The following is a 119,566-nucleotide window of genomic DNA, read 5'->3' as shown; positions in this document are numbered from 1 at the left end:
GAGGAGGGTCCTTGTTGCCGGACCCTGCAGGGAGGACGGTCCTCTGCTGCTGAACCCCAGCAGAGAGGAGGGTCCTCTGCTTCCACGCCCCGGAAAGTTTTCCAGGGACCTCATCTACGAACGATCAGTGCTAGTCAGCTGGTGTGTAATTCCAGGTCAGAGGGTCCATGGGCATGCTGACGTGGGACTCCAGATTCCACAGGGATTGGGGGATGCTGAATTAGGATTGAGGTCCAAGAGGGCTCATGGGTACGCAGACATGGGCCTCCAGGTCTCACTGGCCCATGGGCACAATGATGTGGGATTCTAGCTCCCAGAGGGTCCGTGGGCACGCTCACATGGGATTCCTACTCCCATAGGGCTTGTGGGCTTACTGACTGGGACTCCAGGTCCCTCAGGGCCTCTGGGGTCCGTGATGTGGAACTCCAGCTTCTAGTTCTCCTTGTGCCCTAGGTTGTACCTTGCTGGTGAAGACAGACAGCCACTCCCTAGCACAGTGACCTGGCCTGATGCAAGGCCACAAGCGTCCTCCAAACCCTCCTGATCCTTTGTATGCGGGCTGTTCGGCCTTGGAGCCCAATCTTCAAGGGACACATATAAAGGAATTCTGTCCGGGATTCCCACCTGACACTAGGATGGCTGGCGCTGGTCCTTCTAGTGCTCAAAATGCCTCAGCCAACCAGGGGTAGAAAGGGCAGCTTATGCGCCCTCTCGTGGACAGCAGGACTCATTGCAGGACGCTCCTCCAGGCTCTCCTGCACAAACAAGGGAAACAAACCCAGCCTAAGAGAAATTCACTCTCAAGGACACGCTGTGGAGAGGTTGCACAGAAGTCCCAGGACAGAAGCCCTACGTACACCCTTGGGGTCTGCATTGGCAGACAAAAGCAGTCTAGAGCTGCAGCGCACAGCACAGCACACTCCCTACCTCCCAGGACAGCAGCTTTCTTTCGCTTCCTTCCTTCCTGCACGCCTGCCTGGATCTGTCCTGTTTTGTTTGAAGCACAAAGGAACAGAGAGGGAGAAAGAGCAATCGTTCTTGCATCTGCTGCCTCACTTCCCCCAAGGACCACCACCAGAGACAGATGTGGCTGGGCCAGGACAAGCCTGGACACCAGGAGCTTCCTCCACATGTCCCACAGGGGCACAGGGGCACAAGCCCCTGCGCCATCCTCCACTGCTCTCCCAGGAGGATGGGCAGGGAGCTAGACTGCAGGGAAAGCAGTCAGGACTTGAAGTAGCACCCGTACAGGCCATCTGCCTGGCAAGCTGAGGCTTGAGGCCCTCGGACACCATGCAGCACCACCCCAACCCGCTCCACCGATTCCACCCCTAGCAGCATTCTTCAGCAGCTCCTTCACCAGGCCCGTGAATGTACTTGTCCTCCAGCCTTGCATAACTTTTGCTGTGTGTGCTGAGAGAGCAGAGGGCACCAACATGGCATCCAGGCATGCTGCTACTCTACCTGTCTCAGGAGATGGACCTCTGTGGAGAGTACACGTCAGCTGTTGAGGTGTCTTGTGGCAGGTGGCACATCAGCGGCAGCTGATGGTCCCCAGGTGACCAGCAGGAGAAAGAGTCTTGAATCCAGGATGCCCCTGGAAGAGGGTGAAGCATTCCCTGGTGAACGGAAGGCCAATGGCATTTGGTAGGGGCTGTGGGGCCAAATTCCTGCCTCCAATGCACACGATGGAGATGCCTGACCCCCCAAGTGTTTCCTAGGATGCCCTGAAGAAGGCAAAATGGTCCTCGTGAGCCCATGCCCGGAGATGGCATGGGAGGGCCTATTTTGTGCAGGCCTTGGTGGCTCCCAGGCCACCGTCATACCTGCTGGAAAGCGAATTGCATGTCCCAGGGTGCTCTCAGAGCAGCAGCTAAGGCCTGGGACTTCCTATTCCAGATGACTGGTGTCCTTTGGTGCTTACTTGCCCTTCCACCTGCTCCATCCTTAGGATCCCACAATCCCAGACACCACCAAGCTAGGCAGAGGAAGGCTGAGTGCTGTATCACCCTAACTGCCATCCCACACATGCAATAATACACGAAGGCCTCTCTGCAGCCCATTGGGGAGCAGTTCCACTTGCTAAAGAAAGCCCAGGCCCTGCCCCTAAGGGTGCTTTGTGATGAAAGGGGGTAGTGGCAAGGTTTCCGGGGAGCTCATCTGCGAAAGATCAATGCTAGTCACCCGGTAACTCCAGGTACCAGAGGGTCCGTGAGCATGCTGTCATGGAAATCAAACTCCTAGAGGTTCCATGGGCACACTGACGTGGGACTCCAACTCCCAGAGTGCCCGTGGGCACACTGACATTTGTCCCAAGCTCCTACAAGACCCATGGGCACAGTGACATGAGACCCCAATTCCCACAGGACACATGGGAAAGCTGAACTAGGACTCAGTAGCCCACAGGGCCCATGGTCACACTGACGTGGGTCTCCTGCTCTCAGAGGCCCATGAGCACACTAATGTGTGTCTCCAGCTCCCAAAGGGACTGTGGGCACGCTGACATGGGACTCCATCTACCACAGGGCCTCTGGGTGCCCTAATGTGGAACTCCTGCTCCCAGGGTTCTCCCCATGGCTTATGTGGTACCTTAATGGTGAAGGCACACAGCTACTTCCTAGCACAGAGGTCCAGGCTGATGCAAGACCACAATCGTCCTCCACCCCCTCCTGGACCTTCGTTTGCGGGCTTTTCAGCCTTACCCCAATCTTCCAGTGACAAGTATCCAGGAACACTCTCCAGGACCCCCACCTGACACTAGGATGGCTGGGGCTTGGCTGTCTAGTGCTCAAAAGGAATGAGCCCAACCAGGGGTAGAAAGGGCAGCTTATGCGCCCTCTCGTGGACAGCAGGACTCACTGCAGGATGCTCATCCAAGACTCTCCTGCCCACACAAGAGAAACAAACCTGGCCTGAGAGACATTCACTCTCAAGAACACTTTGGAGATCTTGCACAGGAGTCTCAGGGTGGAAGCCCTACGCATGCCCTTGGTGTCTGCATTGGCAGGCGAAAGCAGTCTACAGCCACAGCACAGCACACAGCACACAGCACACTCCCTGCCAGGAGGCCAGTAGCAATCTCTCTCTTCCTGCCTTCTTGCCTGCCTGCCTGCCTGGATCTGTCCTGTTTGTTTGGAGCACACAGGAACAGAGAGGGAGAGAGAGCAATCATTCTTGCATCTGCTGCCTCACCTCCCCAAGCAACACCACCAGAGCCAGCTGTGGCTGGGCTAGGACAAACCCGTTAACCAGAAGCTTCCTTCACATGTCCCACAGGCCACAGGGGCACAAGCCCCTGCGCCACCCTCTGCTGCTCTCCCAGGAGCATCAGCAGGGAGCTGGACTGCAGAGGATGCTGTCAGGTCTTGAAGCAGCACCCATACAGCCGAACTGCCTCACAGGCTGAGGCTTGACACCTTAGGACCCTTCCCCAACCACCAAAACCTGCACCACCACCACCCGGCTCCATCCCTTACCAGGTTCCTCAGCAGCTCCTTCACCAGGCTGCTGAAAGTACCTGTCCCCCTTGCTGGCACAACTTTGGCTGTTCCGTGCAGTGAGAGCAGCGGCACCAACAAGACATCCAGGCATGTTGCTACTCTACCTCTCCTGGTGAGAAAGGCTCTGTGGAGAAGACACATCAGCTGTTGGGGTTTCTTGGTTCAGTGGCAGCTGATGGTCCACAGGTGGCCTGCAAGAGAAAGAGTCTTGAATCCAGGATGCCCCTGGAGGAGGGTGAAGCATTCCTTGGTGAAGGAGAGGGCAGTGGCTTTTGGTAGGAGGCTGTGGGGCCAAATTCCTGCCTCCAATACACACGCCGGAGATGCCTCATCCCACAAATGATTCCTAGGATGCCCTGAAGAAGGGAAAATGTGTTCCATCCAGCAGAGCCAGTTCGTGGACACGGCGAAGGTCTGTGGATGAGTCACCGACACGGAGAACAGAGATGGTGGAAGTCTCTGAAGTCTCCCCATTTTGCTCTTTCCCCCACACCCTCATGGGCAGAACATTGCGTGCAGCTGAGCCCAATTAGACCAGGTGCTTTTAGCCACAAGCCCGTTCCCCTAGTGCTCAGCTTAACGAGTGCTAATCATCTCCTTAGCCCACAACAGGACCGCATTTTTTGTTTTAAAGCTGACTTGAATGTGCCTGTCTTAGGTTGTAGACTCAGGTTATCAGCTTTATCCTTCATCGGGAATCTCTGTAGCATGACGGAGCCCCTGTCTTAGGTTGGTCAGTACCCAGTCCATCTTACCTGTCACTGGCTGCCATTCAAGCGTTGCCTGCTGCAGATGCACAAACCATACTTGGGGAGGCTGATAACCCTGTTCCATGGCTAGGAGTGTTTTTAGCTTGGTAGCAATGAGCAGACAGCAGTTCCCGGGCTTGGGAAAACATAGCACTACACAGGTGAAACATACATAAAGCATATGATGGGGAACAAGAGGCCCTGACCATAGGAGTATCTTTAGCACGGTAGCAACGAGCAGACAGCAGTTACCGGGCTTGGGAAGCATTTTGCACTTGCATAGGTGTAACACACAAAAGGCATACAATGGGGTATAAGAGGCCTAGACCCAATCTCACAGCATCTGCTGTTCCTCTGCCAACAGATCAACCCGCAGTTACAACACAAGGGTGCCCACCCGCTCATGTGCATAAGTAAAGTCCTGTTGTTCCATAACTCTGGCAGTCTGTACCGCGACCTTGTTCACTGTCACCACGGCAACTGCTGGTGGCGGCTGCTGCTGTACTGGCCAAGGTGGTCGCCATTATGCCAGTCTCTTTTATTCTTTATCAGGCCAACAGAGGCCTCTCCGTCAGTCCCAACAGGCACAGGTAGGATTCAGGGCAGGGGCTGAAGAACAGCAGGATTGCAATTGCCATTCCAGCACACTGTCAGGGTGCACTGGAACGTGGTGTCATTCACTTCAGAGATGTTTTCTCTATGTGAGAGAGAAACATGGGGATAACACAGACAGACACAAGCTTCAAATTCAAGGAGCTGAGGTTCACCCACGTGAGCCAGCCCTCAAGTTCAGAGGAATGATGGAACTAATAGATTCCACAGGAATCATTGCATTCCCAAAGAAGGGAAAACGGGGTGCTTGCCAGTCATGTCCAAACCCCACAAAGCTGCCACGTAGAGAAGGTGGGTATTTTCCCTGTGGTAATAACAGGGAAGTGATAAGCAAAAGCACGAGCAGAGGTTGTGCTATTTATAAAGGGAGGGCCAGACCCCCAACAGCTGGGATCAAACACCAGACAGTCTGGTTAAAATAGAAACTGGCAGGAAATGTCGGGACCCAGTGCTCATAGGAGAAAGAAAAGATAAAGAGAGGGGTGCTTCACAAATACTAACATACTTACATAATATATAAAGGCCTAATATACTTGCCTGAGGGGGAACCTCTCGCTGAGGCCCCAGCAGAGATGGAGGGGTGTCCAAGGGGGATCCTCTCACTGAGGCCCCAGCAGAGAGGTAGCGGGACTCAGGGGTCCCTCTCACTGAGGCCCCAGAAGACGGAGTCCTGAGGGCGACACTCTTGTTGAGGCTCCAGCAGAGACGGAGGGGGTACCCGAGGGGGACCCTCTTCCTGAGACCCGAGGAGAGGGGATCCCGAGGGGTACCTTCTTGCTGAGCAGAGAGGGAGGGGGTGTCCGAGGGGGACCCTCTCACTGAGGTCCCAGCAGAGATGGAGTGGTGCTCGGGGTCCATATCGCTGAGGCCCCAGCAGCAAGGGAGGGGGGCTCCGGGGGTCCCTCTCGCTTAGGCCCCAGCAGACGGGGTCCCGAGGGAGACCCTCTCTCAGAGGCCCCAGCAGAGATTGAGGCTCTGGCTGGGAGAGTCCCTCTCGCTGAGGCCCCAGCAGAGAGAGTCCTGAGGGGGACCCCATCGCCGAGGCCCCAGCAGAGAGGGAGGGAGGCTCCGGGGGTCCCTCTCGCTGAGGCCCCAGCAGAGGGGCTCCTGAGGGAGACCCTTTCACTGAGGCCCCAGCAGAGAGAGACAGAGAGAGGGTGGCCGAGGGTCCCTCTCGTTGAGGCCCCAGCAGAGAGAGAGAGGGGCGAGGGTCCCACTCGCTGAGGCCCCTGCAGAGAGAGGGAGAGTCCAAGGGGTACCCTCTCTCTGAGGCCCCAGCAAAGAAGAGAGAAAGAGAGGGGGGTGCCAAGGGTCCCTGTCGCTGAAGCCCCAGCAGAGAGAGTGGAGGTCCCGAGGGTGACCCTCTGCTGAGGCCCCAACAGCGAAGGATGGGGATCCGAGGGGGACCCTCTCGCTGAGGCCCCAGCAGAGTGGGTCCTGAGGGGACCGGCTGTTGCGGCTCACTTGGAGAGTGAATCATCGGACAGAAGATCTTCCTCTCTGTCTCTTCTCCTCTCTGTAGATCTGACTTTGGAATAAAATAAATAAATCTGCTAAAAAAAAAAAAAAAAAAGAAAAAAGAAAAAACAGGCAGCTTTGCGCGCCCTCTCGTGGCCACCAGCACTCACTGCAGGACGCTCCTCCAGGCTCTCCTGCCAAATTAAGTGAAGCACCTGAACCCAAACACAAACCCGAACCCCGAACCCGTTCACGTACCCCCTAATTTATACCCTAACCACGAACCCCCAACCTGTACCCCCTAACATATACCCTCACCTAACCCCTCTCCTGTGGTCACACAGAGGGACATCCATCAACTGTCATCACACGCACGGGAACCTCCATGACAGGCAACCCGCTTTCCATCCCAGCAGTGGATCAGAGCTGGGTTTTTTTCTCAGGACCTGGAAACTGATCCTCTGGTAAGCACAGAGGCTCCAGGCTTACAGTCTGAGGGATCTGAATCCCCTTGGACACTTGAGCTGGAACCCCTGTCGTAATAACAGAAGCAGAATGAGACATGTTGCTAGATTTTCAGATTTTATGGAAACAAATTTATTACAGCAGGGTGTATAGATGCATAGATATACACACAAATACACCATGGAGGGTGCTTTGTGGGAAAGAGCCACAAGTCAACATCCCTGAAGAGGCAACCCTCCTCTGTTTCCCCAACTCATCTCATCACATAAGTGGAAGAATTGTTCAATCTCTCTACTGTGCTGGGAATGTAAGGCACCTTTAAGCTGGAGTGGTTATGCTTTTCCTCTGCTGTTGAAATGATACTATTTATTCACACTCCCTGCACACGTAGGGCTTCTCCCCTGTGTGTGTCCTCTCGTGTGTGATGAGGTGTGACTTCACTGTGAAGCCTCGCCCACACTCCCTGCACACATAGGGCTTCTCCCCTGTGTGTGTCCTCTGGTGTGTGATGAGGATTGACTTCCTTGTGAAGCCTCGCCCACACTCCCTGCACACATAGGGCTTCTCCCCTGTGTGTGTCCTCTGGTGTGTGATGAGGATTGACTTCACTGTGAAGCCTTGCCCACACTCCCTGCACACGTAGGGCTTCTCCCCTGTGTGTGTCCTCTCGTGTGTGATGAGGTGTGACTTCTGTGTGAAGCCTTGCCCACACTCCCTGCACACGTAGGGCTTCTCCCCTGTGTGTGTCCTCTGGTGTGTGATGAGGATTGACTTCCTTGTGAAGCCTTGCCCACACTCCCTGCACACGTGGGGCTTCTCCCCTGTGTGTGTCCTCTCGTGTCTGATGAGGTTTGACTTCACTGTGAAGCCTTGCCCACACTCCCTGCACACGTAGGGCTTCTCCCCTGTGTGTGTCCTCTCGTGTCTGATGAGGTTTGACTTCACTGTGAAGCCTTGCCCACACTCCCTGCACACGTAGGGCTTCTCCCCTGTGTGTGTCCTCTCGTGTCTGATGAGGTGTGACTTCTGTGTGAAGCCTTGCCCACACTCCCTGCACACGTAGGGCTTCTCCCCTGTGTGTGTCCTCTGGTGTGTGATGAGGTTTGACTTCACTGTGAAGCCTTGCCCACACTCCCTGCACACGTAGGGCTTCTCCCCTGTGTGTGTCCTCTCGTGTCTGATGAGGTTTGACTTCACTGTGAAGCCTTGCCCACACTCCCTGCACACGTAGGGCTTCTCCCCTGTGTGTGTCCTCTCGTGTGTGATGAGGTGTGACTTCTGTGTGAAGCCTTGCCCACACTCCCTGCACACGTAGGGCTTCTCCCCTGTGTGTGTCCTCTCGTGTCTGATGAGGTTTGACTTCCTTGTGAAGCCTTGCCCACACTCCCTGCATACGTAGGGCTTCTCCCCTGTGTGTGTCCTCTCGTGTGTGATGAGGTTTGACTTCACTGTGAAGCCTTGCCCACACTCCCTGCACACGTAGGGCTTCTCCCCTGTGTGTGTCCTCTGGTGTGTGATGAGGATTGACTTCCTTGTGAAGCCTCGCCCACACTCCCTGCACACGTAGGGCTTCTCCCCTGTGTGTGTCCTCTGGTGTCTGATGAAGTGTGACTTATCTCTGAGATCTTGCCTACAATCTCCACACTTGACTGTTACTCTGCTTGGCAGCCCTGCCCTCACAGATGATTTTGCTGTGTCCTGTGCATTCACTTCCTGGTTGATTCTGGGACTTTCCTCTGCCTTTCTCTCACCCTCCCTCGAGGCCTCCACCTGTCCTTTGCGAAGGCTGCAAAAGGCCGCTGAGATCTGTCTCTGCCTTGTCCTGGTGGACACGGAGCTGGAATTTTCAATCACCTCTTGACCTTCAGCCGTGTCATTCCAGCTGTGTGGATCAAGCGGTTCCCGGTGCTCAGTCCCCCGACAGGGGTTCACTGGTTGCAGGCGTCTTGGTGATGTTTTTGGGAAGACCTGAGAGGAGTGACTGCGCTCCGTATGTCGACTGAGGAACTTGTGACTGGAGAAGGCCAGTGAGCATGAGGGGCAGGGATGGATTTCTGGCTTTGGCTCTGCTGAAACAGGAGGGTTCTTGGTTAGGGCAGACAGGCAGGCTGGCCACCTGCTTTGCAGTGGGTGAGGCCTGCCTCACTGACTTTATTTTCTTTCTTTCTTTCTTTCTTTCTTTCTTTCTCTCTCTCTCTCTCTCTTTTCTTTTCTTTTTTTAAAGAACATTCATTTCTTTTTAACTGAATGGCAGATTTACAGAGAGAAGGACACACAGAAAGATCTTCCATCCACTGATTCACTCCCTAAATGGCTGCAATGGCCGAAGCTGAGCCAATCTGAAGCCAGGAGCCAGAGTTTCTTCTGTGTCTCTCACACGGGTGCAGGGGCCCAAGGCTTTGGGCCATCCTTCACCACTTTCCCGGGCCACAAACAGGGAGCTGGATGGGAAGTAGAGCAGTTGGGATACGAACTAGCACTGATATGATTCTAGCCCTGCCCTCTGTGGCACTTTTGGGAGTGAACCAGTAGACGGAAGATCTCCCTCTGTCTCAACTCTGCTTTCAAATAAATAAGTAAATCTTAAAAACAAAACAAAACAAAAAGATAAGGCCCAGTGCCATGGCTCAGTGGCTAAATCCTTGCCTTGTCACAAAATGAATGCCAGTTCATATCCCCAGCACTCCACTTTCCAGCCAGCTCCTACCTGTGGCCTGGGAAAGCCGTAGAGGATGACTCAGATCCTTGGGACCCTGCACCCACATGGGAGACCTGGAAGGGACTCCTGGCTTTGGATTAGATCAGCCCTAGCTATTGCAGCCACTTGGGAAGTGAATCAAAGGATAGAATATGTTTATCTCTGTCTCTCTCTCTCTCTGTAAATCTACCTTTCCAATAAAAACAAATCTAAAAAAAAAAAGTGAGTCGGGTCCGGCGCAATAGCCTAGCTGTTAAGGTCTTCGCCTTGAACGTGCCAGGATCCCATATGGGTGCCGGTTCTAATCCCAGAGGCCCCACTTCCCATCCAGCTCCCTGCTTGTGTCTTGGGAAAGCAGTTGAGGACGGCCAAGGACCTTGGGACCCTGCACCCCTGTGGGAGACCCGGAGGAGCACCTGGCTCCTGGCTTCGGATTGGCTCAGCTCCAACTGTTACGGTCATTTGGGGAGTGAACCATCAGACAGAAGATCTTCCTCTCTCTCTCTCTCTCCTCTCTGTATATCTACCTTTCCAATAAAAACAAATCTTAAAAAAAAATGCCTACACATTGACTCAACTGACTAATCCTCTAGCAGCAAGCACTGGGATCCTATATGAGTACCAGCTCATGTCCTGGCTACTCCAGTTCCCATCCAGCTCCCTGCTTGTGGCCCGGGAAAACAGCAGAGGACGGCCCAAAGCCTTGGGACCCTGCACCCACATGGGAGACCTGGAATAAGCTCCTGGCTCCTGGCTTCAGATCAGTTCAGCTCCGGCTGTTACAATCATTTGGGAAGTAAACCAACAGATGGAAGACTTCTCTCTGTCTCTCCTTCTCTCCATAAAGCTGCCTTTTCAACAAAAATGTTTTTTAAGTATGAATCTTTAATTTAAAACCCACCTGGATTAAAATTGGACTGACTTTACAGTGCATTGGGTTCTAGTTAGAGATGAACCACAAACGTCCACAAGCAGAATTCTTTCTTTAGAGTAAAGTGTTACTAACCTCTGCCTGCCGTGAGCTCTTCCTTCCACTTGCTGCCCCATTTGATACCCAGCTCCTGGCCGTACTCATCCCCATACCAGACCAGCAGCTCACAGCCCTGCCTGACAGCCCGGCAGGTGCGGTAGAATATCTGCCTGTGGTACTGGAAGGCCACCAGATTCTGCTCCTCGTCGTTCCGAGCACAGTTCACATACCTGGGTGGAAACAGACGCTGAGTTCCCATTCAGTCAGATTTGATCCCTGTCTGTCACCTGATGGTCTCCAGCCTCTGTTAGATTTATCAACCACCCAAGAAAGAAAATACCAGCCAAGTACAAACAGGCCTTTATTATGCAAAGAGTAGTCCGTTCCTGGGCCTTTCCCAAGCAGCGGAGGGACGCACAGGGGAGGAGAGGACCGCAGGTGGGAAAGACAAGCTGGGTAGCAGACGAAGTTTTTATACCTCCTCTGACATGGGTGCTGGCATTGGCCCTGCCTGGGCCTGCTAGGACAAGGAATGTTGACCTTCGTCCGTCATTGACCCTTGCGTGGCCTTGACTGCCTTCGGTGTATGCCAGCTCTCCGGCTGAGGTCACTGTGCTGTCTACTCACTTCCTGTAACCACAGTAACCATCACCCTTCTCCTTGCCTCCTCCCCACCCCCAACTCTGGAAGAGCTTTCTCTTCTTACTTGGTCTCTCTCACAAGCTCAGTGAATTCCCAGGTCTGTTTACACGGCGCTCATCCTGCCAGCTTTTCTCTCTTCCCTGATCAGCCAAGACCCAAGCCCAGGCTCACCTCACTGGGAGGGAGCAGTGACGTCAGCTTCTCTAGGGTCAAACGACCTTCGATCTTCGGTTGATGCTTGGTGAGTGAGCCTGCTCCTGCCTCCACTCAACTCTTCGCTGAAGTCTACCTTCTTCTTTTGAAACGTTTGAAATTTTACTATTTTGACGTCTGCCTTCTTCTGGGAGGCCTTTCTCTAACCTCCCCAGGAACCATTTCCCTACCTTCCCAGGTTCCCATAGCAACAGAGCTGTCTTCCTCATCCACATTTCTTATCTGCTGAGGAAGACCCTCTCAGAGACCCATGGTCTTGCCACAGCTCATGTCTCCCCAGGACTCAGAACACAGAGAGGTGGGGCATCTGCTGGCTCACTTCCCAAACGGCTACAACAGCCAGGACTGGTTCAGGCTGGAGCCAGGAGTTTCATTCAGATTTCCCACGTGGGTCAGGGGCCTAAGTACGTGGGCTTCCCTAGGCACATTAGCAGGGAGGAAATTGAAAGTAGAACAGCTGTGATTTGAACTGGAGCTCTTATGGGATGCTGGTGTTACAGGAGATGGTGTAGCCCGCTACACCACGCCAACCCCCCGGGACCCAGTTTTGACCTCACTGAGGTTGGGACGACTTCCTGCCTCAAGATTCATGGTCCTTTGCTTTAAGTTGTCGAGACACTCTGTAGTTCTCTACAGCAAGGGGAAATTACAGCTAAAGACACAGGTTTTATGGTCCAGATATTGAAGTCCATTTTCAACACTGGAAATGCTTAGTAAATGTTGGTTATGCAGTGAATCCAGTGTCCCCAGTGGATCTAGGCTCCTTGAGGTTACCCTTCTGCCCCCATTTTATCCAGTATATAGATTATGTTTTGATGAAAGATAAGTTATAGTTCTTATATTTTATATATTTTAAAAATGGTCATGAGAGTGAAGAGCATTGTCTGCAGATGGCAGAGGAACAGTGGATGTAAAAACACCTGAGGGGGCATAAGCAGAAAGACATCCCAGCCTTTGAGACACAAATGTGCTCCTCTGTGGGCCTCACCTCATCCAGTTGGCCTGAGACGGATCCTTTCCATCCACGTACTCATAGCGGTTCCTTCCCTTGGTGATCTGAGTTTCAGAAACAGAAGTTAAAGTCTTCCAGAAGTGGGAGCTCATCTGTTGTCAGTGTTCTTGGGCCCCCATGGCTTCAGCCACTCGTGGTCCCCACACAGCGCGTTCCTGGCACCCTCGGGGCAGAGGATCTGGGAGGAGGCACTGCTGCTTCTCTACTGCCCTTGCCCTGCTCTCTCTTACCCTCTCATTTGTAAAAATTTATTTTACAGGGAAGGGGAGAGAGAGAGAGAGAGAGAGAGAGAGAGAGAGAGAGAGAGACCTGCAGGTTCACTTCCCTGATCTGAAGCCAGGAGCCAGGAGAATCTTTCAGGTCTTCCACATGGGCGAGAGGCCCAAGCACTTGAAACATCTTCCACTCATTTCCCAGGCCATTAGCAGGGAACTGGAATGTAAGTGAGCAGCCAGGACTTGAGCCAGGCCCATAGGAGATACTGGCACTGCAGGCAGAGGCTTAACCTAATATGCCACAGTGCCAGCCCCTTACATTCCATTTTACACAGGAGTTTTACATCTGTGCGAAAACCACCGAGTGAACCACCGAGGGGAAGGGAGCCAGGAGACAGGAAGCGGTGGCACTTCTCACCAGCCAGGAGTAGCCGCTATTGGTAGCCTCTTCCTCTTCTGTGACCTGGCCCTCATAGGGACCAAAATGCAGCCCTAGTGGCAGATCAGTCGTCTCATTCCACACTCCAAGTCCAGCTTCAGGGATGCCCGATGGTCCAATTCTCAGCCCAGAAGGCAGACTGAGGACTGAGCGATGAGGGTGCCCCTTGCCCACTGGGTTGTCCTTTACAAACGTCGGGGATCCATGAACAGCACAGCTTTCAATGAAGAAGTTCTGACACATCTCACAATCTAGGGATGAGAGGCAGGCTTAGGGAAGTGCGCTGCGTGTTGGTGGGACACAGAGCTGCAGAAGCAGCCCAGCCCTCACAACCTTTAGCCTCATTTGCCCTCCAAGTCACCAGAGGAGGGGAGCGATGTGGGGCCAGGTGACAAGATGAATGCTGTGTGAGCTTAGGGTCACTCACAGAGGTAGTCGTCATCCTGAGGCTCACTGCACTCTTTGTACGTCCGACTCTTCCTTTTCCTCAAGCTGTACATCTTCAGGTCCGTCTTTCTCCTTCCTTCTGAGTCGGAGAGAGAGGGTGAGTGAAGGTAGGAGGCTGAGCGCTTGTTCCTTCATCAGAAATGTGAAACTGCCTCCCATCAGATTGCTCCCCATGCTTCTATGCAACTTCTCTCTACCTCTTGCCCTTAAATATTGGCCCCAAAAGACCAAGATCTGGGGACCCTGGGATGACTTCGGGTAGCTGCCCTGGGTGCCGAGGCACATGGGAGGCCTGGGTAGTTTCTCCTCCTCTCTCCCCCTTTCTCCCGGATACAGGAAGAAAAAAAGACCCTTTGAAAAAATGGTCTCTTCTATTTTTTCCTAATCCTTGACCCTTCCCACCCTAATCTGTGGCACATGGCAATACATCCTTCTCAACTATACAAACATCATCAAACACACACACACACACAAAGAAAAAAAAACATGGCTTGCATTATCACAGATCATCCCTTGACCACCTCACATGTATCAACTATTCTATTTTTAATGCTTTCAGGTAATATGATGACTTTCATAAGTTCATGAAAAATTATGTGGATTTCAAAAAATTTTTTTACTGGACCTAGCAAGACTAGTGGCTAAAGTCCTCCCATTTGGCCACCAGTTCTAATCCCGACTGCTCCACTTCCCATCCAGCTCCCTGCTTGTGGCCTGGGAAAGCAGTCGAGGACGGCCCAAGGCTTTGGGACTCTGCACCTGCGTGGGAGACCCGGAAGAGGTTCCTGGTTCCCGGCTTTGGATCAGCACGGCACTGGCCATTGCGGCTCACTTGGGGAGTGAACCATTGGACGGAAGCTCTTCCCCGCTGTCTTTCCTCCTCTCTGTATATCTGACTTTGTAATAAAAAATAAAAAATAAATCTTTAAAGATAGTTTATTTAAGAAGCAAAGAGAAACAGAAAGAGGGAAACAGAGAGATGCCATCCACTATTCTTTCCTAAACAGCCTGGAGCCAGGAACTCAATCCAAGTTTCCCACTGGGTGGTCCTGGCGCGATGGCTCAGTGGCTAAATCCTTACCTTGCATACAACGAGATCCTTTATGGGCACTGCTTTGTATCCTGGCTGTTCCACTTCCCATCCAGTCTTTCCAATAAAACAAACAAACAAAAAACAAAAAACCTTAACAAAAAAGGTCCTGAGACATAATATTTGCAGCAGTGATGACGCAAGTGATTGAGTTCTTTTGTTTTTAAAGATGTAATTTTATTGGAAAGATTGATTTACAGAGAGAAGCAGATAGAGAGAAAAGATCTTCTGTCCACTGGTTCACTCCCTAAGTGTCCACAACAGCTGGAGCTGAGCCAATCTAAAACCAGGAGCTTCTTCTGGGCCTCCCATGCAGGTGCAGAGTCTCAAGGACTTGGGCCGTCCTCTACTGTTTTCCCAAGCCACAAGCAGGGAGCTGGATGGGAAGTGGAGCAGCCAGGACAAGAACTGACGCACATATGGGATCCCGGTGCTTGGAGGCGTAGGATTAGCCAAGCAGGCCATCATGTCAGGCCCACATCTCAGAGTTAGGGTTAGGGTGATGCTAGAGTCAGTAGCAGGTCAGGTCTGAACCGGGTCCTCCGGCGTGGGACCCGGGTTGAACTTGCACCTTCACTTGTAAGCTACCTGACTCCCGCTATGAAGTTTTTCTTCGTAGGCTATGTTTCCTTAACCTCATTTTGCAGATCAGCACCCAGAACCTCAGAGAAGTCATAAGATTCCCAAAGCCTTTAGTTCTTTTGTGTAGAGGATAACCCAAGTATGTAAATTCAAAATTAATGTATTCACAGGCTAGGCTCTATTGCAGTTAGTTTGTGGTCTCCTAGTTTAGTCTAGCATTGGTCTGCCCCACATATCCTGTTCGCCTCAGCCTTTCTAGAGGGCCTAGAGACTACAGTCCCCAAGTTCTCTTACCCAGTCTACGTGTGGAGTGCTGTCCAGACGCACTTGCTTCTTCAGGAGGGAACGCTGGCTTCCGGCCCTGCTGGGAACCCGCTGGCCTCAGGAAAGGTGCTGTTCGTGGTGCTTCCGTCACACTGGACTCATGATGTGTAGGCACCTTGGGCATTCCCTTTAACACAAGCGTCACATATTGAGAAGACAATATTCACGTCTTTAGCTCTTTAGGGCTTGCAGTGCATTTTCATGTGTATGACTCTGTTTGATGCTTCGACAACTCTGGGAGCTGTCTGAGGTGTCTGACTTCCTGGGGGCGGGGAGTGGGGGGAAGCAGTGTCTCAGTGGGTAAAATCCACATCCTAGGCCTCTGTCCCTCTGGCTGGTTTTTAATGTCTTCTGTGCAGACAGAAGAGCGGGAGGGAATGTACTGGGAAGACAAGCTGCAGAATAACGTCTGTGAAAGAAGATGGGGTGGGGGCTTACAGAGAAAAGGGAACTAACCTGACCAGTCATCCCTTGATGGATGGGAGAAGGTAGGAAAGCAGGGAGTGAGCTGCATCAGTGAGCTCAGGGAGAGGTGGAAGCAGTGACATGTAAAATGGTGCTGAAAGCTGCAAATTGCAATATCCTCAGAAGAATATTAGACTCTGCAATTAGATGAATTGATGCCTGGATCAATTCTGTTGAATTAAAGTGTACCGCAAGCTGATTTGCTTCAGCTTCTTTTCTTATTCTTTCGATGGTCTTACATATTATACAGGAATGTTCATTATGTGCTCTTGAATATGGATTGAATGTGAGATTAATAATTTTTCTCATGGCCCTGAGCTATGCCCAGGACTTCTGAGATCTGGGACCGAGTTGGGCTCTCCAAGAGCTTATCATGCAGAGGCAACAATCAAGTGACTGCAAGCCACAGGGAGCTGCCTCAGAAGAGGGGGCTGCCATTTCTCCAGCCAGGGTGCAGGTGAATTCAGCTGTAGATGTGTTTCCACCGGATGGGAACTGGTAGGAAGCTGCAAGTCTTTGCCATGAAGCCCAAAACTCCTCAGGGCTTAGCGATGCTTCCTCTCACCAGAACAAGTCCCTTGTGAGGGTGGGGTCCTTTCCCTGCTTGTCTGGACACTCACAATAAACTGCCTGTATCTTTGCAAGTATCCTGTAGTTAGTCTTAGCACATCTCTCACCTTGGCATGGCAGAGACAAATCAGACAAAATAGAAGATGACTAAAACAACACAAGCCTTATCAAGTTGGTGAACGTTTTAATGAACCTGTACGTGTTTTAGATGAATATTGGATTTCACTGTGACACCACTCACTGTGATCTCAAGTCTGTGAAATTCCTCGTCTGTAAAATGATTGTATCGCAGCACCTACCTCCTAGGGTTGTCACAAGGGTCAAGTGGATTTATTCATGGAGAACGCTTAAAAACAAAGTCTGAAATTCTGTGAAAAGTAGTGCTCTTCGTGACGGGCCAGACATCATGCTAGCGAGATCACTACCGGAAGACGCAGCTGCTACACACCACGCTGCTTCTCCACTGGGATGGGCCTAGCAGGAGTGTTCACTCAGCAGTGGGATTTGGGAGCTGCTCACCTTTTGATGTTTGCTCTGTTCCATTCTGAAGGTCATCCTAGGAGGCTTGACTGGAAGTGATAGCAAATCAGTGTTGGTTAGTGAACACTGCACGACTTTGGAGATCCTCATTAGAGAAGGAATTCTGAGTCAGAGTGGTGGCTCAGAATAGTATGATCCAGAATTACTTTAACATGCTTTCTGAAACTATCATTTTTATAAAGATTTTTTTTATTTTTGGAAGGTCAGATATACAGAGAGGGGGAGAAACAGAGAGGAAGATCTTCAGTCCGCTGAGTCACTCCCCAAGTGGCCGCAACAGCTGGTGCTGCGCCGATCTGAAACTGGGAGCCAGGAGCCTTTTCTGGGTCTCCCACGCAGGTGCAGGGTCCCAAGGCTTTGGGCCATCCTTGATTGCTTTCTGACGCCACAGGCAGGGGGCTGGATGGGAAGTGAAGCTGCCAGGATATGAACTGGCACCCATATGGGATCCCGGCAAGTTCAAGGCGAGGACTTTGGCCACTAGGCTACCGCACTGGGCCCAAACTGTTTGTGTAGAATAGATAAAACCAGGGCTGGTGTGATGGCTCAACTGGTTAATCCTCTACCTTGCAGCACTGACATCCCGAATGGGTCCCAGTTCATGTCCTGGCCGCTCCACTTCCCACCAGCTCCCTGCTTATGGCCTGGGAAAGCAGTGGAGGACGGCCCAAGTGCTCTAGCTCCTGCACCAATGTGAGAGACCCTTGTGGTCACCTGAGGATTAAACCAGCAGATGGCAGATTCCCTCTGTCTCTCTCTTAACTCTGCCTTTCAAATAAAAATAAGTACATCTTTACAAAATAAAAATAATACAAGTCTTTTTAAAAATTTGTGTTTATCTGCATTAACCATGAATAATCTCCAAAGGGAAATGAAGAACTCCCTCTACATCAGCATCAAAAAGAATAAAATACTGAATAAGCTTAACTGAGCCTGGGTTGATAATGAGGAACGATTACACAAAAATTAATTTTAAACGGGCTGAGGACCTGAAAGAAATTTTGCTACATGCTACAACATGGAAAACTCGGACATTTTGGTAAGTGAAGTAAGCCAGTCACAAAAAGACTAATACTGAATGATTTCACTTATATGAAGCATCTAAAGTCATCATTTCTTTTAAAAAAGATTTATTTATTATTTTTGGAAAGGCAGATATACAGAGGAGAGAGAGAGGAAGATCTTCCCTCTGATGGTTCACTCCCCAAGCGACCATAATGGCCGGTGCTGCGCTGATCTGAAGCCAGGAGCCAGGTGCTCCTCCGGGTCTCCCACAGGGGTGCAGGGTCCCAAGGCTTTGGGCCGTCCTCGACTGCTTTCCCAGGCCACAAGCAGGGAGCTGGATGGGAAGCAGGGCCGCCAGGATTAGAACCAGCGGCCAAATGGGATCCTGGCGCGTTCACGGTGAGGATTTTAACCACTAAGTTATCGCGCCAGGCCCAAGTCATCATTTTCATAGAAACAGATTAGAATTGTGGTTTCTAGGGTCTGAGAGCAGACCGATAGAGTGGAAGGTGACCCAGGAGACCTAAATCAGCGGGACACTGTGAAGACACCAAATCTTCAGATATGGCAAACTTTTGAACCAACTCTATCACACATCACACAGGAAACAACTGTTGTACCTAAAGCCTTACACTTTACAGCCTTTATAAGGAAAAAAAGAAGAAGATTAACCATTTCATCATTTGTCTCTTCCTGGGGTAAACAACTTCAGAGCCTGAGAATGTCATGTACCCCCTTAATAAAAGGCCCAATTGTAATCCTAACCCTAACCCTGCTTGATTTTTAATATGATTGGTAACCATTACATAAATCTATTTTATCGAACCCTACTCAAGCACATGCCAACCCTGCAGGAAATATGTAAAATTTCCCCAGCTGTAGGCAACTGTCTAGGCTGCCTTGTACCTAGGCAAGTGTTACACTGCTGGGAGAAAAGAGGCCAGTAGCTGGCAGCCACTCTGGGCCTGCTTAATGCCATCTTTGTGTTAACTATACCAGTGTGCCAGCACAGTTGCTTATTCTCTGGGGGGAAGGGAGAAGAGTGCCTTCACTCCACCACAGGCACATGCCAGCTGGGGCTGCTACCCCGACTGCTGCCACCATGAATGTGTGTGGGAGTGTGCATTGTTAGGGATGGGGGGATGGCGGACAGGTCAGAATGGGGACAACTGAGCACTTCTCTGACACATAAAATTTCTGGGGGTTTCCATGGCCGGGGTCACTGTACCCAGAGGTAATCAAGGAAGCTGAGATGCGGTAGATCAGAAGCAGGAACCCACAGGGCCTCCCTGGGTCAGCCCAAAGCACCCGACCACAGGCACAAGAGCAGACGCTGGGGAAGGCCAGATGAGGCTAGGTCATAGCACCTGCCAGTACTTACAAGAGCTATGTTAGGGGAGAGTTTGGTAGGGGTTCTTTGAGGCAACCCTGACTAGGCCACAGCACCTTATGAAAAAGTTTCAGGCCTGGGGATGAACCATGCCAGGCTGGATTGCAGCACATGCCAGCACTTGCAAGGACTGGGGCTGCGAACGGCCTGGTAGATCTTGGGGATGCATCTGCTAGGCTGCAGCACCCTCTGGTGGTGGGGGTGGGCCAGCCTGGGCCAGGCTGCAGCACCCATTGGTGTATGTGAGAGCTGGATCTGGAAAGGATCCTCAGAGGTCTGCAAAATTAAGCTGCAGCACCTGCCAATACAAGTAAGTGCCAGCTGTGGGCAGACCAGGACACAGCACCCACCAGTTCACACGGAAACTGGGGTTTGCAGCTGGTTGGAGCACTCAGTGTACTTGAGAGGTGGTTCTGGGGGTGGGCCTGGAAGGGGTCCTCAGGAGTCTCCCCACTAGGTTATAGCACCCACTGGTACAAGTAACAGCCAGTCTGGGGGTGGGCTGCACCATCGTACCTGCAGGCACATACAGGTCAGGTCTCAGCCTAGGCTTAGTTGAGGTTCTTGGGGTCACCCTGACCAGGCCCCTACTGATGAATGTGTTGTTGGGTCTGGGAGTGGACTAGACTAGGCTGAGCTGCAGTACCTACTGGTGCATCTGAGAGCTGGATTTAAAGAATCAACTCCGTAGCAGCTCTTAGGAGTCAGCATAAGTCCCAAGCAACACCACAGGGACATCTGGTCGGCCTTGGAGTACACGTTGTGGGACTGGGCCACCCCCATTGCTGATTCTGTGTAAGGAGAGACAGCACACTGGAATGCACATGAAAGACAGGACAGCTGCCTCTCTGATTCAACAGAGGACCTCGAGTGCTTCACAAAAAGATGGAAAAGAAGAGCAGGTTGTACAATGCTACAGGCCAAAGTCTCCACCACGCATCTGAGGCTATGGGCATACCAAAACACAGATAGCAAGTATGGGAAGTGATATCACTCCTGGTGCAAAGAAGCCAACAGGCCCTGACAGCAGTCGAGACTACTCAAGCAACACCCTCAGGACGAGACCAGGGGCCATCTCTGCCACGTGGTGCTGATGTGATCTGGCAGCAAGGAGAGGGGCCACATCTCCCTCCCCTCATCGCAGTCACAGGAGGGGAGTCCTCCTCTCTTCTCCTCCCTACTTTCTTCCCATCTACTCAGAGACCTGCAGAGACCCCTCACCCATGTAATAAACATTTAAAAATAAATAAATGCAAGTTTCAAAAAATATCAAAAAGAAATACGTGAATTTGTCACCAACAGAAGTGTGTGTGTCTGTGTGCGCACGCTTGTCACTTTGACCTCTGAGTCTCCACTGCAGGTTGCAGTCCACAGTGGGAGGGGCGGATGGGCCATCACTCAATGCTGCCTTTCAGTCACATCGGATGAAATAATTTGAAAGACGTGTTGCACGTGACATGCACATAGCCAACTTAAAGGGACAAATCTGTGTCAGGTGATTTCTCAGACCACGGAAAAAAGGAGCAAAGCTATTCAGATAGATGCACAGACGTGTGGTGAACCATGGCGCTCCATTCTCCACTGGAATTCTCCCTGATGAAGCCTTTCAGTGCGACCAGCAGTGGCTGTCACTCCAACAGCCTGGGGACCCAAGCTCCCTTTCCTGGGAGACCACAGTGCTTCTCTCCAGGTCAGGTCAGTTGATTCTATCCTAAACTGCCCTGTTCAAGCAGTAGACCAGGAAATGAGCCATTCACTTTATTTCCCATCAATTACACACCTTACTGTTTCCTTAATGCTGATGCTGGTCTGTGAAAGATGTAGGAAACAGAGAAACTAAATATTGTGTCATGCCCTCACTGGGAATGAAAACAGGCTCATTCTGAGTTCACACAATGTAAACATACATTAATAGATTACCCTTCATGTCACTTCCTCTTCTAAAACATCTGACTCAGTCATCACACTATGATGAGATCAGTGTTAGCAAGCCTTTGGGAGCATTTTAAGTTTAGTTAAGCTTTTCAGATCTGCTTTTTGATCAACAATGTTTAATAAAAACAAGTTACAGGGCCCAGCGGCGTGGCCTAGCAGCTAAAGTCCTCGCCTTGAACACCCCAGGATCCCATATGGGCGCCGGTTCTAATCCCGGCAGCTCCACTTCCCATCCAGCTCCCTGCTTGTGGCCTGGGAAAGCAGTCGAGGACGGCCCAATGCTTTGGGACACTGCACCCGCGTGGGAGACCCGGAAGAGGTTCCTGGTTCCCGGCTTCAGATCGGCGCGCATCGGCCCGTTGCGGCTCACTTGGGGAGTGAATCATCGGACGGAAGATCTTCCTCTCTGTCTCTCCTCCTCTCTGTATATCTGGCTGTGATAAAATGAATAAATCTTTAAAAAAAAATAAATAAATAAAAACAAGTTACAAAAGCAGTTTTAAATTGTAAACATACAAAGAATGGATAGTGAAAACCCTATCTATGCCTCACAGTTCAGCCAGTCTCTGCTGTTTTACACCCTTTATCTCCATTTCTCAATCCAAAGACAAAATTCAAAGCAAAGCAACGAAGCAAGCTGCAGCGGGGCACCTGCTGGCCCTGCGGTCACTCCTGCAGTGACACTGCTGGGACCGGTGTTCAGACACTGGGCCACTTGACTCCATAGGTAACGCAGTTGCTGTGGCCTAACAGGAGCATAAACTACAGCTGAGTCTTCAGCGCCCTGTGGTAGCTCCGAGACACAGCTAAGCCTGACCCCTGGCCCGGGTCACCTGGGACCCTCCTGGCCCTCACCTTGCGGTCTAGGCGTCCATTCCTCGTCGGAGTCGTCGGTGTCTTCCTCTCGGGCTCGGCCTGCCAGCCTCCGGCGGCACATGAAGGCCGGCCTGGGGGCTCTGAAACCTGTGCGGAAGCAGCGTCGTCATCCTCGAGGGCAGAGCCAGGAGGGCCAATAAGGGGTGGCCCTGGAAAGCGCCCCAAAGCCGAATGGGCCAGGAGGGCCGAGGCCACTCGCCAGCCCTGCGTGGCCACACCGCGCCCGGGACGGGGTACCTATGGCCCGCAGCGCGCTGTAGTTCCTCTTCACGTTGCGGTAGCGGAGCTTCTCCGACTCGCTCATCTCCGCCCACTCCGCCCTGGAGAAGTACACGCAAATGTCGCGGAAGGCATCGGGGACCTGAAAGACGCAGGTTCTGGTCACGGCGGAGCGCAGCCGGCTCTGTCCCCGGCCAGCCCCGCGCCCCGCCGACCCCGCACCCCGCCGACCCGCACCCCGGGCACTGTTGACCTCGCACCTCGCTCACCTCGCGCCCCGCACCGCGCACCCCGGGCACCACCGATCCCACCTCCCCACGACCTCGCAGTCCGCCGACCCCGCGCCCCGCAGACCTGCACCGCGGCCCCTCACCTCCTGCTCCCCCTGCGCCCTAACCCTGCCGAGGCTCGGCTCCAGGGGTGCGGCGCTCATGGCCCTGGGACCCCGCTCGGCCTCCGGTGCGTCCCGCCGCAGGCCGGGCTCCTGCCGGAGAGGAAGCACGGGTCGCAGAGAGCGCCCCCCGGAGGGGCAGAACTGGGGTCCCTCGGGGTCGTCAGGCCCTGCACGCCGAGTCCGGGCGGGGGACCAGCGGTGGGGATGTGGGGCGACGAGAAACTCCCTTGGGGTCCCTCAGGAGAGTGGACAGTGACCCTCAGGGCGGCGGGGTTTGGGGTCCCTCAGGGCGGCGAGGTTTGGGGTCCCTCAGGGCGGCGGGGTTTGGGGTCCCTCAGGGCGGCGGGGTTTGGGGTCCCTCAGGGCGGCGGGGTTTGGGGTCCCTCAGGGCGGCGGGGTTTGGGGTCCCTCAGGGTGGCGGGGTTTGGGGTCCCTCAGGGCGGCGGGGTTTGGGGTCCCTCAGGGTGGCGGGGTTTGGGGTCCCTCAGGGTGGCGGGGTTTGGGGTCCCTCAGGGCGGCGGGGTTTGGGGTCCCTCAGGGCGGCGGGGTTTGGGGTCCCTCAGGGCGGCGGGGTTGGGGTCCCTCAGTGTGGCGGGGTTTGGGGTCCCTCACTGTGGCGGGGTTTGGGGTCCCTCACTGTGGCGGGGTTTGGGGTCCCTCAGGGCGGCGGGGTTGGGGTCCCTCACTGTGGCGGGGTTTGGGGTCCCTCACTGTGGCGGGGTTTGGGGTCCCTCACTGTGGCGGGGTTTGGGGTCCCTCAGGGTGGCGGGGTTTGGGGTCCCTCAGGGTGGCGGGGTTTGGGGTCCCTCACTGTGGCGGGGTTTGGGGTCCCTCAGGGTGGCGGGGTTTGGGGTCCCTCAGGGCGGCGGGGTTTGGGTCCCTCACTGTGGCGGGGTTTGGGGTACCTTGGCTGAGGAGCTCTGGAGCGGCTCCAGGTGAGGGGATGTGGGGCGCGGGCTGGAGTTTAGAGTCCCCTGTCACTGCAGGGCCCGGCCCCGCCTCCCGTTCTCCTCACGCGCTGCCGCCTCAGCAGGGAAGGCGACCCAGGGGAGCCGAGACCGCTCCGGAGGCGCGACCAAGGGGGGAACGTCGATTGGCCGGCCGGGAGCTCAAGGGGCGGGACGAGGGCGGAGCATGCCTGTCAGTCACGGATGCCTCCACCCCCGGATCCAAGACCTGGGCGGGGAGGGATCTCCCCTGCGCCTGCGCCTGCGCCGTTGCCTCGGGCAGGACAGGACAGGGTTCGGGTTCAGGGCTCGGTTCCGGTTCGGGTTCTGGTTAGCGTCAGGATTAATGGGACAGACCAGAGGAAGAAGATGATTTTATCACTCTACACTGCGGCCATCATCCACACTTTCAGGAAGACTTTGTCTAAGAAAACATAGCCTTTTATACCCAGAAAGAACCCGGGTGTCATACAAAGCTTCCATTAATCCTCATCTTATGTGAAGCTAGAAATTCTGAAACTAGGGAGAAGACATTAACACAGAATCCTTGTATAATTTGATTCCTTACTTGTACTCCATGGAACACAAGAAGCAGCATCGAGGCCAGGGACACGCTTCTGTTCTGTTTAACCAGAGGGAGGCACAAAGCAGAGACCGCACCGGGTGTTCCAACGTTAGTCAGAAACCCACATTTCCTGGCTTGCGAATAGCTCCCTAGTCACCGATGCACTCAGCCCCTTCATTGCCCCCTGTTTTGGAAATGTTCAAGCATGATTATATTGACTGCATGTTGACAAATCATGGTGCAATTAACACATGAGAAAAGTCCCCTTATATTAAAAGTCGAACGAAACCTTTTGTCCAATACAATAGTTTAGAGTTCAGATTCAACAGGGACCTTCTAAGGGGGAGTGTTTCCATTCTCACATAAGGTTAACAGGCAACCAAATGTGTGGCTGAGCACACAACACACACACTATGATTTAATTGGGAAAAAACTCGAGACTGGGCCCAGTGGCCTAGCGTGGCCTAGCGGCTAAAGTCCTCGCCTTGAACGGTGCCAGGATCCCATATGGGCATCGGTTCTAATCCCGGTGGCTCCACTTCCCATCCAGCTCCTGCTTGTGGCCTGGGAAAGCAGTCGAGGACGGCTCAAAGCTTTGGGACTCTGCACCCACATGGGAGACCTGGAGGAAGTTCCTGGTTCCCGGCTTTGGATCAGCGCAGCACCGACCGTTGCGGCTCACTTGGGGAGTGAATCATCGGACGGAAGATCTTTCTCTCTGTCTCTCCTCCTCTCTGTATATCTGACTTTGTAATAAAAATAAATCTTAAAAGAAAGTGGCACCTTTTTGTATAAGCCTGCATGTGCTTCCTAAGATGAACAAATGCCTCTTGCCAGTCATACATATTATGGTTCCAGTTGTATCTGAATACTGTTTAAAATTTGTTTACTTGGACCCGGCGGCGTGGCCTAGCAGCTAAAGTCCTCGCCTTGAACGCCCCGGGATCCCATGTGGGTGCCGGTTCTAATCCTGGCAGCTCCACTTCCCATCCAGCTCCCTGCTTGTGGCCTGGGAAAGCAGTCGAGGACGGCCCAATGCGTTGGGACCCTGCACCCGCGTGGGAGACCCGGAGAAGGTTCCTGGTTCCCGGCTTCAGATCGGCACACCGGCCATTGCGGCTCACTTGGGGAGTGAATCATCGGATGGAAGATCTTCCTCTCTCTCTCTCCTCCTCTCTGTATATCTGACTTTGTAATAAAATAAATAAATCTTTTAAAAAATTTGTTTACTCATATCAACCAAGTTATTCATGTTATTCTAATTGTTTTCTCTAATGTACAATGTAAGTTAATTGTAAACCTGATCTCTTATCTCAGATTTATGGCAGGCATCCATGTCATCCTCAATTCCTCATTAAGCTCTGAGGAATGGACTCGTATCCTACAGATGGCCAGAGACCATACGGACCAACCAACAACGTCTAGCTGGCCAATCTCTTTTGCCAGGAGTAGATACAGTCCTGGAGACATCCCCCAATTGAAACTATCAGACGCCAACCAGGCCGTCATTGTGTGACTCGCATGATCCAATGTTTATTGGCAGGAATGCAGATGGTTTCCAACAAGGTGGTTAACTACAGTAAGTTAATTAATATTGTACAGGGACCGGATGAGAATCCTGCCATGTCCCTGAACAGGCTGATGGAGGCATTAGTTAAATACACTAAGATGGACCTGAGTCTCCCCCAGGCATCACTGTACTGGCAACTCATTTTATTTCCCAATCAGCCCCAGATATCTGAAAGAATCTTAGAAGCATAGAGGAGGGACCCCAAATCCCTATGTGAGATCTGATAAAATGGCCTTGAAGGTGTACAACACCCATGAAGATACTAGATGCAAACGAAGGCAGCCCTCCAATTTCAGGCTCTGGCAGCTGCCCTGCGGCCGGCAGGTCAGGGAGGATCCCAACGACCTTCACGCAGGGCACCACTTGCTTTAAACGTGGCAAAGTGACAATGTGTTTACAAACTATTAAAAAGGCAGTAAAATCTGAACTTGTATAGCATAAAATTAATCTGTCATATATGTGATTTTAAAGTTCTGTTATTATTCTTAGTTATTTTTCTTGTCAACAAGGAAAGTGAAGTAAACCCTATTCACTGAGCAAATCATTAAAATTGGAAACACCAGGACCCAGCGCGATGGCATAGCAGTTAAAGTCCTCGCCTTGTAAGCTCCAGAATCCCATGTGGGCATCGGTTCTAATCCCGGCAGCCTCATTTCCCATCTGGCTCCCTGCTTGTGGCCTGGGAAAGCAGTAGAGGTCGGCCCAAGCCTTGGGACCCTGCACCCTCGTGGCAGACCCAGAAGAGCTCCTGGCTCCTGATTGGCTCAGCCCCAGCTGTTGCGGCAGCTTGGGGAGTGAACCATCAGACAGAAGATCTTCCTCTGTCTCTCCTCCTCTCTGTATATCTGCCTTTCCAATTAAAAAAATAAATAAATCTTTTAAAAAAATGGAAACACCAGATGTTCATATATTAGAGTTCCCAAAGTACAATGGCCCAACTTTGATTTTGCTTTTTAAATTTGTGATAATATAAAAGTGATAGGCATTCAGAAGAAACAGTTTCCACTTTTCAGTGTTATGATCTTCTAGGCCGTACAGCTGCAGGCCACGTGCTCGTGAAACTGGGCAGTGGCAGTAACCATTCCCTTCCACTCAGCCGTCAGGAGGGAAAGCAGTCCTTTCTTCAGAGTACTGCTTTGATAAGTTATGGGCTTTGGTAAGCTACAGGTGCTTACTGCATTTTCCTAATACAACCTTTTTTCTGCTTCATGACGGATTAGTTGAGAATGTTGTTGCATTCTTACTTGAGGAGCATTTGTAATTTGTTTTCGTTCACATAATTCCATGTTTTTGCCACTTTTATTCAGGGTCAAGTCTGTAAATGCATAGTTAAATAGATGGGGGAAGGGAAAGTTTGAAAGAGCTAATTGTACAGGTGACTGTACTCCCAGAAGTATGGAATCTCCAAAGAGACACCTACATCCTGTTACGAGCAAAACTCCTGTTTCCTGAAAGACCAGGAGGCAGACAGGAGGCAGGGAGAATCGTGGAGTTTTTTACCAGGAGGCAGACAGGAGGCAGGGAGAATCGTGGAGTTTTTAGGTTTATGGGAAAGACAGCACCTTCGAGGCATGGGTTTTTTTTATTATTATTATTACTGTCTGCATTGAAGTGATATGATCAGGACCCCAGGCCTGTACGTTGTAAATTCCTGTCACATGCTTTCTGTTTTGTGTCACTGTTAGCCGCTAATCATGTACTTGCTCACTGTCACATAGCTTTTGATTCTCTTACTATGAAAATCCCATGATTGTTTCGTTCAGGGTGCTTTCGCTTATGGCAAGAGTTTGCCCCTTGAACTAGACATTAAAATCATCTAACTCACCTTGAAGTCTCACTCAGGCACATTGAACCCCAACAAAGGTTCTTTTTTAAAAAAAAAATAATCTCTTACATAGCTGATTAGGGCACAAAGGGTCAAGGGTTACAGGAAAGTGGGTAAGACCATTGTTTCCACATTTTTTGCGTGTGTGTATATCTGGGGTAAGGAGGGAGATAAAAGGAGAAGCCCCATTCAACCTCCCACCCCACACCAGGGTCCCCGATGTGGGGCATGCTTCAAGAGCACGGCTCAAGTGGTTTTGATAGTTCAACAGTTCTGAATTGATGTCAATCTTGCCATTCCAAGCACGATGAAACCTCTCCAGAATCCACTGGCTGACATATTCCACCTTAGGGTCTCTGTTTGCCCAGATCTTCATTGCCAACACGTGGCTGGGCAGACGATCCGTTTATTCTGTCCTCCGTCCTCTGTTGTGGTACCAGGTGTCCTCTGCAGGATCCGATGGATCGCCACTTCCTCATGTGCACTTGGATATACTGTCTACTGTTCCATCTGAGCCTCTGAGAAGGCTCAGCTCTGACACATGCACTCCATGGTGAGACCATGGAACCTGCAATTCTCTTCATGATTGGGGTTCTGAGATCAACAGCTCAGTTGGAGAGGTCCCCAAAGAAACTTCATCTGACGTGATCCCAGACCTGATTCTTCTGTGTGCTTTCCAGTACAGGGTCTGGCACAGTCCGTCGCCCCAATCAGCTTATGACTATGCTGGTGGTTGCAATTGCTGGGTCAATCCTGTTTCCAGACCTGTCTTCCACATGAACCAATGGGTGTTGCAATTGAGCCTGATTCTGCCCACCTCACACTCGGCCCTCACACAAACCAGTGGGAGCTACAGCCTAGTCTGGGTGAATCCCAAAACCCCCTACCAGGCCTGTCCCCTATCCTGGTTCCCATGCTTGCCAGTATGTACAGCAGACTTGTCCAGTCTGTCCCACATCCAATTCAGCTCTTTTATACGTCAATGGGCATTGAAGCCTAGTTCAACCCAAACAGCCCTACTTTCCAACCCACATACGTGCTGACAGAAGACATTCTGTCTAGCTACCCCTGCCTCAGTTCTGGTTTTCATGCTCTCCAGTGGGAGTGGTAACCCAAGAGAGAGGTGCCCACTATTTCCCTCCTGGGCCCACTCCCACTCCTGGATCATGCACTCTCCAGGTGGTTCTGCAGTTTAACTTGACAGAATCAGCCCCAGTGCCAACCTCTACTAGCTGATGCTGCAGCAAAACCCAACCAACCCTCACCCACTCTGATTTATGCTTGCACCAATAGGAACAGTCAGCCCAGCCTGGCTTTCCCCTGATCTAGCTCACATGAGTCCCACAGGTATTGTAGCCCTGCCTGGTCTGGTCTGCTCCCATCCCAACTCACGCTCTCCAGTGGGAGTGGTGGCCAGGCAGCAGAGCCCTCCACGCTCTCCAGTGGGAGTGGTGGCCAGGCAGCAGAGCCCTCCACATTCCCCCTACCAGCATTGCCCCATCCCCTGCTGGTTCTCACTTGTTTGTGCTGGTTGGGTTCTGTGGCCCAGGCTGGTATGGCCCACCTTGCCTTAACATTTGCCAGTGAATGCTGTAGGTTGGCCCGGCCCAACCCCAATTCCAGCTCCAGTAGTGGGGATTACAGATTAGCCCAGCAGCAGACATCCGATTCCAGCTGTAATGTGTACGGTATGTGTTGTGGCCAAACCTGGCCCAACCTGCACTCTGTTCTGGTGCTCGGATTCGCCAGCAGGTGAAGTAAACTGGTTCAGCCTGGTCTGCTCCCAACCTGTGTCAAATAAATGCCGGTGGGGACCTTTCCATGGCCTGGTCTGGGCTGCTCCCTATCATGGTTCTTGCACTCACCTGCAGGGACTGCGTCCCGACAGAGGAATTTCCTAAGCTCCTCCATCAGAGCCTCTCCCAGTGCCAGATCTTATGCATACCAGTGGGCGCATGGGCCAGCCCTACTAGTCCACCTCCTGTCCTGGCAGGAACAGTGGCCTTTCCTGACCGGCCTTGATCCCATTCCAATTCTTACTGTCGGATGTTTCAGCCCAGCCAAGGCTTGTCCACACCCAGACACAGCTCACACATGGTTCAGTAGGGGCAGAGACCTAGCCTAGTCCATCCTACATCTACCCTAGTTCTCACGAGCACCAGATGGTGCTGGAGTCTAGCATGGCTCAGTGCACCCAGCCCCAGTTCACACTTGTGCCAAGCAATACTGCAGCCATATCCAGACCAGAACGCAGCCCCTACTCTGGCCCCCACACTCACCAGTGGGAACCCCAACCTAGCTAGCTAGGGTGTCCCCTTAGCTCCCCAATCAGGCCTGTTCCCAGCCATAGATCATGCACATGCCAGTGGTTGCTCTGCCCCAGCTTGGCACAGCCCCTCACCTGTCTTGGCCTTTGCCTTCAATGCTGTGGCCTGGCATCCCTGGTTCATGCAAACCAGTCAGTGTAAGAGCCTAGATTGGCATGACCTGTGCTCCAGCCTGATTTCTGTTCTCGCTTGTGAGGTAAGGTTTGCTCAGTCCTGCCTGGTCTGCCCCCTTCCATATTGGCCAGCCATTGAAGCTACTCTGCCCAGCTTGTCGGACCCCCAGGCCTGGACCATGTGATCATCAGTGAGAGTTTTGACCCACTAGGGGAGTTTCCCAAGTTCCCCCGGTTGACTCACTTCTAGACTCAGATCTCATACATGCCAGTGGGTGTTAGGCCAGTGCCTGGCATAGTCTGCCCTTCCATTTTGGCCTTGTATGAGCTGGTGAACACTGCAGTTTGGCCCATCCACACCCTATTTTAGGATGCACATTTGGGTGCTGCTATCTTGATCTGCCCAGACTGTTGTCTGTTTCTTTACCTGTGAGTGATGACAGGTTCCATGGTCACATCTAGCTCAGCCTGTCACCACGCCAACTCTTGAACTAACCAGTGGGACTTGTGGTTCCACAGGGTTGGGCCCACACATCCCTCACAGAATCTACCCCTGGACCTGGTTCTCTCGCATGCTGGTTAGTGTCATGGCCCTGCCTAATGTGACCCATCCCCTGTTCCAACACTCAGTCAGGTACTGGCACCTAGCCCTGCCAGACAGGCCCCCAGCCATAACTTTTGTGTGGACTGGCATGTGGCAGTCAGTGATGCTCTATGCTAACAGCCCATCTCAGGACTCCCATGTGGGCTGGTGAATAAGTCTGGCCTAAATAGATATTATGGACTCTCCCCTCCAAACCACAGGGTCTCAGTCCCCACACTTGCCAGCAAGTTCCATGACCCCGTCACTAGGAGTCACACAGGATTCATCCTTACCTACGCTCACATTGACTTTATCCATGGATGTACTTAGGCAGCAATTACATACCCTAAAAACCCTAGAGCTCACTGCCGGGCGGCCAGCAGACAGAGCCTGGCGCCAAATAGGCACACTGGCCACCCAAAGCCAAAGATTTGCTCACCGTGTGGCAGCAGTAACCATGGCCTGAGTCCCAGGCATTGGGTCTAGTCTGGTTTGGGCACCCCCCCCCCCCGCCCCTGTAGACACCACACTGCAGAGGGCTCCTTTCGACCCAACCTCACATCTGAACACTGCCCTGACTCTTCCTGCCACAAGCAGGTGGTGGCAGGGCGGAGCCAGGGGCCTAATCCAGTTCCCGAGATTCCTTGTGTGTGTGACCCCAGGTGATGGATGTCATCGGGTGTGACCCCAGGTGATGGATGTCATCAGGTGTAACCACAGGTGACACAGGTCCCCCAAGTGTTGAGACAGGTAACAGACATCCAGAAGGAAAGTAGACTGCAAGGGAGCACCCTCCTTACAGCCCCCTTGGCGTAACCCCTGAAACCTCAGTTTTCCAGCCCATGGTGGTAGATCCTGCAGCCGGCATCAGTACTAGGGCTTGCTGGACTCTCAACCAAACATGTCCAGTACTTCAGTACCCAGAGCACCTAGACCTGACACTTGGCACCCAGCACCTAGCACTCAGTACTTCAGCACCCAGTACTCAGTACCTCAGTCCCCAGCTGTGGGAAGCCATGCAGTTGGGACAGATGCAGCAAGGGTGTGAGTAGCACTGCTCCTCGGTTAGCAAAGCTATGAGGAGTTTCTGGCTGTGAGGCAAGGCCTGGCATAATGTTTCTATTCACCTCATTGATGCCTCACTCCATTGTATGGACACTCTATTACCTCTCTAGTATTTCATAGAATTCTGCTAAGGTTGTTGTTTTTCTGCAAATGTGAAATGATTCAAGCCCAGCACCATGGCCTAGCAACTGAAGTCCTCACCTTGTATGCACCGGGATCTCATATGGGCACTGGTTCTAATCCCGGCAGCCCTGCTTCCCATCCAGCTCCCTGCTTGTGGCCTGGAAAAACAGTTGAGGACAGCAAAAAGCCTTGTGACCCTGCACCCATGTGGGAGACCCAGAAGAGCTCCTGGCTCCTGGTTTCAGATCGGTGCAGCTCCAGCCATTGCAGTCACTTGGGGAGTGAATCATGGGATAGAATATCTTCTTCTCTGCCTTTCCTCCTCTTTGAATATTTGACTTTGCAATAAAAATATTTTAAATGTGAAATGATTCCTGTAACTGGTATAACGCCTCAGACTGATCAGTCATGTTATGGTAAAAGCACCTTTAGTAACTTAAGGTAATGACACACACCTAAAAGTATACGATAGTACAATTGAGCCCACAATGTGTCCAAACATCCTGTTATGTACCCACCTTTGTCCTGGAGCTTGCCCTAACATAAGAATGTTTTCCTTAAGAAATGGCTTGATAGATCGGGATGATACTCTGCTGGCTCTGCCTTCAGACCAGAGAGGGCCTCCCGAAGAAGCCGTTGAACTTGACTGGACAATAGGATGCTGGACACTATGTATGGTATATGGTTGCAACGAGGGAATCCCAACTGAACTTGAGCTGTGGTTATGCATCAAGATGGAGAAATCCACCATGGGAGGAAGGTTTGGGGAGGGGTGGGGAGAATCCCAGTACCTATGAAACTGTGTCACGTAATACAATTTAATTAATGAATAAATTAAAAAAAAGAAATGGCTTGATAATATCTTGGAACAGATGGCAATCATGGAGGTACAAAGAATTTGTTTACCACACGCCTCGAACTGTGACAACACATGCAATGACACATTTTGGTTTCTCACCATGGAAAGCTGAAAGTACATGGCATCTTCTAAAGAGAGACAAATGCGAACCCCAAAGAAAAATGGCTTAAAACTTCTACCTTATATTGTCACTTATATTTAGGGAAAGAAATTGGTTTGAAAAGATAAAAAGTTTTTTGTAAAGGCCCTCTGTTTGTAGAAAAGCTGAGTTGCCCTAATCCTTTTCAAAAGAACAAAAAACAAATCAGCACTAGGTGAAGATGGTAATTAGTATATGACTGATTATAAGATTTAATAAAGAATCTATGATATATGCCTTTATAAATTCTTTTCCTTTATGAGCTTTCTTTTTAGTTCTGTATTCTTGATATTTTAAGTAATATTAGTTTATGTTTAGTGAACACTGATTTTGGATATAAGTAAACCACTTGTCACTATGTAACCGCATGTACTGCCCACTATGGAATTCCTGACTTCAGTCAGGTCACTGCAGGTTTGAGTGAGCAATGGTTTGCTGAAATTGTTTTCTTAGAGGAAAAATAATAATAATTTTTTAGAATTGTTTTTGTAATCATTCTTTTAACCATGAAGTAAAAATGAAAAAATTGGATGTTATACAAAAGCTTGTGATGATTTCTGCATAAAGAAGCCAGATTTTTTGAGTTGTCCATCATGAGCATCACACTGTAGTGATCCATGTCTCCTCCTCTTGTCTTCTCGCTGACCCACGCATCCTTTGCAAGCTCTCAAGTCAGCCGGAGCTGGTCTCCGGCACAGCACCCAGCACTTAGTACCTCAGCACCCAGCCCAGCTCAGTATATAGAACCCATCACTCAGCATCCATAACTCAGTTCTTCAGCACCCAGCAGCTTACCACCCTAACCCATGTCCTACGCCTCCTCTATCCCCCACCTTCCTGTCACCAGGGAGCTGGTCTCCCCACGAACGCCACCAGGTGGCAGCAGAGACCAGGAGACACGAGCCCCAATCACACTCCCTCCCCTGGGAAGGCAGCTGGCAGAACGTCAGTGGGGCAGTGGGGGACAGGTGGGCGTCCAGCTTATGCTGCTCTGGGCTGTATTCCCAGCTCTGGACTGGCCAACACGCCCCCTTCTTCCGTCCTCACCAAGAGCCCAGCATCGACCGCTGCTTCCTGGGCCCCAGCACAGCTCAGCCCTCTTCCCACACAGCGGCCACACCCTCTCCTGCCCAAAACATTGGAGACCCCAGACCCAGACCCAAGCACACAGCACAGAAAGCACAGGGTTAGGGTTCCCGTACCCTCAAGGCTAATCACAACCCAGGCCCTGTACACCCAGGCCCGTGCCCCTCCCCTCGCCTCCCAGTGATGAACCCTGGGTCCCCTCACTCAGGTTCCTGTCAGCTCTCCCACTTCCTTCTCCCCTACAGCCCCAGGGCATGCTCAACGTCAGGACACGCCTCCTGTTCAATGGCTGACAGTCCTCCCCGCCCCATCCAGGCACGATGCCACCTGCTGAGGGATAAAATCCAGGAGCCCAGGTGTCAGGGTGTCAGGAGAGCGCTGCCATGAAGGGCTCTGGGACTGTCCTGCTCCTGGCGCTTGCCTTACTCTGCATCTGTGGTGAGTATCCAGAGTGGAGTCTGGGGAGCTAGAACCCGGCGTCAGCCCCTCCCAGGGACCCCACTGCCCATTCAACCCAAGAACCCCAGCCCAGGTCAGTCTTACAACAACCCTGAGGTCCAGGTCAGTGCAGCCCTACCCAACACCAGAGGCTCAGGGAAAATTGGCTGCTGGGGAAGAGTGTGTCCACCTAGGGGTTGGGGGGCACACCTGGGGAGTCAGTCGCAGCCCTGGGGCAGAACCTTCCCCAGCATCCCTGTCATCCCCATGACTCAGGGTCAGCCACTGCAGAGGACGACAATGAGTTCTTCATGGAGTTCCTGCAGACACTGCTGGTGGGGACCGTAGAGGAGCTGTTGGAGGGGCCTCTGGGCAAGTACAACGTCAACGAGGGTGCCAGGGCGGCACTGACAGAGCTCAAGTCTTGCCTGGACGGCCTGCAGCCAGTGCACAAAGAGGACCTGCTCAAGCTGCTGGTGTGAGGCGGGGGCAAGCCAGGGTGGGGGGCAGTCAGGGCAGGGGTGGGGGTCTTGGAAGCCCAATGTCTGCCCAACACACTCTAGCTGGCTTCAGGCAGCCACAGTAGACACTCTCAGGCTCTCTGCCACACAGCAATTCCATAATCCAGGCCTGCTGCCCTGGGGTTCCCAGGCTACGTCCCTACCAGCAGGTGCCCACATACAGGTGCAAGGAAATACATACAACATACACACTGACACATGCATGTCAGCACACATCCACTCACATGCTGCACCCCCAAGGCTGCACCCTGTCTGCCTGGTGTGCCTGTGGCTCAGCTCTGTGGGTCTCACTGTCTGTCTTCCAGATGCAAGTGCTGGGCGGGGAGGACAGCTCATGAGCGAGGCCTGAATGGACCCAGGCAGCCCCAGGACCAGCAGCACAAGCAGCTGTGGACATGGACACGCCGCCACCTCCTTCCCATGTGTAAAAATTCACCCTCAGACTATTCCATTAATAAAGCTTCTGCAGTCCAGGCCCTGGCCTCTGTCTCTCTCTCTCTCTGCACAGGGGACAGAGCAGGAATATAGCCACACACACAAACACATGGACTCACACACAGTGATGGCACACACACACACACACAGACTCACACACAGTGATGGCACACACAGACTCACACGGACAGACTCATGTCGGAATCCAGCTCCAGCCGAGCAGAACTCGAGAAGGGTGTGTGGAATAGGCGTAGAAAAAAGAAATGAACCACTACAATTTCAGGATCATAATGGACAGTATAAGAAAGCTGTCCCCTTCATTTATACAGAAGCAGTTACAAGCTCTGGCACAGACTTTTAAGTCATGGTCAAGTGGGTGTTTCCAAGGATAATTCTGCTGTTAGATTCACCTTAAAGCTCTCAATAGAAGTTCTCAATAGATGGTGCATATCAATCAGTAACACATTCCTACTACAATCCTCATTCTACAGCTTAATCTTGAATCAGTTAAGGGAAGAAATGCATCACAAAAAGGGGGTACCTAAAGATTAAGGATGGTCAAATAGGAGCAGCAGAGACAGACAGCATGAACTGGAAAAGGCCCTTTGGCAAGACTAATCAGCAACATCAACTTCCAAGCTCCCACTGATAGTAAAGACCAACTCACAGTGGCAGACAATGCCTAAATAGATTACAGAATTCTCCGTGGGGTGGTCCGGTGTCCATGCAAAGGAAGGTGGAATTGCATTCAGATGGTTATAGAGACATCCGCTGGGCCCTGGCATGCAAGTCCCTGCCATGCAGCAGGAAATTCTTGAGGCCCTCCCTGCAATGGAACAGTACTATTCACACCTTTGTATCCCCCACATCCACTGCACCAACCCTAGCAGACACACACACACAGTGACGGCACACACACATGGTGATGGCACACATGGACTCACATGGACACACACAGACTCACACATGGTGACAGGAACCAGAGATACACTCACACACACACACAGACACACATGGACTCATGCAGACTAACACGCATGGTTTACAAGGGGCAACCACATAAGGAACATGCAGAGTGCTTACCCCAAACAGAATCCAGGCCAACACTTCCCGGGCTGAGGGATCACAGGGGGAGCCTGGTCAGGGAGGAGGCAAGAGAGGTTTGGCGAGGGGGTGTGGAGCTGAGAGGATGTGCCCAGAGCTGGGGAAATTGATAAGCACCCTCCAGGCCCCGCCTACAGATGGCACTAGGTCCTGGACCCACCCAGGGAGTTGGCCAGCACTGAGTGGGGCGTTCCAGGAAGGGATGAGTTTTGTCTGCTCACAGGACCCCAGACCCAAGGGCTGGGTTGGCCAGCAGTGGCACAGAGGGGCTGGCAGGGTCTTTGGGGTCCCAGGGCAGGCAGCATGGCCTGAACCTCACCTGGACATGCTGCACCTGCTCAGGGGTCTCTGCACAGGGAGGGCTCCCCGGGGTCCCCACAGTCCCTGTCTGCTTTGTCTTCATCCCCAGTCCCAGCCAAAACTGGGTAGGGGACCCTGGGGAGGGAGGGCCCCAGGAGGGACCATTGTCTTCATCACAAGGACTGTGATCTAGAACCCCAGCCCCGAGCCGCACCCAAGGCCCACCCAGGCCACACTAGGGACAGCTCTCATGTGCCATTTGCAGGAACGGGGCACAGAGTGCCCCCTGATCAGGCTGGGTCCCTAGGAGGCCACTCCTGCCCAGAAGAGGTAACCGCTCCCCCCAAAAACAGCCCACTCCCCATCCTGGACAGAGCTGCGGTCAAAACCACCCCTGTGGTCACCTGCTCCTTGCCAACACATTGGGGTGTTCAAGTAGAAGGAACCCACCTGGCCCCTGTAGGAGTAGCAGGGCCAGAGGTGCAGGCCCTGAGAGTAGGATTAGTGGTCTGAACACCAACTAGGAAAGCAGAGGGGAAGGGCTGCCCCCAACCCTAGAGAGAGGAACCAGCTGGGACGCTGACCCCAGGAGTGACCCCAATACAAAGACCCCTCCCTGACCCTGAACCCATGAGTGACCCTAGTGCACAGGCCCCTCCCTGACCCTGATCCCATGAGGCTGTTATTCTTGGTCTGACTGGTGTCAGTGAACTGGAGTCATATGGGGATATGGGGGACTGGACCAAACTGAGTCAAGATCCCCCAGCTCCTGTCACCCTCCTGGACAGAGCTTGCCATGGCGGAGGAGGTATGGGTGGGCACCTGGAGGCCCCATCGCCCCCGGGGGCCCATCATGGCCCTCTACAGCAGTCCTGGCCCTAAGTATTTGATTCCACCCACCACGGGTAAGAGCTGATACCTTGGTGGGCAGGGTGTGGGGTGAGGTCAGGGTGCAGGGGGGATGGTGGGTGGGTAGGATGGGGTGGGTATGGGAAATGGGGTATGTGGGATGCTGTGAGGACAGGGTAGGGGTATGGGGAATGGGATGGCTGTGGGGTGCTGGAGGATAGTGTGGGGTGTGACTGTGGGGAGAACAGGGTAGGTGTAGAGTGAGGTCAGGGTGCCAGGTAGGACAGGGTAGATGTGGGGAAGACCGGGTGGGTGTAGATGTGGGGAGGACGGGGTGGGTATGGAGAATGGGATGGTTGTAGGGTGCTGGAGAGTGGGGTGGGTGTAGGGAGGACAAGGTGGGTATGGGGTGGTTATAGGGTGCTGGAGGATGGGGTGGATGTGGGGAGGATGGATCCGGGTGGGTGATGGAGGTGATGGAGCCTGCTCCACCCACAGGATTCATGAAACACACACCTACCAAGCTGCGTGCGCCAGCCTACAGCTTCCGCGGGGCCCCCATGCTCCTGGCTGAGAACTGCTCTCCAGGGCCCCGCTATAGCGTGAACCCCAAGATCCTAAGGACTGGGAAGGACCTTGGCCCTGCCTACTCCATCCTGGGGCGCTACCACACCAAGACCATGATGACGCCCGGCCCAGGTGAGGGCCCTGGCCACTCAGCATCCTGTGAGGGCGTGCCTCAGACAGGGGACAGGGTGCAGCTCCAGATTGTGGCCAAACCCTGTGCCCGACCCAAAAGCCAGTGCCTGCACCCGGGTGCCCTGGTGGACACAGCTCAGCAAACACCCTTTCCCAGGAGATTACTTCCCTGAGAAATCAACCAAGCACGTCTTTGACTCAGCACCCAGTCACTCCATCTCTGCCCGGACCAAGACCTTCCGTGTGGACAGCACTCCAGGTCCACCTCCACCCATGGGACAGGGAGAGCCCCAAGGGAGGAGCTGGGAGGAGTTAGGAGTCCCTGGAGGGTGGCTGGGAGGAGCTGTAAGTCCTGGGAGGAGCTGGTAGTTCTGGGAAGAGCTAGCAGGAGCTAGGAGTCCCTGGGAGGAGCTAGGAGGAGCTGGGAGTCCCTGGCAGAAGCTGGGAGGAACTAGAAGTCCCTTGGGAGTCCCTGGGAGGGGCTGGGAGGAACTAGGAGTCCCTGGGAGAAGCTGGGAGGAACTAGGAGTCCTGGGAGGAGCTGGGTGGAGCTAGGAGTCCCTGGGAGGAGCTGGGAATCCTGGGAGGAGCTGGGAGACCTGGGGAGTCCCTGGTAGAAGTTGAGAGTCCCTGGAAGGAGCTAGGAGGAGCTAGGAGGAGCTGACTGAGGCTCTGCTCTCCACAGGCCCAGCAGCATACATGCTGCCCATGGTGATGGGACCCCACACAGTCGGCAAGGTATCCCAGCCCTCCTTCTCCATCAAGGGCCGCAGCAAGCTAGGCAGCTTCAGCGATGACCTGCACAAGGCAAGGGCAGCCCCACCCATGACAGATCAAAGTCCCCTCCCTGAGTGTCTGTCCCTTCTAGGTGTTTCTGCCCTGGAGATGGGCAGATGATGTGCCAGGAGAGGGGCACTCAGGGAAACCCAGTCTGACACAGCAGAAACAAGCCACGAACCACCTCAGGAAGTGGGTGCAGAAGGCTTGGGACAGCCATTCAAGCATGGGACAGTGATGAGCTGGCCAGCACCAGGACACAGTCCCAGCTGGGAGAGAGCTGTGGACTCATGAGCATGTGTGTGCACACACCCACCCACCCACATACCCACACAGCCAGGAGGAAGCCACGGGCTCGTCACACACACAGCCAGGAGGAGGCCATGGACTCACAGACCCAGGAGGAGGCCATGGGCTTGTGACACACACACACACACACACACACACACACACACACACAGCCAGGAGAAGGCCATGGGCTTGAGATACACACACACACACATTCATGGAAGGGAGGAGCCCACAATGGCACAACTGAGCTATGACCGCCAGCAAAGTTGAGACCGAGGAGTGGACCCAACATAGGTTGTCCATGAAAACGGGGTGTCATCTCCTCGGATCATGGCCCCAGCTCAGGGCTTCCTGGGATCTGAAAGTTGCCACTGGGGCACCCCACGGCTGTGCAGGCAGAGCCCTGCTAATTCCTGTGCTCCAGACGCCAGGTCCCGCAGCCTACCGCCAGCCTGACGTGCAAGCAACCAAGTTCAAGGCTCCGCAGTACACCATGGCTGCCCGGGTGGCACCTCCTGGGGACAAGACCCTCAAGCCAGGACCTGGAGCCCACAGTCCAGAAAAGGTGCAGGGAGGGCATGGGAGCAGAGGGGAGGAGGCAGGGTGGCACCAGGAGCCCAGAGCCCTGACCAGGTGCAGGGAATGGGAACAGAGGGGCAGGGCCCTGGGTGTGTCCAGCACCTGCCCCAAAGGTCATCCTCAGGTGCAGGAACCTGAACTCCGATTCCCACCTACCTCCCTGGATGCCTTGACAGTCACGCTGAGAGTGCTGTGGTCAGGCCTGGCTTTGCACCACCCAGCCCCACCAGAGTGATCCCAGCTCCCCCATGACCACTTCTTTCCCAGGTGACCCTGACCAAGCCCTGCGCCCCCATCGTCACCTTTGGCATCAAACATTCAGACTACATGACACCCCTGGTGGTGGACGTGGAATAGCCTGGCTCAGCCACCACAGTTGGGCCCCCGGGGCTGGACCGTCCTCCAGTGGCAGGGCTGAGATGGCCTGGTCCTGTAGGCAGCCCAGGCGTGCCCAGGCCACCACGACCTTGTTACCTTTTTCTATACTATTTCCCGTTTGTTAATCTTGTTTCCTGCAGTGCCCAAATTATTTAATAAATCACGGATTCCATTAGTAAAGGTTATGTTGAGGGAAGAATGCAGCTTCCAGTGGACATGGCTTCCAGGGTCTAGGTGGGGGTAGAGGGCCCAAACCTGATGTCCCTCCCCCATGGCCACATGGTGCTGTAGCTGCCCAGCCAACAGAGATGAAGGTTCCCAAGTCCATGTCCAGCTCCAGGGCTGGCTATCATGCTGGGAGGAAGCTTGGTGCTGGCCAGGCAGGTGGCATACCCAAGACACGCATTTATCCCAGGGCTGACCAGGCAGTGCAGCCCGCTTCATCTCCACCTGATGTGTTCCACTCAAGCTCCAGGACGTCTGTCAGGTGCGGATGGGGCAGCCACAAAGGGGCAGCATCCAGCCCTTAAAGAGTAGGGCCTGCATCTCCCCTCAGATCTGGGCGAGAGCGGTGGCTATCAGACACATCCCATGGAGCTGTCACTCCATTCTCCCTCAGCTATACCAGGCCAGGCTACTCACTGCCAGCACTATTACTTCCTCTCAGAGGTCAATCATCTCCCTTGCATACACTGCAGGCACCTGAACAAAGCAGGTAGACGGTGCAGGGGTGGGTAGGGCACTGAATGAGCACACCTAGGGGTCAGAGCTGGCTGGGGGCCCAGGTCAGTTCAAGGACAAGAGACCATGGACGACTGGAGATGACATCATGTTTGCTGCACATCTCCAAAGCTAAGGTGCCATGCCTTTCACAACACAAATGGACCCCAGCAGTTGGTCCACATGTGGCTTTCCTAGGGCTGGGGCAACAGGCACAGGGTCCACAGGACACAGGACTGGTGGTGGCATGGGATGAGGCCTGACTGGAGAACTTGCAAAGCACAGTAACCCAGGAGAGGCTGGACGGGCTGCCAGAGCCAGATGGGAGTTGGTGTGGGGCAGGGTCAAAGTTTTTTCTGGCTCCCTGGCACCAGCTGAGCTGAGTCCACAGGAAATGGACACATGGTGTGGGGCACAGGAGCACAACAAGGACCCTGGGGAGCCTGCAAAGGGACAGCTGAGGACGAGGCACAGCCCAGTCCAGTCCAGCCTGGAGGGTCTGGGGGTGGCAGACCGGAGGGTGGAGGTGGGGCTGTGACTTCTCCTGGAAGCTCAGGGGTCGAGGCAGCTGCAGCAAGGGGACCAGGTGACCAAGTCGGGTAGGCCAGGTGACCATGTCGGGGGGCCAGGTGATCGGGTCAGGGAGGCCAGGTGATTGGGTTGGGAGGGAGGCCAAGTGACAGGGTCTAGTGGACCAGGTGACTGGGTCGGGGGTCCTGATGAGCACATGTAAGGAAAGGGAAGCCCCAGGCAGTCCAGCATGGGTCGTCCAGGCACCAGGCTGCAGCTGAGGGTGGTCAACGCGGCGCTTTGAGACAGCTGTGGCCACCAATGACAGGTCGCCTTGTGAACATGGGGCTGGCCAAGCTGGGGGTGAGGGCCAAGGAGAGGCAGATGGGACAGAAAGGGTTACTCCGGGGTGGAAATCAGTGTGGTGATGGCCTTCACACAGTGAAGACATAGCCTTAATCCCAGCATCCCACATGGGGGTTTTAGTCCCAGCTGCTCCACTTCTGATCCAGCTCCCTGCTGAAGCCTGAAAAGGAGATGGAGGATGGCCAAGTCCATGGGCCCCTGCACCCACGTGGGAGACCTGGCTTCAGCTCAGCTCAGCTTGCTCCAGCTGTTGTGGGCATCTGGGGAGTGAGTCAGCAGATAGAAGACCTCTCTTATCTTTTAAAAATACACAAACTTTTTTTTTTTAAGATTTATTCATTTTATTACAGCCAGATATACACAGAGGAGGAGAGACAGAGAGGAAGATCTTCCGTCTGATGATTCACTCCCCAAGTGAGCCGCAACGGGCCAATGCGCGCCGATCCGAAGCCGGGAACCTGGAGCCTCCTCCGGGTCTCCCACACGGGTGCAGGGTCCCAAAGCTTTGGGCCGTCCTCAACTGCTTTCCCAGGCCACAAGCAGGGAGCTGGATGGGAAGTGGAGCTGCCGGGATTAGAACCGGCGCCCATATGGGATCCCGGGGCGTTCAAGGCAAAGACTTTAGCCGCTAGGCCACGCCGCCGGGCCCCACAAACCTTTTAAAAAATGAGACAGGATGGTAGCCCAGGCCAGGGTGAAGTGCTAGAGGCTCAGAGTGGGGGAATGCGGCAAACCTATCACAGTGTCCAGCAGCTCTGCGGCAGCAGGTCCTTCCAAGGGCCTCCCTCCCCCACCTCCTGACTCCACAAGGCCCAGCCAGCCCACTGCAAGGTCTGTTCTTTGGCTAATACATCTGCCCCCGTGCCCTGGCCACGTCCCTGAGGGGCTCCCAGCCCCCAGCCCTGGGCCCTGGCTGCGTCCCCCACAGGCTGTGGTGTCACCCAGGGGAGCCGAGGACAGACGCCTTCAACCATCAGAACCCACGGGCTCCACCCTCACCCCTTTCTCTGACTAAGTCCAGGGCAGGGTGGGGTTAACCTTGGTCTTCCCGTAGAGAAGTGGTCCAGTCCACACAGACAAAAGCAGCAGGGCAGCAGTCACCCAGGACGAGATTGGGACCCACAACGGTGACTCTGAAGCGTGTGCCCAGGGCCGGGGACAACACTGGCCCCTTGTGGCCCCTCCCGCTCACGTCCTTGCCCTCGACAAGAGGTAGGAGAGGATGAAGAAGGCCACCATCAGGCCCACAGCCATTCCACACAGCAGCTTCCGGTTGTCCCGCCCTGACCGGGCCACAGAGGAGAAGCGCTTCACACTCCCAGTGAGCAGGCTGGTAACGCTGGCCAACTCTGAGTCCTGGGGGTGGGGGGAGGGATGGCAGGTCACTCAGGCGGCCTCACCACCTGCAGCTGATGGGCAGGAGCAGGCAGCCAATCACAGCCCCTTACACGGGCCGACCTCACCACCTGCAGCTGACGGGCAGCAGGTGGCAGCCAATCACAGTCCCTTACCATGCCGTCCAGGTACCGATTCTGGTCTTCCGCATCCCTGTCGATGTCCAGGGCCAGCTGGATGGAACACACAGCAGCGGGGTCGGGCCAGAGCGCACACAGGACGTGGGCCGGCTCTCCCCTTCAGACCAACCAGAGCTCCCCCGTGAGTCGCCAGGCCTGGTGCCCTGTCCCCTAACACAGGTGAGCTTCCTGAGCCACCGGCCCGTGCCCTCTGGCACCAGTCCCCAGGGGCAAAGAGGACCACTCACCGACTTGAGCCTGGTGACCTTGGAGGCCAGGTTGTCGGCCATGCGTTTGTTGTCGAGGTCCAGGATGTCCTCCACGGCGCTGGGACTCTGGGCTACGAGGAGAGAGGACGAGGGTCAGCACCCTGCCCACGCTCTCGGCCCGGGGACCTGAGCCCAGGCGCCCCTGAGCATGCCGAGCTCGGCCACCTCGGGGCGGAGACGGGCAGCATGGCACCCGATGGCGTCCACCTGTGTCCGCCGAGCAGTGGGGTGCCCTGACCAGGCCAGCCACGCCGGGAGGACACACCGGCCCCCTGGACGCCATGCAGAACCCGCAGGGGGCACCGGGCAGGCGGGAAGGCCCAGCAGGGGATGGGCTGGCGCCCCTGCCCACCTCGGCGCGTGGCCCTTCCCGGCACTCACGCCCGGACCCCACACAGGGCCCGCCCGCCCGTCGCCGGGACGGCCTGGGGCGCACACCCCGGCCCCGGCCCCGCTCTCCCGCTCACCGCGAGCCCAGTCGGCCATGGCGCGCTGCTCCGGCCCCGCGGCTCGGGTCCTTACGTGGCGCAGCGGCCGCGGACCGTCCAGCGGAGGGACAGTCCAGCGGAGGGACAGTCCAGCGGGTCTGACTGCCCTCGGCAGGGCCCGCCCCTTCCGCCCACGGCCCGGGACGAGGAGGGGCGTGAGGACGCGGCGTCGCAACCGGAAGCAGGAGGGCGGAACAGCTGCACGGTGGGCAGTGGTTGGCCGTTCTTCCTGCCAGTTACTCCGGCCGGGGCGAGGTCGCGGGGGCGTGGCAGCTCGGCCTCGCCGATTGGTCATTACTTGTCCAGTCACTCTGGCTGCGGGCGCTGTTTGGTCATTCCTCGTGCCAGTCACTCCGGCTGCAGGCGCGGGGGCGTGGCGGGGGGGCCGGGCCGGGCAGCGTGAGCCCCGCGGCGGCGCCGCCTTCACCGGAGCCCGTCCCCGCTCCCCGGCCCGCGTCCGCCGGGACGCCGCCCGGACCCTGACCGCCCGTCTCCCCGCGCTTCCCGGCGCCGCGCTGCCCTCCCCCGGCTCGGCGCGGGGCTTCCGGGCCAGGGCGGGGCCGGCGGGTGCGGCCCGGGACCGGCGTCTTCCGGGCGCCATGGAGCCCGGGGCGGTTGCGGACGCCGTGGAGACGGGCAGGGAAGACGTGAGCGTGGACGCTCTGCGGGCATACAACCGCGAGGTGAGCGGGGCGGGTGGGGCAGATGAGGCAGGTACGGGTGCGGGGGTAAGTGGAGCCTGTGCGGGAGTGGGGGCTGATAGGGCAGGCCGGGCGCGGCCGGTGCAGGGAGCGGGTGCAGGGGCAGTGGGTGCAGCCCGTGCGGGGCAGGCCAGGTGCAGGGGCAGGTGCAGGGGCAGGTGCAGGGGCAGGTGCAGGCGGGGCAGGCCGGGCACGGGGGAGGTGCGGCCCGTTTGGGGAGTGGGTGCAAGCCGGTGCAGGAAGCCGGTGCGGCCCCTGCAGGTGGGGCAGGGCAGGTTCTGCCTGTGCGGGTCAGGCCTGGTGAGGATGGTGCAGGGCAGGTGGGGCAGGCTGAGTGCAGCCGGTGCGGGGCAGGTGCGCCCACAGCGGGGCCTGCTGCGGGGCGGGGTCTGCGCCCGCATCCACCGCGTGTCCCCGTAGCACTCGGAGAGCTTCAGCTTCGACGACGCGCAGCGCGAGGACAGGAAGGTGGGTGTGAGTGGGCGGACGGCGGTCCCGGAGGAGGCCCCGAGGAGGTCCCTGCCGACCCGCTGCTGTGCTGCCCGCAGAGGCTCGCGGAGCTGCTGGTGTCCGCGCTGCAGCGGGGCCTGCCGGCCACCCACCGCGTCACCTGGCTGCAGAGCGTGCGCATCCTGTCCCGGGACCGCGGCTGCCTGGACGCGTTCGCCTGCCGCCCCAGCCTGCAGGCCCTGGCTCGCCTCGCCGGTGTCGCCCCCTCGGAGGGCGGCCCGGAGCTGGCGGACGCCGACGTGGTCCTCGAGGCCCTCAAGTGCCTGTGCAACCTGGTGCTCAGCAGCCCTGCGGCGCAGGCGCTGGCGGCCGAGGCCGGCCTGGTGGTGCGGCTGGCAGCGCGCGTGGAGCTGAACCGGGAGGGGAGCGTCCCGCACGACGTGCGCTTCTTCGACCTGCGGCTGCTGTTCCTGCTGACTGCGCTGCGCACCGACGTGCGCCGGCAGCTGTTCGCGGAGCTGCACGGGGTGCGTCTGCTGACCGACGCCCTGCAGCACACGCTGGGCGCGACGCCCACCCTGGGCCCTCCCCAGCCGCTGCCCCCCCCAGAGACGGAGCGCGCCATGGAGATCCTCAAAGTGCTCTTCAACATCACCTTCGACTCGGTCAAGGGGGAGGCGGAGGAGGTGAGGGACCCTGGATGATGAGGGGTCTGAGGTCACAGGCTGGGGAGGGGAGCAGGATTCAGACCTCCACCTGGGAAGGGTGCCCTGACGTCATGCTGTGAGTCTGCCCACCTGTCAGGAAAACGTCAGGGTCTCGCCTAGCCCCACTCCGCAGCGTCCCCAGGATCTAAGCGTGGGGAGCTGCTCTTGGTCCTTGGGTTGACTGGGTTGGGGTGGGCGGGGCTTCCTGCCACAACAGTCCTTATTCCGTGGTCAGGAAGATGTCGCCCTGTACCGGCGCCTGGGGATGCTTCTGCGCCACTGCCTGATGGTCACTGCGGGAGAACGGACGGAGGAATTCCACGGGTGAGGGCAGGGCCTGTGGGCTGGGATGGTGGGGTCCACCGGGAGGGCGGGGCCTGTGGGCTGGGAAGGTGAGGTGCACCAGGAGGGTGGGGTCTGTGGGCTGGGATGGTGGGGTGCACTGGGAGGGCGGGGCTTGTGGGCCTGGAGGGAACCTGGTTCATTAGGTCCTTAGTCTTTCTGGATGTGGCTGGGCCTAGGCTGCCCACCACTGCTTTGTGGGATGCTTGTAAAGTGGCTGGGATGGCAGCTGTGGGTTTAGGGGAGGAGTCAGAGGCAGGGATGAGAAGTAGTTCCTCATCCTGGCTACTAGAACCAGAGCCTGGCCTGGAGGTTTAGGCTAAGCAGGGAGGTGCCCCAGAGGTCAGCCCCAGCTTCAGTGCATATATGGGAACTGTGGCTCCCAGATCCTGGGTCAGATCCCCTGTGGTCTCAGCAGGGTGTCCCCTGGGGCACCTGCTGCAGCCCATTTCTCTGCCCCCAGCCATGCCGTGAACCTCCTGGGGAACCTACCCCTGCAGTGTTTAGATGTCCTTCTAACCCTGGAGCCCCACGAAGGCTGCCAGGAGTTCCTGGGGGCCAACATGGACGTGGTCGGGGTCCTCCTTGCCTTCCTCGAAAAGCGGCTGCTCCAGGTGGGCAGGGCCCTGCTGTGCAGGTTCTGGATGGGTGTGGCCTGCTCCAAGTGGGTGGAGCTCACTAAGTGGCCGCTTGGTGGACAGAGCCTTCACTGGGCAGGTGCTGGGTAAACAGGGCCTGGTCTGGGTGGGCGGGGCTTGCCATGCAGGCCCTCCAGTGGCTGTGGCTCTGGTTGCTGTTTCTGTGCCATCCACACTGGTAGTGGATGCCTAGGCCAGAATTAGGTGGTTTGCTGTCCTCGCTTCTCTTCCTGCACGCACCTGTTTCTGCTGAAAACTGCAAGAGGTCCAGCCAAGATCCAGTGACCTTTGGGACTCCCATAGACACCACTGTTGCATGCATGGGCAGTCCCTGGGGGATTGGTGGCTCAGGCTCAGGCCTACAGGAGGTGCTCTGGGGCAGAGGACAGGGGTCAGGCAAGGTTGTTGTTGTGCGTGGGGTACCCTGCTTGTAGCTGTCTGCCACTCACATCAGAGGGGCTGGGCAGGGACAAGAGTGTTGGCTGTGTGGGCAGTCTGGGTGCTGTGCCTTGGTGTGAGCATCTGGCTGTAGTTGGGCCCGGACCAGCTGGGGCAGTGTCCACGCTGGGTCTGGGGTCAAGCTGACATGGGCTTCTCTGCAGACGCACAGGCTGAAGGAGGGTGTAGCCCCCGTGCTGAGCGTGCTGACGGAGTGTGCCCGCATGCACCGTCCAGCCAGGAAGTTCCTGAAGGCCCAGGTGTGTGGCGTGGGAGCAGGGCCCTAGGCCCAGGTGTGTGGCATGGGAGCAGGGCCCTGGGCCTAGGTATGTGGCATGGGAGCAGGGCCCTGGGCCTATGTGTGTGGCATGGGAGCAGGGCCCTAGGCCCAGGTGTGTGGCATGGGAGCAGGGCCCTGGGCCTAGGTGTGTGGCATGGGAACAGGGACCTGGGCCCAGATATGTGGCATGGGAGCAGGGCCCTGGGCCCTGGGCCTAGGTGTGTGGCATGGGAATGGGGCCCTGGGCCCAGGTATGTGACATGGGAGCGGGGCCCTGGGCCTAGGCATGTAGCATGGGAGCGGGGCCCTGGGTCTAGGCATGTAGCATGGGAGCAGGGCCCTGGGTCTAGGCATGTAGCATGGGAGCGGGACCCAGGGCCTAGGTATGTGGCATGGGAGCAGAGCCCTGGGCCTAGGCATGTAGCATGGGAGCGGGACCCAGGGCCTAGGTATGTGGCATGGGAGCAGGGCCCTGGGCCTAGGCATGTAGCATGGGAGCGGGGCCCAGGGCCTAGGTATGTGGCATGGGAGCAGAGCCTTGGGCCCAGATGTGTGACTTTGGAGTTGGCCTGGGTGGGGTTTGACAGACCTCAGCTCAGGGGCCACTGCCTGCCCAGGTCCTACCCCCACTGCGTGACGTGCGGACACGGCCCGAGGTCGGGGAGCAGCTGCGGAACAAGCTGGTCCGGCTCATGACACACCTGGACACAGATGTGAAGAGGGTGGCTGCAGAGTTCCTGTTTGTCCTGTGCTCTGAGAGCGGTGAGCTGGGGCGCCCTGGCCTGGCCCTTCTTGGTGGCGTCCAGCACTGATGTCCCCTTGTCCCCCAGTGCCCCGGTTCATCAAGTACACTGGGTATGGGAACGCTGCCGGTCTCCTGGCTGCCCGGGGCCTCATGGCAGGGGGCCGGCCTGAGGGTCAGTACTCGGAGGACGAGGACACGGACACAGACGAGTACAAGGAAGCCAAGGCCAGGTGTGTGGGCCTCAGCCCCTGCTGCCCTCGTTGGGATCCGGGATAGGTGGGGCAGGACAAGGATACCTTCCAGCCCAGGCTGTTTGCCAGCCAGGCGTCCTGGGAACCCGTCCTGCGGCTGCCTTCCCCCTGGCCCTCCACAACCCTTCCATCCCCAAGTCCCTGCTAATAAATCCACACATCCCCTCCTGGGAGGCAGCATCAACCCAGTGACCGGGAGGGTGGAGGAGAGGCCGCCCAACCCCATGGCGGGCATGACGGACGAGCAGAAGGAGCACGAGGCCATGAAGCTGGTGAACATATTTGACAAGCTTTCGAGGTGCAGTGCGGGGACGGCTGTGGGCAGGGGGCTGGGAGGACAGGAGGTCTCAGGCACAGCCCTGGGCAAGGAAGCCTACAAGGCTGTGCTCTGGCCATCTCGGGTCCATGGGGGGGGTGCAGGTCCAGTTGATGTTGGGCCCTTCAGAGACGACAAAACCAAGGAGTCTGTTCAATGTCTCAGGGAGTAAGCAGTGGGTATCTCAGAGGACGGTGGGCAGTGAGCATGGTGGTGGGTGTCTGTGGGCAGTGGGCGTCTCAATGGATGGTGGCATCTCAGGGGCCCCTCCCCAGCGCCCTGCCTGTCCCCTGCAGGCAGAAGGTCATCCAGCCCATGGGCATGAACCCCCAGGGCCACCTCACATCCCTTCAAGAGGCCATGAGCCAAACCATGGAAGGGCAGCTCTCCTCAGACGCCGACTCGAGCCCAGACTGAGGACCCTTCTGCTCTGCAAACTAAAACTGGTGCTGCTCCGGAGCCGGCAGGGGCCCGGGCCCCTCCCCAGCTGGGCTTCCCCCTCCCTCCCAAGGTTCTGCTCTGGCCATGCTGTCCCCAGCTGGCAGCCTTGTCCCGCTGTGACTCCAGGCACAGATGAAGTTGGTTTTTGTGCTGCCACAAGAGCATGTGGCGCACAGGGCCTGCCTGGACACGCCCAGCTCATCAGGGCAGGGTCAGGCTGGGCGTGGGAGGACGCTGGAAGCCACATGTAGATGTGGCAGCAGCTCCACCTGTCTCCACCAAGCTTGGGGCTGCTGGCGACAGCCAAGTTCCAACCCTCTCAGCAGCGGGAACCACAAGATGTGAAGGGAAAAGCCCTTTATGAGACAGCCACAAAACATCCCACAATAAAAATGATGTTGGGCAAGAATGTATGCTCCTGTGTATGTGTGTCATGTAGAATAGTAAAAAGGGGGAAGCATGGCGTATTTCAACATGGCCATAGTACATGCTGTGGTTGTCAGCTTCCATCCAGGGAGGAGTGGTTCAGGGTGGAAATGATAGCTCATGCAGGGAGGTGAGCACAGGGGACGGTTCACACACAGGGAGGTGAGCACAGGGAACGGCTCACACACATAGGTGAGCACAGGGGATGGCTCACACAGGGAGGTGAGCACGTTGGACAATTCACACACACAGGGAGGTGAGCACGGGGGATAGCTCACACACATAGGAGGTGAGCACAGGGGATGGCTCACACACATAGGAGGTGAGCACGGGGGACGGTTCACATACACATAGGTGGGCACGGGGGACAGCTTACACACAGGGAGGGAGCACGGGGGACAGCTCACACAGGGAGGTGAGCACAGGGGATGACTCAGGGAGGTGAGCACGGGACAGCTCACACAGGGAGGTGAGTACAGGGGATGGCTCACACAGGGAGGTGAGCACAGGGGACAGCTCACACAGGGAGGTGAGCACGGGACAGCTCACACAGGGAGGTGAGTACAGGGGATGGCTCACACAGGGAGGTGAGCACAGGGGACAGCTCACACAGGGAGGTGAGCACAGGGGACAGCTCACACAGGGAGGTGAGCACGGGACAGCTCACACAGGGAGGTGAGTACAGGGGATGGCTCACACAGGGAGGTGAGCACAGGGGACAGCTCACACAGGGAGGTGAGCACAGGGGATGACTCACACACAGGGAGGTGAGCACAGGGGACGGCCCACACACATAGGTGAGCACAGGGGATGGCTCACACAGGGAGGTGAGCACGGGGGACAATTCACACACACAGGGAGGTGAGCACAGGGGGATAGCTCACACACATAGGAGGTGAGCACAGGGGATGGTTCACACACACAGGAGGTGAGCACGGGGGACAGTTCACACACAGGGAGGTGAGCACAGGGGACAGCTCACACACATAGGAGGTGAGCACAGGGGATGGCTCACACACATAGGAGGTGAACACGGGGGACGGTTCACATACACATAGGTGGGCACGGGGGACAGCTTACACACAGGGAGGGAGCACAGGGGACAGCTCACACAGGGAGGTGAGTACAGGGGATGGCTCACACAGGGAGGTGAGCACAGGGGACAGCTCACACAGGGAGGTGAGCACAGGGGACGGCCCACACGGGACGGCCCACACACAGGGAGGTGAGCATGGGGGATGGCCCACACAGGGAGGTGAGCACGGAGGATGGCCCACACACAGGGAGGTGAGCATGGGGGACGGCTCACATAGGGAAGTGAGCACAGGGAATGGCCCACACAGGGAGGTGAGCACGGGGGACAGCTCACACAGGGAGGTGAGCACAGGGGACAGCTCACACAGGGAGGTGAGCACGGGGGACAGCTCACACAGGGAGGTGACCACGGGGGACAGCTCACACAGGGAGGTGAGCACGGGGGACGGTTCACACACATAGGAGTGAGCACAGGGGATGACTCACACACAGGGAGGTGAGCACGGGGGATGACTCACACACAGGGAGGTGAGCACGGGGGACGGCCCACACAGGGAGGTGAGCACGGGGGACGGCCCACACACAGGGAGGTGAGCACGGGGGACGGCCCACACAGGGAGGTGAGCACGGGGGACGGCCCACACACAGGGAGGTGAGCATGGGGGACAGCTCACATAGGGAGGTGAGCACAGGTGAGGGTACAGCTGCCACGCTGTGAGGCCAGGCTACCTCTTCAGGACAGAGCTTTCAGTGAGTGCCCCACAGCCCTGGGGTCAGGATATCAACAAAGGCACGAGACAATTCTAGGGCTGGATGTTGGTGGTTGGGAATAATAGCTGAACTGTCCGTGGCCTTTCCCCACAGCAGCAACAGGGCTTCCGAGCTGTGCTGACCTGGACAAAGGGGCTCTGTTCTGTTGTCTCCCACCCTGACCCCAGGAAACAGTGACAACAGACGTCCACTCGGGCTGAGGTTTACTGTCTGATTCACAAAGCATGTAACTTACAGGGAGGCCAATAAGGAGATCCAGACCCCTAGGACCAAGAGCCACTCGGTCCCTGGCTCAGCTCTATCTACCACCAGGACGAAGCTCCCACACTGGTGGTCAGCACAGAGCTCCAGGCGACTCAGCAGAAGGGACCACATGCGCTTGTCTGGCCAATGTCTGCTCCAGTCCTCACGGCTTCCTGTGAGTCGCCCACGTCCTATTTGTCCAATCCATCCAGCTGTGGCACAGGGGAGAGATGGACAGTGAGAGCGACTGCTGGGCCGTCTCAAAACTCGGGAAGAGATGGAGCTGAGATTTGATGTGTGATAGCAGGTGCTGTGGCCCCCTGGTGTGACCAGAGTGGCAGTCCTGGGGACCCTCTGCCCACTCAGACACAGGTTTACATCTTGGCTCTCCTCATAGGAGGAGGGGTTCCTCTGTGGACAGCTCAGAAACCAACATCCATAATTCTGGAGCCAGAGTGGCAGCAGCACCTTCTCTAAGGCCTCCCTAGTAGGACCAGGAGAGCTGGGAAAACGCTCCCCTCGCCCAGGTCTGTGAACTGGCCTGACCAGGGTCCCTACTGCTTGTTGAGCCAGCTTGCCATCCCACAGAAATGGCACCTACATCCAGGCCCTCAGCTAGTTCAGGAATAAACTGGAATCCTGGAACTGAGGGTAGCAGGGCCGTATGTGGATGGCAAAGTCCATCTCACCTCCTCAGTAACCAAGCAGTTGCTAGGTTCACTCTGGGTAAGACACAGGCTGAGCTAGAAGGTGGGGAGAGTGCTGGTCTGTGCTGTGCTGTAGTGGACTGGGGCAGGACAGCAGGTGTGATCCATCTGATGAACGCACAGTGTCACACCACCCATCACAGAAAACAGCCCTGAGCCCCACGGCTCTGATCAGGACCCTCGGGCCAATCCCACGTGCCCCACAGCTCTGACCAGGACCCTCAGGGCCAAGCCCACATGTCCCATGGCTCTCACTGCTTTCTGCCACTCCACTCAAGATCATAAGTTTTGGCAGTTGGCAGGAGGCAGATCTGTGGCCTCAAAACTGCATCTAGAAGCTTCCGCAGTATAAGCCTAGCCCCCCACAAGGTGCAGGAAACATCAACCATTTTAAGTTTGACCTGCATTGCCTGCCAGACCTCGGGTCATCCAGCTCCACACCAGGGGACCCCAGACCCCAACTCCTCACCAGGAAGACCCCAGGCCCCAGCTCTACACCAAGGAGACCCCAGGCCCCAGCCTCCACACCATGGAGAACCCAAGCCCTGCACAGCAGTCACACCTTTCTTGTTTCCTGCTGCACAAGGTCCCGCATGTCCTGTGTCCAACCCAGAAGATCCACCAGCTCCTCCACACCATGCACCACGTCCCCAAGCTGGGCCACATCCCTGCTGCGTGGATGAGAGGCCAAGGACCCCACCAGGCTCCAGTTGATGAGCACTCGGGGCACCGAGTTCCGTACAGCCTCAGACAGGCTAGCAAATGGCTCCACCTGGAAGAGAGTGATTGGTGGGACAGAGTGTGCATCCCAAAACCCCACCTGGAAGACAGGCACAGCAGGTACTCCATGGCCAGTAGCCACCCCCTATGTTACAAAGCCATCACTTCTTTTCTGCAACCAAACTTCCCCTGCCCAATCAGAGTGACCCGCCTACCCCCTCCCTACCCTCCCGCCAGCCATACGCTCTGTGATGCCATCTCCTGTCCCACCGGTCCCTGTGCCCTGGACGTGTCCCTTGATAGGGTCATCACTGCTTCGGGCATGGCACCCATCTCCCAGCGCAGGCCCCACCCTTCTTACCCCACACCCAGAGCCACCTCCTGCCTCCAGGCCAGAAGCACCCCAACGCCTCCCTGCCCAGCTGAGCCCCCACACCTCCAGTGAGGTCCCCAGGATGAGCAGCAGGTCCGCCATGGGAAAGTCCACCACATGCAAGAAGAACCTGTGGGGCAGCGGCTCCCCGAAGAACACAATGTCAGGCTTCACCACGCCTGTGCAGACCGGGCAGCAGGGGACCCTGCCTGCCATCACGTCAACCTGGACCACAGAGAGGCAGGCAATGCCTTGTGAAATGAGCCACTCACAGAAGCGAGACCAGCGCACAGACCCCAAGACCGGCTGCCCCAGTGGCAGCCACCTACCTTGAATGTGGGAGCAGGGGCAATGGGGCGAGTTTCCAATGACTTTGTCCCCAGCGCCTCAGCAGACACCACTGACAGTACTCGGCCCCAGTGGCACACAGGGGACAGACCAACCCTCAATGTAGCTGGGTTGGCAGTGGCTGGCCTCAGCCCTGGGTGGCATTCAACTTGGCCTCATGGCTGGCTGATGCTGACGGCAGCCCCAACATCCACGTGGGTATGGCATTGTGTGCACGCTGCTGCACCCGGGTGAGCTGCGCAGGAGAGGAGCTCAGACCCTGGCTCTCAGAGGCAGTCCTTCACAGCCAGTGGCATTTTTTAAAGGTTTCTTTAAAGGTTTATTTGAAACACAGATTTACAAAGGACAGATTCTCCTGCTGGTTCACCCCCTTCGTTTCAGTGGGCGGAGAAAAGACAGGGCAGCCAAAGTGTGGGTTAAACGTGGAAAAGTACAAAACGCAGTGGCCATGACAGGAAACCAGAGCAGAGGGACCCAGGTGACACACAGGAGGCACAGCCAGGGTGGGGCAACCTGCAGTTCACCCTCATCCAGCAGCAAGGGACCAAGGAGCCACGGGTGAGTACGTAGAGAATGCCACACAATGCAGGCGACAGCTACACACGCACCACACACCACACACACCCCACACGGTACTGCACATGCCACACACCACACACACACCATGCCCACACACACACACACACCACGCCCCACACACTACATGGTACTGCACATGCCCACACACACACACACCACGCCCCACACACTACATGGTACTGCACATGCCCACACACACACCACGCCCCACACACTACATGGTACTGCACATGCCCACACACACACACACCACGCCCCACACACTACATGGTACTGCACATGCCCACACACATACACACACACACCACGCCCCACACACTACATGGCACTGCACATGCCCACACACACACACACACCACGCCCCACACACTACATGGTACTGCACATGCCCACACACATACACACACACCACGCCCCACACACTACATGGTACTGCACATGCCCACACACACACACCATGACCCACACACTACATGGTACTGCACATGCCCACACACACACACCATGACCCACACACTACATGGTACTGCACATGCCCACACACATACACACACACCACGCCCCACACACTACATGGCACTGCACATGCCCACCCACACCCACACACACACCACGCCCCACACACTACATGGTACTGCACATGCCCACACACACACACCACGCCCCACACACTACATGGTACTGCACATGCCCACACACACACCACGCCCCACCACACACTACATGGTACTGCACATGCCCACACACACATACCACGCCCCACACACTACATGGTACTGCACATGCCCACGCCCCACACACCACAGTCACTGCACATGCTAAATGGGGAACTGTGAGCGAACACTCCGCTCAAGACAATAAACGAGTGAGAGGGTTCTTGCCAAGCTGGTGCTTCTGGGGGACATGTGCATTGCCCACAAGTTTCCCACACCGCCCTGCAGGACACTCACCGACCCATGGAGGGCAGTCACTCCGTAAAGCCACAAACGGAGCAGAATTCACAGCCAAGCGACTCCCCTCAGTGCACTGCTGAGTGCAGGGCCAATGCAGGGAGTATGAACACGGCCTGTGGCTGTGCCTGCACAGAACCTCTCACGAGGGGATGCTAGGGTGGACAGAGGCCCTAGCTGGAGGCAAAAGCATCCACCCCACACAGGGAGGCAGCAGCAACCTACCCTGAAGTTCTCACCGGGGAAGCTGCGCCGACACACAGTGCATGTGGCAGAGGCGAATGTCCCATGGGCTTCCACCAGCTTAGAGGATGGGATGCCGGAAGCTGAAAGGCAACCGAGACTGTGTGCAGTGGTGGCAAGACGCACAGGGCTCTGGGCCACTGAGGTTGCCTGGGTCAGCAGAGGGGACTCCCCACGAGCCACTGAGGGCCCTCACGTGGGGTGAGGCCATCAGAGCTTGGGCACCAAGCCATCTGAGACAGTAAGGGCCATGCCTAGCCACACATGCGTCACACAAAAATGAGCCCATGCCCCCACCCACCAAGAGACGCTTCTCTGTGGGAACGGGACACATGGTGGCTTCTGAAATCATGACCACAGTGGAGGGCAAGGACAGGCCTCCACCCCAGGTCTGCCCTGACTGAAGTGCTGAAAACAGGCAGGCAGCCCCACCCTCCCGGGAGCCAACCCAGGTGGCACCGAGCAGTGGGGTCTCAGCAGAACTCATGCCCACAGGGATGCTGGAAAAGTGGCCCCTAAATGCCCTGAGGTGGGCACACCCTGGAGGTTGGGGAGACCCCTAAGAGGTTCAGTGAGGCCTAGCCCCCAGCTCACCCCTCTCAAGCCCGTCAATGTTCTGCGTGTACAGCCGCAGAAGCAGCCCCTTGTCATGCAGCAGGCGGAGGAAGTAGTGGGCGACATTGGGCCTGTACTTCCCTGGGTACAGCTCCTTGGCCAACATGAAGAAGGGCTTGGGGTTATGAAAGAAGAACTCGAGTTCAAAAATGGCCTCAGGGTAGGGCAGGTTGTACTTCTGGAGGTTACTGTAGAGGCCGCTGCCTGAAGACCTGCAGAGGGGACAACTCTAAGCTCAGCAGAGGGCAGGCAAGAAGAGTATGGGAAAGGAGAGTATGGCACAACAAGGCGTGGCAGAGTATGGCATGGCAGAGCAGGGCAGGGCGTGGCAGAGCAGGGCGGGGCGTGGCAGGGCAGGGCGTGGCAGAGCAGGGCGGGGTGTGGAATAGCAGAGCGTGGCAGAGCAAAGCATAGCAGGGCAGAGCAGGATGTGGCAGGACAGGACGTGGCACAGCAAGGTGTGGCAGGGCACAGCAGGGTGTGGAATGGCAGGGCAGGGCAGGGCATGGCAGGGTGTGGCAGGGCAGGCTGTGGCAGAGGAAAGCATAGCAGGGCACAGCAAAGCATGGCAGAGCAGAGTGTGACAGAGCAGAGTGTGGCAGGGCAGAGTGTGACAGAGCAGAGTGTGGCAGAGCAGAGTGTGGCAGGGCAGGGTGTGGCAGGGCAGGGTGTGGCAGGGCAGGGTGTGGCAGGGCAGGGTGTGGCAGGGCAGAACATGGCAGCAGCACCAAGGGCATCAGAATGGCAGCTGTACCTGAAATCGGGGATGCCACTGGGGGTGCTGATGCCAGCGCCCACCATGACCACCACACGCTGGCAGGCTCCAGAGCGAATCAGTCCAGCCACATCCTGCAAGGAGAACTTCCCAGAACTTCTTGGGCTCCCAGAGATTGCTGATGCATTGACCAGAGGTGGGAGCTTTCCACCACCTGCAGTGCTGACAGCACAAGGCCCAATGGCAGAGGCCACTGTGCAAGGGCCCCTGACCTCAGGCTGACCAGCACAATATACCCTCCCACAATGAGAACCACCACACATCCACGATGGAGAAGGACCATGTGTCAACTATGAGGAACAACCACACATCCACCACGGAGAAGGACCACATATGCACCATGAAAAAGGATCACGCATCCATCACAGGGAAGGACCACGTGTCCACCACAGAGAAGGACCACACATCTACCATGCAGAAGCACCACCCGTCACCCATGAGGAAGGATCACACAACCACCACAGAGGACCAGCATTCACCACGGAGAACTATCCATCCACCATGAGGAAGGATCACAGCCACCATGGAGAAACATCACACATCCACCATGGAGGACCATGTGTCCACCATAAGAACCACACATCCCCCATGTGAGAGCTCACTGAGAGCACGCCGAGTGCCACGGAAGACCCCACTCAGTGCCTTCACTGGGGAACGACATCACCCAGGGGAGGGGGAGCAGCACATTCACTATCCCAGTCACCTGCCTACAGGAGCAGGAATATACAGTCTGGTAGCAAGGGGAAGGGCAGAGGGACAAGAGGGACAGGCCTGGGTGCCCCAGGTCTCCTCCAACTCCTCCTCCTGCCCCAGGTCTCCTCCTCCCCCTGCACCAGGTCTCCTCCTCCCCCTGCCCCAGGTCTCCTCCTGCCCCAGGTCTCCCCCTGCACCAGGTCTCCCCCTACCCCAGGTCTCCTCCTACCCCAGGTCTCCCCCTGCACCAGGTCTCCCCCTGCCCTAGATCTCCTCCCCCTGCCCCAGGTCTCCTCCTCCCCCTGCCCCAGGTCTCCTCCTCCCCCTGCCCCAGGTCTCCTCCTGCCCCAGGTCTCCCCCTGCACCAGGTCTCCCCCTGCACCAGGTCTCCCCCTGCCCTAGATCTCCCCCTGCCCCAGGTCTCCTCCTCCCCCTGCCCCAGGTCTCCTCCTCCCCCTGCACCAGGTCTCCTCCTCCCCCTGCCCCAGGTCTCCTCCTGCCCCAGGTCTCCTCCTGCCCCAGGTCTCCCCCTGCACCAGGTCTCCCCCTACCCCAGGTCTCCCCCTACCCCAGGTCTCCCCCTGCACCAGGTCTCCCCCTGCCCTAGATCTCCTCCCCCTGCCCCAGGTCTCCTCCTCCCCCTGCACCAGGTCTCCTCCTCCCCCTGCACCAGGTCTCCTCCTCCCCCTGCACCAGGTCTCCTCCTCCCCCTGCACCAGGTCTCCTCCTGCACCAGGTCTCCTCCTACCCCAGGTCTCCTCCTACCCCAGGTCTCCTCCTGCCCCAGGTCTCCTCCTACCCCAGGTCTCCTCCTACCCCAGGTCTCCCCCTGCCCCAGGTCTCCTCCTACCCCTGCCCCAGGTCTCCCCCTGCCCCAGGTCTCCTCCTACCCCTGCCCCAGGTCTCCTCCTGCCCCAGGTCTCCTCCTGCCCCAGGTCTCCTCCTACCCCAGGTCTCCTCCTGCACCAGGTCTCCTCCTGCCCCAGGTCTCCTCCTACCCCAGGTCTCCTCCTCCCCCTGCCCCAGGTCTCCTCCTGCCCCAGGTCTCCCCCTGCACCAGGTCTCCTCCTACCCCAGGTCTCCTCCTGCCCCAGGTCTCCTCCTACCCCAGGTCTCCTCCTCCCTCTGCCCCAGGTCTCCTCCTACCCCTGCCCCAGGTCTCCTCCTGCCCCAGGTCTCCTCCTGCCCCAGGTCTCCCCCTACCCCAGGTCTCCCCCTGCACCAGGTCTACCCCTGCCCTAGATCTCCTCCCCCTGCCCCAGGTCTCCTCCTGCCCCAGGTCTCCTCCTACTCCAGGTCTCCTCCTGCCCCAGGTCTCCCCCTGCACCAGGTCTCCTCCTCCTGCCCTACAGTGAAAGACGCTTAAGCAGGTGTCATCCGCACTGGCATGGTTCTCTCACACTGAAGGTCTGATCCTGCACTGAACACGACGATATAAACCCTCAAACAGCCGTGTCAGAGACCCCACGGAGAAGGCTTGGGACAGGGAGGGTGCGGACACGAGGTGGAGCCAGGGTGAGGGCAGGACGATCGCTCGCCGGACACGCACGCTCGTCCTGCCCCTGCACGTCCTACCCCGTTTCCGCTACCCACGCCGACCCGGCCATCTCACCTCCCAGGCCCCACAGCCTGCGCGCAGCCACAGCACACCGGCCCCAGAGCGCCATCTTCCTCCGCTGCCCTGGGCGACCTTTGGGATCACGTGTCCTGGGCGACCTTCGGGATCACGTGCTCTGGCGAGGTTCTGATTACGCCCCGCCCCTCCCGCCCCGCCCCTCCCGCCTCCAGGCTAGCTGGCCCCGCCCCGCTCCCTCGGTCCGCCCCTCCGCTGGCCCCGCCCCTCATTGCCGGCCGGGTCCCCGCGCGTCCCGGAAGAGACGGCCGCCGGGTAGGGGCGGCTCTCCGGTGGCTGTGCCCTGTGCGAGCGTTCGCGACGTGTGACCCGAGCCCGCCCAGGCGGCGGGAGGCTCTGTGGTCGCGGTCGGCCGACGCCCCGCCCAGGCGCCCGGTTCTCTGGCTTCGGGACACGGCGCGGACCACACCGAGTCCGGATCGCGCAGGCGCGCGGTTGCCATGACAACGGGCGTCCCAGGACCTGCCAGCGCTCCCGGTGTGCCCCACGCTGCGCGGCGCCGGAAGTGATCGAGCATTTCCGCCAGCCCGGGCCTGTGTGTTCCGCCACCGATCGCCATGAAGGATGTGCCGGGCTTCTTGCAGCAGAGCCAGAGCTCGGGCCCCGGGCAGGCCGCCGTGTGGCACCGCCTGGAGGAGCTGTACACCAAGAAGTGAGCGCCACCTCGGGGACGCGGGCGCTGAGACGGCGAGGGGCTGGAGGGTACTGGGTGCCAGGCAGGGCCAGGGGCTGGAGGGTCCTGGGTGCCGGGCAGGGTCGGGGGCTGAAGGATGCTGGGTGCCGGGCAGGGTCGGGGGCTGAAGGATGCTGGGTGCCGGCATGGCCGGTGGCTGAAGGGTACTGGGTGCCGGGCAGGGCTGGGGACTGGAGGATGCTGGGTGCCGGGCAGGGCTGGGGACTAGAGGGTGCTGGACAGGGCAGGAGGTGCCGATGGTGAGGGACAGCAGACAGGGACGTGTGGCTAGAGGGTTCCGCGCAGGGCCGGGGGGAGGGGGCTGGAGGTGAGGAGTCCCGGGCAGGGGCTGAGAGACTGGAGGGTGCTGCATGCTGGGCAGGGCCGGGGGGCTGTAGGGTGCTGCATGCCGGGCAGGGATGGGGTGCTGGGTGCCAGGCAGGGCTGTGGGGCTGGAGGGTGCTGAGCGCTGGCAGGGGCAGGGGCTGGCAGTGAGGGACAGGCAGATGCCCGGCGCCCTGCACAGGCCTACGGACCGTGTATGTTTCAGATTGTGGCACCAGCTGACCCTGCAGGTGCTCGAATTCGTGCAAGACCCGTGCTTTGCCCAGGGAGATGGCCTCATTAAGGTGAGTGTTGGCTGAGCAGTGGCTACTGACCTGCTGTGGAGGCTGCACGCTTGTTCTAGTGTCTAGGGTCTGTTCTATGGCCTTCCCTGTGTCCTCCTGTTGTGGAATGTACTGGGGAGACTTAGAGGGGAAGAGCCCTTCTGGGAGCACATAATGACATTGTCTTAGGCAGGTTTGCTGCAGGGTCGGCCGCATGCATCCATCCATCAGGGCAGTCATGGGGCCACATCGGGGAGGGAGGTGGTGCTGTGGTTGTTTGCTGTATGACGGGCCCTGTGCCTGCTGTCCTATCTTGGGAACCAAGTCCGTGGGGGCCTCTTCTCACTGGGCGCTGCTTGCTCCCAGGACCCTGCCTGTAACCACAGGATATGTCCCCCAGCCAGAACCTCTCTGATCAAACCTTAGTCAGCATCCCAGCTGGTCAGCTGGTGAATGGGGGGGGATCACAGCCTGCTCCCCTGGCCTGGCTGCTTAAAACCCTGCCCACTTGTGGTGTTCTCCGTACTCTGCTCCCCTGGCCACTGGGGAACGCTGACTATTCCCCACTGTGCTGAAACAGCGTGTGGCGTTTGTTTGGTTTTGTTTGTTCTTAAGATTCATTTGTTTATTTGAAAGGCATATTAGCAGAACCTGATCATTAAGTCTTTCATCCACTAGTTTACTCCCCGAGTGGCCAGAGCTGGGCCAGGCTGAAGCCAGGAGCCTGGAGCTCTGCTGGGTGTCCTGCGTAGTGTTGGGGCCCGACGTCGCCTGCTTCCCCAAAGCGTCAGCGAGCAGCTGGGCTGGAAGCAAAGCAGCCGGAACTCAGCTTGTGATGTCTTGCTGGATGGCCCTGCCCCATGCCAGGCCCACTGCCTCACAGCCAGTGTCCACCCTCTGGTTGCTGGGAATGGTTCCTGCCGCTGCTGGAGCTGCCTCTGACTGGTCCACCTGCCTGCCCTGTGTCCACGCTCTGAAGTTCTCTGTGTCTGTGATGGCCTCTTCTCACAGACGCAGTGCTTGCTGACATACCCACTGCAGCCCTCTGTGACTGCCTCAGGCCCGTGGCCTGTTTGATCAGGGAGCCTGGAGAGCCAATCGGGAGTTGCTGTCGGGGGGGGGGGGCTTTGGGAGTTACGCATTATTGTCTCAGCTGGAAAGAGAACCTGGTGGGTTCTGGCTCTTCACTAATTGCTTGCAGGAGCATGCATGCCATGCTGTTGCGTGCAGCTCCAAATGGTTCGTGGGCAGGAGTTGCTGGAGCACCTGGATTTGGTGCCCAGTTCCAGCTGTTTGCCAGTTCAAACCCTGGAGGCAGTGGTGATAGCCCAGGTGGGGGTTCCTGCCATGCACGTGGTTTCATTCCTGGTCTCTGGCTCTGGTCTCAGCCAAAGCCAGCCATTATGGACATTTAAGGGTGAACCAAAGGTGGGGGCTCTTTGTCTCTGCCTGCCAGATAAATGATAAGTAAGTAAGTAGGGTTTAGAATCTTGATTTTGCAGAATGAAACATGCAGTAATTCTCGGTGCTTCATTCCACAGCTTTATGAAAACTTCATCAGTGAGTTTGAACACAGGTAATGCATTCTCCGGCCTCCCCCTTTGACAGTGGGCGTGTTGGGGTTCCTGACCTCAGGCTGGTCTGTTTCAAGGTGAACCCTCTGTCCCTGGTGGGTGTGTTGGGGTTCCCGACCTTGGACTGGTCTGTTACAGGGTGAACCCTCGGGGTTCCCGACTTTGGGCTGGTCTGTTACAGGGTGAACCCTCTGTCCCTGGTGGGCATATTGGGGTTCCTAACCTCAGGCTGGTCTATTTCAGGGTGAATCCTCTGTCCCTGGTGGAGATCATTCTTCACGTGGTTAGGCAGATGACCGGTAAGTCTCACTGTGCCCTTAAAGGAGTAGACCCCAATGTGCGTAGAATGATCTAGTAGAATGAGAGACTTAAACTTTGTGCTGGAAGGTAGGCATGGTGCTTGTGAGATTCTGCTGCCGTGTTCATGGTATTTAGTAGTCTGACCCCAGTGGCCATCCTGCCCAGACGTGTCCTGGTGGGGAGGCAGGCAGGGAGCCTGCGGCTTTTCTGACTCTTCTTTCTTTTCTAGACCCTAATGTGGCTCTTACCTTCCTGGAGAAGACTCGGGAGAAGGTAGGTGTAAAGTGGAGCTGTGCATCTCCACATAGGTGGGATTTGCATGTCGTGTGTGACCGCACACCTTTAGAGGGTCATGTCAGCACGCAGCAGCTGCTTTAGGACCACGTGCGAGCCTTAGAGGGAAATCGGTGTGTATGGAACAGGGTTGCTCAGTCAGTTGCCGGCCACAGAGCTGTTTGCCTTGTGTTTCTCATCTTCAGGTAAAAAGTAGCGATGAAGCAGTGATCCTGTGTAAAACAGCCATTGGTGCCCTCAAGTTAAACATTGGGGACCTACAGGTGACAAAGGTGAGCATACCAGGTACAGCTTTGTTTGTCTTTGTGTGTGTTCTGCAAAGAATAACCTGTTTCAAAAACTTAAAATCCAGATGAAATGCTAATATGCTCCCTTAGCTCACATCGCACCATGCTGCTTCCCACTTCGGCTCTTTGCATGTGTGTGTGTTCAACAGCATGGACAGGTTAGCTGTCGGTGCAGTAGCTGCGACCTTGTCCAGGGAGTACCTGGGGTCCACAGCTGCTCATCCAGCTGGTCGGCCTGCTCGCACTGGCCAGGCTGCTCGTCCAAGCTAGGTCGGCCTGGCCACCACCCAGCTCTGTGTTGATGTCCCTGTGACACAGTGTGTGTTCTCAGCTGCCCTGTGGAGACAAGGCCACTGGATTGTGGGGCTTTGTGTTCTTGTTGCCTGAAAACATCTCATCCTCAGTGTAGAGACACACACACACAGGCAGGTCTTCAGTGTAGACACACACTGCTGCTGGGTCTGGGAGTCCCTGCTGATCAGAGTCATTCATTTAATCTCTGTGTCCTCTGTGCAGTTTAATGTGTTCAGGTATCTGTTGAACTGAGTTGGTTAAAGGGACTTAGGTTTAATTTTTCTTTAGCAATAATATCACTATTGGCCTGGCTCTTCTTTTTTTAGATTAGAGCGAATTAAGTGGCAAAGCAGGCGAATCCTCACCTGTGGTTCCAATATTCCACATGGGCCCCACTTCTGCTCCCTACTACTTCAGTTTGGATCCAGCTCCCTGCTTATGGCCTGGGCAAACAAGGGATGATGGTCCAAACCCAGGACATGCTCCTGGCCCAGCCCTGGCCATTGTGGCCACCTGAGAAGTGAACCATAGGAGGTGGAGGTCTATCTCTCCTCTCTCTGATTTAAAAATGGATAAATATGTTCCGCTTTAAGAAAAAAAAATTATGTTTTTGTAAAGAAGGTTCAGATTTAGAGAAAAGGAAAAACAGAAAGATTTTCCATCTGATGGTTCACTCCCTAAAATGGCCACAAGGGTCAGAGCTGAGCCAGTCTGAAGCCAAGAACTGGGAGTTTCTTCCAGGTCTCCTTCACAGATGCAGGGTCCTAAGCACTTGGGCCATCCTTCACTGCTTTCCCAGGTCATAGCAGGGAGCTGATGGGAAGTGGAGTAAACAGGACAGGAACTGGCACCTGTATGGGATCCTCACATTTGCAAGGTGAGGATTTAACCATTGAGCCATCACAGCAGACCCATAAGTACGTCTTTTTTAAGGAAACCATTGAGGATGTTGAAGAAATGCTAAGTAACCTCCCAGGCGTGACGTCCGTTCACAGCCGCTTCTACGATCTCTCCAGCAAGTACTACCAGACAGTCGGGAACCACGCGTCCTATTACAAAGATGCATTGCGCTTCCTGGGCTGTGTGGACGTCAAGGAGCTCCCAGGTGACGCCCCATCAGGGTCTGTGCCTCTGCAGTTCATCAGAGGTGGAGCAGTGTGTGTGAGCTTGCCCTTGGCCCAGGCTATGTCTGTTCCTTGGCATTCCTGCCACCTGCATCAGGCTTTGTGCCTCTGCGGGGTGCAGGCTCACAGAACCCCTATACCTGAGGTCCTGCTTCTGAGAAGGATATCACAGACCTGTGGGAATAAGTTAGAAACCTCTTGTTGACTTGGGATTTGGGGAACAGCATGTGGAATGTGTTTGGAAAATAAAAATTTAGAGGGGCCAGTGCTATGGTGTACTGGGTAAAACCTGGTGCCAGCATCCCCTATGGGTGCTGGTTCAAGTCCCAGCTGCTCCACTTCCAATCCAGCTGCCTGCTTGTGGCCTGGGAAAGCAGCAGAGGACCATCCAAATGGCTTGGGCCCCGGTAACCCCAAGGAAAACCTAGAAGCCCCTGGCTTCAGATCAGTCAAGCTGTAGCTACTGTGGCCATTTGGGGAGTAAACCATTGAAGGGAAGATCTCTCTATAAGTCCTGCTTTTAATCTTTAAGTCATAATAATGAAAAGGACTTTTCAACATCTTTTGGATACTCCTGTCAGTACACTCTTGACGCTGAGGAGACCAAAACCTGTTGGTGCCATTCTGATTTGTGTGCCTCAGGAAAGAGTGGGGAGCAGCCACTGTGCTTGAGTGCAGGAGGAGGGGTGCACTGTGTGGGAGCAGAGAGTTCTGAGGAGAACTCTGTGGGAGCAGCCGAGTTCTAGAGGGGCTCACAGAGGCTGGGTGGGCGGGCGGTCAAGGCAAGCAGACTTTCATGCAGGGAGAAACAGGACACACATTCTGTGTCCCCCAAGCCCACGTCTGTGTATGTGTTTGTGTGGTCCTGGTTGGTCCAAGGCCACCCATGCCATCAGATATGGCCAGCCAGGGTCAAGGCTGTGCAGGGGAGCCTATGTGATAGGAGCTGCTGGGAGGTGGTGGCTGTGTGAGGAGGAACTGCAGGAGCTTTGGGCCTGGTCTGTGACCAACCACCTTGTCACCGTAGTATCCGAGCAGCAGGAGCGAGCCTTCACACTGGGACTTGCCGGACTCCTCGGCGAGGGAGTTTTTAACTTTGGAGAGCTCGTAAGTTAGCCCTTGGCTCATGTCCTCCCCGCCCCCTTGCCGGGACACTGGCTGTCCGGCTGATCAGCGTTACCCTCACAGCTCATGCACCCCGTGCTGGAGTCGCTGAGGAACACAGACCGCCAGTGGCTGATTGACACCCTCTATGCCTTCAACAGTGGCAACGTGGAGCAATTCCAGACGCTGAGGGCTGCGTGGGGCCAGCAGGTAAACTCCCCCTGCAGGCCCACAGCGCAGCCGGCTTCACAGGCTGGCTCTGTGCTGGGAGCAGAGCTGAACAAGGGCTCTGGGGTCCCAGCAGAAACCTCAGGGCTGAGTGGCCAGGGATGCGCAGGGCACAGGAAGCAGTTGGCATCCTGTGTTATCCTGGGCAGGTGTTCGTGTTCACAGGGCTGGGGACCCTGCAGGACCTGAGTCCTAATGGTGAGTTTATTTATTCCTGTAGTTGTAAGGAGGAAGCTAGCACGAGAATGTTACCATGTCAGTACTTACGGCTGTGTTACTGTTGCTGTGCTGTCCCAAGGAAGTAGAGCAGGTGTGAAACCCACTCCAGCCAGACTGCACTGTTGTCTGACTGTGTCAGTCTCTGAAGGAGGAGAAGGAAGTTGTCTGTCCCCTCGGAAGGGGCAGGAGTGGTGAGGCGCAGTCCTTGAGGTCCGTTCCTGTTGGTGCAGGCTGCCAGTTCTGGTCTGTTTCTGAGCAAGTATTGGTTCCCCAAGTAGCTTGAACAACCTATAAGCAGACTTGATTTCACAGAGCAGGTGTCCTGGTTCTGCCAGCCACATTCCCTTGGCAGCTGAGGACTTGCTGCTTGCATTCCGAGCAGTTCCCAGAGTTCAGGGTGTGTCCAGGGCCGGGCTCCACTAGCCCAGCGCCCTGTGGAGGGCTCCGGGTGCCAGCATCCATTCTTCCCGAGTGATCCCATGCTACAGGCTCCCTGTCTTGAGAGCAGCCTCTGGTCTCTGCTGGGCTCTGCCGTGTGAAATGTGTGGACTTGCCTCATTTTTCCTGTTCTGTCTGGGCTGGGAAACTAAAAAGCACAAACGCCATTTATTCTTCCACAGCCCGACCTGGCGGCCAACGAGGCCCAGCTCCTCAGGAAGATCCAGCTGCTGTGCCTTATGGAGGTAGGCGGGCTTCCCCTGACTGTCCACACGGCAGCCTCGCACGAGTGCCCGGGGCAGCTGGAAGCCACCGGCTCCAACTCTGTCCTGCCTGGGTGGAAACACATCGGATGCCATTGCTCTGGTTGTCCAGTCCTGCTGTCTAGCACCTGCTCTGTTCCATCAGCTCGTAACAAAGGGGCCCTGGAGCCAGCCTTCTCTGACATCTGAGCCGAACGAGCTGCACAACGTGCCTCCATCACAGCCGCTCCTCCGCTCCTCACACACACGCCTCTCCCTCCATCACAGCTGCTCCTCACACACACGCCTCTCCCTCCATCACAGCTGCTCCTCACACACATGCCTCTCCCTCCCCAGTGACTGGAGCACATGGCCCACATTTCTGGTTTGCCACAGGTCCTCTGGCTCCTGGGGGCCTCAGGTTCTTGTTCAGACCTTCTCATTGGGTCCTTGGCAGTTTGTTGTTAAAAAGGAGATGCGACTGTGAGTCCTAACAAAATGACTGGTATTTTCAGAGCAAGTGTAACTGAAAGTATCCTTACCACTCATTTGTCTGAGAGTTTTTACTTAGACAAGTATTTTCAAACAGGTTAACAAATGGTATTTTTTTCCAGATGACTTTCACACGACCTGCCAATCACAGACAGCTTACTTTTGAAGAAATTGCCCAGAGTGCTAAAATCACAGTCAACGAGGTAGGGTTCTTGACTCAGGATGTTGCTACCATAGTTGCAGGGGCTGTGCACTCACCCAGGGGGAGGACCTGCTGTGTGTTGGGGCTCACCCAGGGGACGGGTCGGGGCTCACCCATGGGAAGGGTTGGGCTCACCCAGGGGACGGGTTGGGGCTCACCCAGGAGGAGGATCTGGTACGTGTCCGGGTCTCATCCAGGTGGAGCTGCTCGTGATGAAGGCCCTGTCTGTTGGACTGGTGAAGGGCAGTATAGACGAGGTGGACAGGCGTGTCCACATGACCTGGGTGCAGCCTCGAGTGCTGGATTTGCAGCAGGTGCCGTGGCGGGGCCCTCAGGTCACCTTGGTGGGTCGGGGGTTGTCCGTGCTGTGCTGGCCTCATTGGGCCGGAAGCTGGTGTTATCAGGTGAGAGGCGTGCTTGTCATGGCCTCCTTAGGACCAAGGCTTTTCTGAGAAGCTAACTGATGTCAGCAGGGTTGAACCCTGCACTTAAAGGCTTATGCGGTTACAAGAGCTGGCAGAGCTCACGGTGCCTTAATCCCAAAATGGGGGCCTGGCTCAGGTACATCCGCCTCAGGTTGGGTGCGATGTGATCCTGTGGGCTTTCTCTCCATGCCCGTTCCTTCCCTGTCCTCATGCTGAGAGCTGGCCATGGTGAGCACATGCCCACCCTGCTGCTGGCTGCCCTAACGCCCGGGCCCTGGCTTGCTTAGATCAAGGGCATGAAGGACCGCCTGGAGTTCTGGTGCGCCGACGTGAAGAGCATGGAGATGCTGGTGGAGCATCAGGCCCACGACATCCTCACCTAGCGCCCGCCTGGCCGCTGGATCCTGACCATTCACAGAGGGGCTGGTCACAGGGAGAAAGCTCCTGGGGTCTCTGCAGCCTGCAGAGGAAGGGAGGGTCTCCTGGGCTCAGGTGATGCAAGTGGGCGTCCCCACCTGTGTGCCTGTGTGTCTCCCACTGTCTTTGGGGGTGTCCCTATAATAAATGCCGTGGCTTCATCCTTGGGTGGTTCTGCTTTCTGAAGAGATGAGAACCTCAGAGGGCTTCATGGAGGTTTGGCCTCAGCCCCTTGTTCTGTGCTGAGGGTGTGAGGCATCCTGTGGCCTACTCCAGCCCACTCCTTCCCCCGAGCCTTCTCTGACAAAGACCCTCATTTGGCCACCTCACCTCACTCTTGTCACCAGCAACTTTGGTGCCCAGTACGCCCCCTGCTCCAACACTCCCCAGGCCAACACAGTCCAGCTCGGGATAGCCGGGGCTGGGCCAGTTGTGCAAAGGGGGCCAGCATGGGGTGCACACAGATGGTTGTGAGGAGGGGTTCACTAGAGGACCTGGGGCAGGGGTGAGGTGGGTAGAGGCTCACTAGAGCTGAGACGGGGTGAGGTGGGAGGGGTTTGATAGAGGCACTGAGGCAGGGGTGAGGTGGGCAGAGTTTTATTAGGCACTTTGGGTCCGGTGCCTGGGGTACTGCGAGGCCTTCATTCTTTGGAGCCTTTCTTGTAGCTCTCGAGGTGAGTCAGGACCCAGCCTGCAGGAGCCAGCAAGCTGACAAACAGCACTGATATGCCCACCGCCTGCTCCTGGGGGGAGGAGGACATAGCTGTTTTGAGTCCATCAGACCTGGCCCCATCCCCTGACCATCCAGTCCTTCCTCAGTGTGCCAGGAGTAGCTGTTCCATAGTCAGCACCCTGGCTACTTCTGGCCTTGACCGGGGCTCTCTGAGGAGCTGGCCTGCTGTGGTGTTGTGAGCAGGTGGGCTGCCTGCAGCCTGCCCCCTGCCACCTGGTTACTTGCCACCAGGTGTACTGGGCAGGGCACCAACAGCAAAGGTGTGGTGTTGCCCTGTTAGCTTCTCTTCCCCAACCCCACGCTGAGGAAGCTGGGATGGGGGCAGAAGTCACTCTCCAGGGCCAGTGTCCCCTCCGTCATGCTGCCTCGGGGACCATCTGTTCCTGACTCTAATTGGAGGTCAGTCTGGGTCCAAGTCTTGGTGGCACACCCTGTAGCCAGGTCCACTTCCCTCACAGCAGCCCCCACTCTGTGCCCTCAGGTGGGGACCCGAGCGCTGAGCCCCACCCCGTCACCCAATGCTGGTGCCAGAGGGGCCTGGCCTCCCAGTGCTCCCACGCCTTTACAGCCATAGCGCCAAGGCCCAGCGGGCACTGGGGCCTAGCACTGTGGATGTCCCCCATGTGTTCCCTACTGCCCAAGGTCACTTACCACAGGGGAGGTGGGTGTTCTGGCCGGCTTAGCAGAGACATGCGCCTTGGGGAGCACCCAGCATCTCAGGGGGGCCCGGAGCAGCCTGGCGACAGGGAACAGCCTCAGCATGGCTCAGGTTGCGTAGGTGTCCTGTGTGTCCTTGCTCACACAGTCACCACAGCTTTTTATAGCTCGGAAGGGGCAGGCCCTGCAGCTGTCCGTAGGCTGTCATGGGGCCTGGCAGAGCCTGCTGGGAGCTCCCTGGGCAAAGGTCACTTCCTGGTGGAAAGGGGCCTCGGGAGGTGTGACCAAAGACATGAGACTGGTACGGTGGCTCATGGCTAAATCCTCACTTTGCAAATACCAGAATCCCAGTGGGCATAACTGCTCCACTTCCTACTCTGCTCCCTGCTGATGAACCTGGGAAACAGTAGAGGACGGCCCAAAGCCTTGGGACCCTGCACCTGCGTGGAAGACCCAGAAGCAGCTCCTGGCTCCTGGCTCCAGATTAGCTGAGCTCCAGCTGTTGTGGCCTTCTGGGGAGTGAACTAGCGGATGAAAGCTGTTTCTGTCTGTAAAATCTCACTTGCCTTTCCAATAAAAATAAGAAGGTGGGAGGGAAAGCAACTCTGAGGATGTGTGGCATGGTGTAGCAGGCTGAGCCTCTGCCTGCAGTACTTGCTGTTCCACCTTCCACCCAGCTCCCTGCTGATGCACCTGGCAGTGGGGAATGGGCCCGTGTGGGAGACAGCAAAGTCTGCATTCAGCCATTTGGGGAATAAATCAGCAGATGGAGTAAATCTCATTCACTTTGTAGCTCTGCCTCTCAGATGAGTAAAATTAAAATCTGGTCCTTGGCATGCTCCTGTGCCCCAGCATGCTGTGTGCTCCTGGAGCCCCCTCCCCACACACTCCCCACAGCATGCTGTGTGCTCCTGGAGCCCCCTCCCCAGACGCGTTCTTCCACTCCCCACAGCATGCTGTGTGCTCCTGGAGCCCCCTCCCCACACACTCCCCACAGCATGCTGTGTGCTCCTGGAGCCCCCTCCCCAGACGCGTTCTTCCACTCCCCACAGCATGCTGTGTGCTCCTGGAGCCCCCTCCCCACACACTCCCCACAGCATGCTGTGTGCTCCTGGAGCCCCCTCCCCACACACTCCCCACAGCATGCTGTGTGCTCCTGGAGCCCCCTCCCCACATGCTCCCCACAGCATGCTGTGTGCTCCTGGAGCCCCCTCCCCACACACTCCCCACAGCATGCTGTGTGCTCCTGGAGCCTCCTCCCCACACACTCCCCACAGCATGCTGTGTGCTCCTGGAGCCCACTCCCCACACCTCCAGCTTCCCCTCTAGACCGCCTCTGGCCTGGTGCAGAAGGCTGAGATACCCAGCTGTGGCCACCAATCTGCACCCACCTCATGACCTATAACCATTCCCCAGTCAAGGCTGCAGCCTGCACCCCCATGTACCCCCTTGCCCTTGTGTCCCCCACATCCTGGCTGCCCACAGACCTCTCCAGCAGGTTCCAAGCCTGAGCAACTTGATCCCCGCCCACCTGCCCCGTCTTGTTGGGTTCTGGCCCTCCCTGCTTCCCCACCCCACCTATCCCTGGACAGCCCTTCCTCATGGGGTCATAGGGCTTCTATTGGATGACCCCCCAGCTCGTCTATGTTGGTTCTTATAATGGAGTCCACTGCGGGCAGGGACAGGGCTGTGTCCAACGCTTGGTCCCTGGGCCACACATGGGAGCGAACCTTAGGGGGACCCAGGCTCTGGAGCAAATGCACTGAACGCCAGGCCTGGACCCTCCTGGTGTCTCCAGGTCAGGTGGGTTGTATTCAGAATCAGTGCCCCTATTCCCCTGGTCACTGTCCCAGCCCTCAGCAGGGCTGGGAGGTCGAATAGAGGGCATTGCTGCAGCAGCTGGGACACCTTGAGCACTCAGCTTTTTCCCAGCCGTCTGACCCTGCATCCAGCCAATCCCCCAGGGGACAGCAGGGGCTGCCCAAGTCCTGGGTCCGAGGCAAGACCACGCAGCCCAGCACAGCCTCTGTGCAATGAACTGAGGATGGGAAACTTGCTGCATTCAAATTCACACAGGAAAAAAAAATCCCCTAAAAAGTCGAGGACACTGCATCATGGTCACCCTTCACTCAGTCCCCACGAACCTGTGACCCGGGGGAGGCGTGTCCGAGCGCCCGCGCCGGCCCTGTCCCTGCACTAATCCTTTCAGCCGGAACCTTTAATTACAGCTTTGGTCCTGTTCTGATCCGGCCTCGGGGCTTCCTCTCCAAAGCAGGACCCCTGCCCCGCCCTGCCCAGGCGTGGTCGGTGCAGGGAGGCCTCCCAGCAGGCCGGGGCCAAGTGGGGCGCGGCGGGGCAGCCCGGGGTCGTCCCTGCGTGACCGCTTGTCCACGGGTTCCTGCTGTCCCCTCCCTACTAAAGGGAAGATGGGGCGACCTGGGAGACAGAGGTTGGCTCACGGGGTGCGGGAGAGGGCCAGGTAGGCTCGGCCCGCACGGGCGCCCACGTCTCTCGCCTGCCTCCATGGGCCACGCACCGAAGGCCTGGCATCCGCCCCAGGCGCGTCCCGAGGTGCTACCGGCGGCCACGCGCAGTGCGCAGCCCGCAGCGCAGGCGAGGCCGGGGACACTCGCGGGCGGATGGCGCCACCTGGCGTCCAGACTCGGAGCGGCGCGGGAACACGGCCTCACAGCGTCCATAAGCACCCATGCTTATGACCACGCAGTGCCCATGGGCACCCACCCACAGGGCCACCTAGTGTCCAGGGGCACTCACGCACACTACTACTCAGTGTTCATGGTCACCCATGCACAAACCACACGCACATAGCCATGCAGTGTCCACAGACACCCATGCACAGGGCCACACACACATAGGCACGCAGTGTCCACAGGCACCCATGCACAGGGCCACACACACATAGCCATGCAGTGTCCACGGGCACCCACGCACAGGGCCACACACACATGGCCATGCAGTGTCCACAGGCACCCATGCACAGGGCCACACACACAGCCACGCAGTGTCCATGGGCACCCATGCACAGGGCCACACACACATGGCCATGCAGTGTCCATGGGCACCCATGCCCAGGGCCACACACACATGGCCATGTAGTGTCCATGGGCACCCATGCCCAGGGCCACACACACATGGCCATGCAGTGTCCACGGGCACCCATGCCCAGGGCCACACACACATGGCCATGCAGTGTCCACGGGCACCCATGCCCAGGGCCACACACACATGGCCATGCAGTGTCCACGGGCACCCATGCACAGGGCCACACACACATGGGAACTGTGGTTTCTCCTTGAGTGTGTGCCTGCGTTGGGTACATCAGGACCCTGTAGGTCCTGGCACAGGTTTGAGAACCCACAGCTAAGTGGCCACTTCTGGAAAAATGCAGCCCTTGCCCATATGTACAGACACCCATTGTGGGAGCCATGCAGTTGGGTCAGATGGCATGGGTGTGTGAAGAGCACCACTCCTCGGTTAGGAAGGCTACGAGGAGTTTCTGGCTGCATGGCTAGGCCCAGCAGAATGTCTCTGGCCACCTCATTGCTGCCTCACCCCATTGTTTGGAACTCAGTCACCTCTCTGATGTTTCATAGAATTCTTCTGAGGGTGTTGTTGTTTTTCTGCAAATGTGAGATGATTCCTGTAACTGGTATAACACCTCAAACTGATCGAGCATGTTATGGTAAAAGCATCTTTAGCAACTTAAGGTAATGACACACAGCTAAAAGCATACAATAGTACAATTGAACCCACAATGTGTCCAAACATCCTGTTAGTTGCCCACCTTTGTCCTGGAGCTTGCCCTAATATAAGTAATGTTTTCCTTAAGATATGGCTTGATGGGGCCCGGCGCGGTGGCCTAGCCGCTAAAGTCCTCGTCTTGAATGCCCCGGGATCCCATATGGTCGCCAGTTCATATCCCGGCAGCCCCACTTCCCATCCAGCTCCCATCCGCTATCTGGGAAGGCAGTCGAGGACGGCCCAAAACCTTGGGCCCCTGCACCCGCGTGGGAGACCTGGAAGAGCTCCTGACTCCCAGCTTCGGATCGGCACAGCACCGGCCCCGTTGCGGTCACCTGGGGAGTGAATCATCGGGCAGAAGATCTTTGTTCTTCTTCTCTCTGTATATCTGACTTTGCAATAACATTTTAAAAAACAATGGCTTGATAATATCTCGGAACAGATGGCAATCATGAAGGTACAAAGAGTTTGTTTACCACAGGCCTCGAACTGTTACATCACATGAAATGACACATTTTGGTTTTGTTAGAGTGTGGGTAAAATGTTATTGTTGGGCAGTGTGAGATTCCTTTGTACTGAAAAACTGCTACTTTGCTAGGCCAGGAGGTGCCTGGACTTTGGGAGGATTCTGCTTTAGTGGTAAATCTGTTCTTTGCTGCCTTGCAACTTTGTGAACCCAGGTGCAGGAGGGCAAGGGCGCAATTCTTCTCTGGTCCCAGGCAGGAGGAAGATAAGGGTGTGAGAATGGGATGAGCCATAAAGATAGTGTATGGGAACGGAACAGGCTCCCTGTGCCTGAAGGCCATATGTCTAAGGTTGTTACTTTTGATGTATTTCCCATCCCAAAAGGGCCTATATAAGCTTCTGTCTTGGGCTAGTTCGAGGTCCGACTGCCCGGCTTGGCTGGCATGCGTGCCCCAAGTGCGGTCTGACCCCAGCATGCTGGCGCAATAAACTCTGTTTGCTGTTTGCATTACCAGCGAGACTTTTTGTCGTTCTCTGGGGGTTGACTAGCTCGCACCCTGACGTCTGGGGGCTTTGGCCCAGATGCTAACACTAGCTCCTTGGCCACCCGTCCAGCTCCCTGCAATGTACCCACAGGGAGACCTGGATGGAGCTCCTGGCATCCGACCAGTGTTGTCAATGCTGTGAACTAGCAATTGGGGACTCCCTCTCTAACTCTCTCTCTTCTCCCTTCCTCTCTCTGCAATAAATAAAAATAAATAAGTCAATAACTCGGTTTTTTAGGATGAGTTTGCCAAGGTTACCTGCCTGTCCAACCCCAGATGGACACCACCCAAGAGACTGACTCCAGTGTCTGATGCGATTGATCACTGCTTGCTGCCTTGAACTCTGTCTTCATCCAGCCCTCTCCCCCACATCCCTTCCAAGTGAACACAGTGAGCAGTGTGGGAGCCCTGGGCCCAGTAGCATCACCCACCGCCTGCCAGCTCATGGCAAGCTAGCACACTATGGGGCCTGCCTACATGGCTAGGCCACAGTACCCATCAGTGAGGGTCGGGGCAGGGGGTGGACCTTGCATGGCTGAGCCATGGCACCAACCAGATTAGGAGAGTCTGGCAATAAATTCTTCAGATTTGTGGGACTGCAGTTCCCACTACTAAGTGTGAGAACTAGGACTGGGGGCAGACTGAGCTGGGCAGGGCTACAACACCTGTCAACTGGCATGTGGGCTAGACCTGGGGGAGGGCCAAGCTGGGCTGCACCACAGCAGCTGGCACACACAAGAACCAGAATTGGTGCAGGTAGGCTGGGCTTTACTGCAGCATTTGCCAGCAACAACCGGGACTGGAGGCAAGTCATGTCAGGCTGAACCACAGGACACCCTGGCAGGCAAAGTCTGGGGTTGGGAGTAGGTCTGGTAGGGGAACTGTTGGGGTCCGTGCAGTGGATGTGGAAGACAGGAAGGTGTGAAGAGTATTGTTCCATTGCTGCGGGATATCTCTGCGACCACCTGAATGCAGCTCCGCCTCCCTTCGCACGGACACCGGACAGTCCCACTGAGATTCCTATAATCTATTTAGGCATTGTATCAATGCGAGCTTGAAAGCTAATGTTGCTGATATCGCTTATAGCCAAACGGTTTTTCACTATTGCTGTCACAGCTGCCCTCATTGACAATATGCTGATCAGGGGTGTTAATTCCCCCTTTGATCCTATGCTAATCAAAGGTATAGCAGAAACCTATGCTTAGGATCTTCCTCCCCCATTGACCATATGCTAATCAAGGGTGCTAGTCTCCAGGTATAGGGGAAACCCATTCTTTCCCTCTTCCTTTGATCTTTGGGTCCTGCCTCCTGTGTTACATTTCCTCCCTTAGCTGATTCAAGACTAGGTATAGAATGACGATTGTAGTAGGAATATGTTACTGATTGATAGGCACCAGAATGGATAACATCCTGCCTTAGGTGAAACAAACTGCAGAATTATCCTTAGAAACACCCACTTGTCCATGACGTAAAAAGTCTGAGCCAGAGTTTAACTGGTTCTGTATAAATAAAGAGGACAGCTTTCTCGCATGGTCCACAATGATCAAGGAATCCTAGTGGTCCCCCTCTTATTTTCTTTGCGCCTCATCCACGCACCCTTCTCGAGTTCTGAACTCAGCTGGAGCTGGACTCCAGCAGGGAACAGTGTGTCCTCCCCTGCTAGGCCATACCTATCCCCGTGAGCATGTGAGCCAGGGCTCGGGAGGGCCAGGCTAGATAACACGGTGGCACCTGTTGGCATACGTGAGGGCTGGTTTGGGGGCAGGCTGGGATAAGGTAAGCCACAATATTCATGGATGTGTACAAGAGCTTGGTGGGATGCAGAACAGACTGGGTTAGGCTACAGCACATACCAGCACGTGCAAAAACCTGGGCTGGGTTCAGGCCTGGTGAAAGTGATTGGGGTTACTAGGGGTTGCCCCAACTAAGTGGCAGCACCTGCTGGTGTGAGTGAAGACCAGGTCTGTGATGGGCTGGCTGGACTAGGCCACAGCATCCATCAGTTCATGTGAGAGATGATGCTGGGAGTGAACTGACCAGGCAGCTGCATTCACTGGTCTGTGTGCTGGCTGGTACAGGTGACACCAAACCTGACCCTGCACTGCCTGGAGCAAGTGAGCCAACTCTGAGGTCACCCCAGGTGAGGTTTCTTGGGGGACTCCCTGACTAGACTGCTGGACTCAGACCCTGGCCACAGGAAAAATCACAGGATGCGTGGTCCCACTTTGGAGTGCACGTGTCAGGACTGGGCCTCCTCGGTTGTTGATACCTGTGCAGCAGACAGCATGTCCACGGGCACACACGGGACACGACAGTCAGCTCATCTAGGCCAGCAGGTGCCTTGTCAGAACATGAAACAATCCTCCTGGCCAAGCTTTGCAGCGTGTTCCTGGGTCTGTGAATGCTCTAAGGTGATCTGGCCAGACCTTGGAAAGATTTCCTCAACCCTGGTTCCATGAAGCTGACAATGTCTCAGCCCCATCAAAACCACCTAAGAGACGCCCTCAGAACACTCGTCCCCGCACGGGATCTCTAGGGTGTCATCAAAGGACCAGCTTCAGGTGCTGATGTAATCTGACAGCAAGGAGCCCCCTGCCCTTCTCCTCCCTACCCCTACAGATACAGGAGGAGAAAACGGAAGCATTTATCCCACCCACCAGCATGGTTTTCAGGGGGCCCCAGGCCAAGGGCTTGGTGACGCTGCCACAGCTGAACTTGCCAGGCAGGTGTCCACATGGGTTGGCCTTGGCCTTGGGCAGCCCCCTCTATAGAACCCCAGCCTGGGAGGTGTGGACGCAGGGGGCCAGCCCAACTCCTCCCACTGAACTGGCACTGCCTTGGGCAGCAGAGACCTGGGTGGGGCCAAGGTTGGATGCCCATCTCAGGGTTTGCCCCCCAAACCCTGAGCCTTCCCCCTTAGCCAGGCCTGGCCAGCACAAGGCTGCCCCCTGCTCGTGTTCATGGAAGTCCAAAGTCCCAGCCATGTGCTGCCCCTGTGTCCTCCCCAGTCCCTGGGCAACATCTTGCAAGCCCTCCCCACCCAGGGCCCTTGTGGTGTCCTGGGGACATGGGACACCCACCTGCTGGGCACATGCAGGATAGCATGGTGGGGGGATAGCAGCCATGCCTGTGGTGTATCAAATGTACTCTCCCAGGTGGTACAAACACAGTCCAGCTCTTGGGGGAAAGCCTCCATGGGTCGGACACTCCTGGTTCCCTGGGATCTCAGCTCCCAGCGGACACAGGATGGCACGCAGGTGGCCTCGTGGGCAAGTGGAGCAGCAGGCAGGGTTGTGGCCAAGGCTGCCCACCAGCTCCCCAAGAGAGGCCCCAGGCCTGTTCCCCATGCTGTTGGAACGAAGCCCAGGGGGTCACAAGTCCAGTACCGGTTTCGCTGGGCTTAGAGCCAGGCAAGGGCTCCGCCCTGGCTCCCCAGCTGCACCCCAAGCCCCAGGGCTTCTTCCTCCACCCCGGCCAGCAAGACAGCCTGTGCCTCCCGCTGTGGGCTGAGAGCAGGCTCCTGGGGCCTCACAGGTGACCAAGCTGAGACCCTAGATGGTTCCAGCCTGAGTTGTGCTCACCCAAGGGCACACTTGCCTTATAGAAGAAACCTCAGCCCAGGCCTTGCTCCAAGCCAGGTGCCTCCTCTGGGCAGCCCACCCTGTTGCCAGCCATGCCACACCCACGATAGAGAGCAAAGGTCACCGAGCCAGGCATGAGGAGGGCGCCTGCACCTGGGATGCCCTCAGACTGGCCCAGCTAGGCTGCAGGATGGACGGGCTGGACAAACCCTGGGGACTTGGCCCAGGTCAGCTGGGGGAAGGGGTCCCCACTCAGACATCCATCTGGACCAAGTAACCGGGAGCTATGGAGGGACTAGGGGCCCCGGGCTGCAGGTGAGTGCTTGCTACAAGGGCTTGGGCCTGGCAGTCTCCGCGTCCCCTCCCTGGGCTGTGCTTTTCCAACGCTCACACCCTCAGCCAGGCCCCACACAGGGGTGTGGTGTGCCCCAGAATCCAGTGTGACTCAGAGTTGTTGGGGATTCTGGAAAGGGGGCACTGGGCAGTGCAGTCGCCTCACCAACTGCTATCACACCTGACGGCAGCCTGTGTGAGCACGACCTAAGCCACAAGATGGCCGCCCCGGACACCCACGAGGATGTCCTCTGGCGGGGTGTGGAGCCCCCCACGCTCCCAGGACACGCACGCTGCAAGGCCTGGGAGGGTGGGTGGGGCGACCCAGGACATTGGGCAGCACTGACGACCCTTTGCGCGCCCCCAGCTCGGAGCCCCTGGCGACCGCGGCCCGCGAGCTGCTGCTGGCGGCACTGGAGGACTTGAGCCAGGAGCAGCTGAAGCGCTTCCGCCACAAGCTGCGGGACGCGCGCGCCGGCGGCCGTGGCATCCCGTGGGGGCGCCTGGAGCTCGCGGATGCTATGGACCTCGCAGAGCAGCTGGTCCACTTCTACGGGCCAGAGCCCGCGCTGGACGTGGCCCGCAAGACGCTGCAGAGGGCGGACGTGCGCGACGTGGCTGCGCGACTCAAGGAGCAGCGGCGGCAGCGTGAGCGCGGGCCGTGGGCAGGCGTGTGCTGGGAAGTGTTCGTGAGCCTGGGGCCTGGGTCGCACTGCCTGTGGGGGGTGGGGAGGGCCGGGGAGTCTTGGGCTAACTTTCCAGCCTTGGCCTGGTCCTGGCTGGGTGCCCACAAACCAGCGAGCCCTGGGGCTGCCCTCCAAGGAGGCCTGGGTCCGGATGGCACCCGCGCCCCCCATTCCCACTCTGCGGGTTTCAGGGCAGGATTCCCTTCCAGGGCTTGGTACCGGTTCCTCTGCGATGATCTCCGTGGCTGGTAGGTCTCTTCAGGGGGCAGCCCATTCGGGGGTCGCGACACAGGTGGCCCCGTGTCTGCCACCTGTCCTCTCCGCTTTCCCCCAGAGTACCGCAAGAAATACCGGGAGCACGTGCTGCGGCAACACGCTAAGGTGCGCGAGAGGAACGCACGCTCGGTGCGTATCAACCGGCGCTTCACCAAGCTGCTCATCGCGCCAGAAGGCACCGCCGGCGGGGACGTGGCGCCGGGAACTACGGACGAACCCCAGGAAGAGCGCGCGCGGCGCTCGGACACGCGCACCTTCAACCGGCTCTTCGGGCGCGATGAGGAGGGCCAGCGGCCGCTGACCGTGGTGCTGCAGGGCCCGGCGGGCATTGGCAAGACCATGGCGGCCAAGAAGATCCTGCTAGACTGGGCGGCGGGCAAACTGTACCAGGGCCAGGTGGACTTCGCTTTCTTCGTGCCGTGCCGGGAGCTGCTGGCGAACCCGGGCGCGCGTAGCCTGGCCGACCTGGTCCTGGAGCAGTGCCCAGACCGCCGTGCGCCTGTGCCGCAGATGCTGGCACAGCCGGATCGGCTGCTCTTCATCCTGGACGGCGTGGACGAGCTGCCCGCGCCGCCCGGGGCCCTGGAGGCGGCCGCGCCCTGCACCGATCCCTTCGAGGCCGCGAGCGGTGCGCGAGTGCTGGGCGGGCTGCTAAGCAAAGCGCTGCTGCCCGCAGCCCGCCTGTTGGTGACCGCGCGTGCCGCCGCCCCGGGCCGCCTGCGCTCGCCGCAGTGCGCCGAGGTGTACGGCTTCAGCGACCGCGACAGGAAGAAGTACTTCTACCGCTTCTTCGAGGATGAGCGCGGCGCGGCGCGCGCCTACCGCCTGGTCAAGGAAAACCAGACGCTCTTAGCGTTGTGCTTCGTGCCTTTCGTGTGCTGGATCGTGTGCACAGTACTGCGCCAGCAGCTCGCGCTGGGCCACGACCCCGCGCACACGCTCAGGACCGCCACGGCCGTGTACCTGCTCTTCGTCACCAGCTTACTGGACGGCGGTGCCGGTGGGGCGCAAGCCGAACTCCGCAAGCTGTGCGGCCTGGCGCGCGAGGGCACCCTGGAGCGCAGGGCGCGGTTCACGGAGCAGGACCTGGGGCGCCTGCAGCTGCGCGGCTCACCCGTGCAGACCTTGTTCCTAAGCAAGAAGGAGCTGCCCGGTGTGCTGGAGACTGAGGTCGCCTACCAGTTCGCCGATCTCAGCTTCCAGGAGTTCTTCGCAGCCCTCAGCTACTTGCTGCCGGACGAGAGAGCTCCGGAGTCGGTGGCGGCCAGGGACCTGGAGACCCTGCTGCCCCGCGACGGCCGGCCGCGCGCCCACCTGGCGCTCACCACGCGCTTCCTCTTCGGGCTGCTAAGCACCGAGCGCACGCGCGAGATCGAGCGCCACTTTGGCTGCACGGTGTCAGCGCGCGTAAAGCAGGACGCCCTGCGGTGGGTGCAGGGCCAGGGCGGGAGCAGGGGCTGCCAGGGGTTCGAGGCCGTGGAGGAGCCCGGCGAAGAGAAAGGGGAGGAGGCGGACGAGGAGGACGAGGAGGAAGACGGGGAGGAGCTGGGCGAGGACCTCAACTACCCGCTGGAGGTGCTGTACTGCCTGTATGAGACGCAGGAGGAGGCGTTCGTGGGCCACGCCCTGCGCGGCCTGCCCGAGCTGGTGCTGGAGCGGGTGCGCCTCAACAGCATGCACTTGGCGGTTCTCAGCTACTGCGTGAGCCACTGCCCCGCCGGGCAGGCGCTGCGGCTGGTGCGCTGTGGGCTGGTCGCAGTGCGACAGAGGAAGAAGAGGAGCCTCGTGCAGCGGCTGCAGGGGTGCGTGCGTCCTGCGTGGGCAGGGCTCACCCGCTTCCCTCCTGGAGCCCTCGCCATTCCGTCGAGTCCAGCCCCCCCCGTCCCGTCTCCTGCCACCTCACAGAACCTTCTGGAATGTTCTGAGTCCTTGTGTCTGCTGCTCCCTCCGCATGACACCGTGCTGGGCGCTGGCGCCCCGGCCAGCCCCGTGCCAGCCCCGTGCCTCTCCCCTAGATCCCCAGTTCCTGGGAAAGGGGGCACCCGGGTTTAGTTTCGCTGGAGCCCCTGCACCTCTGTGCCTGTATCTGCAAACCACAATTGCACCTCACTCCGGGATTGGGATAGGGGGGTAGAGGTCACCAAGACATCCCCCCCCCCCCCGGCTTGGGGAGACCCTCGCTGAGCTTGACCAGGCCTCGCTCTCCCAGCAGCTCCAGGACCAACACGAAGCCGCCGCCGGCCTCCCCGCTGCACCCCCTCTGCAAGGCCATGGCGGAGCCGCAGTGCGGACTGAGCATCCTCACGTGAGTCATCTGGGCCCCGCCATCCACGGACCTGTCCAGGGCGGGGGCGGCGCGCTCAGCACCGTGTGTTCCACTGCAGGTTGTCCGGCTGCAGACTCTCGGACGCCGTCTGCCGAGACCTCGCCGAGGCCCTGGGGACAGCGCCGGCCCTGACGGAGCTGGGCCTCCTGCACTGCGGCCTCAGCGAGCCCGGCCTGCGCATGCTGGGGCAGGGCCTGGCGGGGCCCGCGTGCCGCGTGCGGGTGCTCAGGTGAGGCGGCCGCAGGTGAGGCGGCCAGGGGTGGCCCCGGCCCCGCCCCCGCAGCCCCTGAGTCCCGCCTCCCCACAGGCTGCAGCCCGGCGCCCACCCTGGGGTCCTGCAGTACCTGGTCAGCCTGCTGCGGCTCAGCCCGGCGCTTACCACCCTGGACCTGAGCGGCTGCCAGCTGCCCCCGCCGGCTGTGACCTACCTGCGTTCCATCCTGCAGCAGCCGGGGTGCAGCCTGAAGACCCTCAGGTGAGGCTGACCTGGAAGGGCATGCTGGGCCAGGGGCTCCCCTGAAACCTGGACCAGGAGCCTGTCCCAGAGGCCTCCCCCAGAGGACGCAGCCCCTGGCCTGCTGCCCTCCCCAACCGCACATCCATGGGCCATGGGAGCCCCAGTTCCCACCCTTGCTGCAGCCTGAGAATTGGTCATAGTCTTGCTCCCAGCTCCCACGTCCCACTGCCCCCAGCCCTGTGCCTACTCCCATGCCCATGCCTGGTTGGTGCCTGTGCCTGCAGCCTGGCCGCTGTGGAGCTGAGTGACCAGTCGCTGCAGGAGCTGCGGGCTGTGATGGCAGCAAAGCCGGACCTGGTCATTGTCCACTCAGCACTGGGTGGCCCTCTCGAGACCTCGCTGGAGACCATCAGTGCCCTCTGAAGCCTGGGCACCTGTGGAGCATCCTCCTTCAACCTGCGGTCCCAGCTGGGCCAGCTGCTGTGACCCCAGGGACCAGGCACCTGTGGAGCCTGCTCCCCCAGTCAGAGGTCCCAGCTGCTGTGACCCCAGGGACTGGGCACCTATGGAGCGACCTCCCCTAACCCAATGTCCCAGCCCTGGTCACCTGCTGTGACTCCAGGGACCTCCAGCCCTTAAGACACTCAGCTTCCATCTCCCTATAGCAGAGTGCACAGACACCCCTTCCCCATAGCCAGAAGCTGTCACCCTCACACCTCTCACACCTGCTTGTGGCCCAGCACCGAGTCCCTGCGGACAGGAAGTGGGCCCATTGCCTCTGCCTCCCTTGACACACCCTCGTCAATCATTCAGAAAGGGGTCCCAGCTCCAAGGGTAGCGGTATGCATTGAGAATAAATGTTGCATTGGTTCCAGTCCCCGGCTGTTTTTTTATTTATTTGTTTATTTTTATTAGAAAGGCAGATATACAGAGAGAAAGAGACAGAGGGAAAGAGCTTCCATCCAATGGTTCACTCCCCAATGCTGGAGCTGAGCCAATCCAAAGCCAGGAGCCAGGAGCTTCTTCCGGGTCTCCCTCGCAGGTGCAGGGTCCCCAGGCTTTAGGCCGTCCTCTACTGCTTTCCCAGGGCACAGGCTGGGAGCTGGATGGCAAGCAGGGCTGCCGGGATTAGAACTGGCACTCATGTGGGATCGCAGCACGTTCAAGGTGAGGACTTTAACTGCTACGCTATCACACCGGGCCCTGGTCCCCGGCTTCTGATTTGTTCACCCAGGGCTCTGTCCATGCTCCACGGTCCACTGCACCACTGCTGAGCTGGGACTGGCGTGGATGGACAGGCCAGCAGTGGACACCCCAGACAAGTTGGTCAACTGCTACAAGAACTCTGCCCACCCAGTGGGCCAGGGGAGGGTGTGTGGGAAGGTAGGGCCAGCCTCACCTGGGCTGTAGGACCAAGAGGAGGTGGGCCAGCCTCTGGGCCTGAGCACCCCGGAGGCCTGAGTCTACGGTCAAGGGGGCAGGTGGGGACAGGGAGGGACAGGAGTGGACTCAGCGGTCAGACAGGCCAGGGACAGGGTGGGAGTGGATGCTGGGCCGTGGAGGAGGCAGGGTCCAGCATCGGGGAGCAGAACTAAACGCCCAGTGCCCCGTTTTCTGGGAGTCCCAACAGCAAAGCTTCTACCTCACTCCTGCCCAAGCGTCCCATTGGGTGGGAAATGCAGAGACACACGGACTGGGCGTTTATTGTGTGGCTGAGCTGACCTGGGCCGAGCTGTCTAGGGCCGAGCCGTCCGGGGCCGGGCGGAGCTGACGTGGCGGGGCGGAGCTTACCAGGGCCGAGCTGTCCGGGGGCGGGGCCGAGCTGTCCGGGGGCGGGGCCGAGCTGTCCGGGGGCGGGGCCGCTAGCCCTTCCTGGTCCCTCGCCGCGTCTCCGCTCCTTCCCGCCCCGCGCGGCCTGGCCTGCCCCCTGGTGCTCGGAAGGCCGGCGCCTTCCTGCGTGGCTGCGGTGAGTACCCGAGCTCGACCCCAGCGGAGGCGCGGCGGGATCGGGGCCCGGATGGGGCGCAGCCGCCGAGACCGCCAGGGCCAGCGTGGGGCGGGGAGGGGCTGGGGCGGCCGGTGGGCAGGAACCCGAGCTGCCCCGCCCTGGTGTGCCCACCGCCTGGAGGAGCCCACCTGGTCACATCCCCACCCCCAGGCCATGGAGGCTGCCAGCGAGGACCCTATGGTGTTCAGCGCCCACTCCCTACCCAGCGACCCCCGGCTCTGGCCCCCTGTGACCAACGCGCACCTGGGCACACGCGTGTACCATGACGTAATCCACATGAGTGGCCTGTACAACGGGACTCAAGGGGACACGCACCGGGCCGTTCTGCCCAGTCCACTCAATGTGCGGCTGGAGGCCCCTCCAGGGTCAGTGGAGCCGCTAACAGAGACCTTCACCCTGGACACTCGCACAGGTAGCTGCTGTGGGTCCTGGCTGCCCCTGGTGGGTGTTGGAGGGGCACACGGTTGGCCCATCTGGGGCTGGAGGCCCCTTCCCTGGGGTAGGTGGCCAAGGTAAGGGATCAGAGCTGGTCCTGGTTCCCTGCTGCCCCCAGGCTGCTTCGTGCACACCCTGGAAGGTCCCAGCTCCAGGGCCACCCAGTGCATCTACGCCCACCGCACACTGCCACACGTCCTGGTATTCAGCGTGTCCATCACCCGTGTGGCCCCTGGCACCCATCCGGTTTCCATGATATTGCAATCAGCTTTCTCCCCAGAGAGCCCTGACCTGGACCTGCACCAGGGTCCTGAGTTCCAGGGAGCCCGGTAAGGGGGCAGGCAGTGGTCCCTGTTGCTGGCCTGGCCAGGAGCCATAGCTGAGGCCTGGTCCTGCCCACTCAGGTACCTGTGGGGCCGCACACTGGCCCCTGAGCAACCCGGAGGAGGGCCCCAGGAGGTGCACATGCTGTGGACACCACCGCCGCCTGTCCTGACCCTGGGGACGGACGAGGAGGCCAGGACCTGGGACTTCCTGACTGTGGTGGGCAGCACCCAGGCTGAAGTCCAGGCTTGCCTGGCTGAGGCCCAGCAGCTTCAGGCCAGGGGTGCCCTGTACACGGCCCACACGCAGGCCTGGACCCAGCTCTGGGCGAGCTGCGGCCTGGACGTGGAGGGGCCCCTGGGCCTGCGACAGGCTCTGTGCAGCTCCCTCTACTACCTGCTCAGTGCCCTGCCCCCGCCTGGGACCCCAGGATTTGTCTGTCATGGCCTCAGCCCTGGGGGCCTCTCCAACGGGAGCCGAGACGAGTGCTACTGGGGCCACGTCTTCTGGGACCAGGTGTGTGGGGTTCACCCAGCACTGACCATGGGCTGGCTGCACAAGGGCATTGAGCAGGGAGGCAGTCAGGAGGCCAGGGGCCCTGAACCTTGGTCTGGACTGGAGACAGAACCTGGCAGGAGGCGAGGGAGGTGGCCAGGGGTGCGGGACAGTGTCCGCCCGAGGAAATTCAGCCCTGGCGGTCCCCCAGGACCTCTGGATGTTTCCTGTCGTCCTGCTGTTCCACCCAGAGGCCGCAAGGGCCATCCTGCAGTACCGTGTCCGAACGCTGGGCGGAGCTCTGCAGAACGCTCGGAATCTAGGTTACCAGGTGAGACACTGTCCACCCACACCCCGACCCCTAGGGCCGCCCTGGCTGCAGCCCCAACCCTAACGGGTGGGAGCCGCTATGGGGCCGGGCCTGCTGGGGCTCAGAATTGATCTGGACAACGTGGGAGAGGCCGTGCCCCAGCCCTCAGCACCCTGTGCCTGCCCCCTCCTCAGGGAGCCAAGTTTGCCTGGGAGAGTACTGGCTCTGGCCTAGAAGTCTGTCCTGAGGATATCTATGGCATTCAGGAGCTCCACATCAACGGGGCTGTGCTACTGGCCTTCGAGCTGTACTACCACGCCACGCAGGTGAGGGGTGCACAGGTGAGGGACGCACAGGTGAGGGACGCACAGGTGGGGGACACACAGGTGGGGGACACACAGGTGAGGGACACACAGGTGGGGGACACACAGGTGGGGGACACACAGGTGGGGGACGCACAAGTGAGGGACGCACAGGTGGGGGACACACAGGTGGGGGACACACAAGTGAGGGACGCACAGGTGGGGGACACACAGGTGGGGGACACACAAGTGAGGGACGCACAGGTGGGGGACACACAGGTGGGGACGCACAGGTGGGGGACACACAGGTGGGGGACACAGAAGTGAGGGACACACAGGTGGGGGACACACAAGTGAGGGACGCACAGGTAGGGGACACACAGGTGAGGGACGCACAGGTGGGGGACGCACAGGTGAGGGACGCACAGGTGGGGGACGCACAGGTGGGGGACGCACAGGTGGGGGACACTCAGGTGGGGGACGCACAGGTGGGGGACGCACAGGCGGGGGGCGCACAGGCGGGGGGCGCACAGGCGGGGGACGCACAGGCGGGGGGCGCACAGGCGGGGGACGCACAGGTGAGGGACGCACAGGTGGGGATGGGTCTCTGGTGGCGCCCTAGAGAGGAGCTGGACAGAGCAGTCAGTGGACGCCCCCAGCCCTGCCCCAAGCTCTGTCCTTCACCCCACCAGGACCTGCAGCTGTTCCAGGAAGGCGGCTGGGATGTGATTCAGGCCGTGGCGGAGTTCTGGTGCAGCCGTGTGGAGTGGAGCCCTGTGGAGCGGAAGTACCACCTAAGGGGTGAGGGCTGCAGGGCAGGGTGAATCCAAGTCCAGAACTCGGTCAAGGGGTCCCTGCATCCTGTCCACTATGGGGTTGTGACCTTTGCAGATGTCATGCCCCCTGACGAGTATCACACAGGCGTCAACAATTCGGTGTACACCAACGCCCTGGTCCGGAACAGGTGGTGCTGCCCCATCCCAGCCCTGCCCTTGCCACGGGTCAGCCCCACCCAGGCAGGGCCAGCGTAATGCTGTATTTGCCTTCTGCCCTGCAGCCTGTACTTTGCCACTGTCCTGGCCCGGGACCTGGCTCTCCCTGTCCCTGACCGATGGCTGCAGGTGGCTGATGGCATCAAGCTGCCCTTTGACCCCGAGCGGAACTTCCACCCAGAGTTTGAGGGGTATCAACCTGGTGAGTGGCTTCAGGCTTCCAGCCCCCAAGACCCTGTGTCACTCTGGAGCGGACATGAAGATCTGTGCCCCGTTGTGCCCGCAGGAGAGGAGGTAAAGCAGGCAGATGTGGTACTCCTGGGGTACCCGGTCCCCTTCCCGCTGAGTCCCCACATCCGCCGGAGGAACCTGGAAGTCTATGAGCCCGTGACATCCCCCCAGGGTCCTGCCATGACCTGGGTGAGTGGCACGTGGGAGGTCCCACCCCACACAGGGGGGTTCGGCCCTCTGTGACCTCTCACCTCTCACCTCTGACCCCAGAGCATGTTTGCTGTGGGCTGGATGGAGCTGAAGGAGCCAACACGGGCACGGGGCCTGCTGGAGCGGAGCTTCACCAACGTAACAGAGCCCTTCAAGGTCCACACACCTGCCTCCTGCGACCACATGCCAGGATCTACCAGGATCCAAATGATAGCCCCTGTGGTGGGCATGGAGCCTGGCCTGCTTGGGCATGGCATTCAGAGATCTGGGCACTAATCCCTGTCCCCTCCAGGTGTGGACAGAGAACTCAGATGGCTCTGGGGCCGTGAACTTCCTGACGGGCGCTGGCGGCTTCCTGCAGGCCATGCTGTTTGGGTGCACAGGCTTCAGGTGGGGGCAGCGGCAGGGGGACCCTACCCTCACATGCCTCCTCCCCTCACCTGACCCCTCCCCTCACAAGGATCCCTCCCTCCCCTCACATGCCCCTCCCCTCACATGCCCCCCTCCCCTCACCTGACCCCCTCCTCTGTTCCCCTCCCTTCACCTGACCCTCTCCCCTCACCGTCCACACCCCTTCCACAGGCTCACCCTGGCAGGTCTAAGCTTTGACCCTGTGAATCTGCCCGACATCTCTGGCGTGAGCATCTTGGGTGTTTTCCTCCAGGGCAGCAGACTGGACTTCTGCTTCTCCAGGGACTGTGTGACAGTCAAGGTCACAGTCCCCACGGGGCCCCCAGGCCCCAACCTGGAGGTGGAGCTGTGGCCATCTGGGTTGCGGCTCCCCCTGCCGCCAGGTAAGCCCTGCCCCTCAGAGGTCCCCCACACCCCTGCCACTTGTGCTCCCACCCCAGGACACCCTCTCCCTGCAGGACACAAGGTCTCCTTCCCTCTCTCAGCTGGTCGGATACAGAGGAGCCTGCTGTCGCTGCCAGAAGATGGCCAAGCTCCCCAGGCCACCACCAGTACCAGGGCCATGTGGCACCCCTGAGCCCAGCACCCACCCTCTTCTTGCGTCCCTGACACACCCCTGGCCCCAGCACCCTACCCCATTCTGGGCCTACTACACCCCTGGCCCCAGCACCCTCACCCCCCTCCTGGGCTAACCTGCTAGTTCCTGATCTCTGTCCCTGCCCCAGCCCATGGTGTGGGGTTGGGGCTACCCTGCCAGGCAGATGGAGGGAGGACCTCAGCCATTCCAAGGACCCTGGGGCCATCAACAGTGGCCAGCATAGACAAACATAGGCAGTGGGACCTTGGGGCCTCCCTAACCACCAGGCTAGATATTCCCAGGGCCAGGCCACAGGCAGGAAGCCCATGGCAGGACCCAGCAGCCCATGGCAGGACAATGCCCAGCTCCCATGTTGAGGCCTGCATGGTTTCCCAAGGATGAGAGGAGCCGCCCATGGGCGCGGAGCTGAAGGGTTAAAGCTGGTGCTGGGACAAATATCGATTCGGACTTGACGCACCGTGCCGGATTAGACCACAGCACAGTTTGGTGCTCCGGAGGACCAGGATAGATGTTGGACGGACTTGGCTAGGTTTCAACCCCAACTGAGCCATGTATGAGATATACATGGGTATGGACGAGCCGTTGCTGGGCTGAAACTCTCAACAGCAGGAACCAGAATGGATCGAAGAGCAGTGCTGGCCGAAGGACCTGCTAGTATGCGTGAAGCCTGACACCAGGAAGGGGTCGGATGGAGGAATCTGAACAGTTCCTCTGACAGGACACTGACAGGACAAATAACCGAAGGAAGCATGGAGGTAAACAACCCAGAAGAGGCTTTGGAAAGTGACCCACTGGCATGCACTTGGCTCGGGTTGGGGCAGACCAGGCTGAGTCAGCTCACGTCATCCACTGGCAAGCCCGAGCCCTGGAACTGTGTAGGGGCCTGGCCAAGCTTGGTTGCGATAAAAAAAAAAAAAAAAAAAAAAAAAAAAAAAAGTACAAAACACCAAGGCGAAATGGCCTGTGCCAGTAGGGAATGCAGCACCCGACCAGCACTCCTCCCGCTGGTTTAGGTGAGGGACGAGTGTGTGATGGGCAGAGCTGGGGAGAGCTGCGATACTCATTGGTTCCAATGGAGGTCGGGGCTCAGAATAGATCCAACCCAGGGGTTACAACCACCAGCTGATCGGAGTGAACCAAAAAAAGATGGAAGATGGAGTAGATCAATCAACCACCTCAGCTGTATGCTTGCAGCGGAAAACTGGACAAGGGGAAACTGTAAGATGGACTATGTCAATCAGTGGACTCTGCACCAGCCTCATCATACCTGGACTGTTGCTGATGATATGTTGGAGCTTCTAATTGATCGAGGTGACGCTCTGCTGGCTCTGCCTTCAAACCTGAGAGGGCCTCCCTAAGAGGCCGTTGATCTTGACTGGACAGTGGGATGCTGGACTCTGTATGGTGTGAGCCTGTAATTAGGGAATCCTAATGGAACCTGAGCTGTGGTTATGCATCATGGTGAAGGAATTCACCATGGGGGAAGGGTTTGGGGTGAAGGGGGGGAAAATCCCAGTACCTATGAAATTGTGTCATGTAATACAATGTAATTAATGAATAAAAAATAATAATTAAAAAAAAAAAAGCTGGTGCTGGGAGAGGCTGGTGTAAACCCATTTGCCATGTCACTTGGAGTCAGGCAGGAAGCCCCTAGAAACCAGAGCAGCTGGCGCCTCCCACATACATTCCCCACCACTGTTCGTCCTGCGGTCAGTGCCTATAGGGGCAAGGAAAACTAGCCAGGCACCACCAACATGTCCGTAGCAAACCTGGAGGCTTCGCATGTGTGGAGGCCTCGGCCACCCATGGCTAACACGTGCAGGGACGGCTTTGTGCTTCCTGTCTCAGCCTCACAGCATGAGGCCAGTGCAACCCAGCCACAGACCTGCAGGGCCGTGCACCGGGCACCCCAGGTCCTTACCAGCAGAGGCAGATTGGCTGAGGGGGCCGCAGGGGAGGGAGACAGAGATGGAGTAGGTCTCCCTGAACCCAGAGGACAGTTGTCCTGGGTACTGCTGTTGTGTGTGCGTGCATACGTGCACGTATATAGATATGTATCTGCATGTGTACATCTGTGTATGTGTGTTTGTATATGTACATGTGTCTGCACGTGTGTATGTGTATAGATATATATGTGTCTTGTCTGTACATGTATGTGTGTATCTGCACATGTGTGTAGGTATGTAGGGTGTGTGTGTGTGCATATGAGCCCTAGACTCTATGGGGACTGGGTGACCAAAGCCTGGTTCCACAGCCCTGCTCCCTCACAAGCTTACACAGACGTGGACATTCCAGCCTTGGGACATGCTCGTTCCCAGCCCACATGCATTCTGGCTGGTGGGGGTACCACCCTGTGCTCATCTTTGAGCACTGGGATACCCTGTCCCTGGGCAGCCTGGGGTGTTCCAGGCTCACGCTGGGGCCTCGGAGCACATCTTCACCTCCATGGCTGACTGGACACTGCCCTCTGGGACTTCCAGGGAACAGCTGGGCCTCCTGCACGGCAGGTGTTGCGCTGGGGGCTCCAGGCCGACAGTGAGCCCCTCCCCCAGGCAGAGCAGGCATGGGGTGGCCCCTACAGAGGGAAGAGGCCCAAGTTGTGAAGGTTGCTGCCTGCCCTGTCATTGGCACTGCCGCAGGCAGTCTGCCAGGTACAGCCAGCTGTGATATGGGCAGGTGGTGTCCTGTGGCACACAGGCACATGGCCTGGCCCCAAGCTATGTCCCGATGGCTGTGAGCATGGCCAGGGATGAGGTGTGCCTATGTGGGTGACCAGGGAGCTGGCCCAACTCCTCCTCCCACCTTTGATGAATAAGACCCTGTGGCTCTGTCCCCATGGACCCCCAGCACCACTGAGCTTGTTGCCCGCTCCCTAAAACACATCCCAGACACTTCTGGAATTAGGTACTTTTGATGTTAGATGACAATGACTTGGAGATCCCAGGTTGGGTTTGGGGAGGCCAAAGTTGGTCATAAGGCTGGCCTGGCCCATCAGTCATGGTCCGTGTCAGTAAGTGGGATGCTGAAGAGGCCACGGAGCCCTTGGCTAGCCATGACTGGTGCAGGGTACCAGCCTGCACCAGCAGCATAAGCGTCCAGATGGTAGCCAGGATGTTGTGGCACTTGGTCCTGGAGCCCAGGCGCCGTGCCACCTCCAGGTCCCCAGCAGCCCTTCTGGTCTCAGGCCTACAGAGCCACTGCGGTCAGGGTCGGGGTCAGAGCCCTCTCCTGGGGCTCAGCTTAATCGTGTCCCCAGTCAGACGGGGAACCCTATAGGCCTCTCCCAGGCTGTGAGCACTGTAGCGCCAAGGCCACCACATGGGCAAGGAGCGCTCCCCTTCCCAGCTCTGGCGACAGAGACCCCGGTGGGGAGCTGGCAGCTCGGCACTGCCAAGGCAACGCTCACCTTGATGGAGTAGGCCAGTGCCAGGAAGCCGAGGCAGCCGGGGCTGAGGTAGAGCCCACTCAACAACCAGATCCGGTGGTCCTAGGACAGAGGTCGTGGCGTCCCCAGCGTGAGCACTGTGTGGACAGCGCCATCTGCCTTGCGGGGCTGCAGTGCCCAGGGATCCTTGCAGGGGTACACCATGTCCACAGGTTCTAGCACTGATGTCTCCTCACTCGGAGCTGAATGCCTGGCGCTCCCATGGTTTATAGCTCAGTCACCCCCACCTCCCAGCCCTGGTAACCCCACCCCCAGCCCAGGCAGCCACCTAAAAATAGCTCAAATTACACCCAAAGCCCAGGGAGGGCACCCTTCCTCTGGGATCCCAGGGAGGGTCCAGGGCAGTGGTCGGGGACCACCCTCAGCACCTCCTCTGGAGGCCAGGGGCTGGTGTTGCCTCTGCTGTGGGTGGCTTGAGCGTGAGCCTCAGCTCCAAGGAGGCTTGGCACATTCCTCCTCTGGGGACCAGCTTGCAGCCACAGGCAAGCCGGAGGCACCAGTTCAGTGCCCTTGCTGGGAGCAGGCAGAGGGGCCTGTAGCCTGGGCTCCCTCTGCCCACCCTCATCCCCAGTGCCCCCATGTTCTGTGGGGTAGCAGCCCCACCCCCTGTGTCCTGTTGTGTGAAGAGTCCGGGTTTTAAAATAGAAAATTGTGTTTCTCCAAAGAGCACATTCCTCCCTTGAGGGAGAACAAAGGATATATGAAGATATTAACTCCCCTGTGCAAGCAGCCCCCTCCTGCCACTAGGGCAGCAGCCACTTTTCCTCTCCTCAAATAAATCTTGCTTTGCAAACTAGAATTGTCCATATGAAAATTCTTTCCAGTGAGACAAGAAACAAGATTGCTGCCGTGTTTCATGTTGAATCCCTGCAACACTGTGGGGTGACCACCCCATCCCCCTGTCCTCCCATGTCCTGTGGGGTGGCTGCTCCGTCCTCCCATTCCCCCACGTCCTGTGGGGTGGCCACCCCGCCCCCTGTCCTACCATGTCCTGTGGGGTGACCACCCTGTCCCCCCACTCCCCCATGTCCTGTGGGGTGGCCGCCCCATCCCCCTTCAGCCCTTGTCTCAGCACTGTGCACTCCACCCCCAGACACTCCCCCAGGCTGCTGGGATGAGGTGTGACAAGGACTCCCATGTGTGGGATGAAGAGGGAAGAGGGCCTGGCCAGCAGCCCGTGCAAAGCTCAAGGGTCCCCACAGGACGCTCACCCTGGTGCCTGCCATCTGGTCCCAAGTCCTGCTGGGGTTGTGCCCAGGCCGCTGCCCCGGCCACCAGCAGGGGACACCACATATCCCCCATCCCCAGGCTGCCCACCAGCAGGGGGCGCCACAGGCCCAGCACCCCAGGCTGCTCCCTGGGGCATTTTCCCCAAACTGCAAGAGAGGGCACCTGAAGCTTCACTAAGGAGGGGGAAGCGCTCCCGCCACACAGCCTTGCGGCACAGGTCAGGAAGCTGTGCTGGGTCAGGGACAGATGCACAGCACGCTGTACTGGGGAAGAGCTGAGCTGCCCGGGATGGGCTCCCTCAGCTGCTGCTCTCCTCCCCAGCGCCACCCCCAGGGACATCGCAGGAACATTAAGAGACAGGCACTTTATTGAAGCCTATGGTGCTCGGGCGTGAGGGTGGACATGCGGGAGGGTAGACACGCGTGAGGATGGAGAGATATGGTAGTGGACATGCATGAGGCTGGACAGTGCCCAGGAGGCTGGGGAGGGGCAGGGGCGGGCTGCCAGCACAGGTGTGCACAGCAGGCCTGGTGAGGCTCCTCTAATGAGGAATTGCCTGGGCAATGGCTGCTATGTTGAGCACAACGATGACAATGGTCGCCACGAAGAAGAGGATGCTGGTCACCAGGGCACAGATGTTCAGGCACTTGGCGGTGGATGCGTAGGCCTGGGCCCCAACCACGTCACCCACCATCTTCCTGTCTCTCGACTGGGGGGAAAGAAGCAGGAAGGGGGACCCGGTCAGGGCAGTTGAGAGCCAAGTGCCAGCTCCTGGCCAGAACAGGCTCCACCCGCCCTAGGCCTCGGCCCCGTGAGAAGTGGCTGGTGTTGACCAGAAGGGAGGATGCCTGTGGGGCCGGAAGGGATCGAGTCCAGTCCCGGCTGGCCAGGTCAGCCCACGCGGCCAGAGCCTAATCCTGCACTCAGGCCTTCTCAGTCCCCTCCACACACACGGAGACACACTCACACCCAAGCTCCACAGATGCCACCTGGCAGAGCCTGAAGGCCACCCACTGCCCATGACCCCGGCGCCCCACACACCTTCACCGAGTAGGCATATGCCACGAAGCCCAGGCAACACCAGTTGAAGAACAGCGTGTTGAAGAGGGACCAGACCACGTGGTCGGGCACAGTGGTATCGCTGCGGATGTTGATGACGGTGGAAGGATGAGTTCCCTCGGTCATTTGGTGTCCCTCCTTCAACATCTCCGACTCGGGCGAGGCCTGTGTTCCAAGTGCAGAAAACTGGCAAGTGCAGCTCCTGGGGCTGGGCCCGGCTAGCTGGAGGGTGGGAGGGCGGGGCCCTGGGGCCCCGGGGCCCCTCCTTTCTCCAGCAGAGGTGCGTTCTCAGAAATTTCCATTTCCTTCCTTTGGAGAAATGATGCTTTGCTGGGAGTGTCTTCCTTTGGAGCAAAGTAAACGTCTGGTGAAAGACCCTCACCAAAAACCATAAGCTTTAGCAGCAGAAACGCCGTTTTGCAAGGCTTTAACCAAGAAAAACAGGATCTCTGGGGGAGGAGCGGGCGAGGTCAGGACTAGCTTGCCACACATCTGTGGTCAAACATCTGGCCCCAAAAGAGGGAAGAAATGTTAAGAAAGAGAGCCAACTCAGCGCCAACTCAGCTATTATTAGACTTCGCCTATCAGAATCCTGTAACTATGCATCTCGCTTCTGTATTGTGCTTTTTTTTGCCTCCCTACCCTATAAAAACCCACCGCCCCAACCTGAAGGCGCGCAAGTCTTCCAAGAGACTTTGTCGCCCCGGGTACCTGTGTATCTGAATAAACCTCTTGCTATTTGCATCCGTACAAGTGGTCTCGCTGTTCCTTGGGAGGGGCCTCCCTAGAAGAAAAGTACCCTTCGGGGGTCTTTCACTGGCAAGAGGCCAAGGCAGAGTCAGGGAGGGTCAGCGGATGGCCGTAGGACAGCATGCAGCCCTGTTCCCAGGGTGCTGGGATGCATGTCCACCTGCACTGCCCTGATCTCTTCTTCCTCAACCTCCCTGGCCTGTGCAAATGGCAATGGATGGCAGCCTGACTCTGGACCCAGCAAGGAGCAAGTCCACGGCTGTGGGCCATGGCCGTGAGTCCTTGCTGCGTCTACCGCCTGCCAGCCAAGGGTCATGGGACAAGAGAACCTGCAACAGGCCAGGCCATTCAGCTTGGGGTCCTGTGCACACAGTGCTCTCTGTAGGAGGACATCGTGACCCTAGAAGGTCAGGGAGCACAGGATTACAGTTGGTTGGATAATATTTGGAGAACAAACAAATGGCTACCTTTTGTATACCTGATTGGATATCATTTGCATAAGAACAATTGAGTGGACAGCATGTATATGAGAACACCAGGTGGAATATACAAGACAAAAGGAGTTCCAAACAAAAGCATTGATGGTTTTGTTGATAAGCTCAATACTTCCTCCCTTATCCTGTATGGCCCTCAGTGTATAAAGTCTGATGCCACTAATAAATTACGGCTTTTGACCATCAGTCAGGGTCCACGCATGTTATTATCGACTCCGCGCACCAAGTCCATTGCTGCGGGACAGCGACACTCACACCTCCAGGTTAGGGGTGCTCCCTCATGTGGCCACACAGCACCCACTTTTCCTATCTCCCTCTTCCCTACCACACACACAGGTTCACACTAGGAGGCTGCTTCAAGAAGACCAACCGAACCCTCATGGGGCAGCACCTAGGGCCGGCCGGCCTCTGCTCAGCTCTGGCTGCCTTACAGTCATTCTCCAGCTGTGTGCTGGCACAAGGCTTGGGCAGTCTGTCTCGGGACATCCAGCAGGGTGTGCCCTGGAGACTTGGTATAAGTGGCAGTGGCAGCCGTAGGGAGTGACACCACTCAGGCTGGACAGAAGCCCCAGGGAAACAGCAGCATGGGGCTGGTATCTGGCCAGTTTGTTCTGAATTCGGCATTATCAGGCATGGCAGGAGCCTCTGAGCAGCCACTGGGTGCACCTGCTGGGGAGCCCGGGGCTGGGCACTGGGATGAGCCCCAATGTGTCTCCAATGTGGGCCTGTGGGGCTCAGAGGCAAAGGGGTCACTAAGTCAACAAGATGGCGGCTAACAGTCAAGGTCACTGGGTTACATGTGGCAGGCAAGATGGGGGGCCAGGACAGAGCCCTGGATGTGAACCAGGGCAGAGGTCACATTGTTTCAAAGAAAGCCTGATTGGCCAGGGCCATTTCACTCACCTATCCCTGGCCTATGGGAGGTGGCTTCCACAGTCATGCTCTTAGTAATTGGCTCCTAGTTTCTCCCCCTCTGGAATTCCTGAAATTCCTGGCCTGAGGCTATCCTTTACCCTATATAAGAATCTGTACTTCCCAAATACACCAGAACTGCTGGACAGAACCTCTTCCCATCTGTTAGTCTTGCCTGTACTGGAGGCAGCAGGCTCACCCCCTCTGGCAACGGGATACTAGAGGAATCTCCAGGGGAGACCCCGCAGAACTGGCGCCCAATGTGGGGCTTGAAGGCTGGACCTTCTGGCCGCTCCCTGTGCGGCTCTGAAAGAGGAGCGAGGAACGGCTTGTACACAGCTTCAGTGCAGCGTCTTCCAAGAGAAGTACATTGCCGGAGAAGTGGTGTCTCTTCAGGTGATCCTCAAAGAAAAGGTGATGTGAGGTACAATATTCCTCCTCTCGAATGAGAGTGTACCCTGCGGAAGTGCCCCTTGGCACCCCACAGCTCTACACGAATGTGGGGACTCCCCTCCTGGCCAAGGCGTAGCTACAGTGGAATCCCCTGAGAGGCTGTAACGGAAGGGAGGTGTTAGGTGCACCATTGGTTTCTATCCTATCCTCTCTTTCTTAAGCCCTGGGCAATAACGGTGGGGAAATTGACAATCTCGCGCTTAAGGCGCCAAAATACATGCTGAAGTCCCTAGGGTTAGAAATCTCAGACACACAGGTAGTCAAGGTCTGAGGGACCGTGGTCAGTTGGCTAATTTATTTGCCTGCAGTACTTGGGAACAGAACAGCAAAACTGAGGCCCAGAACACTGGCCCTGGCCCACCACAGCTGCCCTGACAAGAGCCTCTGGGAAGCTCAGAGCCGGGGAACCACCCCCAGTTAAAGGGGAGTCAGAGAGCATAATCCCAGTTGCAAGGCTTCTGGTGGGGCTCCACCAGCCAGTCCAGGCCTTTCCCATTAGTATTAACCCTGGAGGGAACCGCCCAGCGGCGTGATATCCCTGGAATGCGGGAGACTTAAGCAAGCCGGGGCAGAAATGAGCCTAACTCGCCCTGGGCCGAGACTAGTCTTCAGGGTCTTGCCCACCAACCCTGTACCAGGGCAGATTGGATAATAATACCTTGGGAGCTTGTACAACCCAGGAATCACAAGCAGTCTGGGGAAAGGTGAAGGGCTTTTAGAGAGAGCTAACGTGAATGTCTCCTACGATGCCCTCCTTTTTAAGATTTTAGGGTTAGGGTTGTTTTGAAAAGGCCTCCCCCTTGAAGCCCCTGCTAAGCGTTAAGGAACAATATTCACTAGTAGAAGTTCAAAAGCTTCTTGGAGAGATAAATCGGCTACGCCCTTGGCTACCCCTGTCTGTGGGGCAATTACTTCCATTATTTGAAAAGACAAAATGCTAGGAGACTGAATTTTCCTAAACACCCCTCATCTACAAGCCTTACAGGAGATTTAAAAGGCCCTGAGCAAGGCTCAGCCTGCTCCTTACTGCCCTAAGAAAGAGTTCCAGCTGTGGACATTTTCAAGTTCTTTCCAGCTGACGGCTGCCCGTGTCTGTTAGGAACCACAGACTTACGGGCCTTAGACTTGGCCTGCCTGACAACCTTTTGCATTGCAAAACCTACCTTTTGTCCTGCAGATCAGGACACTTGTCCAGGAGGGTAGTCCTCTCCAGTGGGCCCATTTGTCTGATGGAGGGGTGCCCAGAGTTCATACTTGCCCCATCAGCTGGCAGATCTAATTCAGAAGGGCAGAGAGCTAGCCCTCAGGTGTCAAGCACTGACTGCCATTATGGGCCGTAAGCAGGTCACCTCCTTCAATCCCTTGGATTGGGAAAATCCTGCCTTTCACCAACAAACCATGGAGGCTGGAGGAAGAGAAGGGGCCGCAGCAGAGGATTTTATGCCCATGTCTGTAACACCTGTTTTGAGTCATGCCAAGGGTCAGCACAGTATAAGGAACTATTTGTTGTAGCTCCAGCCCTCTCAAGAGTGGAAGAATCCTTTCATCTCTTCTCCGATAGCCTTTATGTTTTAAGTTTGCTTCCAGGATTGGCTCAGACATACATAAGACTGAGTGATAATCCTGTCACCTCTCTTATGATCCAGGCCGGAATCTTGCTGCAAGGGCGGCCCATCCCCCTCTGTCTGAAGGTCTCCCTGTGCTCCCCCGGCTGGGTAGCCGACAGCCATTGTAACCGCTTTTACCTTTGGCTTAACCTGCTCTCCCAGTCTCTCTGGACTTAACCACACCCATTCACCCTCAGGGCCTAAATTTCTCTAGCTCTGCTTTATACCCCTACCCCCTAGCTGAGAGGGGTGGGGTAAGAGAGAAGTGATTTAACATTTATAAGGAAAAAAAAATATGGAAACTCCTTCTGTAACTGGATTCAACAATTATATATAAAAGAAATCTGATATAGAGTGGTCCAAATCCACTGTTAAATTAACCCAAAGCATGAGATGAACCTAGGTGCTTGCTTTACAAAATATCTCCAGGTTAAAGTATGTCAAAGAAGAGGTTGGAAGTCACAAAAGGTTGAGAGTTTTATGTCTCTGTTGTGACATGTTTGGTGATTGTGTGTGTGTCTGTTTAGTCATTATTGTTGCTGTTCTATTACTTTTGTCCAGACAAAGCTAAATTTCCAATTTCTTTTTTTTTTTTTTTTTTAAGATTTTATTATTATTGCAAAGCCGGATATACAGAGAGGAAGATCTTCCGTCCGATGATTCACTCCCCAAGTGAGCCGCAACGGGCCAGTACGCGCCAATCCGAAGCCGGGACCAGGAACCTCTTCCGGGTCTCCCACATGGGTGCAGGGTCCCAAAGCATTGGGCCGTCCTCGACTGCTTTCCCAGGCCACAAGCAGGGAGCTGGATGGGAAGTGGAGCTGCCGGGGTTAGAACCGGCACCCACATGGGATCCTGAGGCGTTCAAGGCGAGAACTTCAGCCGCTAGGCCACACCGCCAGGCCCAAGTCTCAGAACTTTAAAAGTTCTAGCAGGATTCCTGGAACTCTCAAAAATTGAGACAAAATTTGGATAATATAATTGTCATTTAAAATAATTTGGATTATAATCTCACAATATTACAAAATTATGTAAATTTATTGCATCATATATGCTATTAAAGTAAATGAGTATTTATGTTCACTGGTCAAAATGTTTCCTAATCATGAAATTGATACAGATTGTATGTGAGATTTTTGCCTTACAGGAAAACAACAAATTATTTAAAAATGCATAGTAAAATTGGTCATAATGTGTATAATTTCTGAATGTTTGCCTTTAAAACAACAAAATTGAAGTCTGATTCCTTGTGAAAGACAACAGTGTTTGAACATCTCCTTTTAAGTTATTTTCATCTTATTGATAGCTAAACCTGCTAACTAGCTTCAGTAAATTCTTAGGGAGTCTTTTAAGACAACAGCCAAATTGAGAGGAAGGTAATTTGAAAAACTTGCCGCTTCCTGGTTTTGAGGTAGGCTTATGTTAAAATGTTGTTCCACAAATTGGGAGAAATGGTTGCAAATTGCTTAAAGCAATTGTATTTAAAATTTGATATGCTTTTATTTAGAAAAAGAGAATTGCTTCTAGAATATTTTGTCCTACGGAAGTATGGCTATCAGAGAATAGAAAGCATGTTGAGAAACGCATCTTGTAAGTTTTATATATAATTGTCTATACTTTTTAAGATACTATTACAACATTGTTTAAGTGTTGAACATTAATACCTAAGGTATGCTGACATTAGAATTAAGTGTGCATACATAGGAGTGCTAGTAAATATCTGACAATTTACAGGGGAGGGGTTTGGCACGATAGCTTGGCAGTAAAGGGCCCAGTATGGTAGCCTAGTAGCTGAAGTCCTCACTTTGAACGTGCCAGGATCCCATATGGGTGCAGGTTCTAATACTGGCGGTTCTGCTTCCCGTCCAGCTCCCTGCTTGTGGCCTGGGCTCCTGGCTTCGGACTGGCTCAGCTCCAGCCGTTGCAGCCACTTGGGGAGTGAACCATCGGACAGCAGATCTTCCTCTCTGTCTCTCCTCCTCTGTATATCTGCCTTTCCAGTGGAAACAACAGACCAAGGAAAGGCACCTGCTAGATGAACAAATTGATTATTGGAATACTCCCTCTTATTGTCGAATCTCTAAGTGACCATCTGGTTGTGGGGTCATCAGTCGTAATGGTTAGGCCCTAGGTCTTCAAGGTACATGAGTGTAAAGTCCTACAGGTGGCATGACAGTGCTATGTGGAATACAGCTGTCTCTGCTTGTTTCATGTTTGGTAGTTCTAAACATAGATACTTTTCTAGTTTCCAGCAGACCCATCGTATCCATTCAAGCTGAAGTTTAATAGTAAACTATACGTATGGTTTGTTCAGATTACTAAGAGCAAGATATAATTCTAAACAATCGGTAACTTTGAAACAGCTAAGAGATTTTTCAAAAGAGCTGTTACAAAAGCTATTTTGTTACCTGGTATGCATGTACATGTTTACGTAAAAGCTATGTGGTGTATTTTATTTGGCTTATAGATGAAAATGTTCACAAATGTGAATTGTTCAGCTAAATCCTTTCTGAAAAGAATGTATAAATGCATAATTAGGCTCTTGGAGAGTCATGTCTGCTTCTGTTTTCTCAGGACCTACGAAGTCTGGTCAGCTGTATAGTTCTGCATGCATTCAAATGGACTTTCTGCTGAGGGTACAGTTTCAAAACTGAACATGGAGGCCCTGCGCCATGGCCTAGTGGCTAAAGTCCTCGCCTTGAATGTGCCAGGATCCCATATGGACGCCGGTTCTTATCCCGGCAGCTCCACTTCCCATCCAGCTCCCTGCTTGTGGCCTGGGAAATCAGTCAAGGACGGCCCAAAGCTTTGGGACCCTGCACCCGCGTGGGAGACCCGGAAGAGGTTCATGGTTCCCGGCTTCGGATCGGTGCCACACCGGCCGTTGCGCTCACTTGGGGAGCGAATCATCGGATGGAAGATCTTTCTCTCTCTCCTCCTCTCTGTGTATCTGACTTTGTAATAAAAATAAATAAATCTTTAAAAAAAAAAAAAAGAATTCTGTGGCATTCTGTGGCAAGTCCCTGTGTGACTTAGTCAGAGTCAGATTGACTGAGCTAGGGAAGAGAGATAGGAGGTGGATATCCGGCTTGACCTGAGGTGTCGTGTTATATCACGCATACACCCGCAACCCCAGTGGAATCCTCCTTGTGTCTCAGACGGTGGAGCCCATTACCCCCCGTTCTTCTTCCAGCAGCCCCCCTTACACCCTCCCTCCTTCCAACACTCCCACTATGGGAGAGGAGCAGACTGAAGCTTCCCCTCCCCAATCTGGGGTCAAGAAAAGGGCGAGCCTCTGTGGAAACTGATCTGTGCACGGTAGGACACCCTAAACATTACTAGTACTGACCTTACCCAAGAATTTGGTTATGTTGCAATGTCTACCCCCCCTCCCTGGAGTCACTCAGCAGTAGCCCCAACTAACTGGGTTGACAGGAGCCCCCCTCTGACTATGGCCCAAGTTAATGGACGAGGATCCTGCATTGGTACTGTCCCTAAAGACAAGCACAGACTCTGCTCCTCGATAACAAGCCTTGTTGGTTCAGTTAAAACTGGTTGGTTATCTCCCACCACAGGGGGTTGGTGGTTTTGCTCAGGCACTGGATTAACCCTGCACCTATCTATTGCTGTTTTTAATGCAACTACTGAATTTTGTGTAATTGTGGGAGTTCTTCCTCGTGTCCTGTGTCACACCGAGAATGATGTACTGCAACATTGGGAACCTGACTCTATCCTGAGGTTTAAGAGAGAGCCCATGACTGTCCTGACCATAGCTGCCCTGGTAGGTCTGGGACTGGTGGGCATGGGTCAGGGGTCACATCCTTAATCACCCAGACCAGAGAGATCAACTCCTTACAGACAATTGATAAAGACCTAGAGTGCATAGAACGATCCATTAGCCCTTTAGAGAAACCCCTTACCTCCTTATCTGAAGTAGTCCTACAGAATCGCAGGGGGTTGGACCTGTTGTTCCTAAGGCAAGGTGGTCTTTGCGTGGCCCTGGGAGAGGAGTGTTGCTTCTATGTAGACCACACTGGGGTAGTGAGGGACTCCATGGCTGAGCTCCGTGAAGGTCTAGCCCAGAGGAAGAAGGAATGAGAATCCCAGCAAGGGTGGTTTGAGTCATGGTTCAACATGAGCCCATGGCTAACTACACTGTTGTCCTCCTTGGCAGGGCCTATAGTCATCCTACTTCTACTAGTTACAATTGGGCCCTATATCCTGAATAGACAAAATTCGTAAAGGACCGTATCAGTACTGTCTAGTTGCTGGTCCTCTGACAGCAGTTCTGTTAAGGTCCAAAATCGTCCCACCATTGGACAGCAAAGAACCAGACGTGGATGCAATCAGCAAGCAGAGTTTATTGAGCTGGCTGGCCAGGGTCGAGCTCCTCACACGGACACGCAGTACCGGTGAGTGAAGAGAGACCCCGAGCCAGGGACAAGCCAGATAGGCCAGTTTGGCCTTTGCAGCAAAGCCCGTGCCCGCGAAAAACACTCCAATCATTTTAAAGCAAATACAAAACATTCCAGGCAAAACTAGAGGCCTGCGAAATGCCTCAAGTCTCTGTTCACCATGACAAGAAGGCGTTATAGATGCAAACCAACAGGGAACATATGTGTGAAAACAGGACCGGGGCTATTTGCTCTTACTCTGATCAGGGCCTGCAGGGACCCACTGACCCTTACAGCCTAAGCCTCGGTGTGGGGCCCGGCATTTGTAAAACTTCTTTTTACTTTAAATTCAAGCTGCTTCTGACTTATTCAAACTACTTCTAGTATTTAGGCCTTTTAACATTTTGGTTGCCTCTAACAGTTCCAACAGCAGCCCTGCGCTGAGAAAGATTCCTCAACATGAAACAGAAAAGGTGGGAGTGTTAGAGTGTAGGTAAATGTTAGAATAATGAAATGCTATGTTAGAATGATAGTATATTAGAATGCTAGAATGGAATGTTTTTGTTGGGCAGTGTGAGATTCCCTTTTGCTGAAGAAACTGCTACTTTGCTAAGCCGGGAGGCGCCTGGACTTCGGGAGGATTCCACTTTAGCAATAAATCTGTTTTTTGCTGTCTTGCAACTTTGTGAACCCAGGTGCAGGGGGCAAGGGCGCAATTCTTCTCTGGTCCCAGGCAGGAGGAAGATAAGGGTGTGAGAATGGGATGAGCCATAAAGATAGTGTATGGGAACGGAACAGGCTCCCTGCACCTGAAGGCCATAAAATGAACATGTCTAAGGCTGTTGCTTTTGATGTATTTCCCATCCCAAAAGGGCCTATATAAGTTTCTGTCTTGGGCTAGTTCGAGGTCCGACCGCCCGCTTGGCTGGCCTGCATGCCCCAAGTGTGGTCTGACCCCAGCATGCTGGCGCAATAAACTCTGTTTGCTGTTTGCATTACCAGCGAGACTCTTCGTCGTTCTCTGGGGGTTGACTCGCACCCTGACGTCCGGGGGCTTTAGCCCGGACTCTAACAGATCCCACCACACATCCACACATGTCACACAGCCCTACTGAGAGAGGAGTTAGACTGGGTAGTAGGCAGTTAGGCTATTCCGTATCCCCAAGTCATCATTTTTTCTCAAATTTAAAAGGGTATTTTCCCCACCATGTCTTGGATTCACCAGAGCACGTTTCTCCCAACAGACAAGTGCATATTTAACATACCAAGAACACGCTTCCCCGAGACGCAAGGGTGCATTAATATATCAAGTTCCCCACCTACAGCGTCAGCCCAGGTCTGTCTCTAGCCATTGCCAACGGGCAGTGTCAGACTGGCCTCTTTATCACTGAAGACTAAGGAAGCTCACCAGTAACACCTTTTGGGGCCTTTTGTCCCAGGGCCAGCTACCATGGAAAACAAGAACTCTCCTTTGTTTGTGGAGAAACATCTTTGAGGTGAACTTTTGAAAGATGTGATTCCCGGGCCCGGCGGCATGGCCTAGCAGCTAAAGTCCTCGCCTTGAAAGCCTCGGGATCCCATATGGGCGCCGGTTCTAATCCCGGAAGCTCCACTTCCCATCCAGCTCCCTGCTTGTGGCCTGGGAAAGCAGTTGAGGACGGCCCAATGCGTTGGGACCCTGCACCCGAGTGGGAGACCCGGAAGAGGTTCCAGGTTCCCGGCATCGGATTGGCGCATCGGCCCGTTGCGGCTCACTTGGGGAGTGAATCATCGGACGGAAGATCTTCCTCTCTGTCTCTCCTCCTCTGTGTATATCTGGTTGTAATAAAATGAATAAATCTTTAAAAAAAAAAAAAAAAAAGAAAGATGTGATTCCCACCATTAATTTGGGTCTTTCTTTCCTCTTGCCACTATGGCAGGAGATATGGGTTCTTTTCTCTCTTGAAGGTCCCTCCCGTCACTAGGACAGGAGTCTCTCTCCTCAGCTTTTCTAATAAATCTTGCTTTAAAATCAAACTGTGTCTGCATGAAAATTCTTTCTGTGAGACAAGAATTGAGGTTGCTGCCATATTTGGGGTCGGAAACCCTACAACAGTGGCGTCCACTCTGCTCAGAGAGGAGCTGTGGTGAATGGTTAGAAAACCACTCTGCCTGTGGTGGGTGGCCATGTCCTGCCCAGGACCAGTATGTGCAGTAGTGGCCTTCATTCACTGCCCCGCTGGGCCAAGTCCCCAAGTCCAGGTTCTCAGCACCACGAGCTCTGGTCTCCATCTGCAGCCTCCTGCGGATGTCAGCATTCTAGCCCTTGCAGCACCTTCGCTGAGTTCCCCCACAATGGGCTGTGGTCACAGGACAGGGCTGTGGCCTGGAGAGCCCACCTGGGAGCTCCAGCACAAGCTGTCTTTCCAGTTCCTGCTCAGTGGCCAGACTGGGGTGGAAACCCGGACTGGGGTCTCAATACAGAACATCCATGGGGGGCAGGGACCCCAGGAATTGGGCCATCACCACTGCCTCCCAGGCCTGCAGGATAGCAAGATGAAGTCGGAGGCCAATCTGGGCACAGCTGTGAGGCGATGAATGTAACCACCAACCCACATGGCCCACCTGCCCTGGGAGGGTGTGTGTGACCACCAGGCCACGTGGCCCACCCTCCCCTGGGTTCAGCAGCACTGCCCTCCCTGGTGGTCCGATCGAGTTCCCCTGTCACCAAACTGGAAAACACGCGCCTGTGTGTGCAGGAAGGCAAGGGGAGGGGTACTGTGTGGTTGAATGAGGAAACATGGAAGAGCTCTTCAGCCTTCTGTCTCTCCACACAGTTTTTGCCCACACCCCCAGCAGCAGTCACAGGGCGGCTTGGGGTCCTTCCCAGTCCTGTCTCAGGGGAGCTGTGACGTTCAGTGGGAGAAATGTCTGCCGCTGCACAGACTCTGCCAGCAGTGTTCCAGAGAGAGAATGACAGACGCAAGTCCCACCCAGAGCACACAGGGGCTCCAGTCAGAGTGGCCCAGGCTCTCAGCCCTGACCCAGGCAGCCCCCTGCCTGCCATCTGTCCTGACGTCACACTCCCCACTGTGGTCTTGGGTGTCATCCTGTAGGCTGTCCCTGCATCCTCACACTCTCCACCGTGGTCTCCCGTCTAAACTCTTTGTCTTCTGTGACCCCCGCTGAGCTGCCCAGGAGCAGTCATGCCATCCGGGCGGGCTCATCTGGCCATGCCACTCCTCTCCATCTCCAGCCTGTGGTCAGAGGACCAACTGGCTCTCTGAAGTCTGCCAACGCCCTTGCACCCACCACCATGTCTCACTGGGGAGATCAGCCCTTTGCCCACACTGGACCCTGTGTCCTCCAGGAGACTAAGGTCCCTTACAGAACGGGACTCGGGACACGAGATGCACATTTCCCTGCCGTCTCCGGCCGGAAACGGGCTCAGGAATGGACACGGGGCTGCGTGTCAAGCTCCCTGAGAGGCTACAGGTCCCTTGCAACATTGGCCCACCCATGGGGACAGTGGGGAGCCCTGGTGTCCCCTCCTGCCCTGTGCCCTCAGGTAGGACCCTTGTACCCCCTGGGGCGCACAGCTTGATCCAGTCCCTGGAAATTGTTCTTACTGGCTTGCTTTCATTGTTTTTTTTTTTTTTTTAAGATTTATTTTTTTTTATTGGATAGGCAAATTTCCAGAGAGAAGGAGAGACAAAGAGCTTCCATCCACTGGTTCACTCCCCAAGTGAGCGCAACGGCCAGTGCTGTGCCGATCCGGAGCCAGGAGCCAGGAGCCAGGAACTTCCTTCAGGTCTCCCACATGAGTGCAGGGCCCCAAGGCTTTGGACCATCCTCAGATACTTTCCCAGGCCACAAGTGAGGAGCTGGATGGGAAGTGAAGCAGCCAGGACACAAACTAGAGCCTATATGGGATCCTGGCACTAGGAGGGCAGGATCAGCCTGTTGAGCCCCTGCCCCAGTATTTCTCCTAACACCACTTGGCCACAAGGTGAACCAGAGGTCAAAAACCCCGTCCAAGAAGCAGTTTTTTTTTGTTGTTTGTTTTTGAGGGTTTTATAGCTCAGTCTGCTTTGTTGCAGGTGCGGTGAACGGGGCAAGCAGGGGGATAAGAGTGTTACTGGAATTCCAACAACTTAGCGTGCCACCATTATGTAGGCTGCAGGTACAATCGCCACTTGCAGGGACAAAGGCCAGAGGTGGCCTGGACTGTCTCTCTACTCTGGTGGCCCGACAGTGAAGGAAAGCTACAGAACGCAGGGGTGGGGCACGGTGGTCTGTCCAGAGGCAGCAGGCAGGCAGCGCAGGTGGACACGCAGCCTGGCCAGCCACTGCCTTCCATGTAGGAAGCCAGGCTTAGGCAGAGGGCAGCTCAGAGTCCACCCACTGTGGACTTCCTGTCCATCCAGAGCCCGCCACCATGTGGACTTCCTGTCCAGCTCACAGCCTGCCACTGTGTGGACTTCCAGTCCATTCAAAGCCCACTGTGGACTTCCTGTCTTGCCAGTGCTGGGAGTCAAGGCTGCCTGCTTGTCCGTCTCATCCAGCGCTCCACAGAAGAGAGGTAGCTCTGGGTAGGCCTCCCTTGGCGATGGGCAGCCTGTCTGGGCGGGCAGCACATCTAGTACCTAGGTGACCCACCCATGCTGCCCTCACTTAAGTTAAATGCCCCTGGGCACTTAAGGTACACCCTCAGCTTCCCGGCATAACGTGGACACGGGTGTCCACAGGCAAACAACTGGCGGGGCAGAGGGTCGAAGCCTCTGTTCTGGAGAGGTGACCTGGCCACTTCCTGACAGGTTGGACCCTCAGGCGTGGGAAGGGCATGTGAGGAGACAGACAGGATAGTAGGAAGTTAGGGTCTCTGGTCACCAGAAAAGTTACCCTTCAAAATGTAAAAAGGTGGAGCCCAGCATGGTAGCCTACCAGCTAAAGCCCTAACCTTGAATGAGGGGGATCTTATATGGATTCGGTTCTAATCCCAGCAGCCCCGCTTCCCATCCAGCTCCCTGCATGTGGCCTGGGAAAGCAGTAGAGGACGGCCCAAAGCCTTGGGACCCTGCACCCGCGTGGGAGACCCGGAAGAAGCTCCTGACTCCTGGCTTCAGACTGGCTCAGCTCTGGCCATTGCAGTCATTTGGGGAGTGAACCATCGGCTGGAAGATCTTCCTCTCTGTCTCTCCTCCTCTCTGCATATCTGCCTTTCCAATAAAAATAATACATTTTTTTTTTAAAAAATGTAAAAAGGTGCTTCCTGCTCCCTTCTTACCTGGCTCTCCCCGTCCTCCTCCATCTCGCCCCCTCCCCTGCCCTGGCAGCCCCCATCCTGCCACCATGGCAGGTTCTCTACCCCTCCACCCTGCCTCCCGTTCCTATCCTGATGGAATAAAGGGCCTGCAAAGCACCTTGCTGCGTCTGCGATTTGGGCTTGTGGTAAACTAATCATGAGAGGACTTGGCTGTGCACTTTGAGTGCATTTAAAACCTAACACTCCCTGGGATGGTGAGCAGCATCATTTCCTCCGGAGTTTTCCTTCTGTGGGGCCGCCGCCTCTCACTATGGCAGGAGACCTCTCTCTCAAGTCTTGCTTTGCTGCCCGGCGCCATGGCCTAGTGCCTAAAGTTCTCGCCTTGAATGCTCGGAGATTCCATATGGGCGCTGGTTCTAATCCAGCTCCCTGCTTGTGGCCTGGGAAAGCAGTCGAGGACGGCCCAAAGCCTTGGGACCCTGCACCCTTGTGGGAGACCTGGAAGAGGTTCCTGGCTCCTGGCTTCAGATCAGCGCAGCACTAGGCGTTGCGCTCACTCGGGGAGTGAACTATCAGACGGAAGATCTTCCTGTCTCGCCTCTCTCTATATTTCTGACTTTGCAATAAAAAAAAAGAAAAAGAAAATTTTGCTTTGCAATCTGGAGTTGTCCACACGAAAATTCAAGAAACAAGTTTGTTGTGTTCTTTCACACCAAATCCTCCACAACACCATCTCTGCTCCATCTTGAGGGAAATACAGACAGCGGGACTTCCTCACACTTTTTCGATTTCAGGGGAAACCTATGCTCAGCGACTTCCTGCCGTCCAGTCGCTCTTCCTCCGGAGAAGCAGACACCTGGGGTCCTCTTTCCAAAAGAGGCAGAAATAAAGGGGCGGGCAAGATTTTATATTTTCCCCATAACCAGAGACTACCATTAGCCCATCTGACTCCTTGCACTGCGGCCCTTTGGGGAGCGTACCAGCGGATGGAAGAACTTTCTCTCTCTGTAAATCTGCCTTTTCAATAAAAATAGACAGCGGCCGGAAGCTCAGGCCGCTGGGCTGCTGTGTGTGAGCCAGGGGCCGAAGGTCGGGCAAGGAGAGCAGGTGTACAGGAGCGGGAAGGTGGCCTTGGCGCGGGTGGGTCAGTAACCTCCTGGAGCGTCCCGTCCCGGGGACACCCCGCGCCATGCCAGCCGCAACCAGGCCCCGAATTCGGCTCTGCCAGTACGGGGCGCCGCCAGCCGCGCACCCCTCCAGCCGCGCTCCCCGCCAAGGTCCGAGCCGCCAAGCACCGGGGTGTGTCGGGGCAGCCGGTCCGAGCCGAGGAGACTCCAACGTCTGGCTTCAACCACGTCTATGGCCCACAAAGCTGCAGCCGCGGAATTGGCTCAGCAAGGAGAGAGGAGCAGCAGAGCTTGTTAGGAAAGTGGCACAGGAGAGAAGAAACGAGAGCGAGGAATTTCAAGGGGTGGCCATGTGCCTGGGCGGAGATAGGGTGACCCCGTGGCAGGGACCCTTGGCCTCTTGGGGTGTTCCTAATGGTGGAGGATCCAAGGAAATGGGGCGAGGGTGTGGGGCCCATCATTTCCACCTAGCCAGGTCTTGTTCCGCAGACCTGGAAATGCAGAGTTGGGGTGCAGCGATGTGGCGAGCGCCCGCTGGTGGCGGTCTGTTTCCCAGCCTGCGGGTAAGAGGCGCAAATTCGGGTTCTGCTTGCTGCGCATCCCATTCCCGGAAGCCACGCCCCGTGCCCCTCTCCACCCAGTTTTTGGGCTCCTTGCCTGGTCCATGATTCCATTGGGGGGTCTCGAGCCAAGGACCCTCCCCGGGGCAGGGTTTGGGGGAGCCCCAGGCGCTCGCGGGGGCGGCTGTGAGCTGGCTGGGGTGGGCCCAGGTTCCCTGCCCCTCTTGGGGGCGGGGAAGAGGAGACCATACTGGACTCCCACCAGCCACTTCCCGGATTGTGGTTACAGCCAGGTTTTAGCAATGACTCCTCCCGCTCCGTAATCGCAATTCTCTGGGAAATAGAAACTGAAGTGAAATCGAAACTGCCCACCAGGAGGGGAGGTGAAGGGAGGGGCGCACACTTCACTCAGCTAGCAGTCCCTGCAACATGAACAGCTCCGCGAAAACCGTCTTCTCCAGCGCCAGCCACCCCCAGAACTACGAGGTTCTGAGGGAGGACCATGAGATCTCGGTGCTGGGGGCACCATCCAGCCAAGGCACGGTGTCTTCCACCGTCATCAACATTCGCAGCGATACTGCTGTGCCCGACCACGTGGTCTGGTCCCTCTTCAACACGCTGTTCTTCAACTGGTGTTGCCTGGGCTTCGTGGCATATGCCTACTCGGTGAAGGTGTGTGGGGCGCCGGGGTCATGGGCAGTGGGTGGCCTTCAGGCTCTGCCAGGTGGCATCTGTGGAGCTTGGGTGTGAGTGTGTCTCCGTGTGTGTGGAGTGTCGCTGTCCCGCAGCGATGTACTTGGTGCACGGAGCCGATAATAACACGCGTGGACTCCTGACTGATGGTCAAAAGCCGAGGTTTATTAGTAGCATCAGACTTTATACTCTGAGGGTCATATAGGATTAGGGAGGAAGTATTGAGCACATCAACAAAACCATCAATGCTTTTGTTTGGAACTCTTTTGTCTTGTATATTCCACCAGGTGATCTCATATACATACTGTCCACTCAACTGTTCTTATGCAAATGATATCCAATAAGGTCCAACCAACTGTAATCCTGTGCTCACTGACCTTCTATGGTCACAATGTCCTCCTACAGTGGAGGGGACTGAGAAGGCCTGAGTGCAGGATTAGGCTCTGGCCGCGTGGGCTGACCTGGCCAGCCGGGACTGGACTCGATCCCTTCCGGCCCCACAGGCATCCTCCCTTCTGGTCAACACCAGCCACTTCTCACGGGGCCAGCCTAGGGCGGGTGGAGCCTGTTCTGGCCAGGAGCTGGCACTTGGCTCTCAACTGCCCTGACCGGGTCCCCCTTCCTGCTTCTTTCCCCCCAGTCGAGAGACAGGAAGATGGTGGGTGACGTGGTTGGGGCCCAGGCCTACGCATCCACCGCCAAGTGCCTGAACATCTGTGCCCTGGTGACCAGCATCCTCCTCTTCGTGGCGACCACTGTCATCGTTGTGCTCAACATAGCAGCCATTGCCCAGGCAATTCCTCATTAGAGGAGGACCTCGCCAGGCCTGCAGTGCACACCTGTGCTGGCAGCCCGCCCCTGCCCCTCCCCAGCCTCCTGGGCACTGTCCAGCCTCATGCATGTCCACTGCCACTCCTGTGTGCCCTACCGCAGGTCCACCACAGCGCCTGTCCACCCTCACGCGTGTCCGCCCCCACACCTGTGCACCATAGGTTTCAATAAAGTGCCTGTGTTTGCGATGGTTCTGAGATGTGTCTGGGGGTGGCACCTAGCAGCTCTGCTGCTCAGAGGGAGTCCGGACAGGGCCAGGGGTCTTGCTGGAGGCAGCAGCCCGAGCACAGTCTGTCTTGGGTGGGGGTTGGGGGCTCTAGGAAAACATGCCTGGCTCTCAGCCGGTTGGAACTTTAAGTGTGTGACCGAGACAGCCCATCCCAGCAGCCCAGTTCCTGACCTGTGCTGTCCAGGTGGTGTGGAGAGAGGGGTCCCTGTGCTTGGCATTTCCTAGTTCCTTCAGGAGCCCCAGGTGGTCACCCGCCTGCAACCTGTTGGTGGCCAGGTCCGAGGAGGACTTGGAAACAGACGGCAGGCACCGTGATGGGCATCCTCTGCGTGGGCTGCTGGCCAGGCTTCCTGCCTTTGCACTCCACACAGCTCCTCTCTTCTGCCTGTGGAGGTGGCAGGTGAGTCCAGGCCCCACCGACCGCATCCCCGCAGCCTGAGGGAGGGGCTGTGGTGGGGTGCGTGTACAGTGCTGGGACAGGAGAGAGCAAGTGACTGGCTGGAGCTGACTTGCAGGGGAGCCTGTTGGGAGGGGCCCAGGAGGACAGCTCCCAGGGACCAGCTCACCCAAAAGCCAGGGCCAGCCCATGGTAGGTAAGCCTCTCCCAGCATCCCATATGGACCCTGGTTCTGGTCTCAGCAGCTCCACTTGCAGTCCAGCTCCCTGCTTGAGGCCTAGGAAAGCAGTGGAGAGTCCAAAGCCGTGGAATCCTGCACCCACATGGGAGACTTGGAAGGAGCTCTTGATCGGCTCAGCTCTGGCCATTGTGGCTATTTGCAGAGTTAACTAGAAGGAAAATTATTAATCGAATGCCACTTTAAAAAGCAGTGGGCATGGGCCCGGCGGCGTGGCCTAGTGGCTAAAGTCCTCGCCTTGAAAGCCCCGGGATCCCATATGGGCGCCGGTTCTAATCCCGGAAGCTCCACTTCCCATCCAGCTCCCTGCTTGTGACCTGGGAAAGCAGTGGAGGACGGCCCAATGCATTGGGACCCTGCACCCGAGTGGGAGACCCAGAAGAAGTTCCTGGTTCCCGGCATCGGATCGGCACGCATCGGCCCGTTGCGGCTCACTTGGGGAGTGAATCATCGGATGGAAGATTTTCCTCTCTATCTCTCTTCCTCTGTGTATATCTGGCTGTAATAAAAATGAATAAATCTTTAAAAAAAAAAAAAAAAAGCAGTGGGCAGGTGCTGTCCTACCTAGGCAAGAAGAGAAGTGGCCTATCGTGCCCTGTCCTGGGGCCACCCTTCCTCGGAGGCCTGCTGTCTCCTTCAGCTGGACGAGGGGACAGTCGCTGGTGCTCTCTACAGAAGCTGCCGGTTGTGTGAAGAGCATTGGAGGAGCTGCCCAGTCACATCCCATCCCCACAAGGCAAGGTGGGCAGGGCCAGGCATTCAATGGCGTGTGGGGGTGTCTCGGTCCAGGGTGCCCTGGAGCTGGGGAGGGCGGGAGGCACACATAGCCCTACTGGCAGTGGGAAGCAGTGTGGGTTCCAGGGATGCAGACTAGATCCCTCCACAGCTTGGGGTACCCTGGAGCCCCCCATTTCCCAATTGCATCTGAAGAGGAATCCTGGGACCCCTGCCCTGCAGACCTGAAGGGTGTGCCAATGTAGCTGCAGCTGAAAGGGCCTGGGTCCACCCATCCCCTGGTTCCATGGGGACCAAGGTGTGGTCCCCTTGGGGCACCCGCCCCGCAGGCCTGGAACAGCCCCCGAGTGCTGAGAGTGCTGAGCCCAGCTACGCACACCCCATGGCCTCCAGAGCAGCGGGGACCAGCCCATGCCATCATGGCTGCCAGGCGGTCCCCTGGCCCGGCTTCCCCTCTGCGACCCCCCCCACCAGGGCCGCCAGTGGACAAGACTATGAATTTGGCAAGGACCCAGGTTCTCTTGAGAGCATCCCAGGGTGTCAGGCCACAACGAGGAGTTGAGGAGGCTCCGGAAGGCATGAGAGCTGGACCGGGCACCCCCCTGCACCCTTGGAGGCCGGCCCCGGGCACCCCCCTGCACCCCTGGAGGCCGGTCCCGGGCACCACCCCTGCACCCCTGGAGGCCGGCCCCGGGCACCACCTCTGCACCCCTGGAGGCCGGCCCCGGGCACCACCCCTGCACCCCTGGAGGCCGGCCCCGGGCACCCCCCTGCACCCCTGGAGGCCGGCCCCGGGCACCACCCCTGCACCCCTGGAGGCCGGCCCCGGGCACCACCCCTGCACCCCTGGAGGCCGGCCCCGGGCACCCCCCTGCACCCCTGGAGGCCGGCCCCGGGCACCACCCCTGCACCCCTGGAGGCCGGCCCCGGGCACCACCCCTGCACCCCTGGAGGCCGGCCCCGGGCACCACCCCTGCACCCCTGGAGGCCGGCCCCGGGCACCCCCCTGCACCCCTGGAGGTTGGGCTTCCGGGAAGTCACATCCGGGTTGAAAGGAAAGGGCGGGGTCTGTCCCGGTTCACGCACGGGGCGGGGTCCCTGCTGACGCACTGGGCGCGGTCTTGCACGCACGGGGCGGGGTCTGTGCGCGCAGGGGCGGGGTCTGTCCGCGGGAAAAGGCGGCCGGTCCCTCGGGGCGGGGGGGACGGCCAGGCACAGCCCGGCCCGGGAGACACAGGTCCAGCGTGTCCCGGAAAGAGTCCCGGAGCTGCCGAAGTCCAGCCTGAGCTCACGCAGACATCGGCTGGGGAGAGTGCGGGAAGGAGACGGGGCTGTGGAAGAAGATGGGGTGCGGGGAGAGAAGAAAGTGGAATGGGAGAAGACAGGGTAGAAGAGAAATCGGGGTGTGTAAGGGGAGGAGAAGGGGTGCGGGGAGAGAAGGCTCCTGGTGCACGTTAAGGAGCATACCTGGAGGGAGTGACCATGAGGGGCACACCGGGGCAGGGCGCAGCCTCATCCAGCAGCCCGTGCAGGGGTGAGATTTGGGCAGCTTCTCTCAGAGCCGGGGCGAGTGGGGAGGACGCACCCCACATGTGCAGGGTCTCAGGGAACCACTACTGGCGCAGGGCAGGTTGCTACAAACCAGGGGAGACCTCGGGCCCTGAGACCCTGCGGGTGATTCAGGCTGTGAGAGTGTGGACCGCCTGGGCTGCTGTGCCGGACAGCGCGAGGGCAGGGCCTGTTGGTAAAGGGATCCTGGAGTCCCTAGGACATGTGGGAGACCCAGATGCAGCTCCCTGGTCTGGCAATGACCGGACTGGGTGTTACAGACGTCCACCAGCTGTTGGAAGCTTGCTGTGTCAGCTCTGTGATTCAAATAGAGAAGTAAAAACAGCCAGAGGGACACACCTGTTACCTGGAAGAACCTGGTTTGGGCAGATGTTCCAGAGGCTTCCCCAGCTGCAGTCCCTCAGGCAGGTGCAGCCGTGGGGGGTGCGGGGATGTAGGGCATCGCTGACCCTGCTGTGTACAGGCACCTGTGGTTTCCGGAGCTGGGAGTGCTGGGCACTGACAGGGGCCTGTGTCCCATAGTGAAGCTCTGAGGAGGTGGGGCAGTTGGTACAGGACATGACAGCAGGGAGCAAGGGATGACAGAGAGGGAGAAAATCTTCCATCCCCTGGTTCACTCACCAAATGGCCACAACAGCTACAAGGGGGCGACGCTTAAGCCAGGAGCTCCGTCAGGGTCTCCCACTGCTTTGCCATGTTATAAGCAAGGAGCTGAATGGGAAGTGGAGCAGCCAGAACTTGAACTAGCACCCACAGACTCAGGTAGTGCAGGTAGTGGGTTAGCACACTGCACCACAGCACTGGCCACTGGACCTGATCCTGACACGTGAGTTCAGCTATGGCCCTACTGGACCCTAGGCCCTGTTCCCGCAAAGAACCAGTCCAACCACAGATCTGGGTGAGGGCACAGCCCACTGCCATCCTGGGAGGAGCCAGCAGAGCTCGAGCTGTGGCTGGGGATATCCACGCATGTGTTGTGTCCAGCCCCCACCCCCCACAGCAGTGCCCAGCCTGGAGTCCTAGCTGGACCCTGGACCCCAGCTTCCTGTTCATCTGCAGCCCCAGTATGTGAAGTGTATGGAGTGTGTGTGTGTGCACATTAGTGTAAGTTCTTGTGTGTGTGCACGTGTGTGAATGTAGGTGTGCCTGTATATACATGCACAAACTTCTCCCTAACCTCTCTGCCTTTAAACCAATAAGAAACAACCCTACTGCTGGGTGAATTCAGGGGACCCCTGTCTGTGCTCACAGGCAAGCAGTCTGGGCCGCTACCCTTGCTCCTCTGGCTCATCCCACACTGCCCCCGGGAGCCCCTGAGAAGTGTGTGACCTCCAGTTGGCCATGAGAAAGCCAGATGGAGCCCTGGACTGTGGCCTTTCCCAGAGAGGTGCTTAGGGTTGGCTCTGCCAGTGAACTGTTGGGGGTTGGGGTGCGGCGCTACAGCCCCAGCTCCCCTCCCACCCTGCCCTGGTCTCAGTAAACACAGTTCTTGCTTGGGTTGGGGTCCTGGACAGAGCCACCCAGTGGGAACCCCCACCCCTGTGATGGGGCCAGGCCTTGACACCCTCTGCGGATGCTTTTCCGTGACAGCCCTGTGGGTTTCTGCTGCGTGGGCCAGGTATAGGCACACAGTGCAGGCATGAGCCTGGCAGTACACGTCCTCCGTGAGGCTCCTGCCCAGGAACACCTACCCACCCCCAGTGGGCCCTGGACCATTGCCCCAGGAGGGAGCCACCTGCGCCCCACACAGGCCAGCCTGCCCTGCCCCAGGCCGAGCTCTAGGAACAACGGGAAACCAGAATCCTCCTAGTGGACCTGAACACACGCTTTCCTTCCCAACCACCAACCCCTAGGCTGTCCGCAGTGCAAATCTTGGCCTTGGGGGTGGGGAGCCCCCCAAAGGAACAGGCACCTGGGCCTCCCCCCGTCACTGCACCCCCTACCACCTGCAACCCACCCCGCATGCCCAGGATCTGGGGTCACACGCTGGCCCATGGGGTACACAGGCAGTAGCCAGAGAGTCAGTCTACAGAGAAAAGGAGAAACAAAATGGCCACATGACGGTTGCCCATGCCCCGTGTGCGGTGGACTGAGCTGCAGCTACTCACTCTTCAAGGGGCTAGTGCACAAACCCCATCCCTATGGGCACAGGTTTGAGTCTTGGCTGCTCCACTTTTGAAATTTTTTAGATATTTTGTTTGTTTTTTGTTTTTTATTGGAAAGGCGGATATACAGAGAGCAGGAGAGACAGAAAGGAAGATCTGCTGTCCGATGGTTCACTCCCCAAGTGGCCCTAATGGCTGGAGCTGAGCCAATCCAAAGCCAGGAGCTTCTTCTGGGTCTCCCATGAGGGTGCAGGGTCCCAAAGCTTTAAGCTGTCCTTGACTGCTTTTCCAGACCACAGGCAGGTAGCTAGATGGGAAGCGGGGCCGCTGGCATTAGAACTGGCGCCCATATGGGATCCTAGCATGTTTAAGGCAAGGACTTGAACCGCTACGCTATTGCACCAGGCCCGATTTATTTATTTCTATTGGAAAGGCAGATAGAAGAAGGGAGAGAGAGGAAGATCTTCTATCCATTGATTCACTCTTCAAATGGCCACAACAGCTAGAGCTGAGTCAGTCGGAGGCCAGGAGCTTCTGCTGGGTCTCCCACACAGGTGCAGAGTCCCAAGGCTTTGGACTGTCCTTGACTGCTTTCCCAGGCCACAGGCAGGTAGCTGGATGGGAGTGGGGCAGCTGGGACTTGAACTGGTGCCAATAGGTGGAGGATTAGCATGCAATGCCACAGCTGACTTCTGTTATTCTAGTTTTAGAATAAATAAATCTCTGAAAATGCATCAGTATTGGCTCACTCATTGTGACAAACCCTGGTAAGGCAGTGTGTTGGCAGCAGAGGTGGTGTGGTGGCCACAGCCCAGCCCAGCCCCACCGTGTGGCAATCAGGGGGGTAAACCAAAAGATGGAAGATCTCTACCCCCGTCTCTGTAACTGTACCTTTCAAATAAATATGTACACTTTTTTTAGTTTGTGGAAATGGAATTAAAACTCCTATTTGACTGTATCACTCCTGTCTGGATGGGTGGGGGCACTGCCATCTGTGTGGGACCCCCACATCGCATGCCATGCACTAGGTCCACTCCAGGTCTGGCTCTCTGTTAGAGTAGCAGGTGAGAGTGCAGGCGGGTGGCTGACCCCATGGCTCCTACTCCTGGTCAGCCTTAGCAGACAGACGGAGGGCCTCCCTCTGGCTCTTAGCCTTTAATTTGTCTCTCTCTTTTTGTTATTTACCTGGGCCTGGCGCAATAGCGTAGCGGTTCAAATCCTCGCCTTAAACATGCTGGGATCCCATATGGGCGCCTGTTCTAATGCCAGCGGCCCCGCTTCCCATCTAGCTACCTGTTTGTGGTCTGGAAAAGCAGTCAAGGATGGCTTAAAGCTTTGGGACCCTGCACCCTCATGGGAGACCCAGAAGAAGCTCCAGGCAACTCCAGCTGTTGGGGCCACTTGGGGAGTGAACCATCGGACAGCAGATCTTCCTCTCTGTCTCTCCTGCTCTCTGTATATCCGCCTTTCCAATAAAAATAAATAAATCTTTAAAAAAAGAAAATATTTACCTGAAAATGAGAGAAAGATCTGCCATCCACTGTTTCACTCCCCAAACGGCTGCAGTGCCAGGGCTGGGCCAGGCCAAAGGCAGAGTCAGAAACTTTTCTGGGTCTCCCACCATGAGCACCTGGTCCATCCTCCGCTGCTTTGCCAGTGCATCATCAGGGAGCTGGATGGCAAGCGGAGCAGCCGGGACACGAACCGGCACCTGTAGGGGCTGGTTTTACCTGCTACAACTCAGTATTGGCTCCCAAACAATTTTTGCAACTTTTTTTTTAAATATATACTTTCCATAAATGTTTTATAATTTTTATTTTGGGGTCTGGCAGGTTTTGACCACCACCCTGTACTGCATCCGACTTGCTGCTAGGCGTGGCCATGTGGACCTTGTGGCCCAGCTGCTGCCAGGTGGAAAGTTTAGCTGATGTCCAGTGACGGGGACACTGGGGACAGGAACCTGCTATTATGGGCTCTGGCTCCTGGTCCTGGATCCTGTCTGCATATCTGGGCTTGGCCTCTTCCTACAGCATCCAGGGGTCTACCTAGGAAGCCTGTCGGGGTGGAGCTTGCTGTCTCCACCTCCGGTCCCTAATTCCTGCTGGTTAGAAAGGCAGGTAAGAAGATAGTCCCTCCCGGCCGCAGCAGCCTAGGCTGGGACCTCCCAGCCACCTATGGGCTCACAGCTGTGTCCACCCCTGGGCCAAACACTCGCATCACCACACAGTGTGGAGGCGGGAGTGTGCTGGGCTGCAGAGCTTCTGGCAGGACGAAGCCTGGAACACCTTGCCGAGTGGCTACACTGTGGGACCTGGCGCCTCGTGGTTCCAAATCACCAACCGGTACAGGCGGCCGCGCATCAGGGGACAGGGTGTGGTGTGGCCTCTGACATCGCAAGTCCCTTGTCGTGGAGCTCTGTCCCGCAGAGGTGTGGCCATGGAGTGCTGAGGGGCTCACTCCAGCATCGGGTCAGGAAGAGAGACTCGGAACGCTCCAGGACCACCCCGGATCTCTCTTGCGGTGTCCACGCAGAGATGTCTCAGGACACAGTAGCAGGTCCCTGGAGAGACATCAAGCAGGACCTCGGCCCCCGCAGGCCGTGGGGGGCATGAGACACAGCACGGCTCCAGTTCCTGCCGCAAACGTTGTCTCCGCAGTCAGCAGGGTTAGGGTTGGCAGAAGCCGTGGCAGGCGGAACGCAGGTGCCTGCCCTCCCAGCAGCCGCAGGCGTGGCTGCCCCTTGATGGGAGCAGGGAAAGCAAAGA

The 119,566-nt window shown here is 56.9% G+C and overlaps 13 protein-coding genes across 21 annotated transcripts; 7 read left to right on the top strand and 6 right to left on the bottom strand.

The window, feature by feature from the left end:
- Positions 1 to 7,133: 7,133 nt before the first annotated feature.
- Positions 7,134 to 23,914, bottom strand: LOC101535585 (histone-lysine N-methyltransferase PRDM9-like). The gene is made up of 11 exons (XM_058659635.1): positions 23,716 to 23,914; positions 22,790 to 22,900; positions 22,435 to 22,558; positions 22,177 to 22,284; positions 16,971 to 17,020; positions 15,387 to 15,543; positions 13,401 to 13,499; positions 12,953 to 13,224; positions 12,296 to 12,363; positions 10,489 to 10,682; positions 7,134 to 8,853 (listed from the first exon to the last, which is right to left on the bottom strand). Exons 2-11 carry the CDS (start codon positions 22,847 to 22,849, stop codon positions 7,151 to 7,153), a joined length of 2,835 nt encoding a protein of 944 aa, XP_058515618.1. The 5' UTR covers positions 22,850 to 22,900; positions 23,716 to 23,914; the 3' UTR covers positions 7,134 to 7,150.
- Positions 23,915 to 24,360: 446 nt separating this feature from the next.
- On the top strand, positions 24,361 to 40,386 carry LOC131477897 (outer dense fiber protein 3). 2 transcript variants are annotated; one of them, XM_058659582.1, is made up of 8 exons: positions 24,361 to 24,371; positions 37,055 to 37,140; positions 37,599 to 37,715; positions 38,158 to 38,358; positions 38,516 to 38,617; positions 39,044 to 39,165; positions 39,851 to 39,991; positions 40,273 to 40,386. In XM_058659582.1, exons 3-8 carry the CDS (start codon positions 37,607 to 37,609, stop codon positions 40,360 to 40,362), a joined length of 765 nt encoding a protein of 254 aa, XP_058515565.1. In that variant the 5' UTR covers positions 24,361 to 24,371; positions 37,055 to 37,140; positions 37,599 to 37,606; the 3' UTR covers positions 40,363 to 40,386. The 2 variants fall into 2 exon arrangements, with proteins under 2 accessions (XP_058515565.1, XP_058515564.1); XM_058659581.1 differs by lacking the exons at positions 24,361 to 24,371; positions 39,851 to 39,991; positions 40,273 to 40,386 and having other exon boundaries at positions 37,071 to 37,140; positions 37,577 to 37,715; positions 39,044 to 39,321.
- LOC101535817 (secretoglobin family 1C member 1) lies at positions 34,296 to 35,426 on the top strand. Its single transcript, XM_004599221.2, has 3 exons — positions 34,296 to 34,450; positions 34,727 to 34,926; positions 35,277 to 35,426. Exons 1-3 carry the CDS (start codon positions 34,396 to 34,398, stop codon positions 35,307 to 35,309), a joined length of 288 nt encoding a protein of 95 aa, XP_004599278.1. The 5' UTR covers positions 34,296 to 34,395; the 3' UTR covers positions 35,310 to 35,426.
- A 2,249-nt stretch (positions 40,387 to 42,635) lies between the features above and the next one.
- LOC101530904 (BET1-like protein) lies at positions 42,636 to 44,322 on the bottom strand. The gene is made up of 4 exons (XM_004599198.2): positions 44,230 to 44,322; positions 43,742 to 43,833; positions 43,491 to 43,547; positions 42,636 to 43,335 (listed from the first exon to the last, which is right to left on the bottom strand). Exons 1-4 carry the CDS (start codon positions 44,246 to 44,248, stop codon positions 43,168 to 43,170), a joined length of 336 nt encoding a protein of 111 aa, XP_004599255.2. The 5' UTR covers positions 44,249 to 44,322; the 3' UTR covers positions 42,636 to 43,167.
- Positions 44,323 to 44,609: 287 nt separating this feature from the next.
- On the top strand, positions 44,610 to 49,968 carry LOC101530668 (synembryn-A). Its single transcript, XM_004599197.2, has 10 exons — positions 44,610 to 44,933; positions 45,372 to 45,419; positions 45,500 to 46,087; positions 46,344 to 46,432; positions 46,914 to 47,064; positions 47,691 to 47,786; positions 48,424 to 48,568; positions 48,637 to 48,781; positions 48,981 to 49,100; positions 49,415 to 49,968. The coding sequence occupies exons 1-10, from the start codon at positions 44,850 to 44,852 to the stop codon at positions 49,533 to 49,535; spliced, it is 1,587 nt and encodes a 528-aa protein (XP_004599254.2). The 5' UTR covers positions 44,610 to 44,849; the 3' UTR covers positions 49,536 to 49,968.
- Positions 49,969 to 51,991: 2,023 nt separating this feature from the next.
- LOC131478942 (NAD-dependent protein deacetylase sirtuin-3, mitochondrial-like) lies at positions 51,992 to 59,791 on the bottom strand. Of its 6 annotated transcripts, none has more exons than XM_058659575.1 (7): positions 59,650 to 59,791; positions 57,324 to 57,498; positions 56,549 to 56,684; positions 55,951 to 56,037; positions 53,898 to 54,059; positions 53,304 to 53,513; positions 51,992 to 52,246 (listed from the first exon to the last, which is right to left on the bottom strand). In XM_058659575.1, exons 1-7 carry the CDS (start codon positions 59,702 to 59,704, stop codon positions 52,226 to 52,228), a joined length of 846 nt encoding a protein of 281 aa, XP_058515558.1. In that variant the 5' UTR covers positions 59,705 to 59,791; the 3' UTR covers positions 51,992 to 52,225. The 6 variants fall into 6 exon arrangements, with proteins under 6 accessions (XP_058515558.1, XP_058515559.1, XP_058515560.1 ...); XM_058659576.1 differs by having other exon boundaries at positions 56,549 to 56,663; XM_058659579.1 differs by having other exon boundaries at positions 51,993 to 52,246; positions 55,937 to 56,037; positions 56,549 to 56,663; positions 57,324 to 57,506.
- Positions 59,792 to 59,894: 103 nt separating this feature from the next.
- On the top strand, positions 59,895 to 68,752 carry LOC101530419 (26S proteasome non-ATPase regulatory subunit 13). Its single transcript, XM_004599196.4, has 13 exons — positions 59,895 to 60,322; positions 60,894 to 60,972; positions 62,493 to 62,527; positions 62,769 to 62,824; positions 63,055 to 63,098; positions 63,305 to 63,391; positions 64,634 to 64,805; positions 65,852 to 65,931; positions 66,013 to 66,138; positions 66,996 to 67,058; positions 67,670 to 67,750; positions 67,947 to 68,063; positions 68,462 to 68,752. Exons 1-13 carry the CDS (start codon positions 60,228 to 60,230, stop codon positions 68,555 to 68,557), a joined length of 1,131 nt encoding a protein of 376 aa, XP_004599253.1. The 5' UTR covers positions 59,895 to 60,227; the 3' UTR covers positions 68,558 to 68,752.
- A 419-nt stretch (positions 68,753 to 69,171) lies between these two features.
- LOC131478943 (cytochrome c oxidase subunit 8B, mitochondrial-like) lies at positions 69,172 to 70,143 on the bottom strand. The gene is made up of 2 exons (XM_058659584.1): positions 69,976 to 70,143; positions 69,172 to 69,334 (listed from the first exon to the last, which is right to left on the bottom strand). Exons 1-2 carry the CDS (start codon positions 70,084 to 70,086, stop codon positions 69,233 to 69,235), a joined length of 213 nt encoding a protein of 70 aa, XP_058515567.1. The 5' UTR covers positions 70,087 to 70,143; the 3' UTR covers positions 69,172 to 69,232.
- Positions 70,144 to 78,598: 8,455 nt separating this feature from the next.
- On the top strand, positions 78,599 to 82,856 carry LOC101536555 (NACHT, LRR and PYD domains-containing protein 6). Of its 2 annotated transcripts, none has more exons than XM_004599224.2 (8): positions 78,599 to 78,649; positions 79,035 to 79,315; positions 79,563 to 79,601; positions 79,688 to 81,431; positions 81,842 to 81,934; positions 82,014 to 82,184; positions 82,263 to 82,430; positions 82,697 to 82,856. In XM_004599224.2, exons 1-8 carry the CDS (start codon positions 78,621 to 78,623, stop codon positions 82,833 to 82,835), a joined length of 2,664 nt encoding a protein of 887 aa, XP_004599281.2. In that variant the 5' UTR covers positions 78,599 to 78,620; the 3' UTR covers positions 82,836 to 82,856. The 2 variants fall into 2 exon arrangements, with proteins under 2 accessions (XP_004599281.2, XP_058515566.1); XM_058659583.1 differs by having other exon boundaries at positions 81,839 to 81,934.
- A 1,671-nt stretch (positions 82,857 to 84,527) lies between these two features.
- LOC101515994 (protein-glucosylgalactosylhydroxylysine glucosidase) lies at positions 84,528 to 88,772 on the top strand. Of its 2 annotated transcripts, none has more exons than XR_009244667.1 (13): positions 84,528 to 84,832; positions 84,974 to 85,184; positions 85,260 to 85,695; positions 85,886 to 86,005; positions 86,179 to 86,310; positions 86,979 to 87,087; positions 87,178 to 87,250; positions 87,344 to 87,480; positions 87,565 to 87,698; positions 87,780 to 87,875; positions 88,012 to 88,109; positions 88,384 to 88,513; positions 88,589 to 88,722. XR_009244667.1 is itself a non-coding variant. In XM_004599225.2 (13 exons), exons 1-13 carry the CDS (start codon positions 84,574 to 84,576, stop codon positions 88,705 to 88,707), a joined length of 2,136 nt encoding a protein of 711 aa, XP_004599282.2. In that variant the 5' UTR covers positions 84,530 to 84,573; the 3' UTR covers positions 88,708 to 88,772. The 2 variants fall into 2 exon arrangements, 1 of the variants encoding a protein (XP_004599282.2); XM_004599225.2 differs by having other exon boundaries at positions 84,530 to 84,832; positions 88,302 to 88,513; positions 88,589 to 88,772.
- Positions 88,773 to 91,139: 2,367 nt separating this feature from the next.
- Positions 91,140 to 92,717, bottom strand: LOC131478941 (interferon-induced transmembrane protein 5-like). Its single transcript, XM_058659572.1, is given in 3 exon segments — positions 91,140 to 91,303; positions 91,799 to 91,925; positions 92,135 to 92,717. Coding segments are annotated over 3 exon segments (474 nt in total). The 5' UTR covers positions 92,318 to 92,717.
- A 1,135-nt stretch (positions 92,718 to 93,852) lies between these two features.
- On the bottom strand, positions 93,853 to 108,362 carry LOC131478940 (interferon-induced transmembrane protein 3-like). Its single transcript, XM_058659571.1, has 3 exons — positions 108,339 to 108,362; positions 94,445 to 94,627; positions 93,853 to 94,112 (listed from the first exon to the last, which is right to left on the bottom strand). The coding sequence occupies exons 1-3, from the start codon at positions 108,360 to 108,362 to the stop codon at positions 93,945 to 93,947; spliced, it is 375 nt and encodes a 124-aa protein (XP_058515554.1). The 3' UTR covers positions 93,853 to 93,944.
- Positions 108,363 to 110,300: 1,938 nt separating this feature from the next.
- Positions 110,301 to 111,714, top strand: LOC101516716 (interferon-induced transmembrane protein 3-like). The gene is made up of 2 exons (XM_012930983.2): positions 110,301 to 110,676; positions 111,338 to 111,714. Exons 1-2 carry the CDS (start codon positions 110,434 to 110,436, stop codon positions 111,503 to 111,505), a joined length of 411 nt encoding a protein of 136 aa, XP_012786437.2. The 5' UTR covers positions 110,301 to 110,433; the 3' UTR covers positions 111,506 to 111,714.
- Positions 111,715 to 119,566: the final 7,852 nt, after the last annotated feature.

This window comes from Ochotona princeps, unplaced genomic scaffold (genome assembly GCF_030435755.1).
Source record: "Ochotona princeps isolate mOchPri1 unplaced genomic scaffold, mOchPri1.hap1 HAP1_SCAFFOLD_148, whole genome shotgun sequence".
In the NCBI taxonomy this organism is placed as follows: Eukaryota; Metazoa; Chordata; class Mammalia; order Lagomorpha; family Ochotonidae; genus Ochotona; species Ochotona princeps.
The sequence above is the reverse complement of the archived record's forward strand: the minus strand, read 5'-3'. Positions and strand labels throughout refer to the sequence as shown.

Excerpts from the sequence above, each read along its gene's own strand:
- LOC101536555 (XM_058659583.1), top strand. The coding sequence starts at position 78,621 with ATGGAGGGACTAGGGGCCCCGGGCTGCAG. Across the intron at positions 81,935-82,013 it reads TGCGGACTGAGCATCCTCAC|GTTGTCCGGCTGCAGACTCT; the intron begins GTGAGTCATCTG and ends GTTCCACTGCAG. Across the intron at positions 82,431-82,696 it reads TGCAGCCTGAAGACCCTCAG|CCTGGCCGCTGTGGAGCTGA; the intron begins GTGAGGCTGACC and ends CTGTGCCTGCAG.
- LOC131478942 (XM_058659574.1), bottom strand. The coding sequence starts at position 59,704 with ATGGCGCTCTGGGGCCGGTGTGCTGTGGCTGCGCGCAGGCTGTGGGGC. Across the intron at positions 57,499-59,649 it reads CAGGCTGTGGGGCCTGGGAG|GTGGTGGAAAGCTCCCACCT; the intron begins GTGAGATGGCCG and ends TCAGCACTGCAG. Across the intron at positions 53,514-53,897 it reads TCCTGGGGACCTCACTGGAG|GTGGAGCCATTTGCTAGCCT; the intron begins GTGTGGGGGCTC and ends ACTCTCTTCCAG.
- LOC101530419 (XM_004599196.4), top strand. The coding sequence starts at position 60,228 with ATGAAGGATGTGCCGGGCTTCTTGCAGCAGAGCCAGAGCTCGGGCCCC. Across the intron at positions 64,806-65,851 it reads GGACGTCAAGGAGCTCCCAG|TATCCGAGCAGCAGGAGCGA; the intron begins GTGACGCCCCAT and ends TTGTCACCGTAG. Across the intron at positions 67,751-67,946 it reads CTAAAATCACAGTCAACGAG|GTGGAGCTGCTCGTGATGAA; the intron begins GTAGGGTTCTTG and ends GGTCTCATCCAG.
- LOC101516716 (XM_012930983.2), top strand. The coding sequence starts at position 110,434 with ATGAACAGCTCCGCGAAAACCGTCTTCTCCAGCGCCAGCCACCCCCAG. Across the intron at positions 110,677-111,337 it reads CATATGCCTACTCGGTGAAG|TCGAGAGACAGGAAGATGGT; the intron begins GTGTGTGGGGCG and ends CTTTCCCCCCAG.
- LOC101535817 (XM_004599221.2), top strand. The coding sequence starts at position 34,396 with ATGAAGGGCTCTGGGACTGTCCTGCTCCTGGCGCTTGCCTTACTCTGC. Across the intron at positions 34,451-34,726 it reads TGCCTTACTCTGCATCTGTG|GGTCAGCCACTGCAGAGGAC; the intron begins GTGAGTATCCAG and ends CCCATGACTCAG. Across the intron at positions 34,927-35,276 it reads AGGACCTGCTCAAGCTGCTG|ATGCAAGTGCTGGGCGGGGA; the intron begins GTGTGAGGCGGG and ends TCTGTCTTCCAG.
- LOC131478943 (XM_058659584.1), bottom strand. The coding sequence starts at position 70,086 with ATGCTGAGGCTGTTCCCTGTCGCCAGGCTGCTCCGGGCCCCCCTGAGA. Across the intron at positions 69,335-69,975 it reads GAACACCCACCTCCCCTGTG|GAGCAGGCGGTGGGCATATC; the intron begins GTAAGTGACCTT and ends TCCTCCCCCCAG.
- LOC101530668 (XM_004599197.2), top strand. The coding sequence starts at position 44,850 with ATGGAGCCCGGGGCGGTTGCGGACGCCGTGGAGACGGGCAGGGAAGAC. Across the intron at positions 47,065-47,690 it reads TCGAAAAGCGGCTGCTCCAG|ACGCACAGGCTGAAGGAGGG; the intron begins GTGGGCAGGGCC and ends GCTTCTCTGCAG. Across the intron at positions 49,101-49,414 it reads ATATTTGACAAGCTTTCGAG|GCAGAAGGTCATCCAGCCCA; the intron begins GTGCAGTGCGGG and ends TGTCCCCTGCAG.
- LOC101530904 (XM_004599198.2), bottom strand. Across the intron at positions 43,548-43,741 it reads AGGTCACCAGGCTCAAGTCG|CTGGCCCTGGACATCGACAG; the intron begins GTGAGTGGTCCT and ends TGTTCCATCCAG. Across the intron at positions 43,336-43,490 it reads ATCGGTACCTGGACGGCATG|GACTCAGAGTTGGCCAGCGT; the intron begins GTAAGGGACTGT and ends CCCCACCCCCAG.
- LOC101535585 (XM_058659635.1), bottom strand. The coding sequence starts at position 22,849 with ATGAGCGCCGCACCCCTGGAGCCGAGCCTCGGCAGGGTTAGGGCGCAG. Across the intron at positions 17,021-22,176 it reads ATGGACGCCTAGACCGCAAG|TCAAGCCTCCTAGGATGACC; the intron begins GTGAGGGCCAGG and ends TATCACTTCCAG. Across the intron at positions 13,225-13,400 it reads TCAGGATGACGACTACCTCT|ATTGTGAGATGTGTCAGAAC; the intron begins GTGAGTGACCCT and ends TCTCATCCCTAG.
- LOC131477897 (XM_058659582.1), top strand. The coding sequence starts at position 37,607 with ATGGCGGAGGAGGTATGGGTGGGCACCTGGAGGCCCCATCGCCCCCGG. Across the intron at positions 37,716-38,157 it reads TTTGATTCCACCCACCACGG|GATTCATGAAACACACACCT; the intron begins GTAAGAGCTGAT and ends CTCCACCCACAG. Across the intron at positions 39,992-40,272 it reads GAGCCCACAGTCCAGAAAAG|GTGACCCTGACCAAGCCCTG; the intron begins GTGCAGGGAGGG and ends CTTCTTTCCCAG.
- LOC131478940 (XM_058659571.1), bottom strand. The coding sequence starts at position 108,362 with ATGGAGGAGGACGGGGAGAGCCAG. Across the intron at positions 94,628-108,338 it reads AGGAGGACGGGGAGAGCCAG|GCCTCGCCCGAGTCGGAGAT; the intron begins GTAAGAAGGGAG and ends CTTGGAACACAG. Across the intron at positions 94,113-94,444 it reads CATATGCCTACTCGGTGAAG|TCGAGAGACAGGAAGATGGT; the intron begins GTGTGTGGGGCG and ends CTTTCCCCCCAG.
- LOC101515994 (XM_004599225.2), top strand. The coding sequence starts at position 84,574 with ATGGAGGCTGCCAGCGAGGACCCTATGGTGTTCAGCGCCCACTCCCTA. Across the intron at positions 87,251-87,343 it reads AACGCCCTGGTCCGGAACAG|CCTGTACTTTGCCACTGTCC; the intron begins GTGGTGCTGCCC and ends TCTGCCCTGCAG. Across the intron at positions 87,876-88,011 it reads ACGTAACAGAGCCCTTCAAG|GTGTGGACAGAGAACTCAGA; the intron begins GTCCACACACCT and ends TGTCCCCTCCAG.